This window comes from Scomber japonicus, chromosome 1 (assembly GCF_027409825.1).
Source record: "Scomber japonicus isolate fScoJap1 chromosome 1, fScoJap1.pri, whole genome shotgun sequence".
NCBI classification, from domain to species: domain Eukaryota; kingdom Metazoa; phylum Chordata; class Actinopteri; order Scombriformes; family Scombridae; genus Scomber; species Scomber japonicus.
Window position 1 is genome coordinate 19,965,782 of NC_070578.1, and position 122,500 is coordinate 20,088,281.

At 41.3% G+C, this 122,500-nt stretch overlaps 6 protein-coding genes across 8 annotated transcripts; 4 read left to right on the forward strand and 2 right to left on the reverse strand.

Annotated features, from left to right (window-relative positions):
• The first annotated feature begins 21,055 nt into the window (after positions 1 to 21,055).
• Positions 21,056 to 65,809, forward strand: gse1b (Gse1 coiled-coil protein b). 3 transcript variants are annotated; one of them, XM_053321007.1, is made up of 16 exons: positions 21,056 to 21,160; positions 38,739 to 38,936; positions 46,377 to 46,585; positions 52,166 to 52,332; positions 52,598 to 52,789; positions 54,454 to 54,618; positions 54,747 to 55,111; positions 55,229 to 55,556; positions 57,930 to 58,558; positions 58,717 to 58,829; positions 58,941 to 59,205; positions 60,564 to 60,677; positions 60,878 to 61,252; positions 61,686 to 62,024; positions 62,352 to 62,455; positions 63,062 to 65,809. In XM_053321007.1, exons 2-16 carry the CDS (start codon positions 38,741 to 38,743, stop codon positions 63,200 to 63,202), a joined length of 3,702 nt encoding a protein of 1,233 aa, XP_053176982.1. In that variant the 5' UTR covers positions 21,056 to 21,160; positions 38,739 to 38,740; the 3' UTR covers positions 63,203 to 65,809. The 3 variants fall into 3 exon arrangements, with proteins under 3 accessions (XP_053176982.1, XP_053176973.1, XP_053176990.1); XM_053320998.1 differs by lacking the exon at positions 21,056 to 21,160 and adding an exon at positions 36,683 to 36,760; XM_053321015.1 differs by lacking the exons at positions 21,056 to 21,160; positions 60,564 to 60,677 and adding an exon at positions 36,683 to 36,760.
• Positions 65,810 to 66,554: 745 nt separating this feature from the next.
• On the reverse strand, positions 66,555 to 70,564 carry gins2 (GINS complex subunit 2). The gene is made up of 5 exons (XM_053320953.1): positions 70,428 to 70,564; positions 70,044 to 70,158; positions 67,683 to 67,782; positions 67,421 to 67,547; positions 66,555 to 66,934 (listed from the first exon to the last, which is right to left on the reverse strand). Exons 1-5 carry the CDS (start codon positions 70,521 to 70,523, stop codon positions 66,806 to 66,808), a joined length of 567 nt encoding a protein of 188 aa, XP_053176928.1. The 5' UTR covers positions 70,524 to 70,564; the 3' UTR covers positions 66,555 to 66,805.
• A 1,636-nt stretch (positions 70,565 to 72,200) lies between these two features.
• emc8 (ER membrane protein complex subunit 8) lies at positions 72,201 to 76,397 on the reverse strand. The gene is made up of 5 exons (XM_053317857.1): positions 75,874 to 76,397; positions 74,846 to 74,922; positions 74,637 to 74,706; positions 73,780 to 73,874; positions 72,201 to 73,593 (listed from the first exon to the last, which is right to left on the reverse strand). Exons 1-5 carry the CDS (start codon positions 76,084 to 76,086, stop codon positions 73,434 to 73,436), a joined length of 615 nt encoding a protein of 204 aa, XP_053173832.1. The 5' UTR covers positions 76,087 to 76,397; the 3' UTR covers positions 72,201 to 73,433.
• Positions 76,398 to 76,718: 321 nt separating this feature from the next.
• Positions 76,719 to 79,677, forward strand: LOC128355386 (cytochrome c oxidase subunit 4 isoform 1, mitochondrial). The gene is made up of 5 exons (XM_053315629.1): positions 76,719 to 76,789; positions 77,625 to 77,710; positions 78,802 to 78,966; positions 79,084 to 79,215; positions 79,360 to 79,677. Exons 2-5 carry the CDS (start codon positions 77,626 to 77,628, stop codon positions 79,494 to 79,496), a joined length of 519 nt encoding a protein of 172 aa, XP_053171604.1. The 5' UTR covers positions 76,719 to 76,789; position 77,625; the 3' UTR covers positions 79,497 to 79,677.
• Positions 79,678 to 81,174: 1,497 nt separating this feature from the next.
• On the forward strand, positions 81,175 to 96,118 carry dusp22a (dual specificity phosphatase 22a). Its single transcript, XM_053320876.1, has 7 exons — positions 81,175 to 81,519; positions 82,947 to 82,980; positions 83,944 to 84,026; positions 84,555 to 84,604; positions 88,225 to 88,299; positions 88,453 to 88,624; positions 94,472 to 96,118. The coding sequence occupies exons 1-7, from the start codon at positions 81,499 to 81,501 to the stop codon at positions 94,661 to 94,663; spliced, it is 627 nt and encodes a 208-aa protein (XP_053176851.1). The 5' UTR covers positions 81,175 to 81,498; the 3' UTR covers positions 94,664 to 96,118.
• Positions 96,119 to 98,046: 1,928 nt separating this feature from the next.
• Positions 98,047 to 101,902, forward strand: irf8 (interferon regulatory factor 8). The gene is made up of 9 exons (XM_053316515.1): positions 98,047 to 98,083; positions 98,230 to 98,431; positions 98,795 to 98,978; positions 99,201 to 99,301; positions 99,562 to 99,619; positions 100,018 to 100,065; positions 100,217 to 100,612; positions 100,736 to 100,851; positions 101,083 to 101,902. The coding sequence occupies exons 2-9, from the start codon at positions 98,261 to 98,263 to the stop codon at positions 101,278 to 101,280; spliced, it is 1,272 nt and encodes a 423-aa protein (XP_053172490.1). The 5' UTR covers positions 98,047 to 98,083; positions 98,230 to 98,260; the 3' UTR covers positions 101,281 to 101,902.
• Positions 101,903 to 122,500: the final 20,598 nt, after the last annotated feature.

Sequence of the window (122,500 nt, forward strand, 5' to 3'; positions counted from 1 at the left end):
ATCCCCTAGGGCAAACAGTCCTGCTAGACAATTTCCCCATCATCTCTCTCTTTCTCATCCTTTCTTTCTTTCTCTCTCTCTCTTCTCTCTCTCTCCCTGTTTTGCATGGCTGCTTCCCAGCAGATAGTTAACTCCTCACCCCTAGTGCCACTATCGCAGTCAGGTTTGGGTGCAGAGCAGCATAACATGATGTGTTTGTGTGATTATGCATGTGTGTATGTGTGTGTGTGTGTGTGTGTGTGTGTGTGTGGGAGAGAGAGAGAGAGAGAGAGAGAAAGAGAGAGAGAAGGGGGAAGTCTGCCTGTCAGCGCAGCATGGTGAGCAGTCTGTGCGCTAGGCTGCACAAGCCAAGTTTCCTAGACGGACACACAAACGCACCCACACACTCACAAACAGAGACGAGGACTCTCATTTTCAGAGAACAGAATGGAGGCGGGGGATCTTTCATATTTTCATCTTCCAAACACGTAGCTGTTCTATTGTGAGCTGCCCTTGAAGACCCACAGCACTCTTTCTGCACTCTCTGTTGGTTGATACCTTCCCACTGTCTGATACAGTGTGAACAGATGCTCCCTTGATAGTCGTTGCCCTCTCGCTGTCACTGGGGCTGTCCATTCAGCTGTCACCCTGACTCCAAATTGAATTGTGACCACTCACCCCTTCAGGTGAGGTGGCTACACTGGTCGGTATTTCCCTCTCTCATTTGTACCCTTGTCTCTTGTATCTCTTTTCGCTCTAACACACACACACACACACACACACACACACACACACACACACACACACACACACACACACACACACACACACACACACATTCCCTTTCTTGCTATCTGGCTGTGTTGTTGCCTGGAGGGAGTTCACTCTGCCCTCCTTCTCTCCTCCTCTCCTCCACCTCCTTCTCTCTGTATCAGCAGTGAAAGATAGGGAGGAAAAGGGGGGGGCGAGAAAATGAGAGAGCAAGAACGAGAGAGAGAGAGAGAGAGAGAGAGAGAGGGAGAGAGAGAGAGAGAGTGGCAGCAGTAGCGGAGGAAGCAGAGCCGTCTCTTCTCTGATCATCTTTCTTGGATAGAGGGATAAAAGATAGTCCCAGGAATCAGTCGTTGCTCTTGTCTGCAGGATTTAACCAGCCTGTATTTTATCCTCCCCCTTGCCTCTTTTCACCTCTTCTTGGCACTGGACCACCAGCTTTTATATCTTTCCTCAGCTGTCCCGACTCTCTGGGTGTGTGTTTGTGTGTCTGTGCATGTGTCTGTGTGTGTATGTAAGAAATAGCTTGTGAAAGACCGTGTTTCCTGCCGCTGTGTGGAAACCGACAGCGAGTGTGTGACTCTTTGCCCAGGGGATCTGGGGCAAAGAGCGAGGGGGTCGAGAGTGGGGGCGTGCTCAGGGGTTGACCCTTGCACTGCTCTTTCTGTGTGTCTCTGTGTGATTGTCTCTGTGTTTGTGTATGTGAGTGTGTGTGTGTGTGTGTGTGTGTGTGTGTGTGAGTGTGTGTGTGCATGTGTGTGTCCTAGCTGGCTGGGCGGTCCCAGCCTCACGCTTGGTTAGCGAGGACCAGAGAGCCGGGATGACAGGCTGAGTCCCAGCCCAGCCTCCCCACACACAGAGCCTCATTTCTGGGTGGCTGCTAGGGCACAGCCCCTCTCTAGCTTAATCATCCAGGACGAGACGGCTGCCCGCACGTTTGAGACAAGTTGCTCTCTCTTCATGACACTTAAGTAGTTACCATGTTTGGACTAAAAGCACCACTTTACTACTTGCCAGGTAAGCTAATGACATTTGTATGTAATATGTAAATTTACATAAATGTGTGTGCTTTTTTTAATGCAGATATTCTTGTATATCCATTTTATATATGCACAGTGATATAGGCTGTGTGTGTGTGTGTGTGTGTGTGTGTGTGTGTGTGTGTGTGTGTGTGTGTGTGTGTGTGTGTGTGTGTGTGTGCTGTCAGAAAAAAGCACAGGAGTTTTGAGGTTAGCTTGGGAGTGCATCTAAGGAGACGCTTGTCTTTGTGCTGCTGGTCCTGAGGTTGGAACCTGAGACCCAGGGCTGGTAATACTGTGTGACAGTAGCTCTTGCTCTGTTTCGCTAAGCTCTTAGCCCTTTATCAGCATGGAAGTCAGCAGATAAACAGCACACTAAGTGGTAGCTTGTGTTTTATTCAACACAACCATACAGTGAACGGAGGTGAGAAGCAAATGTATGGTTTTGTGTATGTGTGAACTGTTCATTTGTATCTGTCCATGTGTGTATCTGTTGGTCTTTGTGTTTGTGAATGTGCATGCATGCATTCACACGTGCATGTTTGTGGTTTTGTGTGTGTGTGTGTGTCTGTGTGTGAGAAAGAGTAAGTGCTAGGGCGGCGTGAGGTTACCGCCGGTCGGCGCTTAAGTGCGTCTCACGGCTCACTGGGCACTGACTGTGGAGAGGACAGCCAAGAGAGGGCAGTGAGAAAGAGAGACAGAGAGAGGGAGCGAGAGAGAGAGAGAGAGAGAGAGAGAGAGAGAGAGAGAGAGAGAGAGAGAGAGAGAGAGAGAGAGAGAGAGAGAGAGAGAGAGAGAGAGAGAGAGAGAGAGAGAGAGAGAGAGAGAGAGAGAGAGAGAGAGAGAGAGGCACAATGAGAGAGAAGTGAACTTAAAGTAAATTTTTGTCTCTTTGTGCCTCTTTAGCGGACTCATTCTATCATATTTCTTCTTTATGTGTATGGTTTCAGTTATGCATTTTGGTTCATATATGTATGACTGTTTCCATCGCTTTTTGGTTGTTCAATATGCACCATGTACACTTACACACCTGTCAAGTGGACTAGAATACTGTCTATACACTACTGTATGCCATGAACACATGCAGTGCTTTCTGTTTAACCCCACTTTTAACATCGGTCATGAAGATGCCAATTGCTGCTGCATTGTTGTAATATGTATTTATTTATGTGATCTAAATGTGTACAATGGTGTTCATCTTCTGCTTAATGTATGTTTTCATCTGTGTGTGACTGCTGTCTCCCCAGAAGTGGGTTCCACTTCACTGACACTTAGCAGAGATAAATTATTTATGTGCTTTAGTCAGCAGGTAGAGTGTGCAGTAAGACCATAACCAACACTGTTTTAGTTTTGCCCCTTGCTCGACAACGCTGTGGCCCTGCTCTGATAGACCTCTCTGCCTGCCAGCTGCCCAGTCAGCCAACCTGCTCATTAAAAGGGCAGTTTTATTCTGGCATGTTTTCATCCTCAGATTGCTGACTTACTGTTCAACAAAGCTTCAACATCAGTTGCAGCTTTATGATTTGTGTTTACTGCCTTTCTTTCTTTCTTTCTTTCTTTCTTTCTTTCTTTCTTTTTCTTTCTTTCTATGTCTATGTATACAATGTATATATTTGATATATTCTCTCAAATACTTTTTTTTGTCCTGTACTCTCTTGTCTACACCTCTCCAGTCTTCATAATGCCTTCTGTTTCTTGCTAACCTACCTCTCTTGTTCAAAGTGAGGGTTTTGAAATGGAGATCTGCCAGTAAAGGCCACAGAGCTCCTGCTGTGTGAGAAATAAAGACAGAAAGAAACAGAGAAGTGTGTGTGAGGGGGTTATACAGGGGAAGAAGAGACTCCATATAGTACTCTTCTACATGTGTCAGAGCCTCTGAGTGCTGTGCACCCCTTTAACCGAAGGTGATGTATGTGTGTGTGTGTGTGTGTGTGTGTGTGTGTGTGTGTGTGTGTGTGTGTGTGTGTGTGTGTTGGGGGGGTGTTGCCTCATTTGACCCCTAACCCTCCCATACTGACCCAGCCCACAGCAGGTGAGCCACACAGATTAGGGACAGAAAAAGAAGGCCTCGTCTGTGACAGTGGCCAAAGCTCAAAAAGTCGGGGTATGTGTTGTCCTGTCTCTCTCTCTCTCTCTCTCTCTCTCTCTCTCTCTCTCTCTCTCTCTCTCTCTCTTTCTCTTTCTCTTTCTCTTTCTCTTTCTCTCTGTCTTATGTTTTGTGTGTGTGTGTGTGTGTGTGTGTGTGTGTGTTCACAGGTCTATGTGTGTGCGCTCAGCACCACGGGTCGCCCCCCCACCCCCAACCCCTCTTTCATTCAGCCACTGAATGAGCCCCTGCCTGCCTTCCCGTCTTAACTGCCGTTGCCTTGGAGACCATGTCAGACACATGCTAGTTCTCCATGATTATTTGACAACAAAAAAGGTTGGGTTAAATAAAGGGGAGTGGGTTAGGGGCTGCGAGGTTTAGAGAAGGGAGAATGTGAAGAAAAAATTGATTAAGAGAGCATAACAGCGAGGGACATAGACAAGGTGGAGAGAAGAAGCACTTGAACTTGTGTTGCATTCACATCACAGCCAAGGTGGAGCAGAGTCAGGGAGCAACCACTTCAAAATGGAGGATGGCTCATGTTCACTATTCTTCTTCTTGCTATCTGTCCCTCCTTCCTTCTTACATTGCCTTGTATCCTTCCTTCCTTCCTTCCTTTATTCGTCCTCCCTCTTTTATTCTCCAGCGTGATTTAGGAGAGATAAAATTGTGTTTAAAGTCCGTGTAAAGTAAGAATAAATATGTGTTCTGAGTGTGACAGCTCAGTGGCTAGCTCAGCTGCTAGCTTGGTGGCTAACTTGGTGGCTAGCTCGGCGGCTAACTCAGCTAACTTGTTAATTGTAGACTGTAGTAGTAGTAGTGTGCGCTGAATGTATTTATACCTCTACAGCAGCAGGGCCGGGTTATGCCAATCAAGCGGCAGTGATTGGCATAAACCCGCCCATTAAATCCTGAACATAGAAATCTTGAAACACAGTTTGTGAAGCCTAGCTCCACAATTCAAATCTAAATGATTGAAATGTTTTTTACACCTTTTTTAGAAATACATTTATGACCTATTGTATGTGTTTAGAAAAAAATGTCTGAATTCACTTTACACACTCTTTAAACATCTTACTATATAAGTGTTTTGTTTGAGATGCCTGTGTGCATTTGTCTGTATGTCTTTCTTAATGTGTGTGTGGTATGGACCTGTATCTGTGCTTGTGTGTGTTAAAGTTGACTGCAATGCTCAGATCAACAGGATCATTTTTTGCTGTTGTTGTTTTCCCCCCAAAATTGTCTGCGCTTAAAGCCTTAGGGTAAAGCAGAGGAAAGAGGAAAGAAGGGAGAGACAGGCTAAAGACAGAGAATTCAAAAAACGCCAAGTGATTCCAAAACTGTAAACCACAGAGGCGAGCAGGAGAAAGGACAAGTGAGGTTAAAGAGCAAGAAGGGCTGGAGTTTTGTTATGACAAGCCACAGACCGGTGAGGTTTTGGTGTTGAGAGCTGATACTGCCAAACTAGCAGATTGAAGAAACTGAAGGTCAGTGCTAAATCAGACAGAAGTAAATGACCGTTCTAATGTTTATCAAGAGAGAGAAGTGGGAATAACACTTAAACAAATCAGAGACAAAGCTTGTGCGGTGTGTTTCGGTCTTCTCTTTCTCCATCTCCGTGATTCTCTCTGAAAATCAATTTCCTGTGAACACAGCTCTGCTCTCCATCTCTCTCTCCCTCTCTCTTTCTCTCTCCACCCACCCCACACCCCCCCTCTCTTTCTCTCTCTCTCTCACACACACATACAAACACACACACACAAACACACACACACACACATTCACACATTGGGGTAATCAATATGTGTGCCGGCCACACTGGGTGTTGAGCTCTGGATCAGAGTATGGACAAATCACTGTTGATTACTGAGTGCTCGTTTAGGAAAAAGACAGAAGAGGACCAGTGTATGTTTAGAGCCTTTCGGAATAAATAGACATGTCGTGCATGTGCTTGTGTGTGTGTGTGTGTGCAGAACCATCACACATGGTAACCTTAGCCAGAGAGAACACTCATTGACAGAACCAGCAGAGGAGTCCATACTGTGTTAGAAGATTATCTGTGCAGTGGTGTAATCATTATATCCAATTAAGCACAATATCTTTCCTTCTCCTTACTTCTCTCCCTTCTTAGCTGACGCCATCTCCCTCGATCAATCCCTACAAACCTCCCAGCTGCATCTACCACTCTCTCTCTTTATGTTACCATCTACTCAAGTGTCACCCGTCTCTCTTCGTCTTTTTCTCCTCCTCCCTCTGTGCTTTTATCCCCAAGTTCACTCTATCATTGTATCCATTTATCTATTTTACTCCCCTTCTGCTCCTCAGTCTTTCCATCCCTCCATCCCTCCCACTCCATGTGCTCTGACAGCTCTGTCATTATGGCAGTAGCGGCAGTAAAGCAGTCACAATGATGGACTGCTAGCTCTCTCACCCTTTCTCTCTCTCCCGCTCTCTCTTGTTCTCTCTCCCTCTCTCTGCTCTTGCTATAAAAGCTCTGACCCGTTCTCGGTGTGGCATCTGTTCCACGCCAGTCCGCAGGTGGCACTGCCCCGGTCATGGCCATAAAGGTTGGTGGTGGTGCTTCTCACCGGCTGCCCCGTTAGCCTCCTCATAAACCCAGGGCTGTTAAACCCTGACCCTGCACACCTGTGGCCTCCGCTCTTCTCTGGATACAAGCCACCAGCAACAGAATCAGGGGATTTCCAGAAATACACACACACACACACACACACACACACACACACATTTCACATAAGAGATTTCGATTTCTGTATTTCTTTTTTTAATAAAAGTGAACTAACACTAACAGAAGCAGATTAGTTTCAGAGTGTAAAATGATAAACATAACCTAAAAATGTTATGTTTTTTTGTGTTTATTATTTAATCATTCATATTTAAAGTTAACAAAAAATACTTTTTAATGGAGTAGTTCAGCATTTTCATCTTCCTCCAGTCTTTATTCTATGGTAAGCTAAGAGATTTTTAGCTTTTTGTCTCTATAGGATGGCATCTGGTTCTCGTATTGCATACAGGAGCACAGACACATACACACACACACACAAACATAATATTCCAACAGATCTTCTGTGAGCTAACAGGTGCGGAGGGGTAATGGGGGCTTGGTTGGCATCACAGCAGCATACACCTATGATTTATGGACTGCAGTCATGTTCTCTCGCTGCCTCTCTGTTCCCTCTACTAGTCTTGTTAGTTTAGCACCAGGGAGATGCAATACTGTTTGTGTATTACATTGTGCTGGATGTGGGTTTGTTTGTTCTGCTCCTCTGCGGCTGCGGACAGTGCGTGCACACACATGCACACACACACACAGAGACAGCAGTAGGTGGTAAATGGTTCCTTCACAGCTGTGTGTATGCAGGGATATCAGATGGCAGGTCTTGTGTGTCACTCTCGGAGTGCTTGTCAAACACTCACCTCTGCTCTTTTGCGTTAAGTCGCTGTGAACTTACATGAACCTTATCTGGAATGCAAGAGCATTGAGCATGAGGGCATGTATTTCATGGTTGAATGTGTGAGTGTGTGTGTTTGTGCTTTTGCGTGTGTATATTGTCACCTCTCTCCTGAAACATTATTCCAGCGGCAGAAATAGCCAAGCTCTAATTGCCTTCATCTTCCTTTGCCTCCACTAAACAAATTAGACTACAGAGAATTCTAATTAAACCCCGCCCGCATCTGATGGCAAAAGGTTCACACACACGTACTCATGGATGCACATCACATTGACAGAGTCAGTATTATTTTTCATTTACACGCACTCAGATGAGTTGTGGTGTAATATTAGAGAGCAGAATTGAGAATGGTTTGTAAATGTCCCACCAGCTGAACAGTGGAAAGACTAAAGTGCATTAAGAATGGGCAAAGAGTATATGGAGGTAATGCTGCACACTTTGAGCTTGATTGTGTCATTGATTTATTATAATGTGGTAATGCCATGATTTGAGTTAAAATAGTCATTGGTCCTGTAACGTGAGAGAAACTAAATTGAATAAGAAAATGTAAAGTAAGGATAGTATGAAGAGAAAGAGAAAATGCAAGGCAAGTTATATGCTCTATTTGAGGTGAAAACCTTATTGATTTTGGCCTGCAGCACAGACATGAATCCTTTTACAGGACTGTTGACACAGCATGCACTATGACACCATGCTGGACACAAGTTTGATTCCTGAAGGTTAGAGTTGTGCAGGCTGGGGCCATCATCCTATCAATGTAATAAAATGAATTAGAAGAGCATAAAGTGCATGGGTGACTGTTAAAGATTACCTCTCATATAAATAGGTAAATGTCTTTTAATCACCTGTATCAGACAAACACCCTTTTTTCCCCCAAATCGCATCCCAGTTGACTGAACGATAAACATTTTGTAACCCTTAAATTAATAGATATTAAACTTTTAAAGAAGTTTTTTCCACAAAACTTATGGGTGGACACAAACGATAATCTTACAGTTACAAGAACAAAACACTAGGAATCTGATTTTGCAATGTTTATAAACCCATAAAAGTAGAAGTGTGTCACAAGAAAGTATGTTAATGCACATGGCTTCACACTCACACACATGCAGTGATAGAGAAATAGAGGAGAGGCAGTATCTGTTGCCAGATAACCCTCTTCTGCAGGGCAGCAGAGGTTCAGTTACATTTTGTCCACTTCCTTCCTGGCAGAGCACCTGCTGGCTAAACCAGCAGGCTTCAGTGTTCAGCTGAGCAATCAGGGCCTGACACTTAAGAGTTTTAATAAACATGCACTCCCTCACTTCCACATACACACTCACAGACATACACACTTAAAAACTGGCAAATGCCATTGATCTCAAATGTTCCTTGCCCTTTTAATGGCACCATAAATGCACGGCAGGCAGAGGAACAAGCACAAAAAAGGAGATAGATGAGGTTAACGGCAGAAGCAGAGTAATCCTCTCTCACTTCCCGGGGTAATTAGGAGTGTTTGAGGCGAAAATTTATGAGGAAGAGGAGGGGAAAACAGAGAACTGTACCACCCAGAGAGAGGGTAATAGGGATTTGGAAACTGCACTCTACTCTGGAACTCTGTAGAAGAGTGTGTGTTTGTGTTCATCTTCGTGTATGTTTCTCGTGGTGGGTGGGGGAGGCCTTTTAAGCTGACAGCCTTCCAATCATTAGTCGATGGGATTTCAGAGCTTAGCCATCAAAGCAACCCCTTCACTTAAGACAAGAAATTAAGTAAAAAAATGCATGTTTTCTATCCCCTCTCCTCCTATTTGTTTAATCTGTTAAGCAGTTTGCCTCTTATTTAGAGATCCAGCTGCTGTCTTTGCATGTTTGTTGTGCTTGTTTAAGCTAGTATAGTTTCACCTCCCTCTAAGGAGGGTACCTTTTTCCTCCTGGCCTGGTGTCACATGATAATCCTCCATGTGGACTCGCAGGGATCCTTCTCCCTCCCATGGCCAGTCTCCAGGGTCTGGAGAGGGAGACAGGTTGTTGTAGTGTTTATTGATGAGGTTGTAAATACCTGTGTAGCAGGGGGCTTCTATCTTACCAGTGTGTGAGTGTAGGAGGGGTTAAAGATGAGAGGCAGATGACCTCAGGGTGTCAACGGTTCTGGATTGTCAGTTATCTTCCACACAGAGTATGAGTGACCTGAGTCAGAGACTGCACCATATTCAGTGCTGTAATGAATGAATAACCTTTGTCTCCCACTTTATTTGGAGAGGGTCTTGGTTTATGATTTGTGTGCATGTGTGTTTGTGTGCCTCAGTGTGGTTGATTGGTGCCGAGCTGCCAGCCACAGGAAATGGAAATGAATCATGGGAGACAGATTAAGAGAATGGCGAGAGCTCATCACATCCTGTTAAAGAGTGGAGATGACTCGAGGCAAGGTCTCTCTCACTCCCTCGCACTCTCCTTGTTCTTCCTCTCTCTCTGTGTTCCTCCTGTCCCTGTCCATATCTTTGCTCAGCCTCTCCTTCACTGTCTGTCTCAGACAGTGGTTCGGCATGGGGCGAGTGATCAGTGACTGGGTCTAAAACATCCTATTAAAATAAGTGTCACACAATGAATTTGTGTGTCTGTATGTGTGAGTGAGTGAGTGTGAGAAGGAGAGACAGGGAGAAGCTCAATGATGGATGATAGATGATGGTTGTGACCTGAATAGATGGCTCTGGGCTGGTCAGATGACTTCCTCAGGAGGAGGAGTAATGAGGAGAGGGCACAGGATTACTGCTCCATCACTCTGTGTTTATGGAAGCCTTACAGTGGCCACAAAACAAATAGCACAGCAGCCATATCAGAGTATAAATCTCACACACTGTCTCTCACACAGTATTTGTCTCTGCGCGTGTACAATATTAGCTTGTGAAACGCTGCCTGTCCCTTTCTAAAAACAAAAAGCGGACAGAGGTTTTGATATATCTCATGCTCTCTCACATCCAGCCCTATGGGTGCTGTGTTTGTGTTTGTTTATTATTTGTGTTTATTTGGCTGCTTGGTGTCAGAGTGTAGCCTCGATCTGGGTAGTTTCACACCCTTAGGGAAAACTGAAAGGTCAGACAAGGTTACATCAGCAGCTCTAAGTGAGTGGACACACATATACACTTTTCCTCTCACACACTCACACTATGCCTAAATGCCCTGAGCCCAGTAGAGACAAGACTAACTTGTCAGTGGTAAAACATGCCGTACACCACAGGTCCAGGAGCGGGTTTCCCTATAAATCTCAGAATACAACCAGTTGAAGGATGATGCATCGATCTGACACGCAGTCGTCCTACACTCCGGTGCTGATTGATGTGGCCTGGCTCCTGGCTCTGTGAGTGTCTGCTCTGGTCTCTCAGCATCATGTCAAGCAAGCTCTCAGAAAAAGAGCTGGATAACTGGGGGATGCTTAGGAGGGTGAAGAGCAGCAGATGAAGGTCAGAGAAATGCAGAGTGTAAGGTGAGAAAAGGGCTAAAGGGGTAGGATGAAGCACACAGAAAGATATGACAAGGAGATATGAGTGTGCCTCCGCACTTTTGTGCGAGGCAAGAGGGAGAACTGGCACGAGAGGGATGAGGTTATGGGCGTGCATGTGTGTGGGAGAAGAAAGGCTAGGAGTGGATACTGATGAGTGTGGGGGAGGGTGGGTGGTGGGGAGTGGGAACAGATTTGGGGAGGGCCGGCCAGCTGAATCTTGGTGGGGAGTGGCAGGAGTAAGCTGGCAATGCGGAGGCAGGCATATGGAGGGCAGGTTGGCACTTTGGCTGCCACTGGAGCGTGCACCTGCCGACAGGGGGAGACTCTGCCAAGAGTAAAGCGGAGCGGGAGAGAGAGAGATGGGGTGTGTTTGTGGTATGTGGCAGTGAGGCATAGTTTGGGCTGCTAGAAATGGTCTCTGAAGATTTTGGATATTAATGAGTCTAAGTGTATCAGACAACTGCATGCCCTCTTACAGTAAAAATACACACACACATACACACACACACACACACAGGTGGATACATGCAAGCACACATGCTCACTCACTCCCCAATCTCTTAACAGATGTAACTACACACACATTCATACTTAGTCTAAAATAAACACTTGCTAAACTCTTGCTCTGTTTGTCTGAATCTAGCAGTGAGATGCACCAAGTGTGTCTCCTGGTAGATGAACAAGTAAACAGCCTTGATAATCAGGATAGCATTTAAACCCTCCACTACATACACACCCCCTAATTGGACTCAGCTGTTTTGCTGCTAACTAGCTGCTAATTAGATCAACGTATTCTTCTCACTCTCACTTTTTCTGTGTCATTATTTGCTACAAACAAAACACTTCCAAGTGTTTTACTGAAAAGTGTAGGGGTCCTCCTGTTTGTAGTGCAGAGCAAGCAAATAGGTTTTTATCATTGACTGAAGTCATACGAAACATATTGAACTCAATGCACCAATGTGCATTTTACATACAGTACATTTGAGCTTTTACTAATCAGTGTGTTTATGTGTTTTGGCTGCTTAACACCGACACAGATGCAGGAGCCAAAGGCCAGTGCCCTCGTTAAGCCACTGTCAGAGAGGGTTTGTAACAGCCCACTGGATCCCATCTGTATCCTAACACACACATGCACACACAAACAGATCGGTTCATTTGTGTGTCCGTGCACACACACCGCATTTTGTATTTGTGCACATACACAAAAAAAATGTTGTTATTGTTTTTTTATTAGCACAATCCTTTTCTATTTCTGCTTAACCCTCTTGTCAGTTTTGTGTGTGTGCGCTTGCCTATGAATGTGTGTGTGAATGGGTTGGTGTCCACCAGTCTTTGCTGTAGGTGAATGTTAAAGGGCAGTGACTCCGTGCTCTGGTTTTAGCCTTGGCTGTGGATACAAGCCTTTGTGCTGCCATGTTTTCCTCTGATCTGCCTTCCCTCTTTCATCACGAAAACCACAGAGAGCGAAGCAGAGGGAGACGGAGAGGTTTAAAAGCTGGCAGCAACACCGTGGCCTTGAGGTGTTATCTCTGCCCCTCACTGTGTTGGAGAGAGGGTTGAGGGGGTGCGGAGAGAGTGAGAGAGTGAGAGAGAGAGAGAGAGAGAGAGAGAGAGAGAGAGAGAGAGAGAGAGAGAAAGTGACTGTGGGACTGATTGCAGCATAGCCTACTTCTCTTTTTTTCTTCCTGTGTGGAGCAGGATGGATAGCAGATGGTCTTGTTACCAGCAAAATGAAAATGAATGCAGTAAAAATTGCTTGTGTTAATTTCTTGTCCCCCAGGTCAGACATTGATCGCTCATATCCACAGATATGCACCCTCATATATTTACACACATATCGCAGATATAAAAGCATGCACACTCACTGACATGCATGGTGTTGCCCTGCTGATTTTAAACACACACCATCTGCATGTGCGGAAAGTGTGTCGGAGGAGTGAGAAGCGTGTGCTTGGCTTAAGGAATGTGTTTCTAATGTTCATAGCCAAAGCTTATGTTGCTTTGGAATGTAAAGAGTGTTATCAAACACTTCATGTATCAGTCATCAGTAACCCAGTTGTCCAAAGACAGTGGTTGTTTTGAGGGAAGTCTGACAGAGCTGAAAAGAGGGCTGAATTAGCCATTAGAGGTAAAGGAAAGCAAAGGAAAAGGAATCTGTGCTAACAGGGAGGAGGAGATGGCATGTTCATCCACAGATGAAGCCTAAATCCTTCCCCTGCTTACTTAGCGGTGAGATGAGAGCTTCTGCTTTGTAACGTCTGCTTCTCCATGTTTGTGTGTCTCAAGGATCCTGACTAGTCCATAGCTTATCCCACCAAGTGTGTGTGTGGTCTGCAGGGACAGAATGGCATATGTTACATTCATATGTATGTATAACACACACACTTGCACACACTAGTGTCTCTCTCGTGTTAATACCAAGCCACTATACTGCCCACGCAGCCCTTGGATGTGAATGAAATGAGTCATATGTGAGGACACTCTTCACAAAACCCAGAGCACACATGTTACCGATGAACGCACAGAACACTCCTACATACATTGTGCAACATAAAGAGCAATGTCCTGTACTGTCTCACTGTTGACACGTCTGCTCCTCATCTGAAAAAGTAGACATATACTGTACATACAGGTTAACACAAGCATAGAGATCTAGCACATCTCCTGTTGCACTTTCTCTAGTGTGGTAGGTTGCAGGTCTTGGCAGAGTCCTTGATGTGTGCAGAAGAGTGATGATGAGCTTAATGCAGTCTGTCTGTGTCCGGGACGTGACCACCACATTAATATAGCACGAATACAATGCTCTGTCTGCTGCATGCTAATCAGTACCACGTTCCCTCTCTCTCTTAAAGTCTATTATTGTGAGTCAGAGAGGTAAGAGAAGGTAGACTTCTAAATGCTGTTTGGATCTTACCTGTTGACAGTGATAGCAGCATCGCAACACAGATGGATGTTTCATGCAATGTCAAGCAGTGTTGTGTATTTTATGTATGCAAAAAGTAATTGTGTTTAGATTCTATTATTCACTTTGTGACAGAGAGAGCAAGGAGATAGTGTGTATAAGAACTGGCTGCGTTAGATCACAAAATGCAAATTAACTTGCATTATTGAAAAGGACAAACTTTTCTTTAGCTTCCTCTTTTGTTGTTTTCACAATCAATTAATACCTCTCGTAGCAGAAATATCGGCTGGAAAACACAAAGCATCTCAACCTAACAGTTGTAGTTTGCAACTTTTTAAAAGATAGTGCACCTCAGCTATATGATGGGGCCCTCTGCCTATACATACTGACTGAGGATAATGTGGCTTTAAAACATGTAAGGCATTGACATTTGGTCCATCTAAACAAAGCCCTCCCACCCATTACCCTCAGCCCGTCACTGGCCGACTGCATAAACAAGGCCAATTTAAAGCAGCTCAGTGCCTATGCCAACAGGCCTGAGAGGAGGAGAGGGAGGGAGGGACTGCAATACTGGAATGAAGGGAGAAGGGTGGAGGGATGTGTAAGCATGACTGCTATTAATGGCCTAATAATGTATTTGGCTGTTTTGGCAGTTGTGAACAGGGTGAGGGGGGCAGAGGATAGAGGAAAAAGGGTTGACAGCGTGTCACAGCTGGTTAAAAGCAAGCTGGGAGAGGAGAGAAAGGCCTTGTTTGTCAGGCTAAATGCTGTAAATAACATCAGAGAGTGCAGCTAAATGGAAATCAATGCAATTACCCTATTAGCATGGGCTTGAACTCACACTGGCGGCTCTCTCTCTACCTCCCTCTATCCATTTCCTGTACATTTATCACTCTATATATCATCCTATACATTTGTGAACATGTCTACCAGCCAGACCAGAGAAACAATACTCAACACATAGCAGTGTGTGTATGTTAGAAATATTCAGTGTGGACCAGTCGAGTGGGCACAATGGGTTGTCCCTGTTAACCCCACCGCAAGTGTAACAATTTTGTTTAGATTTGCATAACCCCCTTAACCACCCCTATTTGAACACCTAACAATTGCAGGGGGAGATTATGCTGTTAAGTGATATGTCATGATTAGATAAATAATTGGTTTGGCTATCATCATCCCTGTGCCATCTGTTAAAGGGTGTGTGTGGGGGGGATGCCTGTGTGTTGGGTTTTTATGGGTTATGTTTTGATTTGATAAAAAATGGTACACAAATCAAATCGTGATGCTCTTTGTAGTTTCTACCAACACTCCCATACTCTGCACTACTATAAACCTCCATGTTACATTGAACTTGTAACACATTGAGAACAAAGAATATCAGAGCTTACTTTTAAACACAGTGACACCTCGAAGTCCTTGTTTACAATAAAGTGCTCTGAACGGATAGTTGTTTCATCTCTTTCATTACTTTGTTTGTTGCAACCTACAATTCTGTAGCACTTTACCAGTGATTGCCATGTTTGTTAGAAGGTGTGTTTGTGTACACAAATTTGCAGGTGCTTGTATATGTTTTTTCCTCTCTTCTTTGCATACAGTCACATCTACTGCTGATTGACGTGTATCCCCTTTTCTCTATCTAAACTGGTCCTATGCATCTCTTTCCTTTTCTCACTTTTTATTTGTACATTCCTCCTGCTGCCTTCCTCCCTCCCTCCCTTCCTTTATTCCTCCCTATTCTCCTGTTATAAAATAGTAATTTCTGTAACCTCCCATTGTGTCTTCCTCCTGCTCTTCATCTTTTTTTTCTCTCTTTGTCAGAGGGTAAAATAGCTATTCTGGTGTCTCTGCCTGCTGCTGTATTGAGGAGAATGGGCAGTGGTGGCTTCATATTTACATTGAGAGTGAGGTGGAAACAATTTGATCTAATTAGCTGAGATATAGTCCATAAAAAACGTAACTCTTTATGATGTTGCTGCAGTTAAAGCATAACCTGTATTCAGGCCAAAACATAGTACAGTGAGGTGTGTAATCACATGTGTGTAGGTGTTTTTGTGTTTTTTCTGTGTATGTGTGCGCATATATGAGTGCTGAGAGGGTTAAGGGTGTCTATGTGCTCTGAACATTCACAGTGACAGCTAACAATTAGCTGCCAACAGCATGGCTAATAGAGGAGTGTACATTGTTAATTATGTCACAGCAGAAAGGTGGGAAGGTGGAATACATTTGAATAATAGGAGGAATGATCTAACAACAGGCTTTTAAATTCCTCAGCCCTTTTGTATGTGTAATGAAGGGTGTCTGTGTATGCACGTGTCCACTCAAACACAGGGGCCTGTCTAACATTCATAAAGATAAGCACACAAGAGCACAGAAGCTGTTTCACACATAGACACACACATTTACCATCCCCCTCCCACAAACACAGACACACACACACACACACAAACACATCCTCTTTCTCTCTCTCTCTCCCTCGCACACACTCGTACATGGTAATGCTGAGAGGCGTGTGAGACGGAGGGTATGTCTAAGTAGTGCGCTCGTGCCTGGTTTTCCAGATCAATGATGTGTGGCTGGGTGATCGATGTGAGGGCTTAGCGGAGTGGAGAGAGGTAATGGGCAGGTCAGTGGCTCAGACACATCCTGGCTCCCCCTGCCTATTACCACTACGTCTGTTAATAGGCCTCACCGCACTCCCCTGTTGCTCACACACATACACAGACACCCGGATACAAGGAGGATAGCTAGGAGAGAACACAGCCAAGCATGTTCAATCCATAGACTTCCTCCCTACTGCCTGCATTAACCCACGTTTGTTCCACACATCTCATTTTTCTAAACTGTTTTATTTCCCTGTTCTTTTTTCCATGGCCTTTGCCCTGTTTTTACACCACTGGAGCTTCACCATATGGTGCTGCAGATATATGTATGTAAATAAGCATCCACAGATAAACAGCATATTACAATCATGTGAAGTAAATATGAAATAGATTACAGCGCAACACTCATGTAACCTCAAGTCTTCACCTCTATGCCACACCCATAAACACAATCCCTGCATATCTAACTGGCTGAAGGATCAGCTGTCTTGTGATTGGCCCTGAGTGGCTGTCAGTCAGAGTTGTCTGGTGGGGTTTGGCAGTGAGAGTTTGGTCTTGGTCAAAGATATCTCAGTCTACCTGTTGTTCCTGGTAATGCCATCTGAAAAATGTTATGTACAAAAACCCTGTGGGGATGGCTCTTTCATCCGTCATTTTCTTAATTTCATAGACAGATATCACACTTATGTATGCTGGTGTTTTATTCCGAGGACACAGCTATACAGTAGGTTTTGTTAACAGTATCATTGAATTGCATTAGATTACATATATGTGCCTGATAAACTGGTAAATAAATAAGGTTTCATTTTGTCACCACCCCTGGTTGACCCCTCATTATGACAACGCTTCACAATGTATTTCCTTCCTTAAACATCAATGTTGTAACTAGGGTTGAGGCATAGGGTTACAATACGGACAAACTTAAAATCTTGTCTCTTGGTGCAGTCTTTCTGCTGATATCATTATGTGTTGGACAGCTGTGCGCAGCTGTGTGGGTCAAGAGGTAAATAACAGTGCAGGGCATTGCTCTTCCTTGTTATTTGTCCACTTCCTTACTGTTTCTTTCTGTTAATCCTTTTGCCTCTTTCTTGCTGATTCTGCCCCTCTTATGTCTTCCATTTGACATCTGATCTGCATGTTAATTACTGCCAGGGAAGAATATGGAACACACACCCCAGAGATATAGCATATGCCCTCCAGCCCTAACACACACACTTAAACGTGCACATATACTTGTACGTGCACAGATGTAGTGCACAGATGTAGGCAAAGCTCACTGGTTTTCTTTGCTTGTTTGGATCGCTGGTTTGCTGAGGTACTGTGCAGGAGATGGATGTTGAGGCAAAGCCCAAGATATATGGCTGAGCGCAAAAGGGGGCCCAGGCAGGATGTCCATAGGGTGGGGGGGGGGGGGTTAAACTTTTTTCTAGTCATCCTTTCTGAGTGTTTCTCCCTATGATGAGGCTAAAAGAGCTGCCACTTGTCCACATAATGGAGCAAGGCAGGAGGTTCGAGGGAGTTGGTGCCATTTGTCTTCAAGAGCAGCGAGGGAATTCAAAAAGAAGGTGAAGGAACCATCTTTTAGATGCTGAGAGGGAGGGAAGCATACATATTTTCATGGTACAAGGCAATTCATCCACTAGATGCCCCTCTACCCCCTCCAATATGCATACAAGCATGCATAAGATGTGGATGAAGTAGAACAGGAGTGAGTTCACTAGTGTGAGATTCTCTCTTAGCTTTAATAATTAGAACTAATTTTTTTTACAACCCCTCTTACACATACTCACACACATTATACTCACACACACACTCTCTTCCTCAGCCATGCAACAAGGCTGTGTCTCTAGTGGCTGATAGATTGTAATGAATGTAACAGCAGTCAGATCCTTCAAAAGCCTCTCAAAAGCTTAAGCCCCTTTATTAAATTAAGCTAACGATGCCTTAGGCCAGGTCCGCTGCTGACAGAGAGGGAGAGAGAGAGAGAGAGAGAGAGAGAAGAGAGAGAGAGAGAGAGAGAGAGAGAGAGAGAGGAGAGAGAGAGAGAGAGAGAGAGAGAGAGAGAGTGAGAGAGAGAGGAGAGAGAGAGAGAGAAGAGAGAGAGAGAGAGAGAGAGAGAGAGAGAGAGAGAGAGAGAGAGCATAGAGAAGTAAAGGCTGCTGAGATAGGGAAGAGGAGGAGGAGGAAATGTTCGGAGCGTGGATGTGAAATGGCAAGTAGTCAAATCAATGAGGGATGGTTGGATGGGGGCCGTTTAGTATCAAAGAAAGAAGGTGGAGGAGGTAAAGAAGAAGGGCTGGTGAAAGAGGCAGGGAGGAGTAGAAGAGGAATACCCTGCAGACTGCCATCGTTATACAGTAGTGCACCTGCAGCTGAGAGGAGGGACAGTAATTAGGGCAAAAGCTCATTGTGGGAGATTCACAGTGCAAATGTGCATTTTGAAAGAATGAAAACATAAATCTTTAAAAACTCTGTGGAGTTTTTAAAATGGGTCAAACGTTTTTAAGCTGTTTTCAGACTCTTCAGGTCATGTTAATTACATTGTTCTTAGTTTGCAGTGGGAATATGGCATCATTGGAGAGCATACATGAAGTTAGTGGGCTTGTGTGTGTGTGTGGCTAGTAGGGCTGTCCAAAAATTCCAAATTATTAGGCAACTAATAATCACAGCATTTTAATTGAATTTTTTTTCTCCACAAATTCAGTCATACAGAAGAGATTTGATGCTTATTAAAGAACAAAACATATTTGTGAATATTATTGTGATGCCAGAGATGTGGTTATCATTTTCTAGTAATGACTTATCACTAATTGCAATGACTAATCACCAAAAGCGACTAATAGCTAATTAGTGATTAGTGATAAAAAAAAGAACCATAAAAAATGACTAATTGACTAAAAATTTCAGAGTCAACGAATACATTTTCATACTCTAATGACTGATTCTTTGACTAATTGAACAGAAGGAAGCTCCCTTAGTGTGCAGAGAGCTGTCCTGGGGGTGGCATGTGTACAAACAGCAGGCAGATCAAAGACTGAGGTCTCTGTGCTGCATCGTTAGTCAGGATACCTTGTCTGCCTACTCTCTCTCACTCTCTCTCTCGCAGGTCAAATAGAGGTGAGCGATACACTATCACTTGGATGAAAGACAATACACGCAGGTATTGCCACGCACTGCACAATTGCACACACACATACACACATATGAACACGTATGCACTTGCTCTCATAAAAGAAAGCAGGCCATGAAGCCTAAAAGGTAATGCTGTGTGTGTTAGTGGAGGATAGTGTTTCTTTTCTCTGCTCTGCTGTGCCATGAGCCTTCTGTTAGCACGGATGTGCGGGCTGTGGTGGGAGACTCACAGTACATAATTAGGCTTGCATTTGATCCAATGCATCACAGCAATTAGCAATTTACAGCACAATGTGAAAAGGGCCTCATCCCCACTTCCTCCCCAGCCATCACCTGCTTAATCCTCATTTTCATCCGTGGCTTTGGGAGGACACCCTGTCTTTACTGCTTACAAGTGTGGCTTTGATTTTACAGCCTGTGCAGTCGCTGGTATCTAATCCACAGTAAAACCATTGATAAGCCAGGCAGGGGTAGAGGTTGTCAGCTGAGCCTTCAGCGTGCTTTTGGTGGGTGGCTGTCCCCTTGTGGACATTTGATGGAATTACCTTCTCTATTTTTATTAATCTATGGTCCCACTGTTGGATCATTTGTAACATTATTAAGTTCTAACAAATCATTTTCCTAACATTTGTTGGTTATTGAAAACTATGATTAAAATCTAGGTTTAAGATGAACTTTCAGGCTAATATGAAGAGCCCATTGAATCATTTGACCATTTAGGTCTATCACATGCTTTTGGAGATAGTATCATAATTAATCCACTGCAGGAATAATGGATGTCTTGTTTGTTTAAATGTATAGTAGCCGAAATTCAATAATGCACAGAATAGTTACTGTAAACATCCCACTGAACATCCTACACACAAGACATGATCATTCTCAAGAGTAAGGAAATCTTTTGGCATGAAGTGACTACAGGAACATTTAAAAACTGCTGATACAGCTGGGTGGTAAAATTACAAATCTGTAGTAAATCAGTAGGCCTAGTAGTTCATCAATTCACTCATTCACAATTTCATTCTGTGCATTGCCTTAATTTAGATTGTTGCAGTTCCAATAAAATATGCTTTTGATTATTGGCATGGAGAACATGAAAATTGAGTATTCATAAAACAAATAGTAATATTTTAACAATTCGGTCATTAATAACATAATCATGTGAATTTAATAACAGTAGTTATAATATTAGCCTATTTTCTTTTATGGTAATATAAAATTGCTATATTCTTTTATTTGTCATATTGGACATGCAGATCGATACAAGTTGGACCCAAATTTGCATATGGTATTTCTTCAGGAACAGGAAGTGATTCTCTCTCCATCCTGGTTGGGGATGGATGGGACATTCTCTAGGCTATTATTCCATTGGGGAGACAATGCGGGTCAGCCCTGTGAACTGGAGGCGTGACGGGGGGAGCAGGTGCTTCTACCCCCCGCCCCCTCCAGCGTGTCTGCCTGTCTGTCTCTCTGTCTGTCCGGCCCCCGCCGGAGAGCAAGCCCCACCTCCCGGCTCCCAGCAGCCGGCCGCCTCTCTCCTCCTCTCCCCGGCGCTCTGCTCTGCTCTGCTCCGTCCCTGTGGCCTCGCTAGGCGTCGGAGCTTCTGCGTGACAACAGAAGTGCAGAGTCTCTGTTCTCGACGGAGGGATGGATCCGCGTTTTCACCGCTGACGGAGGGAGAAAATTACTCATTTATAAACACTGGAATAGCCCATACTTGTTTGCGGTGAGTGATTATGTGTAAATCTGTAGTTATGTTTTCAAACCCGGAGGTTGTTTGTGGAAACGAGCGAGCATACGGCGAGGTTTTTGTTGAGGAAGTCATTACGATATCGAGGAAACGGGTGCTAGTTTTTTTTTTTTTTTTTTTCGAAGGTTGGTGCCGTTGGTTGGTGTGTTCGTGTGTGGGTTCTTTTTTTGGTGTGTGTTTTTATTTATTTGTGAAAGAAACAAGAGAGAGAAAGAGTGCAACAGAAAGAGAAAGAAAGGGAGACTCCGGTACATTCAGTTGGCGATTTAAGCCGTTTTAAAAAAACATTGAGAGTTTATGCTGTTTTGTTAAGCATTTTTAGACGATCATGTTTTAAACTGCAGATTAAGGATTTGGACCTCAAATTAACTTCTTGTAACATTGCATAGTGCAGAGGGTCTCTGCATAGGCCATTTATATAAAATTGTATTGTTGGTTTTACTTGATTAGTAATTGTTGTTCTCCAGTCTTGCTGGCTCCTTTATAATGATTGGAGAGCGTCTGGTCAGGGCTGCTTCTTCAGAGCTGCGGCGCTGATCTTTGAAAAGGACATTTCTTTGACCAAGTGTGACTCTGACTGAGATAGTGACACATGTTGACCATTTGGTGCCCTCGGGTGAAGGATCTGACCCTTTGTGTGTGTGTGTACGCATGCACGCGCGTGCGCGTGGCAGGTGGACCGTGTTGAATCACTTCCCACGCGCTCCTTCACTTCTCTAGAACTGCAGGCTCGTACAACAGCTGCTTCAGTAGAGAACACACACGCACACGCACGCACGCACGCATCACTCATCACGCTCATCACACACCTCTCGGGTTTAAAATACGGTCTACAAACACAGCAGTGAAGCAACAGGCTTTACTGAACACACTGTGCTGCGGGTTGAGTTTATCTGCAGCCAGAAGCAGCCTTGTTGTGTGTTTTAGCTGCTGCTGATAACGTTAGCCCTAACTGCAAAAGCAGGGAATTAGAGCCTCCTGGTTTTTTTTGTTGTTTTGTTTTGTTTTTTAATATGGCGAGACTGTCCTCCCTGTGCCTCTAACAGCCACTGATTCATTACATGGGCATCTGTGCCATGTAACATAGCCCTGTGCTGTCATTTTTGGCATCAATGCAGTGTATAATCCATTATATTTTACTGTTACTTACATGGATTACAGCCTCATCACAACCAGATCCAGAAATGGCTCACAGCAGGGCCAGGTACAGAAAAATACATTGTGGCAACATTAAAACAATAATGAGCGTATACATTTATTGTCATCAGTTGACAGTGGAAGACAATGGAAGATGTGGTCTACACATATTCCATCATGTCACTCACACTGTTTAAAATTTTACCTATTTCTTTTTTTACAGTCAGAGATAAAAAATGAATAGGATTTATGAATAATACACAAGTTAAGAATAAGAGTTTGGAATATTTATGTTTTATGTTAACATGTAGTATTAATGTATTTAAATATAAATGCATAATAATTCCATATGATTTCAGTCCATATTATTTTTACCCAGTGGGTTGTTTGTGATCCCTTTTTATTTCTTTGAGGTGGCATGTGATTGATCAGAGCATGATCCTAATTAAGCTATAGTGGACATGTGCGCTGAACGTTTTTTGTTGTATTTTTGATTTATCCTCAGTTGAGGTCAAAGTGAGGCCTCACGTCTACCACTGACGACAGCCAGTGACACCACTGCACTATTGTTACGTCTTTCATACAGGAAACTCCTGCATGAACACTTAACCTGTGATTTGACCCATCCGTGTGAGATAGTTTCCATAGGTCAATCTCTCATCTTTAAGCATTATGTGTTTTTAGCCAATCGTAATTCAAATATAGTCCTGTTTAACCTCAGAGTATGTAGATATTACTGATGTAAACAAACGTTGTACATCATCTTTGATGTGGCTAGCGAGTGTTTTTTCTTTCTTTTATTACAAACGTTTTCATTCTCTTACTGACTGAAGAGAGTGAAAGCAACTTTTAACCTTGGGTTTTATTTTTTATTAGTGGTTTTCCTCTTCAGTATGCATTGGTATCACAGATTGTGTGATCACAGACCACAATAGAAAACCCCTAATAAAGATACCATCTCTGGGTTTATTTTCATATCTGGGATCTCTTACTTTGATTTCGTGCAAGATAGTTGCTAGAAACTTAACAATTTCAAGTTTTCCCAGAACAGGATAAGCCAAACGTGTTATTGTAATGACTAATAACATTTCACCAAGTCTGTGGGGCAGAACTGTGAGTTTGTCAGAGGGGTTGTTGCAAGGTTAGGATCAGTTTCTGTTACAGGATAATGGCATGGATGTTAACTTAAACCACATAAAAGTAAAATGAAAAATACATTAAAGTAATGGAAGCTATTTTTAGGAGAACATGTGCTCAACATGTGTAAGTGTCTAAATGCGTAAGCTGCAGACACACTGTCTGGCTGCTTTATTTCAAAGTCATACATTACTTTACAAACTTTGCACATGAAAACAACATTTTAATGCTGCTAAAAATTGTACTTCTTCACAAGACTGCTACTACTGTACCAGAGGAAACCTGTGTTTCCAGTGTCTTGTTGCTGAGTAAATTCTTGATGGAGGCAGTGTGATATAGTCTGTATTATTTCATATTTAAGATGGAGCACAGTGTTGCTGCCACTTTTCCCATGAGATGCCACTTTTATGCTACTGTTTACTGTGTGGTCATTTAAAATATTGTTCTGTCAAAATATTATGGTTTTTGTGAACCATAACAGCACTTCTCTATGCAGTTCAGTTTGGGTTCCTCTACCTGCAAACATTTCCCACAGGTTCAGACTGATCTTGATGTATGTGAGTTTCATAGTAACGGCATAACACAAGTTTTTGTGAGTTCCTACTTACTAACTAATTCAATGGAACAAACATAACCCCATTGGCAGAAGTAATAAAAACTTAGGGACTTAAGGTGGATTTATCCTCTCTTGTCACAGACTTACATGTCTGATCATTGAACACATGATAAGAGTGTAAGATTACTTATGCAAATCTAGCTCCAAGGAACAGAATTTCTTGCTTGTGATGTGCCATTTAAAAGTTGTCGAACTCTTATACTTTGATAGCGCCTGTACTAGGTTGGCAGGTTTTCAGGTGTCGTTGTGCTGTTTGTCATGCTGTGGTAGCCTGCAGTGCTGTGAGTGTCTGGGGGCTAGACGGCAGCTGTGTTGAACAGAGTGTTGGTGACAGTTTGTCTGTGGCAACAGCACCTGGCTCTGTTTAGAGAGTGATTAGGAGAGTCCCAAGCAGCTCCCCACACTGTTTACACAAGGAGCCTGGAGTTAAAGGTGACCCACTTTGCATTTCCTTATCAACAGCCCACATTGATAGCTTTGAATAGCACAGACTGTAGAGAGGCCTTTGCATGGGTTTACATAGTTCCCAAATGGAGAGAATGGGATGTGTTTGACTGGGCGAGGCTTGGATTTGACTAGCATTACAACAATGTCCTGAGGTGGTATGAAAATGTGGGTGCACACACCGCTCTTTTTGTGTGTCAGAGCAGGGTTGCTGTGTGGTCTGCCTGTGTGATGGTAGAGAAACCACTGTAGGATGTTTAGGAAATTAAGGTTTTCCTCAGCCAACATGTCTCTTTTTCTTTTGCCACTTCTCTCTCCCTCTTCTGTCAGCTTCTGTCTTCCCCTCCCACTTTCTCCCTCTCTATCTCTCCTCCTCCTTTTTTCCCAGCTTCTCTCTAGGCATGTCTGTTAGATTTTGTGGTGTTGGTCTCTGTTTAAGGGCTTTTCCCTTTGGGATGGAGTGAATAAGTGTAAACGATTGTGTGTGTCCAAACGTCCCCTGCTGGGTGTAAAAAGCGGTAGTAAAATGTGATGACCAGTGAAGACAGCTGAACAAACAAGCCATAAAACATTTATCTGAAAGGAAGACAGACATAAGGTTGGGTGGATAGACAGGCAGAGGATTCACAGGTAGAACGGTATGGAGGAAGTTGTCAAGTAGAGAACCAGAGAGCCAAAAACTTCCTATGGGTCATGTTTTTTCTTTTCTAAGGCCTACTGCTTTTGGCTCCATATTTCACAAATGAAGCTGCTTAACACTGTGTGTGTGTATGTGTGTATGTGTGTTAACCCTCTGTGTGTGAGAGCAAACCTAACCTGCTTTGTAAGATAGAAACACGCATGTCCCTCCCTAATTTTTCCCTACATGGTATTGTGAGGGGGGAGTGAAACATGCTTTCAAAGATTTTAAGGGCATGGTGCTCATTTGCTTGTAATTTGAGGACTAGTTATTATTTAATGTGTTTTGTCTTGTGACCAGGCTTAAAACCCTAATCATTACAGTAGTTAAAACAAAAAAATTAAAAGTAATCTTTTTTTTTTTTTTTATTGAATTTTCCTTGGATGCATTTCAACAGCGAATGTCAGGGCACAAGGGATTCACTTCAACACTTCAAAAAATAAATAAATGAATAAGATAAATAAATCTGTAAATATCAAAGACACAAATACAAACACACAGGAAGGGACAACAAAGACAGGAGGGGAAGGACTGGGGGTGGGGGGTCCAGTTGTGCATTCAATCACTTGTCCTCAGCTTAGGGCATAGCTACAGTGGGTCCGCTGAAAGCCTATCACTCCAACTGAAGCCCATCTAACCGCTTCACAAATTCAACAAAGCCATCCCACGTCCCATGGAAGTTCTGAAGGGCACCATTAATAGTATACCTGATCTTTTCTAATTTGAGATTACACATGATACTCTTCCCTGTCTTGTTTATTCCTATATCTTCATCTTCATCTGTGTGTAGGTGTGGGTGTGGCAGGCAGATGTTAACAGCTAGTCACCTGATTTGCCCCTTTACTTCTGAGGAACTGAGGAAGCTTCTAAGGAATGTACCTGTTTATTATGCAAATAAAAAAGGATAGGCACTTCTGCTGTCATTCTATGTTAAACATTTGTTTTGCTCTACTGAGAGGGCTGGTATTGTGGAAAACAAAAAAAGTAGGGGTAAATTAGGATGATGGTGGAAGTCCTCCTATGCTCAAGTCTATCCCCTCAGTCTTTTTGAGTCATTTGACATTTTGAAATATGCAACTCAAGAGCTAGCAGTGTTGGGGCTTAACCCATTATTACATCACACCAGAAAATCAAATCAAATATGCTAGGAAGCTTTAGCACAATACATTTTTGGAAACAGTCTTTCATCTGTTTTAGACAATTGGTTGCCTGTATGTTCTGCACATTTTACAGCCAATTGTCTGCTTAATGAGACTCAGTACGATGCAGGATTTTCAGCATTTTCATCTCATTCATTTTTGGCTGTAGTTTTAACTTTCCTGAGTTTAAGGTAGTGTGTAAGATTTAGTGGCATTAAGCAGTACAGACTTGGCAAAAATTAAATACAGTATTCATTATTAATTTAGTATGTTTTAATTAGTGTATAATCACCTGAAAATTGGAATCATTGTGTTTTCCTTACCTTAGAATGAGCCCTGTATGTTTACATAAGGAGCGGGTCCTCTTCCACAGAGCTCACCGTATTGCATCACGGGCTACATTCTACAAAAGCCTAGTATCCATCCATCCATCCATCCATCTTCTGCCGCTTATCTGGGGTCGGGTCACGGGGGCAGCAGCCTAAGCAGGGAAGCCCAGACCTCCCTCTCCCCAGCCACTTCGTCCAGCTCTTCCCGGGGGATCCCAAGTTGTTCCCAGGCCAACCGAGAGACATAGTCTCTCCAGCGTGTCCTGGGTCTTTCCCGGGGTCTCCTACTGGTGGGACGTGTCCTGCACACCTCACCAGGGAGGCGTCCGGGGGGCATCCTAACTAGATTCCCGAGCCACCTCATCTGGCTCCTCTCAACGCAGCGGAGCAGCAGGTCTACTCCAAGCTCCTCGGGTCTACTCCGAGCTTCTCACCCTATCTCTAAGGGAGAGCCCACCACCCTACGGAGGAAGCTCAGGGCCTTGAGGAACTCCGGGCGGACCTCATCCACCTCCGGGGGCCCTGCCACTGAGGAGCTTTTTTACCACCTCAGCGAACTCAGCCCCAGAGATAGGAGAGCCCACACACTGCACACCCAGGGCTCCCCCACCTTACGGCCACTGCACCTGTCGGCCGCCTCGACAACGGAGGCACAGAACATGGCCCACTCGGACTCAATGTATTGCTCGTCATAAGGGTCTTGTGAGCTACGCTTTGTCTGGTCCCTCCCCCCGGACCCGTTTGCCATGGGTGACCCTACCAGGGGCATAAAGCCCCCGACAACTGAGCTCCTAGGGTCACTGGGACACGCAAACCCCTCCACCACAATAAGGTAGTAGCTCAGGGAGGGGAATAGCCTAGTAGGACAAACCAAACACTGACTCTAGAGTGAGCCTTTCACTTTTTTTGTCGGTTTCACAGTGACCTTACGCTCTCCTACACACTTGGAAGGGGGGGGCGGGGTATTCAGTTGGTTGCAATCTGCAACCTAACCTCTAGATGCCACTAAATCCCACACACTGGTCCTTTAAACAGAGTCACGCTGCTCTTTCTTTGTGGTGGTGTGTCCCATGCTTCAAGATCCAGTCCATGAACTGTGTTAAAGCCATGCTGCTTTTGTACCCTGTGTGACTTCACATAGCACAAGTGCTGAACAGTGACGTAAGAGCTGGTATTTTTTCCACTATGTTAACTTTGTTTGTATTCTCAATCTTCAGCTTGGATAAAATTATCAGAGTGAAACTGTTGAGGAAAAAACAAAGTAAACATTCTCATTCAGAGGAGTCAGTCTTGCTACATTCACCAGACCAAACCATGTTGTAGATACCTTTAGATAGTGTGTGTGTATGTTTGTGTAGTTGATGTTTGCTGCTGTCGTTGTCATACCCCAGGGCCTGATAAGCACTGGCCAAACAAACACAACACAGGCAACATGAGAGCAGTAGATAAGAGAATCATACACACACTCAATACTGACCATACTTGACTATTGCCCTCACCAAATAGTCTTTTTCATTCAGCATTTTTTAGTGTGTGTGCACTTCTGCACATATTATGTACTGTGCATGCGTGTGTCTGTGTCTATCTGTCTTGTCTTTGTGGTTTCTCCAGTCACACACTCACAGTATAACTCAGCATTGTGCTACAGGCTACTCTTCAACAAAGGCCTTTTCTTTTGCTATCACATCATCATCATCATCTCTTTTTCCCCTCTATGTGTGTCTGCTTCTATCTCTCTTCAACATGTCTCTCTGTTTGCTTCTCTGGAATCCTCTGTCTCTCTCTCCCTCCCTTTCTATCTCTCTCTCTGTCTCTCTCTCTGTCTCTCTCTCTCTCTCTCTCTCTCTCTCTCTCTCTCTCTCTCTCTCTCTCTCTCTCTCTCTCTCTCTCTCTCTCTCTCTCTCTCTCTCTCCTCTGTGTGTAAGATATCTGCTATATCAGCTGACTGTCATATTGTGTGTGTTTGTTTGTTAGCTAGCCTCTTTGAGTATGAGAGCAAGATCAGATATTTGCCTGAAGAAGTGAAGTAGGTTTTGTGGCCAAGTGTTTTAATCAGCTCATGGACAGAGCTACATGCCTGTGTTGATGGAGGCCACAGTTGCTGTGTTAAACGTGCTCCTACTGAAGATCTAGTTGCCAGCTAGTCTTGTTTTATCTGGCTGGTATTTGCATAACTAAAGGGTATCCATTTTGGGTACTGTTCTTTTTTAGATTTCTGTTTATATCTCTGTTCCACATCTTCCATATGTGTTGTCTCTTATCTCACGTTGACATCAACCATATGTGGTTCCCCTTTGCACTACCACCTGCTGACAATATTTATCATGAATCAATTCATAGATAAAAATATATTCCAATTGGAAGCTATTGGGTGCCTTTTACAAAGCACTAGATAGAATGAAGAATGAAAATATGTATGTATATTATTGTTATCATTATGTTTATATAAATATATATGTATTTATTTATTTATTAACTGTCATGCTGTTCATTGGGGGTCGTTTTTGAATGTGAATACCAGCCTTTCTTAAGCCCATGTTATATGGAACCAACATTAATTGTGCAGCTCTTATCTTTAAATGAACTTGATGTATAGATATTTCCTGTGTGGACTAGAGAAGTCATGAGGATGTCTGCCTTTGAAAGAATGGGCCATTCATTTGTCAGCATAGACCAGTGGTTCTTAACCTGGGTTCGATCGAACCCTAGGGGTTCGGTGAGTCGGTCTCAGGGGTTCGGCAGAGCCTAATTTTTTTTGAAAATGACAATGAGAGTGGCACTTGCCAAGGTGAAGCCACGCATATCTGAACTGGTCTCTCAAAGGCAACAGCAGAAGTCACACTGATTTGCAGGTATGTAATTTGTTGTGAGTTTATGCATTGTGTTGGTTTTGTTCTTTGAACAAGGTGATGTTCATGCACGGCTCATTTTGTGTACCAGTAAAAAAAATATATCTATGTCTTGAATTTGAAAAAAAATCATATTTTATTTTTCACTAAAGAGGGGTTCGGTGAATGCGCATATGAAACTGGTGGGGTTCGGTACCTCCAACAAGGTTAAGAACCACTGGCATAGACCATTTATCATAGGCATGATTCTGCACAATTGCCCACATTCTGCTGGTCTAACTAATAACCAAACAATACCAACAGTTCAAGTGACTGAGGTCTTACTCTGAGAATGAGGAGCAACTGACTGGTTGACCCTTAAATGTATTATTTTATAATAAATCAATTTTATGATGAGTTCCTAAATAACTGATCAAATACTTAAAAGAGTAAAGGATACTGTGAGTCTCAGCTCTGTGAACTTGGCCAATAGAAACCTTGTCTTTGTGGCTACTTTCCGAGATGTGTGGCCATGGTGATGGTAGGTGGTTTTACTCTCCTAGAGGAAAAGAGGTTCACTCATCAGACATCAACACATTCAGAGACACGCACACATGTAAGAGCAGGAACACACACCAATTATACCAATTACAAGATTACAACAGGGCAACTCTCAGCAACTGGACCCTGCTATGGAAAGTCAAGTGGGTGCTGTCTGTGCGTCTGTGTGTGCGTGTGTGCAGTGGAGCCGCTTGGGAGTCAGAGCCCATGCAGAGCACTTGGAGTGCTAATTAGGCAAACACAACCCAGCAGAGTACATCACAGAGAGAATAGAGGAGAGAGAGAGGTTGAACCGAGGATGAAGTGATGAGTGTATGTAGGGGAAGCAGCAAAACAGTGCTTGTCTCCAGTGAAGTCTTCTGGAGGAAGAGAAAAGGAGTGAGAGAAGGAGGGAATAAGTTGGAAAAAAAGATAAAACACTGAAATATATTATATACAGTGTTGTCCCCAGTCACCGAGAGCTCATAATACAATTTGTCCGGTTCTGTCAGACTTTGTGTATGTGTGAGTATTTGTGTGTGTGAATGAATCTGTTTGTGTGGCTTAAGGTACACCGAAGAACAGAACATCATAGGTGCAGAAACTATGATAAGCTCCATAGCAGCTCCTCTTGCTTCTGTTTATGTTTTGAGTTCATTTGTGTTCTGCAACATCTGTCACATCTCCCTGCCTTGCTTGGAAATACCACTCTGCCATCTCTCCATGTCTCTCCATAGCTGGTGAGGTTGATTATAAGATAGTCAACAGGACCTGATGATGGTGATGATGATGAGGATGGTGAGTCAGAGCTGACTCCCTGCCTCCACTCAGTCAAACAGCTGGGCTGGGGCTGAAGCTGGCTCTTTCATCAGGGCAGGGAGCGGCAGGGCTGTGTCCCCCTAAGCAAGAGGGTACAGAGGGCACAGCCATACAGACAGCAGCTTGACTCGTGGGGCATGGACCACAAAGAACCAGAGACACAGACAGAAGGCTCTTATGTGTGTTTGTGTGTATGTGTGTCTCTGCATGTGTGTGTTCACTCTTTCTAAGCAGCGTTGTGAAGCGTAACCGGACTGTTCTGTCATACGCCCACGCTGGTGTCTCAGAGAACACAGCCACACACTCCCCAGATGACATGCATGCACACACACACACACGCACACATCCCCAGCAACCCCTACCACAGCTGCTATGTAATTAACAGACAGAGGAAATGGCGCTGTTGGTGTGGGTGAGTCGGATGCAGGGAGGAGGAGAGAAAATCATCTCAGCTCGTGCCTACCCTCAAGATACACCCTGTTTCTCTCTCCGTGTGTGTGTGTGTGTGTGTGTGTGTGTGTGTGTGTGTGTGTGTGTGTGTGTGTGTGTGTGTGTGTGTGTGTGTGTGTGTGTGTGTGTGTGTGTGTGTGTGTGTGTGTGTGTGTGTGTGTGTGTGTGTGTGCTGGAGAATAAAAGAAAAGGTGAAGAGAGGGAAGAGATGCCGGCTGGTCTTTTGAAATCTGTGTTTTTTGTTGCAAGCTGCTGGGAGGCAGGTTGGGAGTGGGGAAGGGGGGTTGAATACAGAGCGAGCGGAGGAGAGGAAGAGAGGTAGGAGGTGAGGGATGAATAATAAGGTGTGCACACACATGCACACTCACATACACAGCTGTATCATTTAAAGCCACACAAGGTAAAAGACAAGACTGCTCTCTTTGCGTGTGTGTGTGTGTGTGTGTGTGTATGTATGTATGTATGTGTTCAAGACAGTGACAGTAAGGTAGGTCAGGAGGAGATGTACTCTTTTCTCTGCTGTAGCTCCATAATGGAGGCCTGCTGTATAATGAAAGCTCAGGCAGGCAATACTCTCTGCCTCCCTCTTTCAGCTTCTTGATTGATCTCTTGCTCTCTCACTTCCAACTCCCTCTCTTCCTTCCTTGTTTCTCTCTGTCTCTTTGTCTCCCCTTCTTTTTCCCTCATTTCTTCTTTTCTCTCTCTCATTCTCCAGTGGAATTGTCACCTTTGATTGTGCAAGTCTGCAGCCATAAAGCTGCTGTTTCAGGATTTCTCTGATATTAGGGTTTTCTTTTTGGTATGGAGCGAAAGAGATGGCATGTATAAGTGCAAATGTGCACTTGCAGGTGTGCGTGTATGAGCAAACACACACACATCCGTTCTATAGTCCCTCAGGGCAGATTGCTCTGACATCTCATCTCAGTAGTCAAACAAACCTGGAACTACCAGAGCAGGTTTATCCTGCTGGGCTCCTGGATACTCTGTATGTGTGTGTAAGATGGAGATCATGACATATATCTTTTTACACAGTTTATGTCCAAGCCCGGGGCATTTATGTGTATGAGCATTTAGCACATGTCCTGAGGCTCGGTCTCTGCTCTCTTGTTTGACCTTTGCTTTCCTTCGTTTCCCTTTTTGGCATGGCTGCCTATCGACCCTGAAAATCATCCTTTGTTCTTTTATCACACCTTCTAAAGCTGTTCTTGGATCCACTACATGAATGCTATTCATAAACTGACAAGTGTTTTGTTACCTACAGAGTTATGTTTCCTGTTGTCATTTGGTCGGTTAAAATAGGTGTCATTCTTTTAAAGCTCACATCAGGATGAAGCACTGTGGTGATGGCTGTTATGCTCATATTACATCCTGTTTTGATAGTTTGTTTCATCCACATTGCTGCATCACTGGTATTTTAGGCACCCTTTTTTTACATTTCCTTCAAGCTGAACTTCTTGCATACAAATCTGCTATCCTTACGTCCTCCTTTCAGCACATCTTCACTCAGCTAACAAGTCAGTCAACCACAGAAGATGTCATCAAGCTGACTCTAAGTCCCTCCTGTATCAGTGGCTGAGTTTACTTACTCCTGCTGTTTTCACTATGGTGGACTGGTGAACCGGCCCTCTGATTTGGAGCGTGCTCTTACCATGAGGGATACCTCCACAGCTGAATACCTGCTCTGTGCTGTGAGGAGCTGTGACCAGACTCTATGATCTGAGCAGTGGTTTTCCACTCATCAATGAAATGGCATGGTAAAATGTGTTGCTTATCTGGTGTTGGGGGTGTGATGGTCACACAAACAACAATAAACACATGTCATCTGCAGTTCTTCAACTAACAAACTCACTGTGGCCATTTATCTTACTTTAAAACTTTATTTAAAACTGATCTGCTGACATAAAAGCACTTAAAGATGTCCATGTCTCTTTGTCTAAACCGATTTTAATGATCAGTGTGTTGATAATCACAATGACAAATTCATCTGAACTTCCTTTTGCATCTTACAAAACAAAAACTTTGCAGCAGTCTGCTGATGAAAACAGTTCAATGTGTAGCAGTAGTAAATGTTTGCTTTGCATTAGCAAATACAACTCAGATAGTACGTAAAAGAGAAGAGAGGAGAAAACAGTGAGATTGGTATCTGTTAAGAGGAAAGTAAGAAGAGGAATGTGGGAGTGGAACAAAACACCAAACCACATGGTCAGTCTTACACAGGAGTTACAAAAGTTTTGAGAGCTGAGCAGCCAGACTTTAAAAAATGTGCTTTAGTCGCCTTCCTTACCACGTGTTGAGCCAACCACTTTATTGCAATTACATTTTTATTGCTCATTTGAGGACAGCTTCCATCATGTTGTGGCTAAAGTGAGCAGTATGGAGTAAGGTGAAAAGGGGCATCTGCTGCACAAGTTAAGTATGGATACACAGTTGTAGGCAGTACCATTCCAGGCGATGCTGCTTTGAACTTGGCCAAGACAAGTTGGTGACTGGATCAGATAGATGGGCCAGCAGCACTGCACTGCTAGTTTTAATGAGCTGATAGGCAAATCCCTTCCTGGTTAAAGATTAACCACTCGCTAGAGCTGCCACTGCATTATCTCCCAACTGGCTGGGGCACACAGGAGCCAAGCGGATTTACGTGTGTGTGAGTGTGTGTGTGTGTGTGTGTGTGTGTGTGTGTGTGTGTGTGTGTGTGTGTGTGTGTGTGTGTGTGTGTGTGTGTGTGTGTGTGTGTGTGTGTGTGTGTGTGAGATAGGGATAGGGGGAGAAAGAGAGAGAGAGAGAGAAAGAGAGAGAGAGAGAGAGAGAAATCTGCATTCCAACTGGCACAAGGGTGGAACTGTGTGTATGTGTGTGTGTGTGTGTGTCTCACTGTGTTTGTTTGACTAAGGGAGTTTGTGATCGGCTTTACTCCCAGTGGGGTGTTAAAACTGTGTGTATACTGTATGCTATTTAGCAGTCAATCTGTGTGTGTGTGTGTGTGAATGTGGATGTGGATGTGGATGGATGGGCGGGATCATGTTTGTGTGTGGTTTGTTGTAATCTACATTCCTTTTTTCAAGGCTTTGTTTTGTTTTCCCTTAGGGCGTAACGACATAAAGGGTTAATTTCATCAGGAAGCTTGGTGTGTAACAGATTCCTTTTAACCCTTAGGTTGTCAGCAAAAATGTTAAACTTTTGTTATTGTTCCAAAAAGATTGCATTTATTCACATTGCTTAAGACCTTTGAATTAAGGTTCTGAATCTTGCTAATGGGTGAGGTCTTTTTAATAGTCTGTAGCAATATCAGTTAATAATCTTTTTTTCTTTCTTGTATCACTGGTTAAAAGGACTGTGACATATGCTGTTTCATTGACTGTGAACTTCCTCTGATTAATTGGGAAACAATGCCATCTGCTGGATGTTTGAAGTATGAAAGGCCAGAGATTGCCCATAATACTGAGCAAGTGTGTTGTAACTGAGTGATGTTAAGAGGTGGAGGCAGGCTCACTTATCTGGAAATTCACAAGACATTACTCATCATAGGTTGCTGAGATCATGCTATTCATCATTACTTGCAGTGAAAAGAGAGCTTCAACTTGCATGGCTTCTGTTTTCCTGGTTTTGAAAAAAGAGAGAGAGAAAGTCTTGTTAGACCATGTACACCCACATTTCATTAATACTATCACTGAGTTTCACTTAATCCTATTGTGCATGTTTTCATCTTCAGTGCCTTGAAGTAGTAACTGAACCATGTAATTCTTGAAATAGGGTTTACATGAGTAGAGACCATGCTTCATTCTACAGGGGCTGATAGTATTGATTCTGATGCCTTCTCACATTGTTTCTATTATTAGTGGGCACAAAAGAGATCTGACAAATTAGGGCAGGGAGACTGGGCATGACATGCTAAAAACATTGAAACCTTTCGGCCACCAGGTCGCCTGTGAACAATACTAATACCAGCAGAGGAGGACTGAACAAGAATCATTTCTGGGAAAGAAAAATGTTAGCACCTGCAACCCCCTCAGACCCTACACTATCAGGATATGACCCAATACTGTGGTTTCTTCACACCCATTTCTTAAAGATGACATCAACGCAGATAGACACTTTTCTCCAAAACCAGCCAGATCTTCATGATGCTAGACAGGACAGAGGAGGAATAGAGTGACAAAGACTGAGAGAGCATGGCAGTCTTGTTTTCTCAAGGGAGCCAGACCATGGCCTGAGGAACAGAAAAAAGCTTTGTTGAGAGGTGGCCTTTTGCACAACGCTAGCCACCATGTAGCTCTACCCTAACGATAACGATCTCTCTCCCTGTCATCTTTCTCTCTCGCTCGCTCACTCGCTGACTCGCTCCCTCACTGTTCTGAGAAAGTGAGTGACGGAAGGAGGAAATGACTAAAGAAACGACTCATTCACACCCCTGCATTGACAACAGGACAGGCAGAGGGGAAGTCAAACCCACACGTTTACCCTTTTCCTGAGCCCTCCACCCTTGAGTACTATTACGCATTAGTATCCTCAGTGCTGACAACAACATTTTTGCTTGTAAAGGTTGATTTAGAAATAATTAGTTCCTTTCGTTGTCAGTCCGGGATGTGAAAGTGTGCATTTTCTCCTCTTCTATGACATTTGTTTTGATGATCATTTTCCCTTATGTTAGAATGATTATGACAGTAAAGTGAATTTAATTGAAGGAAATATTCTAGCACAAAGGTTGTCTCTTGTGCTGTAGTAGGGCTTGACACAGGTCAGGACATGCCCTCTTTCTTTCTCTTTCCTTTTTGTCTTTCTTTTTCTGTCTCAAGAAGGGAAAGGCGTCTCACATATTTAACCTACCCCCCCATGCGTCTGTACATGCACACATATATACACACTGTCTCTTCATAGCAATGGGGTCAGATGTGGTGACCGGCTAAACACCCTCCCCTCCTCCTTCTCCCCTCTCCTCTTCTCTTCTCCCCTCCCCCTCCTCCAGCTCGCCTTGGCAGGGCATGCATGCCTGTGTCTGTTATCTACAAATGGCTGAGGAATTATAGGTTGAGAGGGGAAGAGGAGGAGGAGGAGTGAGGGAGGGAGGGAGGGAGAGTTTGAGGAGGGAGAGCCGGCGGGCGGGAGGGAAGAGGGGGGATGAGGTCATGTGACATCGCAGCAGCTGCTAGGCTAAGAATTTCTGTTTTCTCACTTAGAGAGAGAGAGCTAGAGCAAGGAGGGGAGAGATAGGCAGCGTGTGTGGTGTGTTGCTTTGTTAGATAAGCTCTAAACGCTCTTTGTGAGCGGCAGTGTGAGAGACAGGAAGGCAGGCAGGGAGGGAGAGAGGGTGGACGGGGGAGAAGAGATAGATAGACGGAGAGCGAGAGAAGGGAGCAGGAAGATGGTGTGTGTCCTGTCGGTGGCTGCCGGTGTGTGCTGGGCTGGGCTCAACGTGAAGATGCAGCCATGGGGGATCCAGGCGGCTCCACTCCTTTGTGCAGTAAGGAGCTATGACCACGCTTTTTATCTATGGGGGGGGGGGTCATGAACCACTGCCAGACCTCCGGATGTGTGCTCTCTGTGTGCATTTGTCAAGCATTGTGCTTGTCTGTCTCTTCTTTCACTGCGTGGTTTTGTCTGTGTGGTTGCTCTACAAGCTTCAGAGTCTTTAAATAGTGTGTTCCGTCTCTATAGTATGTTCGTTCGTGCAAAAAGTTTTCATAGCTTGTTTATTTACGTTACTCCCTTCTCTGACTTTTTGTGACTTTCCCTAAAAAGGGAGGGACGAACAGTACTTTGACAAAGTATGTTAGTCGACTGGGCAGTGTGTGTGTGTGTGTGTGTGTGTGTGTGTGTGTGTTTTGCTTGTTTTTCAGTCTCTCAATGGTGCAGTGTGTGTTGTTCAGACAGTAGTCTTTGTTGATTCCATTATTAATTGTGTGCTGAGTTCATTCAGAGTGCACTGGGTAACTGGGAGGTTACAGGCAGGACAACCCAAGAGGTGTTGGGAATGTTATTCACTCTCTCATGTCTGACTTGCTGCTGTGTGCGTCCCCTCGAACACACACACACACACACACACACACACACACACACACACACACACACACACACACACACACACACACACACACAGGGTGCTGTGCCTCTGCTCTCTTCTCAGGAGGGAACATGATCTTTTTATAGCCCTCTCAGCCTCTGGGGTAAACCCAGATATAACTCCCATTTATCTGATTGTGCTATTGATATACTGTTAGCAAGCAAGGTTCATTTCAGAGAGTATGTAACTCATTAGTAATAATACATACAAACTACACTAATGAACGTACACTGTCCTTTGAGCAACCCTCTGAGTGTGTTTGTGTGTGTGTGTGTGTGTGTGTGTGTGTGTGTGTGTGTGTGTGTGTGTGTGTGTGTGTTTGTGTGTGTTTGTGTGTGTGTGTGTGTGTGTGTGTGTGTGTGTGTGTGTGTGTGTGTGTGTGTGTGTTAGTGTATGTGTTATTATGGAGCACATAGGGCTATCACGCCTTTCTGGCATTTAGGGTTTCCACTGACTGAGGGGATGCCAACGCGGTGTCACTTTTCAACACACACATACACACACACACACATGCACACACCGGAAGGAAAGGAACCCTCTTCACCCTCTCGCCTCAGCTCTTCTGAGGCTAGAAGTCACCTACTTCTGCTGTTGGATGAAGACTTTTTCTTTACAATGGAGCAACTTTTGGTGACGGTTTTTGTGGTTGATTTTAGTTGTTATATTCTTCTTCCTTCCTGACTATTTGTAGTTCCCCCAAACAGCATTAATTGGATGAATCACAAAATGAATGGGGCACCTTTTCATAAGGAGGAAGGGCACTCGATCTGTAAATGGTAATAACATACAGTACTAGTCAAACGTTTGGAACCACTTTCTCATTCAAGGGAATGAGAAGTTGTGTTCAAAATATTAAGTCGTAGTGTACACGATAAAATATAATGTCACCCTGGAAGAATCGGGCATGCTTAGTGGAGGTGACCACTGACATCTGGCAGAAATACTGCCAGACTGGAGCTCTTTGAGAAAGGGAAGGGTGACCTGTCCTCATAACCTCTCACCTCTGACCCTAAGCCGTACAACTAAAGTCCCTCTGCCCCTCAAATCACCAGTCCCCATCCACCTCAGCTGTCACAAATGGATACCCAGCACTACAATCTGCACTTTGTCTCAGCTATGCATCTTACTCCATTTACATATATTTGTTGGAAGTGGTTTTTGTGTGTGTGAATTTGTACAAGGGTATTTATGGTGACTTTAAGTGCATTTAAAATATGACTCTCTTCTCTATGGGGACTGACCTATGACTTGAGGATATAGTCATGACTGATAGACCTAACTGCCCATAAAACTTTTTGTCCACTGCAAAATTCTTTCATCTGAATGCAGTGTTGGATATTAAAATACTCCCATTCTCTTCCCTTCTGTCCTTTTGTAGGCATGAACCATGAGCCAAAGTCACCATCGTTAGGAATGATCTCCACGGCGACCCGTACCACGGCGACGGTCAGCCCCCTCACCCCATCGCCTCTAAACGGCTCCATCATAGCCAATGGAAGCCCGGCTACCCAGTCAGCTCACTCCGGATTTGCTGCAGCCCTCCGTAAACTGGCAAAACAGGCTGAAGAACCTCGAGGTAAAGCCCCACTGTCTGCATTGTGGAGATGCTAACAAAGATCTGACAGTATGCATCATCGTTTTTTGTTTGTTTCAGCTCTGGTCTAATATCTGGTCTCAATGACATTTAGAATGGCAAACTCAATTTTTCACTGAACACCACATAGAAAAGGGTGCCAACTTTTGGCAATGGAATTTAATCTTTGGCAAGCCTGGTTGAGGTCTCCACAGTGCAACATGCATTACAAGATGTAAAGAAATACTTAGTTTTCAGTCTACAGGGTGGCAGCGTTTGGTTTTTATAATTAATGGAGTAAATGGAAGCAATATTTCTGTTTGCACTATTTGTCTAGTGTGATATTACGGACAAACATACTCTAGTTGTGACACTGGTACTCACACTGCATGCTCATTTGGTGATAGAATCAAATTATCAGATTTGTTTCAACCAGTATTAACAAGCTAAAAGTGAATTTACAAACTTACAAAATATTATTATAATATCAAGTCGAGTTTATTTATAAAGCACTTTTCATACAACAAGCATAGACTTCATGTGTAAATGGAATCATACATGACAAAAACATATAAGATGAGAACATTTAGGATAAGAAGGTAATACATTTATAGAAATATAAGATAAAAACATGTAGAAGAAAGGGAATACAATACGAATATATAATTATTATTATTTAAAAGTATGATAATAATAATGGTACTGCTTCAAAAATACAAGTATTAGCTGTTAACCAAATATTTTAAACCTAACTAAATGATAACAAAGGAAGATGTTGTTAGTCTGCTTCTAAAAGAAAATACTATTGTAGCAGACCTTAGTTCATGTGGTGGAGAATTCCAGACAGTCAGAAAATAATGAAAGTATATAATGATAGCTAAATGTATTTTAAAAACATGCAGCCCCACTGACTCCAACCTGTAAACCTATGGGATTAGATGTTTTCAACCTCCTCAGGTAGTTTTGTGTAGTTGGTCTTTTTGTATGTGTTGAGGATCATAGAGGTGTGTGCATTCATGTATGTTCCACGGTTAGAATGTGCAGCTGAATGCAGAACTGCTTATAGCAATGGAGTGATATTCACACAGGACTGAATTAGTTGGTGTGCCTGTAGATGCTGGGACGAAGAGGAGCCATTCCAGCTGACCCACTTAATGTGCTCTGTGTGAATGCATGTATGCTTGAGTGTGCTTGTCAATGTGTGCATGTTACCTTGCTAAATATGCTTCATACATTCCACACATGAAACATGTAACTTAACACCCATATCTCAGAGCTCTAGTCTGTGGTTGCATGAATATAAAAAAAATAAGCATCAGGTGGTTAATCAACCATACTTGTATGAACTTGTACAGCCTCATGTCAGAAATTTGGAACTGTCATTATGCAATACGCTTCTATAAAGATCGATGTAAATATCTTCGTCAAGGTTCTCAAGTAGGGTTGTGTGGCTTTCTGGTTTCTTCCTCTATGTTTGGTAAATGCAAAACTAGCCACTAGTGCACATGTACAAGTATTCAGCAAACCCATGTGCAAAGTGTTTCTTACCAGGCATACAAAGAAGATTATCAATAGGAAGATTCTCATTGTGGAGTTTATGGAGGGTTTAAGTAGTGTGTGTGTGTGTGTGTGTGTCTGTGTGTGTGTGTGTGTGTGTGTCTGTGTGTGTGTGTGTGTCTGTGTGTGTGTGTGTGTGTGTGTGTGTGTCTCTATGCTGTGGCTCCATAGAGAAAAGAGGCCCAGCTACCCTAGCTGTCCACCCTTGCTCTGGCTCTTAAATCAGATGGTCCCCTCCTTCCTGGCTGTCCCTGGACACCTTGCTCCCCAGCTCAGTGCAGCCCGGGACTCAGAACCCAGCAAATGATTTATTACCCAGAGAGAGAGGGAGAGAGAGCTCAGCCATAACCTCTCCTCACCTCCTCTCAATCCTCCTCCCCTTCATCTCACTTCACTCTCTCAACCCCGCGTGCCAGTTCTGTTACTTTCTTGTTCTGTCTCTATCCAAAAGAAAAATCCAATTCCAGAGTCCAGTCCTATCTTCTCATTTTGCCCTGGACTCCTTTTTTCACAGGATTTTTTTCTTCTTATCACTCTTGCTGATCCTCCTTTTTGTCAGTTGGCTTCTCTCAGTCATGTTTTTTGAAATAATTCTGCTTTTTTTTTATTGTGTTAGAATGAGTGTGTGCTCTTCTATTTCTAATTTGCAATATAGCATGGTAGAGGGCTCCTTGTCTGTCTTTGTCATACAAACAGACACCAAATCATGTCTGATAAAGCTCCACCACATTTTTATTAAAAGCACAAAAAAGTCCCTTTGTTATTTTTAAGGTCTGCTGACTGTGCTGCCTGGCTGGTGTAGGCAGTGATGTGTGGGTGAGTCAGTCGTCAGGCACAAGGGGCGACTCTGCCTGTGTTAGGAGCACTGGCTCCAGGGTGGGCAGAGAGGCATGTAGCCCCTGGAGCTTCAGCCACCTCTCTGTCTGTAGAGCCTGTATTTATAGGCAACACACACACACCCAGACACCCCCGCACATGCAAACAGTTGTCTTTGTAACTGTGTAAGCCTCGTGATTTCTTAGCATGCTGCAGCCTGCTGTCCTTTCATTAGCTACTTTGACTCAACCTCTCTCTCTCACCCCGTGGCTTTTTCTGCTTTTAGGTGAGTAGTGCAGTATATATGAGGTGCCATGACTCAGTGTCCCCAGGCCTGGAGGAATTAGTTAGGTTTGAGGACTACTATAACTACCACCGGCTGCTGAACTGATTTAAGACCCTGAGCACGGCCGCTGTGTATACACACACCCACAAACCCATATGCATACATACACAGACACATATGTCGTCACTTGTCTGTGGCGGGTATAATGAATAGCTGTGTGTACGGAGTGTTGTGCTGAAGAGGGGAGGTGATGGATAATGAGTATCAAAGCAGCGTAAAGGACACACTCTTATCCCATGAACACTTGCATGAACACACACGACAGCACTGACATGCGCGTGCAAACACACAACACACACAAACGCAGATAACGCACTGGCTCAAAAAGGAATGCCTGCTGATATCTGATTAATTAGGCAGATCTCGGTTTAATCCTCTCAGTTGTTTCTTCTCACACACATACACACCACCAGAATTTCATGACTGGGTTCATACCAACTGTAGTACACTGCCTGCAGAGAGAACGAAGGTGTACAAGATAGATGGAATGAATTGGCTGGAAAAAAGAGGAATCGGAAGTAATTAGTAGATTTGTGGAAACCTGAGGTGTTTTGTCAGATTGTGTGTATCTGTACGACTAAGTGTTTGTCTGTGTATGTGTGTGGCCGGAGGCTCCCCTTGTTTCTGGGAGCCCAGAGCATGCTGGGACAGCAGGGCAATGTGTCTCTGACCTCTCCATCTGGAGCCTGCCTGGAGCTCACACAGCCTCGTTGCTCTGTGTGTGTGTGTGTGTTTGTGTTCGTGTGTGCGTGTGTGTGGTTCTTCAAGGCAAAACCCTTCAGGCTGTGACTGTCCCTGAAACACTCACAAACAAGCTCACCGCCCCCCCCCCCCCACCCCACCCCTCCATACACAGCAACATTACACCTCTCATGACTCTCTTCAGTAGCAAAGCAGCATTTAAACATAATCTACAGTTTGTACAGTCAGGGGAAGGCACAGAGGATAGCTCCTCTTATTTCCATCCGCCATCTTGTACCGTCTGCCTTTCCCTTGCTGGCACAGCAACACACACTGTGTGCCTCTCCCTTCCCCCCACTCAGTGATGCAGATTACAGGCTTTGTGTTGTGTTGTCAGTGCGTGGCCAAGACTGTAGTAGCAGGTGTGTGCAGTGTTTGCGTGCATCAGTAGTTATTGTGTGTCTGTAAATGTGTGTGTGTGAGAGTGCACGTGTTGAGGCTTGTGCTAGTGCATGCTGGTGGGGTGGCATATGGATGCAGGGTTGGCTGGGCACTGCTATGCACACCAGGTGTGAAATGGACTGTTTAATTAAGTGCTGATGTTGTTGTAATGCATGCTGGGAGGGAGGAGGGTGGAGGAGGACATGTAGGGTGGGGTGGGTGTGTTGGCGGGGTGGAGGAGAGCACCTTCTGCCTGGCAGGGCTGGGGCTGGCTATGCTCTGCTGTTTGGCAGAGGCGGTGTTAGTGGAGGTGGTGATGGCACAAGCTTGGTAAGGGCCATTTGGCAACACTAAAGCATTTTGGGTAGTGCTGTCTTCCTATCAATGCTTACTGATCCAGTGGGATTCACTGCTATAGCAGGACTCCTGCATTTGAGTACAAGAACCTGCTGAAGAGCTGTGGTGATCTTTTATTTTTTCTTTTTCATTGGGTCAGTGGCTGAAGTAAAAGCTGTCTACGCGGGGACACTCAGCGGCAGCCTCTGACCACAGCTCGGTTTGTTTGTTTGTTGAGCCGTCGGTTGTATCTTTTTGTATATGTGTGCGCATGTGTGGCTCAGCTTGAGCGGTCAAGTGTGGAGGCAGCCTGGGAGAGTGGGACTGGTAATAGAGGAGGCGATAGAGAAAGGAGCTTCACATTAATCACACACAGCTTGGGAGTGAGACAGCGCTCTCTCTTTCTCTCTCCTTCTCTCTCCTTTTTCCTTGCTCTTTCCCGCTACCCCCCCCCCCCCCCCCTTTTCTGTTCCTCTTTCTTTCCCTGCCCCCCCACCACGACCCCATCACCACACCACACACACCCCTACACACTGAGCAAGTGACAATCAGTACAGCTAATGAAGTGCAGGTTGAGAGCTGATGAGCCCATTTCAGACTCAGGGGATGAAGGCTTCTGCTTCACTCCTCCTCCTCCTTTGCCTTCTCCAGCTCCCTGAAGGGCCTGCATGTGTGGCCATCTTCACTCTGTATAGATGAAAGGGGAGGAGCATATGGAAGAAATGACACCCGTTTGGTGCCAATCACATGCCTTATATATGATTTTTCTCCGATCAGATTGCACTATGCTGTGAGGGAGGGGGAAAAAGGGGGATTGGTGTGGAAATTAGAGCAAGGGGGTTGAAAATGGACAAGAGAAAATCTTGGGGGAGAGACGGAGCCTTGATGAAGGAAAGAGGCTTATGGGCACACTTCTCTTTCTCTGACTTTCTGTAGTTCAAACAGGAATATGTAAGCACTCATTTAACATTTAACCACTCTCTCTGACATCTCCCCAAGCCCTTACTGGCTGCGAATATTGTAAATGTGTTGTGAGTCTGATAGATCTATGTCTGGTTGGCAGGCACCGTGTTTAAAGAACAGAAGGAAAAGGAAATTGGGGTGTGCGAAGAGGTGGTGGGTGGGTGGTGGCTATGTGGGTTGTTGTTAAAGAGGAGGAGAAGGAGGGAATGAAAGAGGAATAATAGCTGTTAGCGTACGTATGTATATGTGTAGAGGAAGTACACAGAGAAGTGTGCACAATTTCAAGCTGCAAGAAGAGAATGAAGGCTCTCATCTCTTTTATTTCCCTCTTCCCCTCACCTGCTTCTCTTCCTGCTCTCTTAATTATTTAGTCTGCCCTGCCTCTTCTCCAGTCCGCTCTGCCTCTACATGGAAAAGGAGGCGGAGGAGAAGGAAGAGGAGGTGGGAAGAGAGGGGGGTGAGAGAAATAGATGGAGTAGAGGTCTGTTGCTTAGCAGTTCAGAATCACTGTGATCACCCCTCCCACACACACACACACACACACACACGCACCAAGCCTTATTTGTTCCTTTAGTCTTGTGTGTGTGTGTGTGTGTGTGTGTGTGTGTGTGTGGGGTGGGGTGGGGGTGGGGGGGGTGAATAGGCTGTGACACTAGAGCTGTATTAAGTGTAGCTCCATTCCCCAGGCTGAGTGGGCTGCTATTGATTGGCCTAGTCTTGCAGGGGAGAGTAATGGCTCTCTGAGGTGAGGGGGGAGGATTAGGCCACTAATTGCCATTGTGCAGACAAGATATGCTCCCCCCTCCATACCCCCCAATATACCCCGTCCCCGCCACCCACTCACCCATCTGTACCCCTAATCTTTCTCCTTTCCTCTCAACTCCATCTCTCCCTCACCCCGCGCCTCTTTTGCACTCTCACTTGCTGCTTTTTTTTTCTTCAGATTTCACCTCACTTGTATCATCAGTGTCTTATCATCACACATAATCGTCTTTCCCCCCACCTCTCCCTCCCCACCCCTACTTCTAATCACATAGATTTTCAGATTTTCTCTACACCGTCACTTTGCTGCTATTATTGATTTTTTTCGATTATTTAGTGGTAGTAGTCAGAGTGAGGTGTTTATAATCAGTCAATATCGTGACCGCACCTACCATAAGCTGACGTTGTCTGTTAGGTCATGTTGCCACGGAAACCCGAAGCAGGGAAGAAATGGTGGTAGGGTAGAGATCTGTGGGTTTTTTTTCTGATGGTGATAATTGGAGAGGAAGTAGACCTGAAACTGGCCTGAGGTTTTAACTGCTTTAAAAAAACATTACGTGACTGCATGTAAGCATGTAGATGCACAAAAGCACAGTACCTACACACACACACACACACACACACACACACACACACACACACAGAGAGAGAGAGAGAGGCACACCACATCTACTGCTGTCCTTGCTGCAGCACTGAAGTGTGTGTCCCATTGAGAGGGTTATGACCCAGTTTGACTGTGTAATGGTGTGCTCACTCTGAGTAGAGGAGACACACAGCAAGAGGAGAGGAGGTAGAGGCTTGGAGAAGAAGAGAGGGAATGAGAAGAGATGCAGAGACAATACATAGGTTAAAACACAGTAGAGAGTAAAGGAAAAGAATGATAAAAAAGGGAAAACAGAACAGAAGGGAAAAGACAGTGGACACTTTTGAGAGAAACAGAAGTAAGCCTGTATGGTTGGAAAAATGAAAATGTAAGTATATCATATGAGATCTTTGGAACTAGAAAGAGAGAAAGCGAGAAGTGAGGAAAGCAAGGCATGTGACCAGACCATGACCCTGCACTACAGGGTTTCCCTGGAGGGCTTTGTTAATGTGACACAGCTACAGCACAACAGAGAAGCTCATTGGGCCAGCATTTCACCACCTGCTGTGTGTGTGTGTGAGTGGTGAAGGGGGGAGATCTGTGTGTGGTTGTAAGCGCCACTGACTGTATACATTCAGTGTGGCTGTTTCATTCTCAAGCTGTGTGTGTGTGTGTGTTCTGCATGTCAAGGCTGTGTGACTCTCACAGGGTTGCTCATCCTGATCACTGTCATTTTATAATAGGGGCCTAGGGCCATCCATCTGGCCCTGTATGTGTGTTATTTGTTGCTATTGTAGTGCTGCAATCCCTTTTCACTCCCAAGTGAAGCAGCTAGAGGATCATGCTATTGTTACATTTGCCTATGCTATTGGTAGACCAAAGCAGAGGCTATCAGCATCCTTGTTCTTATTTTCTTTATTTCACTCTACTTATTTCATTTGTATCTGTCTTTCTGCAGCTGCGTCCTCCATCAGCAGTGAATCATCCCCAGTGTCCTCCCCAGCCACCAACCACAGCTCTCCAGTCAGTACACCCAAGAGAGGACCCCTCGGTCCAGGGCCTGTCTTGGTTCCCTCAGCAGGTCACAGCGTGCCAAACACTCCACCTGTAGTCACCATTGCTCCAACCAAGACTAGCAACGGCCTTTGGAGGAACGACGGACGCCAGGTGAATCTACATTCAAACACCCCTCACACTGACCTTGAGCTTGCTCTTTACCTTTCTGTTTCTTTCTTTTTTTTTCTTTTGGTTGCTTTTCCTGAAGTCTTTGATTGTTTTGGTGTATTTTCTTTCTTTATATTTTTCTCTCTTTTGCTGTTCAGTAATTGTTCAAATGTTCACATTCATCTTCCTGTCTGCTTGCACAAACATGCACACACAGACAGGCTCTCGAGGGATTATTGGATTTTGTAGCTGACCTGTAACCCATAGTATGGCAGTACGTATTTGACATATGTACATGTGACATAGCTGGCGGGGTCCATGAGTGTCTGCCCAAATCCACCCCCCACCACCCTGTCCTCCCCCCTCATGGTTTCATGCGTTAAACAATGGCAGCTGCCACTGGGACATTGAGGTGACAGCCTCAACGGCAGCTAACATCTGTGCCCCTCCAGCCCCTTTCCCACTTGGCCCTCTTGCCCTTGGACCAACCCCTCCCAGCCTTTAGCCCTCCTAATCCCCACAACCCCCACCTCCAGCCTCACCCTCTTCACTTTAAGCAGTCAAGTGCATCCTCTGCTTCATCACCCCAACACCTACTCTCTGTTGAGAGAGAGAGAGAGAGAGAGAGGGAGAGAGAGAGAGAGAGAGAGAGAGAGAGAGAGAGAGAGAGGTTTGCTTTGATAAGGAGTGGATTATGGATTATGGCCTTGCTTTAAGCCTTCTTATCTCAGCTCAGGGCTAATGGTCGAGGCCAAGCTCACAGTTATGAACAACACTCTGCAACCTGCAGAAACTCTCCAAGACACTTTGACGGTTCCCCGGAGACACAAAAAAGGGGGGATGTTGATGGGGGGGGGGGGGGTGTAAGGGTGAGGGAGGAGGTCAGGCAGCCAGCAATGTATGGGAGCATTCACTCAGGCCATTGTCCTATCCCCTGGACAGACCCCCCTCCACCCCCCACTCTGACCCTCACCCTGTGTAGCTATAGCTTTTTATGAAGCAACCCTTGCAGAGTTCAAGGATCAGCCAGAGATGGATGGTGCTGGAAAAGCAGAGGAGCTCTCCCAATAATGTCACCATTTCTGCCATTCCTTCAGCATAGCAAGTTTCTAAAAGAGGATGAAATAAAGGGTCAGAAGCAACCTCCACTCCTTTCCACATAGCCATATAGTGTAACAAAATCCTATGTGTATTTTTGCATGTCCATGTGTGCTGTGCACATGGTGGTTTTATGTGCATAGGAGGTCAAGCTAGAATCGAAAAGGTCATGTCACTGGGTTTGTGGTGCCTCTAGCAGCTCAGGGCCACCGAGCCAAAGAATGAGGAGGTTAAGAGAGGTGATGTGGATGAGAGGTTGGAATGAGGGGGAGGAGGGCAGTAGGGGGTTGGTGGGGGACAGCAGCGGGGATGCGTCATGAAAGCTGGCATCATAGCATCTCCCCTATTTCAGCTGTGCCGCTTCAGCGAGCACATATACGTGTGTTTACAAAGAACCACAGGGCTGTACAAGACACACACATACATAGAAAGCATCAAAATTTCCCTCTTAAAAAAAGATGATACTGGGGCTGCTAATCTTTAATAAGGAAGGATGCATCTGGGAAGAAGGAGCAATCCCCTGGCAATTCTACTTTGCCTTTTTGCCTTTTATCCTTTATTCTTTGCCTTTTATCATATTTACTCATGGTCAAAATGTCTCTGTCATGTCATGATCAGCAAGTGTTTTTCATAAAATTGGAATGGCTTAAAATTAAGTATAGTGAACAATGACATTAACAGGTACAAATAGAGATGTAAAGACAAAAGTCACATAGAGGTAGGATAAATTCAGAGAAAATAAATAAATGTAGAGGCAGCAGTCTGTTCTCCGGATTCCCTGTAAATCTATCCTAGAAAAGCTTGTTTGTTTCTATATGTACATATGTGTGTGTCCTGCTTTCTGTGTCTTAGATGGGTTGGTTAGTGTCTCTCTGGCTGAGATAGGAGTCTGTCTTTCAGAAGGGGGTGATAGGCAAGGCAGTGAAGGAGGGAGGGCTTGGTGTGTTGGCATTTTGCTTTAATGACTGCAGGAGTCTGCTCCCGCTGCTGCCTGTAATTGCTTTTTAATTGGCAATTTGGATTCATGGCTCCATCTGAGAGGTGTAAACGAGTGCTCTACAATGCGCAGGGTCTCCCACCCTCACTGGGGGTTACAGGGGCCTGGCTCACAGAGGAAGATGGCTGTTAATGGATGTTTCTTTGAGTCTGAGTGCTTGTGTTTGTGCTCTGTAGTGTGTATATGGCAGGCTTCTGTTGAACAGTGTGTGTTTGAGAATGGAAGGCCATATTTTTTTTGCCAGGGTGAAAGGTCAAAATGGGATGGCTGGTTGAAAGTGTAGGTGCCTGAGTTGCCTCTCCAATGGGGATGGGAGTTTTTTTTTGTAGTGTGTGTGCTTTTTCAAGGTTCTGAACTGTTACATCTGCACTTTTGCATGTTTTTCAACAGGCGTGAATCCACACATGCAGGCACAGACATACACGAACAAGCACTAAGTTTAGGCTCAAAAGATGTGTATGACAGCCATATGTACACATTCTTATTTCTTTGTTTTGATCATCTTTCATTTGAGTAGGACTTTCAGTGATAGCAGTAATTGTAAAAGCAGGAAGCAGTAGCTAGCCGATTACAAAATTGCAGCAGCAGCACCATGCTGTGTTGTTTTACAGGCATCTTTGTTGCATCCACTTATGATGGGATTTCAGTGAAATTTGTTGGAAAGGAACAGTTGATTCAATTATAGTGGTAATCTGTGTCTGGGAATTGCACTAATTGACAGTTATTGAGTCATAGCCATGATTATGAAACCATGCCCCTGTCAAATAAAGCCTGTGACGCAGAATATTGAACACAGGGTCAAACCATATTTGATTTGTACCAACCACTGGTCACCAGATAAATACCAGATAGTTAGTGCTCTAAAATTATAGAAGAACTTGTGTGATTTTTGTGATGTTTTGATGACATGAAAATATTGATTTGCATTGGACAAAACATAGCATTAATTGTCTTCATATAGTCTCTCTCTGATGCAGAGAGATGGAACAAAGGTGTTTCTTGGGCATGTCATCGGGTGGCATCAGGGTGCCACTTGCTCCTCACACAACACAACAAACATGCGTAAATAAATACATGGACCTGTAGCATGAGTGGTGTAAGTCAGGGGTCTTCAACGTTTTCCAGGCCAAGGACCCCCAAACTGATGGAGCAGGGACCCCCTACTTATATATATTGTATAAAATTGTGTTTTATATTAAGCTGGTCCTATAGTGCCACCATGTATAAATGTACCTTGTTATTGTGCATTTAATACAAAGATATTCAAATAATACCAGACATCCCAACCTGCAAAAAGTCATTTCAGGGAGGTCCGTTCCGGGGGTGGGGGGTGGGATTACTGTTACACTTGGTGTCTGTCCGGGGTGGGGGGGGTTGCGATCAGTGCTGGTCCGGGTGGGGTGGGGGTGTGATCGGTCTAACAAGCGGCAACACAGAGCTATAAGGTTGCTTTGCTCTCACACACGCTGCATTTATAGTCACACAAACACACATGCGCACACAGTCACTAGTCTAGTTCATGTGCAAGGTACGGCCTCGTGATTGGCACAGCAGCGATAGGGGCGGGTCCTCCTCGTTGGCAGGACAGGTGTTGTGAATGAACCGGTGCCCAGCTTGAAAGAGCTCCTGTGTGTCGCTGAATGTGTGCATTGCTGACTGAAAGACATCTTCTGCCTCCATTTATCTGTTCACTACAGTGTGTTGGATTCATGTGAATGTGTATTTAAAGACATTTCAATTTATGGAAAAAATTGCGAGGGGGTATATTAAAAAAAAAAAAGTCTAATCAACCAAAACTTTCGCGACCCCCCTGCAGGACCCCTGTTGAGGACCTATGATGTAAGTAAAGGATGACAGGTTTGTTAAACACCGATCATGTATTTGGCGAAGCTGTCATCAGTGTTATTATAGCAATTGATTAACTGACACACAAGTGTGACAGAAAGCAGCTCTTCTTGTTTTTACACGATTTTCACTGGCAAGGAATTGCTCATCAGTAATCTGTACCTGCAACAGTATATCTTTATAATGCACAGGGGGAGAAATACTCACAATACATCTGTGCATGACTTTATCTGCAAGTCCCCATGGCTTAAAAAAATACATTTGAATGAATGTGTGTCTGCTTGCCTGCCACAAATATAACCATGGCTTTTACTAAAAGTCAGAAGAAGAAAAAGTAGATTTTATTGGTGAAAAAAACGAGACAATCCGAGAGCCCGGCATCTTGCGGTTCCCAAGCCACTATCTGATGCTGACTTCTTTTGACGTACGTGCTTCTTTTCTAGTTGGCTACTGATTGGGATGGAAACAAAGAGGGTTGTGGGGAGTCTAAACATTAGAGGCATTTAAGATTGGATGTTAACGCATCAGTGTCAGCCTGGGTCAGTGGCTGCAGAACAGGACGTGGAGGTAATGGCTCACTAAATGGGATTTGTTTTATCAGTGGCAGGAGCGAGAGAGAAGAACTGCTGTAAGGTCTCTCTCTAATCCCAGGGAACCAAGAGGTTAATTTAATGGGGCAAGAACTGCCTTCTCCTCTCCCTCCTCATCTTAATGTCTTCATCTCTATCTTTGTTTCCTTTCCACTTTCCATCCTTTGTTGTTCCCCTGAGAACTTCAACTTCAAGTCTCATTTTGTGGGAGATGAGATAGTTGTTCAGCCATTCCTGTGAAATTCCACTATCACTATCACTGCATAAACAATTTCCTTGTACAACTTACAAGGGTGTAAGTTTCTCAGTACAGCGATAGCATTTGTAGGCAGAGGAAAACCAAAGCTTCTGAAAAATGCTCTCCCACTCCCACAGCAGGATGTCTTTGTAGCTTTGAAATGGTGTTTGTATGTGCGTGTGTGACTGTGTATGAGTGTGTGTGTGTGTGTGTGTGTGTTTGTTGTGGGATTGGATAAGTGAGACCAGGCGGACTGCCAAAGGGAGAGAGGGAGGTGAAAGAGAAAAAGGAAGAAAGACAGAGAAAAACAGAGGCAGAGAGATGTTGCATTTTGGACTTTGTTGTCTTCCTTGTAGATGTTACAGTGTGGAAGCTATGCGTGCGCACACACACACAGGCACACACACGATTTGCCAAGATCAAAGTCATCATCTCTCTAGAAGTGCCTTAGTTGTACATCCACCATTACCACATCCCCATCGATCATAAGGATGACATCTCTTGTTTACAGTTAGAGAAAAGCAGCAAGCCTGTTTAAAAAAAAATCTCTGCCTGCTTCTTCCATTTTACTATATATTCCCCTTAGAGAAATGTTGATCTGTCTATTTTTACAGGGAGGTGGTATGTGTGAGAAAGTAGATAAAAGTGCCTGAGGTAGGAAGAGAGAGTGAGAGAGGCTGCTGCGCCATAAACAGGCCTATTCTTTCTCTCATCTCCCCCTTCACAGGATAGGCTCCATGAGCAGTGACAAGCATGACGGTCACAGGTCCTCACAAACAATGACTAAGACTCCCTCTCTCTGTGTCTCTCTCTAGGCTGACTCGGGGCCTCGTGGGGCCAGCAGGGAACGTCTGGGTGCAGAGGGGACCCTCCCCCAGGAAAAGGGGGGCCCCTCAGTCCCTGCCCACCTCCTGGGAAACCCCTATGCCTTTGGTCTCACTCCTGGTGCTGTCATGCAGGATTCACGCTTCCAGCCACTTAAGTGAGTCACATACTGGTCTGCCAGTTCCCCTGTTCAGGGTTAACATGTTTTCAATTTTGGGTTTCATGGACAAATCATTTTCATGGTCATTAATTCATAGGTATATGAAACTTACTGTAATGAGCAGTTCAAACAATTGTGTAACATTTGACTTGTTAGTGTTGGAACAGAGAAACTATTAGAACTTGAACTGGACAACAATGAACATATCAAATTAACCATGGCTTTCCTCTGTTGTCCCCTCCTCTTTTTCTTTTGTGGCCAGTCTGCCTAGACAGTTGCCTAATGCAGTACCGCCTGGTCATGTACCAGAAGAGTACCTCCGCGGTTTTCGGCCCTATGCCACAACAGAGGATGCCCTCCGCATGCCCTCTTTGCCCTTGAGCCTGGACCATGCCACTGCAGCTGCTTACTACCACCCCAGCTACCTGCCCCATCCCTCCTTCACGCCATACAGGTAAGCCTCTCCTTAAATTTGTTTTGTTGACTTGGCTTCTATTTCCTCTGAGAGCAAATTGTGCAAACCAGTGCATATGACTGAAGTAAGCAGTAAAGGCATTATTGTTTAGCTGACCATGAATTTGTGCTCCCAGAGGTAAAATATTTTGTTGATGCTTTATTTGTATATTCATTTAAGTGGGGGTCGATTTAATTTAGTGTTAGAACTGAAGAGAGATGTGTCTGAGACAGACGGTAGCGCCAAGTGAAAAATCAGGTTTCAGGTAAACAAAAGGCACAAACAGAGAATACTGATAACAGAGACAATAACCAAACTCATAGTATCAGCCAGGACAAGTAGAAGGTCACAGAGGATCAGGTAAAACAATGACATTGTAGCATTGAGTACTCAGTACCTCTTTGTATCACAAAAGGGCAGAGTTTATCATATTGGATGCACATCTTATGTTGATATCTAAAAGCTTAATACACTTTATCATCTGACAGACTGCTGTTTGGAAATGCCTTTGTCAACTGTGTCAAAAGCTTTTAAGAGACTGATAAAAAAAATAGTAGTAAAAAAGTAGATTTACATCACTGTTTGTTGCCAAAAGCTGTAGAAAGGTAAATTACAGCCTTCAGTGCTTTGTTGCTTGTGAAACTACAATGCAGTTCCTCATTAAACAATGACTACACAAAGATTTGACAGTTTACCAAATTCTTAGGGTCGTGGGGTAATAATTTTTGTAGAATGAGACAAACAAAACTGTATTTACTGCATAAAAACAAGCCAGTCAGTAGCAAAAATCAATTTTCTTGTCCAAACTAAATTATACTAATAAAAAAATTGAGTTTAAAAAAGTGCCATGGCTGGATTTGCCACCCAACTCTGTATATATTGCTACTGTCTATATTTGCCTCATGAGAAATGTAAAATATTCTCTGGGCTTTATGTATATCCACATAAATACATTTATATGGAAAGTTGTTTTTTTTAGGTATATAAGGTTTGGTTGTTCATTACAGCAGCAACAGCACAGTAATCACTGAGGGTGAAAATAACAGCAAAACACATTTTTTAAAGATTATTTGTTCAAAAATAATTAATTTCAGACACGTAGGTGGTCGAACGATTAGAGCGTATATCATATTCGGAGGTCCTTTACTGTATGTCACACCCCTCTCTCTCCCATGTTTCCTGTCGGTCGACTGCTAAATAAAGGTGTCTATGCCAACAAAATCTTTAAGGACAAAAAAAAAATTCAAATGTACATTATGTATGCTTGTGTATGTGTGTGCGTGTTGATAAGGGTCCTGCTTGCTTTGGGCTATCACACAGGCTGTGCGCCCCTGGTCTGTCAGCCCAGCAAGATCAGATGACTGCAGCACCCATCACACACTGCAGTGTAATGGATTTAATGAGGGGATGAGCTGTGGATGTCACACACATGCACAAAAAACACACAGCATCAGCACACAGCACAGTCTCTTGCCTGGCTGCTGTGTAGTAATTGAGGTTAGCTGACAGCCACTGCTGCTTTCTTGAAAGATGGAAGACACTGTGATGTCGCTTCTTTGTGATACGAAGGCACACAGGTTAATGAAAGTGAACACTGCACTGTCACACAGGGAGACTGACTCCCTCTCTTTCTCTCTTTTTTGATTGCAATCCCTATCTACCAGGATGGATGACCCGTTCTGCCTCTCTGCTTTGAGGTCACCTTTCTATTCGCTACCAGCAGGGGGAGCTTTACCCCCCATCCATCCCTCTGTTCACATGCACCTACCAGGGGTCCGCTACCCAGGAGACTTCACACACCCTTCACTGTCAGCACTGCAGTCTGAGAGGTAAAGTCCCCTTCATTTATGCATACGTACACACTCAAGTACATGCAAGTATCAGCAGTGAACTATTTTTTTAAATGTCACAGCCATCTTTTTGCTAATTCTGTTTCCCTATCCACTTTGCCTTCTAGGCTTCAGCTGGAGGATGAGCTGCGGCAGCGAGAGAGGGAGCGGGAACGAGAGCGTGAGCGTGAAAAGGAGAGGGAGCGTGAGGCGGAAAGAGAGAAGGAACGGGAGAGAGAACGAGAGAGGGAAAGAGAGCGAGAGAAAGAGCTGGAGAGGGAGAGAGAGCGTGAGCGAGAAAGGGAGCGTGAGAGAGAACGGGAGAAGGAGAGAGAAAGAGAGAAGGAACTGGAGAGGCAGAAGGAGAGAGCTCTGAGGGAGAAAGAGCTGCAGGCGTCCAAGGCCATGGAGAGCCACTATCTGGCTGAGCTCCATGCCATGAGGGGGCAGGAGGACCGAACCAAGCCTGAGAGACTGACCCCTAATCGGGCTGGTATGTGTCTCTGCTTCCCCTGTAGCCTCCATGGGCTACAGTTGTACCGCTTGTCAACACCTGCTCCTGTAATCACTTTATATCAACATTTTGACACTGATCTCTTTCCCTTCACAGATAAAACCAAAGAGCCCGCCCTTCCAGCTCCCAAACCAGTCCCGCCAGGACTCCACTCCTCAGTGGTACAACCACATCATCCTGTCCCTGGTCTAATCTCAGGCCACAGCCTCTACATGGGGCCCGGTGCTGTGGGGGGGCTGTCGGCCGCAATGATCACTCAGAGGAACAATGAGGAAGAGAGGTGGTTGGCGCGGCAACGCAAGCTGCGTCAGGAGAAAGAGGACCGTCAGTACCAGGTGTCTGAATTCCGCCAGCAGGTTCTGGAGCAGCACCTGGATTTGGGACGGACAGCTGACACACCAGATCACAGGACAGACTCACACAGGTGAGGTGGAACTTTCAAAGCCAACATGTGCCATGACTTGGCAGTTGCAAAGTGGTTTTGTCCATGTTTGGATATATCTGTGACACCAAAATGCATGCATGCTCTCACATGTTCACCAATGCAAACATTATTTTTGGGGTTTTTGGCTGGCTGTCTCTGCTAGCCTGATTGGGACAGTTGTGCCTGTGTTTTGAGGCCTCAGAAGCTGGCCGGCATTAGAAGTTTGTTTTCAGGTAGGACTGGAAAAAAGATAAATCCTGTCAGAAGCAACACAACTACTCTATTTCTGTCCATGCAACCTTCCAGGCCTGACATGCAGGCAGACAAGCTATGTTTAGGTGTTGATGTAGAGCAGTGATCCTCACTATTTTTTTCACAAGAGCCACATTGACAGAGCAAAATCAAGGGGAGAGTCACTTTTACGACAACATACCAAGTCACCGTTGCAAATGTGTATTTCTACATATAATTTGGACATCCCACAACAAAAAGAAACAACACAGCCAATACATTTTCAATTAAGACCATATTTACCTTAATACTGGGATGAGCGGAAGGTGGCATGCATGTCTTTGATTTTCTTCATGTTGTATTTGTAGTTTGTTGTTGCAATCACAGTGAGGCATTCAGGATGAGCATGGGTCAGTCGGTTTCTCTGTTTCCTCTTGATAGTGTTCATGGTTGAAAATTTTGACTCACAGGTGTATGTGCTCATGAAGAAAGACATCACTTTCTGTGCAAGTGGTTTCAAAGTGGGAAAGTCTGCTTCGTCTGTCCAATTCTCTTGAAATTTCCTGTGCTCATCTTGTATGTCTTGTACCTTTCATTCTGGGAACCCCTGACGTTTGCCTGCTCGTCCCCTCTCCGGCGTCTTCATGTTGATTTTTGTTTGCTGCTTCCTCAGACTCTTTATCCTCACTATTCGTTAAAATGTCCATCTGGTTTTTGCCCTTTTTTAATTAGAAAATCGATCCATTTTGTGCCTGCATCTCACGCTGGCTAGTGGAGCTAACGTAACCTGGCTGCAACGGGTGTGACGGTGTTGTAAACAATGCTGTAAGTGGGCTGCATTGCCAGGTTTGATAGTGCCCCCTTTAGGAAACACCATTAATTAAGGTGAAAGGAGAAGTATAATGCAGATGTTTGCGTTTTTGTAGTGCAGTGTTCACTGTATATTTATGTAGCAATTTGAAAAAAATGTATTGGCTGTGTTACCATATTGTTATAAGCTACCATGCGAGCCACCAATTAAAGCTTGACGAGCCGCATGTGGCTTGACGAGCCGCATGTGGCTCGCGAGCCGCGCAATGAGTATCTGTGATGTAGAGTGTAAAGCAGGGGCCTGGTGACTGCTGTTTTATGAGTATTGGGCAGGGGTTTCAAACAGGCAGCGAGTGGAACAACTAAGATACACAAAGGCTAATTCTCGGCTAATCCTCTCAACCTTGCACAGCATAAGCCCCCTACTTACCCTCCCTTGTTACTGTGCCTGTGTTTGTGCTGTTGTGTGTGATTCAGGAGTGAGGTTTTGGATAATGCTGAACTGGTAGGACAGGAGAGATACACACATGTCCGCTATCAGTAACCCTACGGTATAATCGCAGAATCACAGCTCACAGGCTGCAGATTGCAGATAATGCACACATTTACTCACTCACACACAGAACAGACAGCCACAAACACAAACAGGAGGCATAGATAATTTGACTGGTCATGCAGTGTGCTCTCCTGCCAGGTTTGATTTGGAAAGATGTTCTAGACAGTATCCATCAGCCATCTGTCTCTTTCTTCCTCACTGTTGCCATTTCTTCCCCATCACCATACCATTTTCCTTCTTCAAGTCTCTCTTTTCACTGTTGTTCTTAATGTACATGTATATACTTCTTCTCTCTTTCATCATATATTTAATTCCTTTTCTAATAATCCACTGGCCTCCTTACCCTCCATATGTCAGTCCCTTTCTTCTCTGCCCGCCTGCCAGTTAGGGAATTTTTCTCCTGGCCTATCCCTCAGTGCACCCCTCTCTGAACTTGCTCATTCCCTCTGTGCATGTGTGTATGTGCGTGCATGCCATACTACAAGGGCCTAACAGATCAAAAACAGCCCTGTATATTTGGAGGACATTGTGTGCCTTGGCCACATCCTCACTCTGCTATGGGCTACTCTGTCTGGGCTTGATAACACTGCTTTGCACAGACACACAAACCCACCGACATACTGACAGAGATGAAGGGAGAGAGGCAGGGCATATAAACACTGTGGTGTGTCTCTGCATTGCTTTTGTGATTGGGGAACATTATTTTTCAATTTTAGAAGAAATATAGGCATTGTCTAACGGATAAGCATGACCCCTGTTAAATTGTATCTCTACAGACCAAATCATCATGAACCAGGAAGCCGGGACCTCCACCCTCACTTAGGTGCCCCTCCACCCCTCATCTCCCCCAAACCTCCTCAGCCACAACGTGAACACCACCCTCCGCCTCCCACCACCCTGTGGAACCCTGCATCTCTTATAGAAACACCCTCAGAGTCCAGACGTAACCACGAACCCTCAGGGATGGGACACTATGAGCTCAGTCGGCTGCCCCCGGGGCTCTCCAAATATGAGGATGGGGCCAGGAGAAGAGAGGGGGGAGTGATGGAGAAGTATCCCCCACTGAAAGGTCCTCCGGGCCTGCCAGAGCCCAATACATTCCTCGCTGATCTGGAGAAATCCACCCAGTCCTTCTTCAGCCAGCAGAGGGCATCACTGTCCCTGTCCAGCCAGTATGAACTGGAGGGGGCTGGGAAAAGCAGTGCTGGATTGAAGAGCCTCCAGGGGCACAGTAGACAAGGACAAGCACTAGGGATGATGACTGGGACAGGGATAGGGCAGGTAGCCACACTGGGGATGGTTCCAGAGACAATGTTGATCTATGATGAGTTCCTTCAGCAGCACCGAAGGCCTGTCAGTAAGCTGGACCTGGAAGAAAAAAGGAGAAGGGAGGCAAGAGAGAAAGGTACGCACATAGTCATAGTGTTACACTACACCCAGTGATGTTCACTCTTACATGCTTGGAGAAAAAAAACCCATTGACTATATTGTTTTATGTAACAGATATCTTAATGGATGGTTTTAAAAGTGGGGTGTCAGTAGTGACCTCTGTGTTTGCTGCAGGTTACTACTATGAGCTGGATGACTCATATGATGAAAGTGATGAGGAGGAGGTGAGAGCTCACCTCAGGAGAGTGGCAGAGCAGCCCCCACTCAAACTGGATGACTCCACAGAGGTAAAACACCTACCAACAAATATGCTTTCTGTGCTTTCTACAGTGGAAGCTCAAACAGGCACTCATGATAAAACATTGCAATGAGATAATGTCCCTTACCTCTCTGAACAGAAATTGGACTTCCTGGGAATGTTTGGCCTGACCACAGTGGGCCGGCGGGACGATCTGGTGCAGCAGAAGAGAAGAAAGAGGAGAAGGATGCTCAGGGAGCGCAGCCCCTCACCACCTGCCATGCAATCAAAACGCACTCCCCCTCCTCCTCAACTCAGCACGCGCTTCACCCCTGAGGAGATGGACCGAGCGCCAGAGCTGGAGGACAAGAAGCGGTTCCTCACCATGTTCAGACTGTCCCATGTCACTATTCAGCAGAGGAGAGGTAAGAGAAATATAAAATGCACATATGCTATGCAATGTAATGCAATACAATTATATAAATGCACTAAAGAAGTCCAGTTTACAGAGCAGGTAGTTGTTCTCGCTCTCCTAATTTACATAGTCATGTTGGAAACCACCATAAATAATAAACCACTCTAAATGTGGTTCTTTAGTGCTGCTTACCAGCCATTTTGTTTAATTATGTTTTGAGAAGTAGATTAATTGGTAGGAGACTTAACTATGCATAACAACGCCTTTTAGCTATTCTTAATTAAATAAATGATAGCTCCCTTATTGTTTGCATGATTGGTGTGCCCAGGAAGCCAACTTCATTGCTTTTGACTGTAAAATATCAGATTTGAATGAAGAACATAGTTTTTATTGACAGTGATGAATATTTGTACATTATCTCAAAGCATAGCAGAACATACATCATTGTCTTTCAGCAAGCTAATCAGAAACCACTACATCACAGCACTGGCCCAGTAACCTTTCCATGCCATGCAAACATACCCATCAGTGACTCTTATCATGTCTCTTCCCTTTTACATCTCATCCCAGCAGAGTTAAGTAGACTGATCGCATGCCCATTTAGCTCTCAGACAGAAGTAGTCATTCTCAGTTGGCTCCGCAGCTTGCTGATGCTTCACTTCACCTGAGCTCTGCGCTGCGCTTTCATTTACATGTTGACTCTTGCCCTGAAGGAAATCATAAAGGGATGAAACAATGATCATGCCAGCCTCAAACTCCTATATTATATGCAACATATATTTAACAATGTATGCATAATGCAGTGGCTTATATTACCCTACCCACACACACACACGTTTGTCTTTATCTCCTTGTGAGGACACTCACTTACATAATGCATTATCTAGCCCCTTACCCTACCCTTAACCATCACAATTAAATGCCTAAACGTATCCCTTACCCTACATTGAACTTAAACTCAATTCTAACCTTAACATTAAAACCAAGTCTTAACCCTCAAATTGCCCTTTGAAGTTATGGGGACAGAAATATCTTCACAATGCTGATTTTCCACCGAAATTGGTTCTGTAACTGATAGAAAGACGCACACACACACAGACGAAGAATTGGGAGTGGCAGCAGTAGGCTTACAATGATCCTAGGCTAATCCTCTTGATTTACTGTTTGCTGTCTACAGATGGCAGCGCACTGCCTCCCACACTGTCAGGCTGCAGTTAACCGCCTTAGACACACACACACACACACACACACACACACACACACACACACACACACGAAATAAGTGGTTATTAAATTGTGAATCAGTTACAAACAGACAAGGCTAATGCTACAAAGATTTACAGGTTGGTTTTTATTTCTGTCTCTTAGATAATGAAAGGGTGGTGGAGCTGCTTCAGGCCATTAAAGAAAAGAGTGTAACCTTGGATACCATCAGACATGCCCCTCATCCGCTATGTAAGAGCCCTCCAGCGCAGATCTCTGGTGAGACATATGCTAATGAACACAAACATACACAAGTCCTAATTTCTAAAGTATCACATTAGAGTGGTTATATTCATTTGTATAATGTATCTGGCTGAGAGATGCATCTAAAGTAACAACACTTTCTAATTACGGCACTCCATCTGTAGTTATGTTGATCTTCACCTCATCACAACTAACACATGTCCAAATGATTGCAGATTCTGCATTTGCCCAGCCTCCCTCTGAATCAGAAGACCACCACAGCGTCAGACCACATAGCCCCTCCTCACATTGCCCAGCGTCCCCAAATGGCCATCCAAAAACCCTTGGGGACACATTAAGACCAAAGGAACCCCCTTCTCCAGCTGTCTACCCAGACAAGGCCCGGGGGCCCAGTGAGGGACCGATCTCTAAGAGGAGCTCTAGCCTGCTGAACAGCTTGCGGCCCCCGCTCCCCCTGCAGGCTAAAGAGGGCCTTCACAGCGTCAATGGACGCCCCAAACCCTGGGACAGCTTCACCCCGGAGGAATTCGCTCAGCAGTTCCATGAATCTGTGCTTCAGTCCACTCAGAAGGCTCTGCAGAAACATAAAGGTAAGCAGTACAAGCCACAATCATAGATATATCTTTGCGAAGATAAGTAATGTAAGAAAATCAGAAAATCTGTGAAAACTGTGCATCACAATTTCTCAGAGCCCAAGATGAAGTTGTCAAATCATTTGCTTTTCCCAACCAAAAGTCCAAAACCTGTCAAAAAGTCAATTTGTAGCCGAAAAGTCACTGCGTCCAGCCTCTCAAATGTGAAGATTTGCTGGTTTTCTAGGGCTTCCATGATAGGAAATTGAATACCTTTGGATTCTGAATTGTTGGCTTAAGGAAATCATAATGGACATTTTCACTTTTTCTCAACAACCAATAATTGAGAAAATAATTATTAATGGCAAGTTAATCCATTCTCCACTTATAAAATGAATAAAAATGAATTAAATATGACAATCCTTTCTTTTCTCTCATCTTTGTCCTGAAGGCGGAGCCACGGGGATGTCTGAATCCTCTCACCTTCAGGAGTCTTCTGTTCACTACAACATTCCAGAGCTTCAGAGCGCGCCTGGCCGGCCACCTCAGCCACATTCACAGTCCCACTCTAATACACATTCATTTGCCCATCCACTCACACACACTCACCCTCAGCCCAATGGGCAGCACTTCCCCGTACCCCTTCACCGGGAGGCCTCAGGGACGAGGGAGGACCTGTCTGGTCCAGAGGATGAGGAGGAAGAAGAGGATGAGGAGGAAGAGGAGGCTCCAACTTCCAAGTGGCAGGGGATTGAATCTATATTTGAAGCTTATCAGGAATATGTTGAAGGTAAGAAGCCACATTGAACATGCAGTGATTATACAGCTGCTGCTAGAAAATCTCATAACACTGCTGTTTTATGACTCTAATGCTCCATATTATATGACGGTTTCGTAACTGCTTCCTCTGTAAACCTCTTTCATGGTTCATTAAATAGTGCTATTATTTTTTATTCCTGGAAATTTTTTGTTTTTGAGATAAAATGTTTTCATCTTAAAGCAACGTAACTTTGCATAGGAGTCAGAGTTTACGGGCATCAGTCTTGCTTTTTTTTTCCTCTAACCTGCAACTCAGCTGTCTTTTTCTCATCATTCTCTCATATTCTGTGTCCTCTAGAGCAAAGTTTGGAACGACAAGTATTGCAGAGTCAGTGTCGAAGACTAGAAGCACAAAACTACAACCTCAGTCTGACTGCTGAGCAGCTGTCTCATACCATGGGGGTAAGACACACACCACTGGTGTTACTTTGAGCTCTAATCCTCAACATGATTTCTTTGTTTCTCTTAAAGTAGGGAATAATTATTGGGTGGCTGCAGAAGATGTGATTTCATGTGTCCCCTAACACGCTTTGCATCATCTTAAAGCCATACCCAAACTGTTTACCCCTGACAACACACACACACACACACTGAATAGTAGTTTCATATAAACTACTATTTAAATTCAATAATGCTTTCATTGACACCAGAAAAACTGAACTTCCATCCTTAGCTTCCAAAGTTCAGGTCTGAACATCATTGAGCCTGAAAAAAATATCTCATACATTTCAGAACATGACAGCTGTCCAAAGGGTCACAGTATTCTTTATCCTTCTAGGATTGTGGTTTCCCCTTTATTTGTTGCAACCCTTGACTTTATCTCTAGTACCCAGTCACTTTCTCACTGTCATCAGAGTATTTATCAGCCATTTATAAAATGACTTGTTTTCAAATCTAGTAAATTAAATAAAAAATTTAAAAAAAATTAAAAATTGATGAATAGGTAAGTCATTAGTTATGTTAACTGAGTATTTCCTCTCTTCCCTCTCTTCTACCCTGGCTATGTAGGAGCTGATGTCACAGAGACAGAAGCTAGCAGTGGAAAGGGAGAAGCTGCAAGCAGAGCTGGAGCACTTCAGGAAGTGTTTGACACTGCCGCAAACACACTGGTCAAGAGGTGGCCATTACAAGGGCTACCCTCCCAGGTGACCCCAACATGCCCACCTGATGTCCCCCAGGCCTCCAGCCACCTCTCCTTTCAGACTGACACAAAGAGTTTATTTTTCATGGCCTGGTCCACATGGCTCCATGGAGGAGAATATGGCTGGCTAGATAAGATGAATGGATGAATGAATGAATTGAATGAATGGATATATGGATGATAGATGAATGCACAGCAGACAGGACCATACAGTGAAGGACAAGCAGTCTTTGGATTGTGGCCAGCCAGGGACTGTGCCACAAGCCACTAATGTGTGCCAATGTAGCCAACCACGAGATCAGCACGAGTACGGGGCAGGAGCACCTGAAGATCAACACATACACACAAATACACACACGCGCACCTGCTTTGCACACATTCTTCAGTCCCTGCTGCTCTATTGTTCAGTCTCTGCATCCCTCACTGCCACAGCCACACAGACAATCCTGCCAATGAGGGAGCACCTACCCCAGGAGGGGTGTCGTCAAGAGACTTGAACGCTCCAAATCTCCAAACGAATGCTTCTGGCCAGTCGGGACTGATTTTATTACAGTGGCCACAAGAGCTTTTGAACTGGAAATGCACTTAAGAATAAAAGCTGAAGAACTACCTGGTGGTACTGTGTTACAACAAAGAACTGTTCAAATTAGAGAAGAACTTAGAAAATGCACATTTTTGGAAAGAATTAAGGAAATGTTTTATTTCAAAATAGAAAATTTGAGAATAAGAATTTTAAAAGGTGCTTCAGCCTTGTATTGTACATAATATGAAGACTTAAAAGAATTTTGTATGTTTTTATTACTTTAATCATTGTTCTTTTAAAAGAAAAAGCCTGCCATTTTTATATGTTTATGCTTTTGGGTTGGAAAAGAAAGCCTTGCTTTTAGTGTTTGTACTGCTGCTGGCCAGAACAGCTCAATTTGAGACATTTAACAGAGTGAGAGAAAACAGGACACGCTCCTTGTCTTACTCTTTCCTGGCACTGCGCAGCTGAGACCCAGCCACAGCCACCTCCTCCAGCCTCTGAGATCAGCAAAGCTTACTTAGAGGTCCTGTTAGACATGGCTCCTGCCCTCTCATCCGCCTTCCTTCACAGCAACATGTGTCTGTCTGTTTTAACGCCCATTTGAACAACTCCTCTGTTCAGCTCCTCTCAAAATGTTTCACTGTTGCTGGCTGTGACTAGTTAGCTCATGAAACTCTCTCATACAGACACCAGTTGAGATCCACAGTGACAATTTTCTTTTTTAAACTTTGGTCACTCGACTTACTTGAGTATTTTGTATAGACATGAAGAGTCTTTCAAAGCAACCAGCTGATGTAACTGGTTCTTAATGCTTTATCCTACCATAGGACCTTCACTTTACTTTCTATGACATTATACAGCATCAGACTCAAACAATGCAACGGTTTGCATAAAGTTACGCCTTACAAGATCAAACCCTTATCAGCAGCCGTGAGAGGACATAGTGCCAAACTGACAAACAAACAGTAGCATTTTGGATTCTTAATTTTAAATTAAGTTGCAATTAATTAGCCAAAATTTTTGAACCAGAATGGCCATCTTCCACCTTTGACCACACATATCTCCTTCTTGCTGTTTCTGTTTTTTTGGACCCTTATTATCCGAAGTTGCCAATGGCTGGAAATCACACAAAAAGATCATTCAAAATGGGCATTTCATAGTTCATATAACATCAGATAGGTTTATCTGGCCTCATATCTGTTTACAACCTCTGTCTGTCCCCTCATCCTCATGTTATTTTGATTTTCTGCCCTGTAACTCATGTCTCCTCAGCAATATGGTTGTGGGTGCAACTGGAATACCCCCAAAGAAAATCTACAAAGTGTATCAATGGTTGAATTGAAATGAAGGGGTTTGACCCAAGCTGCACAACTTATGATGGTTGATCTGAGAAAGAGTGAGGAACATCAGTATTTAAGTAAAAAAAAAAACATTTTAAAATTAGCAAGAAGTTACAAAAATAGCCAAGACTGAAACACAACTACCCCCCACATATAGTATATCAATTACAAGTGCCTCAAGAATTTGGGAGCATGTGAATAAGTTGCAGTTGCCCACATGAGCATCTACACGTAACATCAGTGATCAGGGACTTGTTGCTGTATGTAACAAGCAGTACAACCTTTTATCAAGTCATCGTGTCTCACCCCTCTCAAATGCGTTCAAGTTAAGGAGAGCTGACACAGAATTCCTTTATCTAAACGCATCTAGAAAAAAATGTATTCAACCTTTTTTCATAATTGTGGCCCAAGCCGGTTAAGAGAATCAGAGGGATACCGAGCATACTCATTTTTACAGAGTAAAGGGGAGCCAGGAGTTGGTTTGTAAGGGAGCATGCACGCTGAGCAAAGCCGCCAATGAGCTGGGGAGGAAGGTGCAGTACAGTGAGCCCCTTACGCAGCCTCCCTGTCTCCAACCCATGCACGCCCATGCAATAGCCCCATTTACTCAGTGGAGGATGTCTAGATGCTGTGAAAATCCTGTTTTTAAAATGTACTTGTTTGAATTCATTGTAATGTAATATATTCTTTGTTGAATGTAGTAATTAGGTATTTATGAATATATGGCTGTGATTTCAGACAAAAAAGAAATAAAATATTTCAAAAATGTTAAATATCTTTCTTGTCTGTGGGTACTTGGATTGGACACTAACATAATACATGTATAATGTGGAACTAATACTCAGACACAGTATTCCTAATAACTTCTCTTAAACAAGGAAGTTGCCAGAACCAGAAATGTATACAGGCTGGTGTTTCTGAACCATTCCTTGTAAAGACTCTTCATAGATTATCTTGTCACTGGTTTTAGATAAAAACATATTTGGGTGTCCTTCCACGCCAAAAGATGTCTATTTTAGGTTTTAGAAGTAGTTCTGCCATAGCTCTCAGACCTCAGAGCTGCAGCTCCCCACTGCTGCTAAATATTTAGGATGGGTCAAACGAAGGGTAAGTTTCCCTACAGGGACCTAAAGAGTGACAGAGATTAGTAGTTTTCCCCTTTTCCCTTACAGAGCAGTATCACTTCTATATTTTTTTGCTTATGTCATTATGATTTGCACTGTATGCTAAATGTGAAATCCCAGATTTCTAGGAAGGCACTTTTTTAAATAAACTCAATTTGCACAGACTTTCTTCTGCTACAAACAGCTGAACATGCACAACACTGCACAACTACAACACTGTAATATTCAGAAGTATAACAAGTTAATGCAAACTAAAACAATCATGACAAATTGGCAAACTAAATAAAAATGAAAGATGTTCAGGATAAAAACATTAGAAAAGAGAATACATTTATTATGTTGCATATTAACACTTACAAACATGGTTGGCTGTTATAAAGTCCAAAGCGTATCCTAAATTAAATTATATTATTATCCAAAGAGTGTGTCCCCTTAAGAAAAATAACACCTTAAAAATGCTGAACAATAAAGAGCCATTAACAGAATCTAATGGCTCAGTTTCTGAGAAAAAAAGTCTTTTCAGTGATGAAGAGCCTGGTTAGTCGATACACACCTCAGTGTGAGGCGGTTACCCCAGCCTTCCCAGTCAAGTGACTGTTCAGCAGGCCGTGATCCTGATAATCAATAGTCAATGAACTGTCCTTTACTGGAGGACGGCTGCAGATTGGAACGGAGTTTGTACATGCAGTTGAGAGAATCAAGGAGGAATGCTCGTACGGTGTTGATCTCCATCAGAGTCAGGTTGTCCAGCTAGAAGGGAAAAAGAACAACATGAGATGGGCGACGTGCTCAGTTGTAAACAAAAAAGTAAAAATATGGTCTTTCACCAACTGCAGTGAACGCTTGTGCTCTGATCAACTTTTCAATTTAATATGATGGCGAAAACAGAAGAAAAAGAAGCAGTGGTGCAACAAAATGAAGGATAATCCCAATTACTTTGCAAGACATTGCAACCATGACAGCTGATCCTGTTGATTTAAGTCAAGTTATCACTTGAAGATGCTCTCAAGAGAAAAAAATAATTCAAAAGCACTGCATCTTTCCTCAATTTCAGTATCATCACATTTCAACTACAGTACTACTTTTAAACTGACTTCTTGGCAGTGAACAACCCACACATGGCCACAGCAGAGAGACATGTAACCAAAGCAGCAGTGGGCTTGTGAAATTAGATTACAGATATATGTAGCTATACTGCAAACTATCCTGCTCAGTGTGTTTAGTGTACAGTTTTACCTTGGCATGGGCCTCCTGTTGACTGATGAAGCTGTCAGCAGAGAGGCGGAGTTTGGCAATACGCGTGTCCCAGATGTCTTTCACCAGCGTGCGGATCTCATCTGCTTTAGGGATGTTGTCAGATGCGCTAGACAAACAGACAAAACGTTGTGTAAAGTAGAGGGCAACATCTTCACAAACTCACTAAAAAGAAAAGAAAAAAAACCCATCAGAACAGTAAGATGAGATGCCCTGTCAGTGTATGGCATTTTGTATGACTCACTGGTTCAGTAGCAGTTTGGTCAGCTCCATGTAGTACGGACTGGGAACGGGCGTAAAGGTCTCCTCTTTCCTCTCAAGATCTCGCATCTCCTCCAGTTTCTCTGCACATTATAGCACAGAAGACAATACAAAGCCTTTATTGTCACTGTACAAGAACATACAATGAGATAAGGAGTGCTACATCTGAAAACAGTGCTGATTAGCCAATAAAAACAAATGAATAAGAGAGACAACATAAACAAGCATAGGGACATAAATAGTGTAAGAAAATGGTGTAAAAAAACTTGCACTTGATAGACTGTATATTGCATTTAAGACTGCAGTTTTGCACATTAGACCATCATTTTTCACTCAGACTATAATTGTTCTTAGGACTGGAGATTCATCAGCCTGACAGCCCACGGGCAAAAACTGCTTTTGAGCCTATTTGTCCGTGCCTTTATGTTCCTGTATCTCCTACCAGAAGACAGGAGAGATAACAGTTTGTGACCTGGGTGGGAACTGGGAACAGTCTTTAATGATTTTCAAAGCCCTGCAGAGGCACCAGGAACTGGAGATGTCCTCCAGACAGGGCAAAGGGCAGCTGATGGTTCTCTCTCTGCCATTTTTATCACCCTCTGCAGAGCTTTTCTGTCAGCAGCCGAACAGCCAGCATCCCACACCAGAATGTAGTAAGCCAGCACACTCTCAATGGTGGCACTGTAAAAGGACATCAGCAGCTTCTCCTTCAGTTTATTCCTCCGAAGCACCCTCAGGAAGTGCAGTCGCTACTGGACCTTCTTCACTGCTGCAGCTGATGTCATCAGAGATTTGCACCTCCAAAAACTTGAAGGTGGACACCCTGTTTCTGTTGATATGAAGGAGGGTGGGTTCTGTTCGGTGTCTCTTAAAGTGTCAACAGTGGGCAACAGTAACTGAATGACCCAAATGACCAGACATGAATATAAATGTCAATAACTCTAAGATGTGCCAGTCTTAGAAGTTCAGGTTCCAGTATTTTCAACATCTTCTGCTAAAGATGTTCAGGATTTCTCTCTCTGCATTGTTGGATAACATTACTATGACTCATCAAGCAGGAATGACCTAGGAAAAACACTTACAGATAGCAAATGTCTATATTTTTGTTAGTGTCAACAATTTGAAACTGAACAGCTGCAAAACACTCACTAACAAACCAAATGTTTATTAATTTGCAGCTGTAAATAATCGGCAACACCTACACTATTGACTGTTGTTTGAGTTCCTTACAACCACAAGCTGTTTCAAAAAATGATATTGCCTTTGAAAACAGGTAGATAGTTTTATTATCATTATTTTTTTTTACAAATTACATCTCCTACTTACATTACTTTTAAACCGTTGATTTTGTGTATTGGCATGTGAAAGCTGAGAAGTAGGGTGTGGTTTAACCTCTAGACCGTTTCTGATAATAAAAAAATTGTTGCGTGGCAAAGCATTTATCAAACATGCACATGTTTATTTTGAATTTCCTGTTCCAAAGATATCAGATATCGCACACAAAACAGCTATTATATTTCCATGTGACAGAATGATGCAACTATGAAAAACATGGGTGTCTGCCTATTGGGTTTGAATAGTTCACTCAACGTTCAACATCATAGAGCTTTAATGAAGAGCTGGAACAAGGTGATAGAGTAAATGTGACCTGTGTCAATTTAACCTTAACCCTACTGACTGGGGTACACACAGCCCCCAGCGGTATACTTTTGGTCATATTGCACAGTGTTTTATTCTATCATTCCAATTATTCATTCATCAATTTGCTCATAATGACTTTATATCATTGTTTTGTGTTTTACTTGGTCCTTTTAAAAAACAAAACACCAATGTATTGGGTTCCCGCAGGACCCCAGTGAAAGGACCAAATTCCATCTACTGTATGTAGTTTTAATAGACTATTTATTTAGTTCATGTTTGTCATGGGTCCTAATTTAAAAGTAGCACACACTAGGGGCACCTTCATTTTGAAGGCTTTGTGGAAAGATCGTACTCGGTACAATTTGTATTAAACAGAAAAATAAAAGTAACTTTCTTAAAATAGCATTTTTTTCATATGACATTTATTACATAACTAATAATGTTTTCAGAAGAATTTTTTTCTTGCTATGATTGTTGTTTCTCACAGTAGTTTGTTAAGTGGGTCTTCCTTATGTGTTAAATGTGTTGCTAAGATGAGGGTTAAAGAAATATTGCTAAATATTATTAAATTAAGTTTTGAAGGAAAATCAAGAATTTAACAGCTTCAATTTAAGTTGAAGTAACTTAACGTTGAAAGTCTCCAATAAATACACTCTGCCAGTTGAAATATGTCAAGCTCCTGCATATTGTGTTTGAATCTTACCAACTTCCATCCAGTCAGGAGGAATAACTCGACATTTCTGTCTCTGTTTCAGGTTCAGAGCCAGCCACACAGGAACATCAACGGGCAGTCCAGGGTTGAAGGGCCCCAGGTCGCCCTGACACACACACACACACACACACACACACACACACACACACACACACACACACACACACACGTTATTGCAGTTCACACACCTGACTCCACTGTCATTAGCATGTATACATTACCATAACGTGTAGATAACAGGTAATGGTTTGGTTTAACAGATTTACTAAAGTTATTGGTCCATACAACCAGGCTGATATAGCTATGTAAAGCTATTAACATCTGCTCTGAAGCTAACTTTGAAACGTGTAATATAATGTTATGTATTTCACTTACCCCGATCAAAAAGATCTTGTCTAGACTGAAATTTGGTATTATCTTCACCGTTTCTTTCTCGGCGAGGAACTCCACCTCCGATGGATCCATAGCCATCTTTTTAACAACTAGTTTATTTTGTTTTCTCGGAGCTTCACCCACACATCCACACCGCTAAACGTTCCCGCGCTGGAGGTGACGTCGACCGACAAGGAAGACAAACAAAAAGGAGTGGACAGCGTCGTCATCAGGAGCGCCGTGTAATGTTTTGAGCATCGTGTTCAACATACAGTCTATGTGTTCAACGTACTTCTGCGTCTTTGTAATTGATCTCTGCACTTCAGCCCGGCTGAATTATAAGAGACAAATGCAGTTAAATCGCTATTTGGTTGCCGCGTCAGGGTCAGTTTGTTCATGACGACACAGTCCACTCCTTGAATGTTGGTCTTGCCTGGTACGTAGTAGGACGTGCGTCTGCGTCACGTGACACTAGCAACAGTTGCCGGTAATATCCACAAGGTGGCGATATTTACATTTTAAGTGATGAAGGTTTGGACCCTGGACCATCTTTTCTAGTCTTGTTTAAAACTCACAAGCTTTTGGTTTGACATTTTTAAGATGTATAGTGCCATGTACAGCAGACAGCCAATCCCTGGTGGTCTTTTTGTAATTTTGGGTTGCTCTGATTTTTCTTTGGGTCTTCCCTCTACATTACTACAAGACCTCATGTTTGGTATGGTCAGTGCAAAAAGGGTAATCCTGAGAAAGTGGAAGTCTGTCTACCCATTGCATTGTAGTGTGCTGTGATGCGGAAGTTTATTTTTCTCAATTCCTGGCACTCCATCCACTCATCATGGGCATTTCAATCATTGCAGTTTGACCTTTACTGTGAGCTGGTCGCTTGTTTGTTTTATTTAATATTTAATTTTGTTTTGTTGATTTGTCTATTTTTTCTCCATGTTGTGGAAAAGCAAAACTAATAAATAAAATGTAGGTTCCCTCATAGACTGTGGATACTTTACACAGTGACGTCCAGTAAACACACACTTGATGTAGTTCTCATAATTATTTCTTTCTTGCTAGCAGAAGCCATACCAAACAAGTGGAAGAATTCAGATTCTTTACTTAAAGCCTCCCCCAAAATGTGTTACTTCACTTGGACGGACCCCACTGTGAGAAATGTTTGACAATGAAGTATTATTTTGACTTACCTCTACTAACTGTAATAAATATGTGCATATTCATAAGTTGTGGGTTTTTGAATGAGAGAGAAAGAGCAGTTGTGATTTTTAAGAATGTGTAACCATAGGTAACTGAACTAGTTTTGTGAAGAAAAAAAAATCAAATCAGGGAATTTTTTTATGTCTAAAATACAGAAGAGCAATACCACCCTGGTCATGTATTTCTGATGTTACTTCAATTTCTAAAGATACTCATGGTTCCCTTCAGGATATTCTAATGCTATAATATTGGATTACTGTTGATGTGATAATAAGTAAATAGTATTTTGATGTGGCAGTTGTTCAACATGAGGCAGTTTTAACTACATAATACATTACTTGCAATGAAAACAAGTTTTATATGTAAAATCTTGTGTAGCTTGTAACTATAACTTACAATATACAATATGTACCTCTTTCATGCAGTGTAACATAAGCATTAAATAACAGACAATGTAAATGCTCAAGTAAAAGTAATTCAAAGTTGTACTTAAGTAAATGTACTTAATTACTTTCCACTACCGGTGATAAGTGAGACAAACAATATCAACATACTGTTTCATTTGGTCAACAATGTATATTATTCAAAAGCGTCATGAATGCAGCTCTTAATAAGCATTTTTAATCCTTACAAAATGAAACCAAAAGAAGCTGCAGCCCTGGAGCTGGTATGCAACAGTTTTCAAATCCCTTTTGTCAGCTGCTAATGCAGTGATAGAAGACATCTAGCAAAATACTAACTAAAATGAATCTGACAAAGACTAGCATAATTTCAAAAGTTGTTTTCATTGTACATTCAGTTCATAAAATGTCTGTAAAAAATGTAATGTCCACACAATTATTTAAGTAATTAGCTCTTACTGATCAATTCTAATCCCAAATACAAAGATAGTTCTGTATGCTTACATTTGAGTGTTCAATTAAGTATAAATAATTACTATTACCTATCTTAACGCAGATATCCAACATAAAACAAAATTCACACATCCCTGTGATCTGATTCTGTCATTTCTGAGCAAATCTTCCAGAACAACAATTAAAAGCCAATAAGCTAACATACTGTAGATCATTTATAATGTCATTCTGAAGTGCACCAGCAACAACAACAGGACTCATGCATGACAGAGCTGTGTTAGCATTATTAATATAAAAGTCAGAACTCTTCAGTCAGTCAGTCATTGCTGGTGCATCTAAAGGACTTTAACTACAGTCCACTAACACAAACCTTTAAGATCCCTGTTCTCTACCATCTGTGTGTTCTTTTCAATACAGCATTTCATTAAACTGTCAAGAAACATGTACAGATTACAACTTTGTATATGAATGTTGTTTTAGGGCTTAATACAAACTATAAATTTAGTAAACACGTGTCCTTAATCATATCTCAGTAGTACAATCATCACCTAAAATGTTCAATAATTTAGTAGTTTATCTCTGTATGGCTACTGGCCACAAAATTACAAAAAGAAAGAAACTGATCCAATACTAGAATGTTACTTTATGCACACAACTATGAATAAAGCACAGATCATTGCAAAAAAAATTTAATTGCATTAAAAATCGTAATTGCCTTTGTCACCTGGGTGGTGGACACATGCCAACAGTGCACATATGGCGCTTGCCCTTGAGAGATTTTGGCCTAAATGGTCAGTGCTCCGCAAGTTCTCGTCAATACGAGAGCCTGTCTGATGGAACAAAGACTGTGTTCAGCATTTTGTACTTTTGTGCTACATATCAAGTAGCATCATGCGTGCTGAAATGGCAGCAATTTGTGTATGTGTGTCCATGGTGCTCCTGACTGTGGGTCTTAGCACAGATCCAGGACGGACTTGTTGATCACAGGGTTGGTCCAGTCGTTCCTTAGATCATCCAAGTGATTGTCAAAGTCAATCAAATTCTCGTACGACCTGCCCTCTAACAGAGCAGATGTGATCTTCTGTGCTTCGCTCCAGTCCTCAAAAGAGTCACTAGAAGACAGACAAAAAAATCAGTTTGTCTTATAAGACTTAAAACATATCTATACAATGTACACCATTTTTGCCGATCAGTCTAAGTTAATGACAGAATACCTGAAACTAGTCAGAAGCTGTAATTGAGGTGCACATACAGCATCTTAATCTTGCAGTCAGACCTCATAACACAAACACACTTACCAAGTTACTTCTCTGTTTTTCCACTTGTTTTCATGATGATCATAGATAAGCACAATGGGCTCAATGCAGCTCATTTTTAATCTACTGCTGTCCACCTAAAAGGTAAAAAAGAGAATTGATATGCATTACTGTGACAGACCTGTTCTGTATTGGTGTAAATGAGCACACCTGGGTTTTTTTTTTGCATGCTTTAGTTTAGGGTATTCATTACAAGTTATGTATACTTCTCAATACCGCTGATTATTCTGACAGTATATATCATGGCATTTTCAGGTGTGTGTTCCTTTTGAAAGCACAAACCGCTTGGAGAAGTCTTCAGAGCTGATGGACGATAATGGGGAGCCCCAACATCTCAAACTTAAAGAATGTTCCAAATTCTTATTTTAGATGGTATATTTGTAGTAGTGCAGCTACATGTCAAATCTTGTGTACCAAGGGAGATGAACCACTAGGATGACTTTTAAACACAATCTTAATTTCAACTGTATTGCCATACAAAAATAACATAACTACTAGCTGTTTCTAAATGAGCTACAGTAACCACTGTCTTTAGAACGAAGGTACGTGTTGCATAGTGCAGTGTTGTGGCTCTCCGAGTTGTTTTTAATTATTTTGAACAACTGAGGTCTATGGCATTGGTATGTCTCTGTGCATGAAATGTGTTGACAATAAGACAAATATAGAAAATTTAAAGCCTTATTCTTTAAACTGCAGAAAGTAGGAAGAACATGTTTGTTAACCTACAAATGTCAGCATACTTTGGAAGATCAGCAACATCACTAATGTGTACAGCATATACACACATAACCTAATCCATCAGTATAGTCCATCAACACACAACCATTATATATTATTACCATAACAATTGCTGCTTCACTGAAGTTCTCAGAAATCCTAGCAGCCACTTTTTCTGCAACTTGGTTGGGTCTGCAAGAAAAAACATGGTGGATATCAGAATGAAGTATAGTATAGTATATCATAGGTCTTGAGGGGTTTGTTATATGGTTTATCAATGGTTATTTTTAATGAAACAGCAGGGTGTTGGTGTCCCTTCAGTTGTCCATACCTTGAATCCTTTGTGCGTTCATTGGCTTGATAATATCCAGCAATGACATAATTGTTTTCTTTACACCAAGTATCGATCTGAGACAGGAGCAGGCGTCATAGAGTCAGGAATTAAAAGGACAGAATGATAGCTGAAGTCAGAACAAGTTCATATACAACAGGAGGAAAAAACTACATTCAGTCACCAGTTTGTTAGGTGCACCTGCTGAAATGAATACATTAGAGAAAATAACTAAGACTGCACAAAAAGTCCCAAATCCTCAGGGAATGTTAAACATTGAATTTAGTATATTTTATATCACAGTTTTATTAGTATTGTATGTTGGATGTTGTCCTGTCCGCCCTACACTCTGAGCTCACCAACGTCCCTAACAATGATTGTTGTAATGACAATAAAAGGTACACAAAACTAGCTCAAAATGCAGTCTAATGTCTAATGCAATGACCATGCAACAAATATTTTTTTTTCATTATGGCTAAAATGTCTTTAAACTGTCTTAGAGAGGCATTGAATAGAACTGCAATAATTAGTTGAATGAATTATTAGTAGATAAAGTGAAAACTAAAGTAAACTATAGTAACTAAACTAAGTGTTCTGAATCATGTGAGTCAAATATAAATATATAGGTCAGGCAAAACAAAATGTGAAGCTATAACTTTGGGATTTTGGAAAAACGGGATGGGTATTTTTCATTAGGTTGTGACATTTTAAAAACCAAACAAGAAATCAAGAAACTAACTGACAGATTAATTGATCATGAAAATAATTGTTTATTCCAGCCCTAGTGTTGATGTTTGTAATATTTTGTCTACTCTCTCATTAATTAGGGATGGAAATATGTATTATACATTTCATTACATTGCAGTTCTGTTATGCTGCAACAAAATCCTCCAGTGACAGCCTACACACAAAAAACAGTTGTTGCTTCACGCCTGTTGTATTACTGCTGTAGTCTGAGCTAAGTGTAGCTTATAAACTGGCAACTGGATGTATATCTTGACTTGATATCTTGATAGATGCCTACTTACCAGTGTTAAAGCAACTTCTAGCATTGGTGCCAAAGCAAGAGTGCCGTGGAAGAGTGGCACACAGTCCACACATAGGACTGGATCATGGTGGCTGTCTTTCTTTTTCTCCTTCGTCTTTTCTGCCACCAGCAACCCGTTCACGGCGCAGTGAGGATACTTGGTAGCGTGTAAAAGCATTTTACAGTAAGCCTGACTCGTCAATTGAATAGGCATGATTATAGGGAACTTGAGCAGAGTCGTCCTGCCAGAGAAGCTGAGAAGTTACACGATGTGGAAGGACTGCTTGCCTGCTACTGTTAGCTAATGTTACATATCATGACCCGGAGAAAAGTAGATATCTTCCTCAGCAGTCACCTCACTGCCTAGATGTGTGGCTGACTCTCTGCCTTCTAGCGAGCACATGTAACCCTTCAACAGTTAGCAAAAACCACAACTGTCTTTTTGTGCAAAATGAATAGCTCGGTGTCACTCAATCGACCCAGGCTAGCAAATCGTACTTCCACCTTCTCCACTCGTTCTCTACCGCACCGGTGGTACCGTAAATCAGGATGGAAATACCGTAAAAACATGTCGGCTTTGGCCTATGAGGTTGACCCCCTGAGTTGCGCATTTTTTCCCCACCCGTATTCTGTGAAGACGCGCCCCTGAAACCCTTCTGATTGGCTCTGACCCTGATATTTTTATCCTAACCAATCATCTTATTTCTCATGCCTCTAAAAGCACTCTATATCTAACCAACGAAGTCAACGAGAACTAGCCTAGCCAATCAGAGGTAGGATAGGGTTAGGTAGGGTGAGTCTTCTTGGAATGCGGGTGGTAAATAGAAGGCTTTTGCCCCTCCTCATAACGTCGCTGACGTGTTTCCGCTCCGAGTCACACTTCCTTTTGGACCATCGCAGACGGGAGCAAGGAAGAGGTAATAGGTCGTATTTTTTAAATCCACTACCTTCATAATTCTATGAATATATATCACACTTGACTACTCACTCACATAGGCGATATTATACGCATGTAAAGTAGAAGTAACCAAAGGTATATTGGCTATTCTGGCTGTAATTGTCACTTATATTCCAGTGACTTTGTCAGAGAACGTCGGAGCTAGGAGAGGCTAACAGCTACTTACCGGTTAGCTGTCGTTAGCTGGTAGCTGCAGATAGATAGCTGCTTAGATGCGCTGCAGTACATGTTTCTGTCATTCACCATGTTCTGGTGTAAGTGCATTCTCAATCCGTGTGAATAAGCTGAAGTGTGTCCAATAAAACGAGTATTTCCGTGATCATATTTATTCGGGCGCCATGACCTTGTGTGTGCAGCTAACGCTAACATCAGCCGTAGCATTGTAGCTGTAACTGTAATGCTATAGACCTCTAGTTTGGATGGATAGTCGCAACCTTAGATGAACCCTCATGTGAAATGTGTATGACTAGTTAACATTTGTATAGCAAAGTGACCTTTAAATTCCAATAATGTCGTAAATCATTGTAAAAGACTGCCAACCATTGGAAGAAAGTATCATTTTATATACTTGTGACAAATGAAGTGTCAAACACCCTGACACTAGGTTTCTTATAACTGTTTTATACTTTACATGCATGGTTACGCAATAAAAGCATTTATCATGGTGCTGTTAGAAAATGTATGTTATTTGATCTAGATAATTCAACAGATGTGTAAATATGCCAGTGTGTATTAATTGTGTGTAAATGTGCTGAATTAGTTTGTTTATCTCGGTATGTATAATTTTTCCACAGAATGCTGGCCTCCAAAGCCTCGAGAGCCCTCAGCCTTATTGGCAAACGTGCCATTTCCACGTCTGTCTGTGTACGTGGAGGACATGGTGAGTATGTCCCATGAAATGACACAGCAAGGTCAACAAATGATTTTATTTGTGGCCTATACTCCACTTTATTACTGTTGATGTTTTGTATGAGTCACAGAGGTAAGCATCTGATTTCTGGGTGATTAAAACTGTAGTGACCTTTTCAAATGATTTCTTTTATCACAGAATGTAAGTCATTGACAGATGTGTTTTTAGAGTACAACTAAATTAATGTATTTAGTCTGACACATTTGTGTCTTATCTGGCTGACACTTAAAATAGAACAAATAATTGCCACCCGATGTGAGTGTGCATAGCTGATATAAGTGTATCTGCACAGACTTTATTTACAATCTGCAGCAAGCACTCAAATCTGGATTTGCTGTCATTCTAAGACTGCATGTTATTAGTAACTGTATTTTAAAGATAATTAAAAATGCCAGTGCAATGCCAAGTATTTATTGATACTGCATTTAGTGTGTATAATAAGTACTAACATGGGACATGGAGAAGTGAGAGTACGCAAGTTTTCATCAAAGCCTAACACCACTAGCTGACTTAACAAATGAACACATCTTCAACCAAATCTGCACAAAATGTGTATGTGTGTGTTCTAGGTTAACATTCATTATTGATTATTTCACAGAATAATTTGACAAAATTTAGAGTATACATTCAGAAATGTAATTAATGCGTAGAGCAGGTGATACGGAGTCAGCAGTCTGTGGGTAGACCTGAGGAGTGAAATGTTAGTATTTTTTCCACTTTGATTTGGAAATTTGAGATATGCTTCCTTTTCAAATGTTTTGGAACTTGCTTGCTGGATTTTTAGTTTAACACTGAGAATCCCGTTGTTAAAGCAAAACCCCCTTTTTCCCATTTAAAAGATTAAACAAATTAACTGCTGTTTTTGTTTATTCGCCCCTAACTGCCAGTGAACTATATGAAAGCAGTCATGCAACAATGATGCAGCAATTGTGATGCTTTTGGTTTTGAACCGTCCATTGTGAGACCAATGTTAGAATTGCAATGCTAAATTAGTGGAGTACTTTTTTTTTTTTATCAAGAAACAATTGATTTAATGAGCCATTCTTTGTCATCCCTGGCAGGTGTCGCAAAGGTGGAGGAATATACTCTCCCTTCCTACTTTGACAGACGGGCCAACCCCCTGCCTGACATCTCCTATGTGCAGGCCCTGAGTCCGGAGCAGAAGTCCCTGAAGGAGAAGGAGAAGGGGTCTTGGGCTGCACTCTCCAATGACGAGAAGATTGCATGTAGGACTATGCTGCGCTGCATTCTTGTTTCTCTGACACACTCTAATGTTAATAACTGTTGGTCAAATATTGTAATAATATATGGAGTATATGCACGTCTGTGTTTCCAACATTCAGTATACCGCATCAGCTTCAAAGAGAGCTTCGCTGAGATGAACCAGGGGTCGGCAGAGTGGAAGACTGTGTTTGCAGGGATTCTGTTCTTGGTCGGCTTCAGTGGACTGATTGTTCTCTGGCAGAGGAAGTTTGGTAAGTATAGTTACCAATAAAGTGACAATGACGTGAGATTTGATGTACTGCTGCTGCCTCTGCTTTTCACTTATTATTATTATTATTATTATTATTTGCAGTCTAATTAAGCACATTACTTGACACATTATGGTGTATTTGCAGTGTATGGAGATGTCCCACATACATTTGCGCAGGAGTACAAAGAAAAAGAGCTGCAGAGGATGCTGGACATGAGAATCAACCCAGTGGAGGGTTTCTCAGTCCACTGGGACTACGAAAACAAGCAGTGGAAAAAGTAAAGGACCCAGAGGACCATGACACATACTTGAAAATAAAAGCAGACCAACTCAACAATACAATATTACCTATATTTCTGTCTTCATCAGTTGTCCAAATTACCTCAGTCTGTGCATTTTGGAAGATATCTTCCTCTTATGGTCATTGTGTATTATAGAAATAAAAATAAAAACTGATAAAACTTTCCCTCTTATTTGTGTAAATTTTGTGAGTCCCACATCAGTATTGTTTCATGTCAAATGCAGGAGAGAATGAAAAGACTTCAGATCTAATGATGTTATTCAAATATAGCTGCTTATCCACTGGTTTTCCATCCAATATTTGACCTGATTTTTGATTTGTAGCACATTAAAAGTACTCTCTTAAAAAGAGCTCAATGCTGATAGTTGTTTAAATTTACCTGCCAGGCAAACACAGGATATTTAGAAATGCTTTTCTTGGACTATTCATTCGTCCACCATAGATTTTCCACAAGAAAGACCAATTACCTCTATATCACACTTGTGTAAATTGCATACTTTAAGCAAAGTGAGGAAGTTGACTCTGAAGGTTCAAATGCCAGTATGTCTTATCCAGTTAGTTTATGAATTAGTCATATGACTTTGGCCAAATATTTTAAGAACCTTTTAAAGTCCCCCTCCACCACTGTATTCCTTCAGATGCATGCTTGAGGTTCACTGTGCAGACTTTGACAGTAGAGGGCTGTATTTACATTCATCTGCTGGGAAGGAAAGTTTCTTTGCCCTTAAGGAAAATCAAAGTGTATGCCATGTACTTAATGAGCAGGATTTGTGACATCACAACTAGTTTGGAGCCAATTGTGGTCCAGTATGCAGTTTATACAAGTGATTTATTTTATTTATTTATTTATTTTTATTTAAAGGTTTAGAAATCAGGGACAATGCACATTAATAAAACATTTTAACAAAATGTAAACATGCCAGAATTAGCCAAAAGGCTATTTAACATCTGCTGTCCCTGGACTGATGTTAAATAGTCACCCTAAAGGAATACAAAAAGATTTAGTTTTAGGCATACAAATAATACATTAAAAAAAAAAGACTAAATCTGAATAAAAGCAAAAAAACAATGCAAAAGTGATGTGGAAACCTGAAGCCTCCAATGCACAAACACTGAGAATGGACTTTGGAGTAGGAGACATCTTGTGTCCAGCACATATACAGTAGCTACTTGTGAAATGAACAAGAATGGCTTATTCACAGATCCTGAATGATTTAGATGAGGAAGATTAGGATTAGGATTTGATAAGTGAACTTTTTTTTGGTGGAGAAGCTTTATTAGACTGGAAGGGATCTTTAGATAGCTGACCAGACACCAGTTTTACACCGGCCATTTATAAGTAAATTGTAACTTTAAATGTTGAAGATGCGAAGGTGTTTATCAAAAGTGTGTATCCTTTGTAAACGTGAAGAATTGCAGTCAACTGTAATTAGACATGTAGACATTTTAGAGGAAGTACAGTTTTGATGCAAGATACAATTTATTTATTCCCGAATATTATATTATATACATATTATATTATTATTTTTAGAACTACCTCATCTTCATCATGAGTCTAACGATCTATTTATCCATGGTACTATGGTTTCCTCATAACAAACAGGCTGAATGAAGCTGGATCTGAGTGCGACATGATGTGATGACGTCACTTACCGGATGAGTCTGCAGCTGCAGTTGTTTCACGTCAAAACAATCCGGAAGACGATACAGCATGACGGAACTGTCGGTGCAGCTGAGAGGTTACAAGGCTGAAACAAAAACATTCATGTTTTAGCGCTGCATAACAATGTTGCGACAAAAAGGACAACCATAGCGACGCAGGTTTTTTCTCTATTGTATCCTATGAGTCTCAAGTCCAGATCGGTGCATATCCAAAGTCGCGCTTGTTTGTTTTTTGGATATAAAGTCCATGTTTGTTAACAGATCGTAGCAGCTCCAGATTATCTAGTGCTATAGCTCGTCGCAGAGTGGTCCAGAGTCATCATGGGCAATGGAATGAATAAGGTAGGCTTTCAATTTAATTCTCAAGTGTGAAGTTGCTGTTATTGGCTTCTTTTTTTTTTCCTTCTTTTTTTTTGGTGAAAATGTAAAAGCTGTAGCGAGGGTGCCTCTCCTACTCAATGTTAATAAATCATGTCACATGTTTTGCTCTGTCCCACACTGATATAACCCAGACTTTGGACTGCCTCCAGCTTGAGATCTGTTGACATCCATAAAGAAAGTTATTTATTTGTACTTTATGTAACCAGGTATTTTTTTTAAAAAAAGGAACACCTGAACAAAATGCAGCATAAAAAGTTACACACAGTACAATACAACAAGAGGCACACAAAAGTGAAATAAAAACAAGGTAAAAATGTTATGAAGACCATCACAAAAACACATAGCAATAATAAGAAAGCTGAAATGAGATAGTGACAGTTAGTTTACCTTATAATTTACAATAACCTTGAATTTAGATTCAGTGTATGCAGGGCAGACAGCAGATGTGTGTCTTGTGAGTTGAGATAATGATTTGAAGATGAAATATGTGAAATTGAGTGCATGTAACATTAGAAGTGTGCCTAAAATTACTTTGTAAATAAAAACATGAAATGGACAGGACAAGAACCATAGGGACAAAAGCAAGACATGTTTTCTTAAGATGTGTGATGAATTCTTTGCAATCGCACCCTGTTCAGTCAGATTCAGGTGATTGGACTTGGCACAAGGGCAGCAGGTTGGCATGATGTGTTGGGAGACTGAATTGAACTGAACTGAAAGGCTTTCATTCTCCTTTGACATTCTGCTTCAACCCTGCTGAATTGTCCACAAGCAAGGCACCAAGACCACTGCTCTGTTGCTACATTTGTGTCGGCCCAATCCAGTTTTAGGAATGGTGTTCCCTTTTACTTTTCAAATTATGGTGAGAAACTATAAAGATGCTTCATGTATAAATTAATCAATATAAAACAAAATAATTTTATAACATAAATTTATCTTTGAAGCCTGAGTCACTAACATAAGAGACTAAATAATTGTTCATCTCAAATAGAGGCAGATAAATTGGACATCTGGATTTCCATTCTTCTTTGACAGTGAAATACAGTACAATAGCAGGCTGTGCTAGTCCTACATTTTATTTTTGTAATTCCAGCTATACATTATCATCAGACAGCTGCTCTTGCATGCTATTAGTACCAAAGACGTGCAGCAGCACTCAGTGGCTACTTGCCTCTCATCACTTTGTCCTGATAATCATGCATCAATGCTTCAGGCCTTGTATGGCTGTAGAGAATGTTTCCTTTGCTGTGCTCTGTTCTTAACTCTTAAGCCTTAAATCCAATCTGGCTCAACCCAGGACATTTGTTCCTTTCAAGTGAAGATTTTGAAGCTGGGCTGTAATGAATATCTAACCTGAATCCAACATGTCTGTGACTGCTGCTTCACAGGTTGTTGATGGACTCTACCTTGGGAATATAAGAGGTAAGAAAAACATAATGTAACTTGAATTGATTGTTTTACATGTTATACGTACTAGGTCGCAAGGTCAGGCTAGGCTTTTAGTACCAAGAGTCAGCATTACAGGCCAAAATGTATGTAGGGGGGGAAGGGGGCGTTGATTCATATTACAAGACTTTCCCACTAGTGTGCTTAAAGCCATGTCTTTATTTTAATGGCTTTGTAATGCAGCACACACTATACATTCCTAAATTGTATACAAAGTTACTGTAGCAGCTTATAAAATATGAAAACCCTGCAACGTTGTGTTTAGGCACAAAACTGTGGATGTTTGTTTTCCTACTATTGGAATATTTTTATATTAATGAATAAATGTGTTATTGTTGAGGATTTGCACACCTAAAAGTGAGTCATTGCATACTACTGATATTCACTATGAATGTTTTTCATTTTAAATTAAGCAATGTGACTCATAAAAAATCAAACATAGGGCACATAATAAACAAAGTTGTGAAGCTAGGACTAGCTCTTCTGTTAAACAGATTTCTGAGTAAAAAGATGCAAATCCTTTGTTGACAAAAGACAATTAAGAAGCCAGAAAGTCCTTTTTTGGTTACCAGTACAACTATTCATCAAATGTTGCTTGCACATTAAATGGGAATCAACAGTCTTTAGGATGTCACTGTCTGGCCTGATATGACCCCAGCAGCAGTTAATGTGGCATTTGGAGATTTCTAACTTTAGCTGCTGTGATGACGCCTCGGCTCCTCATGATGGCACAAGTACAATGGCTAAAATTAGTTCAAATGACGGGAGCAAGTGACCACAGGCCCAAACTGTACTAAATGATGTTGCAGGACAGTTAACAGCCCACAGATCTGCCTATGCAGCAGCTAACAACATAGCTGGTCAGTGTTGCTGATGTGTTGCTGAAATGAATTTTGCTGACAAAAAATTAACTCATATCCTTCCCTGTCCTTGTCCTAGATGCAGAAAACAGAGAAAGCCTGTCTCAGAACGGCATCACCCACATCCTGTCTGTGTATAACAATGCCAAGCCTGTGTTTGAGGTAAGTGGAAATTAGAGGTTAAATTATGTTTTTTTAACATCTTCAAAATTGTATGAATTTCTTGTCAGAAGAATTATGCCTGGACATTTTGTTTTGATTGCACAAGTCTCTTTTATAATGTGATGTGTCATGTCAGCCAGCTGGGGGTGGTGATGAGTTATAGTTGAAGCAGGAGAGTTTTTCATTATCCTCTTGGTGTCTGTCACAGAGGCTAAAATAGTTATTACAGAGAGCCTTGTCCCCTGTGGTTTTACAAAACATGTTCAGCATGTCACATCCAGGTGTCAGATAAATATTCATGTGTCCAAGTCATTTATTTCTTATGCCTGTGCAGCGTATACATCCATTGTATATCTCATATTTATTTAATCACTGCTTAACCCAAAAGCATTAATAATAAACAACTACACTGAGTGGCCAGAAAAATAGAAACACATGTCCCATGTGCATTGTCTTTCTGTATGCAAAACATACATTTAGATAAAAAAATATTCTGGGTTCTTTTTTATTTATTTATTTTTTTTACAGGACATGACTTACCTTTGTATTCATGCAGCTGATGCCTCCAGCCAGAATCTGTGAGTACACACACACACACACACACACAAATGCATGTACACACACACACACAGATGCACGCCCACATATGCACACACACACACACATATGCACACACACATATGCACACACACATATGCACACACACATATGCACACACACACACACACACACCATGGTGCTTATACCCCAGATTAAAACATGTCCTTGTTGATGTGAATTGTCTTGATGAGTCAAACAGAATGGTTACGACACCGTACACTCCAGTTTGTGGTACCAGGGTGTGACAGCCCAACACAAACTTAGAGAGGGAGAGAGAGAGAGAGAGAGAGAGAGAGAGAGAGAGAGAGAGAGAGAGAGAGAGAGAGAGAGAGAGAGAGAGAGAGAGAGAGAGAGAGAGAGAGAGAGAGAGAGAGAGAGAGAGAGAGAGAGAGAGAGAGAGAGAGAGAGAGAGAGAGAGAGAGAGAGAGAGAGAGAGAGAGAGAGACTCCGTGTTGAAAGAGGCATGAGCTGTCCCTCCGCCCTGGCATCAGTCACCAACATAGCACATTAGTCATAGGTTATACGTTGATTCGTTGTCTTCTTTTGCCTCTTTTGACACTAGCTTTTGGATCAAATGCTTATCACAGGCTCAAGGCAGGAACCACAATCAACAATTGTGGGTTGAACATCAATGCAAAAGAGCATGTCATTGTTGCTGTAATAGTGCCCTCCTCTGTTTGGTCAGGGTTCCTGCACAGGCAAGAGGTGGTATGTCAGAGCAGGTTGGATACATGTCCAGTGCAATAAACCCTTCCTGTGAAGCTCCTAGCTGACAAGTGATCCTAGTGATCCTCAGGTCAACAGTGAAGTGACAAGGACTGAACACTAAGGGAATTGCCTATACTGAGGTGTGTGTGTGTGTGTGTGTGTGTGGATGCAGGTAGAGTATAAATAAACTTGCTGATCACATAGTGGCCAGAGATGTTGTACATTGCCTTGGACCATGTGTTTATTAAATAGAACGTATTTCTGAAAACTCTCAACTCAAAAGCCAGCTCAAGAGAATCCAAACAAAGCTGCTGTTGTAAATATATGCACATGTGTGTATACTGAAGAAAGTTTTGGAGTTAGCACTGCTGGTTCTCATTGATTTGGGTGCGACTTCTAACTCCACAGTTACTGAAGTTTTCTTGGGACTGATGAGGAACTCTAGTTGCTTTAGTCTCTGAAAAAGAAAATAGTGCAGTGTTAAATGTAAATTAATGAGAATTGAGGTTTAGAGTTAGGCTGGAGGTGCCTGACCTCCAATGTCGCAATCAGGCGTCCTTCCCTCAGGCAGCAGAGGAAGGAAACCTTAGTGTGACATCTGGCTGTTTGCTTCGACCACCCAGAGCTTTAATAAACCCCCTCTGTCACAATCACTGGTCGGACTGATGGGAGTGGTGAGGCCAACTGCCGCCCCACCATGCTCGCCACCAGGCAGGGCCCCCTATAGCCAGGTCTGATGGCCCCTTCCCTGTATAAGGTCTGCAGCAAAGACCATATTTCTTATGTAGGCTCTATATTTTTTTATTGCAACTGTGATGATTTGAGGCTGTCTGAAAACCCTTCATCTTTCTTAAAGCTCTCATGTCTAGACTTTGGTATGCATGCCATGTTCATTTGTATTGTTCTAAAGACAGTAAGTGTCTCAAAATGCTCCAAAATAAAGACTGTAACATAAGTGACAGTTAACCGTGGTCCTTCATGAGAACAAGAAACAAAGGAGAACTCAAAAACCTCAGCAGGTAGAACTAAAGCAATACATTTAGGCCATGAGATTAGAATAAATCTCATAACGCAAATTTGTATTATTTGCAGTGCAGTGGCTCCTGAGAGTGGCCAAGTGAAGATTAAATGTCAGTAACAAAATAGAACATGCTGTTGTTAACAATATATTTGGGCAAAACATACAGATCAGTGCTGAATTGGTCACCATTGATGTCATCAAAGTTATAGTAGAAATGACATTCAGTGATGTGATGTCAGCAGCATCCAAACATAGACACAACATGTAAGTGAACTCTCCTTATATGTTGATCTATATAGCTGCCGACATGCTCATACTGTATGATTGAGAAGGGCCAAGTTTTCCCCATCAGTGAACTTTCGCATGACAAGGCGGCTTTGACTTTAATGCAGAGTGCATTAACCATGAAGGTGTCAAGTCATTTGCATGAAACTTTTCCAAAATTAAATGTGTATTTGTTTCAAACAAAGAGTCTGCAGAAAAGGTTAGATTTAAATCTTTAGATTTAAATTTTTTTTATTTGAATAATGATTTCTTATGCATATGGAAATAAATCTTACCATATAACAGATTGGCTGTAGCACTTTTTGCATTTAGAATATACAACACCTCGACAGCAACTTTTAGTTTCAGTGTTTTTGTCTGGATTCAGCTGTTTAAAACCTCAAATCTTTGTCACAAGGTAATTTTCTGCATATTAAACAAGATGGCCGGAAATCTCTGTGCTAGGAAGACAGAACAAAGTGCTGAAGAGACATCTTTTGAAGAGGAGTTTGGATCTCAGGAAGAAGGAAAAAAGAAAAGTGGTAGTCTATTTTAGCCCCAGTCTGTTATTCTGTCTGCTATTGAGTAACCAGCATCTGCTCCCCAGGAGACTGTGCTATCAGCCATGCACTTCTTGATTATGCAAAACACCATCAGTGTTTCCTGACAGTGTACTAGTAGGAGATTTTAGGTTCATTTATAGTACATTGTGAAAACGTCTGGATTCATACACTATGCGCTAATCTCTCTTTTAGAGAAGCCTCAAATCCTGGGCATTTCTGTGATCTATTTAATATATCTATTTAATTTTTAGTTTACAAGCAGTTTATAATTACATTTGTACCGTGTGGTTAGTATTTCATAACTCTCAGTTTGACACATTTTTTTCACATAACTTCTGGGTCTAAACATATGAAAACGTGAATAATCCAACGTAAGGAAGGAAGCTGGTTTCTGTATTTTAGTTCTCTTAATGGTTTTAGACAGAATAAATGAATGCTAGTCATTTATGTTATTTTGCAGATTGACAGAAACAAGTTAGACCGTTACTTCCCTTGTCTATTCCTACTGTCTGTTCTCTGGTCTACCACAGAGTCTGTTTGGGCAGACCCAACCTTTTTCTCACATGACAAGTTGGAGTAGTTAAAAGAAAATCACTAGCACTTCACACTAGCACTTTACACATACAAAATAACAAACATCAATCAAAACCATGTCTCTTCATTTCGAGCCTTCTCACTGTATCTGAGAGTTACTTGCAGTTTCTACAGTAAAAATCGGAATAGTTTTACACTGTCATAGTTTCAGCACAATATTTGAAACACAAAGTTAGGGCCTCATCTCAGAAGTTTCAGTTCGAGTTGTCCTTTTTCATATCCTATAACATGTTCACCTGACATCTATTTTTAGCTCTACACTCTACAGTACCTTGGTAAAAGCATGGTAGTTTTCTGATTTGATGAGAAATAGCACAGAGCTATTCTTGATTTAAAAGAATTATAATGTTACCTCCAAAACACAGGAAATGCGGATCCTATGTCAGTTATGTTAAACTTGAAATGTAGTAAACAATGTAATAAGTTTCTGTCTTGAATTTTTTCCCAGGTTGCAGCATTTTAAAGAATGCATCAGTTTCATCCATGAAAGTCGACTGAATGGTGGATCTTGTCTGGTTCACTGGTAGGTTTTATATCAATGAAACCTTTTATCCCAGCATGACTCAGTTCAGTACCTGTTCTGTTATTTACCTATTTCCAGTTAGAAGTTAAGAAGGTATTAATCATCCAGTTGTTTAATGACAATGACCAAGCTGTACACTATGTGTTTCTGTAGCCTTGCAGGTGTGTCCCGCAGCACCACTATGGTGGTGGCCTACCTGATGACTGTCACCCACTACAGCTGGGAAGAGTGTCTGTCTGCGGTCAAAGCTGTTCGCTCTTTTGTCGGTCCAAACTATGGCTTTCAGCAGCAGCTGCAGGAGTACCAGACCACACAAGTCTCAGAGGTACAAATAAAAATTAACACTGATTGATGAATGCAAAGACCCAGTACCTTCACAAAGGGTCCAGTCTACTTTTACTTATTGCTGTGCTTCAATCTAAATTCAGAAGGCATTTTAAGTTGTAGGTTAATGTTTTCATATTTTGTATCACCACCCACACCACACCATATTTTATCCCATTTCACAGCCATTTTAAAGTAGTTTTCTGTAATTGCTTCTGTGTACTTAATGTTGTTATTGTTGCATGTAAGTCATGCACAGCAACTCACAAGGTATGAGGTGTGCAATCACCTCACTGCACATGCACCACTGGTGGTTAACTTGTCAACAAATAATCGTAACTCTCTTGGTCCTTTGGAACATAACATACCTGACAAATGCAGTGGAGTATCTTGTGCATACTCGTTACTGAGTAATTTGTAACGTAAACTTGTATATGTTTGTGTATTTTTTATTTCCTTAGAGGTCAACAAACTACCATGGTTTGTTTTACAGTAAACCATCAAATCTATGGCTAAGCTGCCATACCTCAGATTCTCAGCCACAGCAGGAAACTAACTACCAGCACGGTGCATCAGATAAATGAATATGGCCATCTTACTGTTTGAAATGGCTCAAAAATCCCCCTAATATGAATCAGTCTAACATCAAAATAGGAGAACTTGGTTTGAATACAAAAGAGTATCTATGGACCAGTTATAGAAAGGAATACAGTTTTGGGAAATTGGCTAACATGCTTCTTTTCCATGAGTAAAATGAGACCAATGCAGCTTTTATGTCTGCACATGGAGTACAGATATTGGCACATGCTGTATATTGTTTATTTAATCTGTAAACTAACATAAAAAACAACAATTTTGTCATTCTAGAGGATGTTATGTGCGGTAACTATATCTGGCCAAACTAAACTATTGGCCATATTTATTTTTGCTTCGAAAAATGAATGGGAGGCTTTAACAAAATAAAAAATAAAAGGCCGGGTCCATCTTTACGATGCCTTGAACTATTTTTGCATGTCATTCCACCATAAGAACCAAGACACAAAGGACAATATTGAAATTGCCAAAAACAAATAGTCTCTTAACATCACTGTAACATGTACAACTATATTGTTTTATTCTCTTAGTATGTATGTGTTTAGAAAATTAATTTTAAATGTATACTATGCAGGATTTTCCTATAAATTAAGACGCACTAGAAGTGTGTGACGGTGTATTTATCTACTTGCCCTCAGTCTGTATTTTCTTATTATTTTACTGTGTCCGGGATGCTTCTAGGTATCAGCCTTTGGACAGTGGGTATGTAGCCCCTAGCTAACAGTGTGCAGGGTGTCAGGTAGGGACTTGTAGCGTAACATAGATATATAAAGAGCTCATTCTGATTGAGCTGGGGTGGAGATGGGGGGGGGGACGACTTTGAATGCTTTGTTTACAAACGCCAACCGACAAATCCTGCATAGTATACCTTGAATTTTTTTTTCTAATTTGCTTTATCCTGTATTTCAGGGTGTTAATTATACCTAATGTGAATTTTAAGTGTCTTGGTAGATACATACAATTCATAATGTTTCCTTCTTAGAGGATAAATACTTGCTCATCTCCTTTTACTTTGAAGAATATTATCATTGAAAGGACATATTAGTCCAGTCTGATCTGGTTATTATCATTCTGTTCATACAGTCAAATTGTTCATAGCTGACAGACACATGCATGGCAACAGCATTGCCAAGTCTTAGCCATATTTTCACATTGTAGGAAATGAGGACATTTGTTTTTGCATTTTTTTTTCGAGCCAGCCTTTCACACTTTGTAGCATTTTAGTTACTTGGATGCATGTAGTGCGTGATTCCACTATGGCAGTGACCCAGCCATTGAGTAGAGAAGGGGAACTGCAAGGGGTTTGCTAGGATTGCATTAGCTTGGTACGGCTCATCACGTGTTCAGCATTACTGTCAGCATCTTGCAACATCACATGATGCACATTATTTGTAGGTCTTGCACTGATTTCGAGGATTTAAAAGAAAATGTTTCTGTATTTGTGTTTTTCCCACATCTGCCTCAGATAGAAAGTGAGGAATCCTCAAGAAAACAGAAAGTGTTTTTGCTACAACACAAGCTATGTTGTTATCAACATACTGTACTGATACTGTTACTGATCAAATAATTCAGAATAACATGATTTGCAATTACCACAAACTATTACAACACAGTTTACTGCCAAACAGGGGCAAGAACAAGTTTCATACATAGCTAAAAGATTGATAAAGGGAGTCAATTAATTATAAATGCTACTTGACTCACCAGGAAACACTGTGCAGAGATTTCTAGGTCACAGAAGACCAATCATAATGCTCATTTACACTGTAAATGGATCACTGAGATGTTAGGTGAAAAAAAATGTGGGACTCATTTCAAAGACATTTTTAAATAGTTGATGCATTTTATTTATTCTTCAAACCAAAGAATAGATAGAAAGTATGTTTACAAAATAAATACAGAAGTTAAGACTGAATATGTTGATATTGTATTGAATATATTGTATTGTACTTAGTAGGATGTTAGGTTTTTGCAACCTGTTTTTAATTAATTAAATTTAGTTAAGTAGAGTTTAGTCAGTTGTCCTTGTGTTGGAGCAATTCGGCTGTTAACTTATTGAAGTTATTTTTCCTGCATTCTCTGTCTCAGCTTAAAATTGTTTTTGAGGTTTTGACTTGAATTAAGTGACTGACATCCTCTTTATCTTTACATCAAATTTGATATTTTCATGCTCGCCATATCCTGATGTGGAACACTTGAACTAATTAACTTCTAACTAGATAAATTTTCTCTTTCATGACTCCATGAGACTTGGCAAAATCTTGCATACCTGATTACACATTAACACCTGTTAGTTTATTAATGTGTTATCTTTATACTGTGGTGCTTTTGATTCATCTAGTTAATTCATCTTCACAGTTGTGCTGATACATTATGACTCAGTGCTAGACAGTTTGGGATCTTTAGTAGGGGGTGAGAATACTTATTCTATATATATATATATACATATACTTTATGGAAAGTTTTGGGGGAGCATCTTATTCCTGCTCTTTTAAAGGATAAAATGTACTTTTTTTAATGCTTTATTTTTCCAGAATTTTGTACAGACAGAATATAGATGGCATCAATGCAATGGATAAACACATCAATAGAAATTACACTATGGAAGAAATAAAAGTGGTTGCATATGATGTCAAAATAACTCAAACGCAGGCTATATAGTGTCCATGTCAACGCTAAAGAAAAGAAAACAAACAAAAAAGAAAGGAAAAAGAAAAATATACATATATAGATTTACACACCTATATCTATATATGTTTATGTATATATGCATATACATATATGTGTGTGTGTGTGTATGTGTGTGTGTGTGTGTGTGTGTGTGTGTGTGTGTGTGTGGACGTGGACAAAATTCTTGGTACCCTTCTGTTAATGAAAGAAAAACCCACAATGGTCACTGAAATAACTTGAAACTGACAAAAGTAATAATACATAAAAATGTACTGAAAATTAACTAATGAAAATCAGACATTGCTTTTGAATTGTGGTTCAACAGAATCATTTTAAAAAACAAACTCATGAAACAGGCCTGGACAAAAATGATGGTAGAAAATATTGAAAATAATTTGAGCATAGGGACACATTAAACTAACGTGTGTCCTCTAATTAGTATCGCAGGTGTCCTCAAACTTGTAATCAGTCAGTCTGCCTATTTAAAGGCTGACAAGTAGTCACTGTGCTGTTTGGTGACATGGTGTGTACCACACTGAACATGGACCATAGGAAGCGAAGGAGAGCGTTGTCTCAGGAGATTAGAAACAAAATTATAGACAAGCATGTTAAAGGTAAAGGCTATAAAACCATCTCCAAGCAGCTTGATGTTCCTTTGACTACAGTTGCACATATTATTCAGAAGTTGAAGGTCCACAGGACTGTAGCCAACCTCCCTGGCCTTGGCTACAATATTGATGACAAATTGAAGAGACGGATAATACGAATGGTAACCAAAGAGCCCAGAACAACCTCCAAAGAAATTAAAGGTGAACTCCAAGGTCAAGGTGCATCAGTGTCAGATCGCACCATCCGTTGTTGTTTGAGCCAAAGTGGATTTCATGGAAGACGACCAAGGAGAACACCACTGTTGAAAGCAAATCATAAAAAAGCGAGACTGGAATTTGCCACAAAGCTTCTGGGAGAATGTCCTTTGGCCAGATGAGACAAAACTGGAGCTTTTTGGCAAGGTACATCAGCTCAATGTGCATAGACGCAAAAATGAAGCATACCAAGAAAAGAACACTGTCCCTACTGTGAAACATGGAGGAGGCTCGGTTATGTTCTGGAGCTGCTTTGCTGCATCTGGCACAGTGTGTCTTGAATCTGTGCAGGGTACAATGAAATCTCAAGACTATCAAGGCATTCTGGAGAGAAATGTGCTGCCTAGTGTCAGAAAGCTTGGTCTTGGTCGCAGGTCATGGGTCTTCCAACAGGATAATGACCCAAAACACAACTAAAAACACCCAATAATGGCTAAGAGCAAGACATTGGACTATTCTGAAGTGGCCTTCTATGAGCCCTGATTTAAATCCTATTGAACATCTGTGGAAGGAGCTGAAACATGCTGTCTGGAGAAGGCACCCTTCAAACCTGAGACAACTACTCACGAGGAGTGGGCCAAAATACCTGTTGACAGGTGCAGAAGTCTCATTGACAGTTACAAAAATCGTTTGATTTCAGTGATTGCCTCAAAAGGTTGTGCAACAAAATATTAAGTTAAGGGTACCATCATTTTTGTCCAGGCCTGTTTCATTAGTTTGTTTTTTAAAATTATTCTGTTGAACCACAATTCAAAAGCAATGTCTGATTTTCATTGGTTAATTTTCAGTAAATCTTTATTTATTCTATATATATATATATATATATATATATATATATATATATATATATAGAACAAAACATAGAGAACCATAGGGGTATGAATAAGTCACCAGAGACTAAAATGACAGAGGTATCTGTCATTTTTTGGTAGCTCTTAGTCCATGTTTCTTAGGGAAAAGGATCAGCAACTCTACCCTTGCCAAATGTTACATTCTTGAAACAACAAGATTCAGTTAAGTCTGCCATTAGAATCATACTAACTACTTCAGATTTGTGTTAACTTGTTGTGTACTGTGTTGTGATCATCTGAGTCTCCTGCCATGAGTGACAACATATCCAGCAACTGAATTTAGGCTTTACTGATGTACAGTACCAGTCAGTTTGGACACACTTTCACATTCACATCAATGAGAAAGTGTGTCCAAACTTTTGACTGGTACTGTATATAACAAAATCCCTCTATACTCACTAAAAAAAGCTGAATTATGGGGAAATCCTGAGCTTCAGGATACAATAGAGTGGGAATGAAAAAAAAACCCAAATTGAACTGAGAATTAGCAAACAAGTATTCCATCCATTTTATTATACCTCTCAGTTTTTACAATGAACCCTTACACAATACTTAATAATAATTACATAAAAAGACAATTTTCCTGCCACTTTCTTTGGCACATCGAGTTGAGTTTGAATATACCCCCTTTTGTTTCATAATGCTTTTTTTTGTGGATTTGTGGAATAAATTCTAAATTGGACATGACTCATTGTGTGAAAACACTTACCAGTCTACATGTTATAAATAGTTGATATTTAAATAAAAACATTTCAGTTTGCTTGTTGAACAATTTTTAAGTGTGAAGTGGTCCCAAGTCCTTGCAAATGCAGTAAACATATTTAGTGAGTATGATTCAGTATAATGTAAGTCTTATTTTCTTGTCCCCAGTACAGAGCATGGTTACGGTCCAGTTTCCGTCCCAGTCCATTTAATGACCAGGATCAGGTGGGTGCCCTACTGAGGCAGTACACAGAACAACAGGAAAGCCAGAGGAGAGGAGCAGACCAATGCTGGATAAATCGGGGTGTAGGTGTCTGCTCTTTACCGTCCGACCCTGATGAGCCTGAAGGCAGCAGCTGAACCGTGGGCTTCTGGTCATGCCAACGTTCTTGTCCAGTGCTGTCTGAAAATGGCAGTAGCTGTTACTTTGTACTCAATTCCAAATCAACTCTGAGTTGTATCTAACATTAAGGCCTTTGTACAACTCTTTATACTTTATTTTCATCTGTTTAGCCACTTTTAAGCAATGGAGGTTGATTTAGAATTGGGTGACACACTACACTACCAGTACCTCCCATGTACAGCCACAACATGGGTATCAGTGCTCACAGACGCCTTATTCTAAACACCTCAGCACCTTAGCCATGATATAATAACCTGTACTTCCACATGGACTCTTACATCCTGTAACGTTCAGCATGGTAGCCTTATAGAGAGGTGATTGATTAACGCTGTCTTAAAGGAACATTTTGCCTCTAATTATGTGCAGGTCCAGTCTGTGCTGGCAAGATATGAAAAATCTATGTAAAATGTACAACCAATTTGATGCTCATTATTCTAACACAGGAAATGTCAGTCCAATTGTGAAAGTAATTGTCCCTATAAGTACAGGTATGCAAAAACTCTGTCAAATGTTTAAACACAAATGAACAATTATTAACTATTTAATATACAATGATCATGGAATTGTTCGCACTAGCCACCTACACAAGTTATAACAACAACAAAACATATTACTGTTGCACATCACTGCCCATGTAGTAAACAGCATGTGTTTATAGAAACCAGTAGGAAACTGCCCTTTCATCCCAGTTGGTACTTTTTGGTTTATTTGAAGAAAATTTCAAGGAGTCTGTTGTCACATATCTCAGCACACTAAACTGTATCATCTGCAGGATCCAGAACCGACAACTGACAGCAGAACATATTCACTTCAGTAGAACAAATGCTGTGAGTTGGATCTACCTCTTAGTTCCACATAGCTTTGTCTTTATTGCCTCGGCCAGAGCTTCTGCTGAGTTATCTCTTATCTGGCAGAAGAGCCCAAGAACAAAGATAGTATACTTACAACAGCCAAACCCTTGTTGTAGTTTGCCTGCCATGAGCTGCTGTCAGATAAGTGAGATAGTGGCCTTATTTTCTGTTTTGTTTTGTTAACAAGGCTACTACATTTGTATAGAGATGTAGAGAACATTGGTTCATACAGGAGTAACATAAGTATCAAAATTGGCTAAATGTTCCTTTGAGTAATACACTGCACTTAATTTGAGAGGCTATGTAAAATATGGTTAAACTATAACTACACATGAAGGATCTCTGCAGTCCAAAAGTCTTCCTGATTTTAACGAAACTCTAATTTTTATTTTTTATTTTTTTGTGGAAAAGCTGATTTTTTAGGGAATTTGTGTTACACATCTGTGGGTACAGTTAAGTATTTTAATTGCATATTTATGGTGTTTTTTGTTTGTGTTTTATAATAAAATGCAGCGATTGACAAAAAATATGGAAGTGCTAATAAATCTGTACTATCAGTGACACGTGTGCAGTTGTGTATGTAAGTAAAAGTCATGAGGACAGAACATGACTGGATACATGATTAGTATATTAAATACAGCTCACCTGTAAATACCATGCTTGTCTGATGAGGCAGCTTTGTAAATCCACTGTGTGAACACATGAAAAGTTTTCTCAAATTTCAATCTACATATATCCCAAATTTGAAAGGTTCCTGGGTTTCACTCAGCAAGTCAACTGGATCATTGGATGGGCAGCTTCCATGAAACAGTGCAGTAAATCTTTTACAGTCACATAAAAGTTTGAATTCAGGTACACCAACACAGACTTTAGTGCATGTTTGCACTTTATTCAGTGCTGTCTGAGAGACAAATGACAGACTTGCAGTATATTCTGTAAGTTTGTTTTTAGTTAACATTTATCTATTTGGACAATTACACATATTAGTAGCATGATCACAATAGTCTGTATACTTTCTTTCTAATGTCAGTGATTATGAGTGTTTGCAGAGAATTAAAAACCTAGTCTTCAATCAGCTCAGTTTTCTTAGTTTTCATCAGTGGACATAGCATTAAAACAACAAATAGTGGATTTATTGTAAAATATTTCAGCATATTCCTCAGTGAGACATTTAATGTTACAATATATGTGAAATCATGATTGGTTCTACAGAGATAAGTACACCAAACTGTAAGTGATGTTAAATTCAGTATTGGATTTTTTTTAAAAAGACACAAGATTAGATGTTAATACAGTTATATGAGAAAATACAGTTGGCAGATAGTACTACTTACATTTATAAACACTATTCATCAACCATTATTCATCAACCACTATCAACCATTATTCATCAACCACTATCAACCACTATGCATCAACCATTATCAAACCTGTGGTTCATCACGATCTCAGACTTTGACGTTTTTTTCTAACTCACACATTTATATCCGAACATCATTCCAGGAAATACACCATCCCTCGGTTCCTTGGAATCTCTTCCTGTGGGAAGGTTCCGGTGAGGCCACTCATAGTGTACTTCCAGTTATTGGCTTCAAAATAGCACATTCCTTTATACTGAAGGTTAGTTTATTTACACAATATTCCTTGTATTCCTTTGACTTTTTATGGCAGGAAAAGGAGCTACTTAAGAGAATTCCTCGTGTGTGGGTGTGTGGACATGTTAATTCCTGTAAGGACATCCAGAGAGGTGGCACTTACTTGAGACATATTCAGGTTTACTGTCAATGTGGCAAAACAAAAACTTGGATAGTATACAGAGCGACAATATCACACCCAAAAGAACAGGACTGTTATGACATTGTGGTTCTACATAGGATTAATAAATGGAGTCAATAAAAAGATATATCATAACAATATAGCTTTCTTTTATAACATGACATTTAACCCATGAACCTTTATTAGATACTGACCATGACGATGATAGATTTGTCATTCATCATATTTTTACATTTCACGTCATCATCATACAAGGTAATATATATCCACGTGACTTAAATTGATCAGACATACTTCACCATCAGACGGGTTTTGTGTAGTGTACCTGCTCAATAACTATTTTATTTTTGGTTTCTCATCTGTCCTGAGAGCAGGACGTGGGAGGGACGCGTTACCTTGGTTAAGAGCACAGAAATCCCCCACTGCATGATAACTTGTGACTCTCCGGATTTATTGAGTGCTTCACGTCTGCGTAGTTTAAGCGTGGGCCGCGATATAACAACCATCGCTTGTGTCAGGCCATTTCTTGTAAATGCCCACAGTTAAGAGAACAACACTTCCGTAATGGGCCGGTCTCAGACGCACTGATTGGTCAGAGTGAGGAAGCGTTGTCAAATCATCTGCTATTTCATTGATTACACGGGGCACGATAAACTTTACAGGAGTGTGTTGGTGTGAACTCACATTAAATCTGACAGTGAGCCGTCTATCAACTCAGGATAACAAACGAGTTCAGCTGCCTGCCAACCTGTAAGTGCTTTTACTTTTGATTTGCTTTTGAAATTACATTGAATACAATTTATTCATTTTGCCATGATGACGGACCACATTTTAATAGTGAGGCACAATTAAATAGTAATAAATTATATATTATATCATATATTATATGCCGTTAGGTTTACCCGTGACCAATCCAAGATCAAGACAATGTCCAACTCGGGAGGTCGGAGACTGAAGCAGTGGCTGATGGAGCAGATCCATAGCGGACAGTACCCCGGACTCTTGTGGGAAGATGACAGCCACTCAATGTTCCGAATTCCGTGGAAACACGCAGGGAAACAGGATTATAACCAAGAAGTTGACGCGTCCATTTTTAAGGTTTGACAAATTGATTACTTTGAGATTTTGGTTTGACTCACAGTGCTGCGAAAAAAAAGGAATAGGATTGATTAGTCTAGTACTTTTTAAATCAGCCCCTTTCGTGTCTGAAAGGAAATGATCATTTAGATGTTTAAAAGTAATTATGGCCACAGAACTTTTGACTTAATAAACACAGAGAACAATTTCATTTTCACCGACTCAAGCTTTGACACTGCAATACAGTATGACAGTTTTTCTTTCTTTCTTTCTTTTTCTTTCTTTCTTTCTTTCTCAAGGATAGTTTAAAAGAAGAAGAATCAATTTAGTGTTTTTACTGGAAGGATTAAACTTTAATACAGTATTTGGTTTCTTCCTCCACAGGCTTGGGCTGTGTTTAAAGGCAAGTTTAAGGAAGGAGATAAAGCTGAGCCCGCAACATGGAAGACCAGGCTGCGCTGTGCCTTGAATAAAAGCCCTGACTTTGAGGAGGTGACAGAAAGGTCGCAGCTTGACATCTCTGAGCCCTATAAAGTCTACCGAATTGTACCTGAGGAAGAGCAAAAACGTGAGTTCATTAATGTTGTAGGGTAAATGTTAATTCTCAGTTTATATCCTAAACACATCTCCATTATCCAGCTGCTAGCAAGCAATCAATATTTGTGCAAAGCATGTTGTAGGATAATATTCCCAGGCTCCTCATGTGACAATTATGAATACAAAAAGACAATGCATTAGGAAATCACAAAGTAGCATGGAAGTCAGAATATCTTATTTCTTTCGTCCACAGATGGTAAAAGCTCAGGGATGGCCATGACAGCTACCACAAGCTCTGGTGATACTGCTGACATGGACTGTAGCCCTGCAGAAATAGAAGAGTTCATTAAAGAGGTGAGACTCATTCCTATTTCAAACCATTCATCTAACTATGTTTCTCACCTCTATTTCTGCCCCCTCTCATGTCTGTTTTAGAGGCCACATAGCTTTTGTGTTACTTTTTTTCTAATTACCACACTCTGCTGTCTCCAACACTTGTTGCACCAAGCGTGCACACCCTCCCACTTGAGCTTCATGACTGTGAAGTGTACCGTGCTGTGCTGTACAAAGGTGGTTTGTTGACAACAACTTATTGCCTTGGTGTCTTGTTGCAGGAGGAAGGCTGTAGCATTCAGGCCAGTCCAGAGTATTGGTCTCAGGGCAGCGTCAATGGTAAGACAACATTTTCTACCTACTTCACAACACAACACATATTTATCTGATTATATAAGTCTGTCCATCCATTACTTGTCCAACTACTCTTAGTTCCGTATTTTTGAGACACGAGCTTTAATGTTTTTGAAAATAACCACAGTGGTGAGCTCAATGACATGTTCCTGCAATTGTGGGTGCTAAATAGAGGTTATTTGCTTGTCTGTTGAATTCTGCAATGGAAGAATTGACTAACATCCTGTCAAACTTTGCTGACTAAGTTGATAATTTCTTCGTAAGATCGTGCTAGAGAAAAGATATTTCTGATGATGTGGCAAAATAGTAACATGACAGTGTGGTCAGTGATTGCTTAGACATGTCCACAGTCTTAACTGAACTCTTCCTTCTGTGATTCACAGCTTTCCCACTGCATCAGGAACCCTTACCATCAGGCAATCTCAGCTCAGGTATTCATTTTTAGTGTCCAAGAATGCATCATAATTAACATCAGATCTGTAGTTAAGCATGGACAGTAGTAATGTCTTTGGTTACATGCATCATGTTTTTGACATGTGCAGCTGCTTTTCTTGCAAAGCTTACCAAGTGTCCTATTTCCAGCTCTCTCCCAGATGATGATCAGTTTCTACTACGGAGGAAAGCTGATGCACAACACACTGGTTACTCATCCTGAAGGCTGCCGGATCTCCCCTGGCCAACAGCACCTGGGCCGGGGCGCCCTCTACAGTTCAGACAGCATGCAGAGTGTTCATTTCCCCCCTGCTGAGCTCATCGAGTATGAGCGCCAGCGCCATGTCACGCACAAGCTTCTGGGCCACCTGGAAAGAGGTGTTTTGGTCCGTGCCAATCAAGAAGGTGTCTTCATCAAGAGGCTGTGCCAGAGCCGTGTCTTCTGGAGTGGGCTGGGTGAAGTGGCTTCTCAATATGGCCCCATGCCTGGTAAACTTGAGAGGGATGCTGTGGTCAAGATTTTTGATACAGGAAGGTTTCTTCAAGGTGGGCCTCAATGTTAAGCTTATGAAAAGAGCCTAAATTAATGCAAAACACATACAGGTCTTAACAAATTCTAAAGTATAAAAAGTATTCTAACCAGCTGTCCATGTGCTTTATATGTTCCAGCTCTGCAGCTATACCAGGAGGGTCAGTTTCCAGCTCCTGACCCAACAGTGATTTTGTGTTTTGGAGAAGAGCTCCATGATCTCAGCAATGCCAAGAGCAAACTGATAATTGTGCAGGTAACAACAGTCAAGTAATGACATTTTTACATCATAACATGTTATTTACAGTAAATATCATTGTCTTAGTAGTTACCTGATCGAGCAATATAAATATCCAATATTTCCTCAGCTTTGAAAAAAAAAACCTTAACCCTAACCCTAACCCTTGACACTGTCCCACGAGATAAGGCACCAAACTACAAATACATAATAACAACCCAAACACTCTGTCTCCTTTCTCTGTGGCAGATTACTGTAGTAAATTGTCAGCACCTGCTGGAAGCAGTGAACATGCGCCGCACCCAGCCCTTCTGTAACAACTCCAACCTAGAGATGTCTGATGAGGTGGCCTCAGACCAGATGGCCCACATCTACCAGGACTTGTGCAGCTACAGCGGCCCCCAGAGGCCAGCCTGCTACAGGGACAACATGCCCATCACTGCCTGAGTGGTTACAAACATGACAGAAGCTCCTCAGCATGTAGTAGATTGAATCTACAAAATGTTAGGGACACTCCTTATTTTTCTAACATGCACTGACAAAGTGCATCCAGCTAGAGGCCAGTATCACAGTTAGACTTTTATACCAATCACAGTGGAGGTGTAAAGTTAAGGAGAAATAAATCAGTTTCAGTATGGACCTGTAAGTAAATAGTATTAGGCTGTCCCTAATATTTTGTGTATCAGTACTTTTTGTATTTTTATATGTAGAGTGCTAACACTGACTCTGTGTCTAAACTCCGCTTTTTTTTTTCTTTTCTTTTTTTTTTTTTTTTTTTTTTTTTACAGTAGAGTGTTATCCAGCTCAAGAGAAAAAAAAGTTGCAATAAGATTAATTTTCTTACACATAACTCAGCTGTGGTGTAAAACTATAACAACATATTCAACCACATTACTTAACAAATCTTCAAAGTAATTTGAAATTTCTGTGGAACTTTATTCTGATTTGCTCATGTATTATTGACGTCACTCATCTGGCTGATGTCAACTGACTGACGTATAACAAATAATTTAGCTCTCAAAATGTAATCTTACATGCATCAATTTTTTTTTAATGTTTTATGTCATGGTTATGTACGTGACCATAACCATGACAAAATCAACATAGTTTTGTACTTTTTATAGTAAATATAACTTTTCATTTGAGTTGATAAAAGATAGAAGGGATTTTAGATGCAACGTGGCATTATATTACAGATAGGTTTTACTATCTGTTTTACTTGATCTTTATTTTTGTTATTTTTTTTAATAACTTCATTTCTAATAAAAAAAAGTTTTTACTGAACTTTACAGCTGATTGTGTTTATATCATAATGTTGCTGTTGATTTCGTTTTGATTATTGTATTATTACAAAAGTGAATACAAAATTGTGTTAGTAACGGTTAAAGCCTCTGGGCAGCTTTTCAGCTATTTCATTTATTTTGTACAGTATTCAAATCAGAGTGTTGAGACTTTGCCCCACACTAAAAACTGCAAAACCACTTTCACATACTGTAACTTTTTCAAAAACACAATTAAACTGGATATGTTAAAATAAATTAAATTTAGTGTCAGATGGGACAAAAATGTGCATATTTATGAACTAAAGATGCAAAAACCAGCAATGCAATCCTTCAAGTTTCCTAATATTGCCAAGAGTAGATGTCATAAGTGTTGTTCAGAACAACCAATTCCCCACAGAGAATACAGCATGTTTTCTGTCTGTTTCAATGCTTGAGTGACTTTATATCACGCTTGATGGATAAAACATTCAAATCTGCTAAACGGTTCTAATGCTTGCACCATTCCATCAAATAGAAAATCCTATATGCCTAGTGCATAATTATACACATTTAACCATAATTTAGTCTGATATATGTATAATCTTGATAAAACATTCAGGATCTTGATTAGAATTTGAATTCTAGCTCTTGTGGTTTGAGCAATGATTGGCTGCACAAGATACAAAAGAGGATTTCATATTTATGCAGACATGAAGATACAGTGTAAAGATAAGATTCCATAATGTCATAATGATTTCTCAGATACTGAGGAATTGCAAAATATTGATTTGAAAAAGTGAACATTGAAAACGGTCACATTGTTCAGTTGCTTTGTTACTTCAGCTACAACAAAGGGCCTTACATTTTAGAGGGAACTCCATGACTGAGAATGTAATTAACAATGAACACATACTGTTATCTAGCTTGGGAATGATGAAACTAAAACATTGTATGAAAGTAAAAGAAGGATCTAGGCTAAAGTAGGGAAACTCTCGGACAACCCCCCTCCTCCCCCCCTCGCCTTTCTGTCCGATGAGTAACAGAGAAAGGACAAAATTATGACCAAGTGGTGCCAAATGATTAAATGATTCACAATGTGACAACAACATCCTCCTGCCCATTTCTACAGTACAAAGTGGGATATTAAAAACCAGGGAGTGACATCAAAAGTAAAAATATCTTCAGGAAAGTGCGTAGTATATGTTTGAATGTAACCATTATGTCGACACAAGCACACATGCACACACACACGCACGCACACACAAACACACACACTTATGTAAAAAAACATTTTCAGTTCCCCAACACAAAAAGCCATAGGTTTCTAATGGTCATTTTAAAATGTCGCCACTCATGCTGTACTACTGTAAGGTGAAATAAGCTTTCAGTGAAAATGATGTGAATGAAGATAGGTTAAATGAAAAATAACAAATATATATATAATGACCTTAATAACATTAAATACCATATTTATCACCATGTGGTAAATAACTAGTATGTTAACCTAATTTTATGAGACAGGATTGGGAAGCTGAGTAAATCAGTTTTCTAATTCACACAGAGATCATAGTGAAAGATGTCATGTGCTTGTCAGATGACATCTCAGGATAAAAAACACTTAAATTAGAATAATTAATGAATGGTTCACTGAATGAGAAACATAGGGGGAATACTGTATCAATGTGCAGGTGTGTTTGTGTGTGTGAGAGTGTATGTGTGTGGTTTTCTATATGGGGGAGTTCTCTCTCTGTTCCACAGAACAGGAACTTAGTTCAAAAAAACTGTCACAGGAAGCTGACTCTACCCCCACACCCCAAACCCCCACATATCTGAGACTGGATTGATATATGTATTTGTAGTCCATAGGGATATAACTATTATACTTATGAACTTAGAATTACAGGCTTAAGTTATATCTGGTTACGCATTTTAGGTTGAATAGAAAATATCAAAAGTCCTGAAAACTTTAGGATTTGTTTTAGAAGCACAGACACAGACAATGATTGTGACTGTTTAGCTACTTGAATATTATTTAATTGTGAAATGTATTACTCCAAGTTTAAATGTATATGTACAGGTTTGTCTGCACTTGTATTTTCCTTACAATGTAAAATGAGGTTACAGAGGCCCATTCTTCTGAAATCCCAATTATTTGAAAAATATCCCATGGGACCGAAAACCCATAGCCGATGGCCCATTATCCCAAAAAACAAAAGCCCATTCCTTTTGAGGGACTGTCACTCCAAAAATACACACTCTGGAGTTAGAATTCAGTGACTGCTGGCCTTACTACTTTCCAGACTCCATGAACATATTGCTCAGTTTAACAGATCATGTATAAATCATAATGTATGACCTCTCAAGAAAGACTTCATTTTGGTTTAATGTGGTACAATGTGATGTAGTTGGAGCCTAAAGCCACTTTGGCTAGCATAGCACCAAAACTGGAAACAAGGAGAAAGTTAGCTTGGTGCAAGGTAAACAATTGTTTCTACATTTTTTGGGAGGATTAAATAAATGAGCTATAACAGGGTAGTGGCTTCTAAAGAGGTGCAGAGATGTTGCTGCTCTGTCTGTTACTAGCTGTTTCTCATTCTCAGTCTTCATGCTAAGTTAAGCTAATCAGTGGCCAACTCCAGCTACATATTTACATATTGATACCGATCTTCTCATCTAATTCACAGCAAGATGGCAAGTTAGTGTATTTCCCAAAATATTAAACAATTTCTATGTCTATCTAGTACTATGTACTATGAATATGTGTGGTATTACAAACACTGTCACCATGTTGTTCCAGACACTACAGTGAATCAGAGCTGTACACTAACTTATGTTCACCTAAAAACTCTATTTTGCTTTTATATCCATTTTGTGAGACCATTCTACTTTGTGCCATTATAGCAGGAAATGTTGTAATTTGTACTACACAATTCTTCTTTTGACACCTTAAGATACCAGGTACTTTGTAGGTAAGGGTTTTACATGCAAAACATGCATAGACTTCTGCAAGCTGTGAGCTACATTTTTCAATTACTGTACACCTTACAGTTTAAGGCTGTTATCTTGAAGAACATTTTTTCCTGCTTATCAATTATATGGTTCAGATGTGAATGTTGATGGGAAGAGAAAGTAACAGCTCAAGAGGCACTTTAAGAGGACGAGCCATGTTTCACAGAGTTTTACTTTTCAATTGCTCGTAAATGCTGCTATATTTTTGTTGAGTTTTGAAAGGAGCTCTTTAAACAAAAATATTGTATTGATATCGAAGTACAAAACTGGATTTTTTCCCTATCTCTACAAGGCGTACAACAGGAAGAGAAGGAGGCACATGCTTGTGTACATTTCTGCTAACTTAGTGTCTTTTCTTCTCACATTTCCAGTGTCTGCAATGTGGTTCTCTTTGGATTGCAACACATCTTTTGTGGCGTCTGAGGCTTCCCACAATAAACCATTAGAGACGTGTGACAAACAGATCTGATGTTGCCACCATACGTAACCATGGCCATCTGCTCCATAACATTTCAATCTGCTGCGTTGTACAGTAGACAGACACTTAAAGGAAGCAGCTCCTATGTCATGACAAGCAGCGCTTCAAGGAAATCAAGCAAAAAAGAGGAATAACTACAAATTGAAAGCTATCCCCTGATAGATTAAAGGAATCACTTTTTTGTGGGGGTTGGGGGGTTGTCATTGTTTCCTGAATTGTTTGTATTGCTGACTCCTCAGTCCTTTCAAGCAATATCCCCAAACTTGGCTGCAAACTCAGCACTGACCTTTCAGATCTGTTGTCATTTTTGACTGCTTGTGTCAGCTGGACACATTCTGAGAAATACTCAGATTAAACACATTGTTTGATTCTTTATGGTTTAGTAGATTTTTCAAGATTTTTGAAAATCTACAAAATGGTCTGAAACCAATTCTCTGACAGGTGAGTAAGAAAAAAAAGTAATTTATAAAGAATACCCTGGTGGAAAGTTGTGATTTACCCTGGCTAGGTTGTGTCATGCAAACCGTGGTGTTGAAGGCGTTGGTGGTGTCTCTGGGGACAACACTGGTTTAGAATCGGTGTGGGTGAGATGAGAATAGGCATCCAGAGAGGAACTGGGAGAGTACTGAGGACGCTTTCAGTGGAGTGACAGGTGGACGAGGAGCCCACATCCTGGGATGCAGGGAGAAAGCCACCTAACCACACATGTTTGGTACCCACACATACACACACACACACACACACACACACACACACACACACACACACACACATACACACACACACACACACACACACACACACACACACACACACACACACACACACACACACACATACACACACACATACACACACACACACACATACACACACACCATGGTAGCCACTGATCAAGGATCATATCCTCTAATCAGTATCAGTTCATGTCTCTTAACCCAAAGGTCCACCTTGCCTTGTGCCTACACTCAGGTCTTCTCCTGGGGCTAACTGTTAATTTTGTAGGATAAAAACCTGTAACCATGACCACTCATGAATGTCTGAGCAGTCTTAATCTTCTAAAGGGCTTTCTAAGGTTTTTAAAGAAATGTGCAAAAATAGGAATATGTGTTGCAGGGAAGATTTGACATGTAAAAGTGAAGATGAGGAAGTTTGCTGATTTACAGGAAAGTGGTTTCTTGTAACCTGCAGCGATTTTTAAAATGTTTCTATGTGTCTCTCATTTTCTAAGGAAACACTTGTCATCATGTATTCTGCCTTCGTAATACTACATACACACAAAATCTTACTGTTTTTAACATTTTACCTGCCAGTGCTCTGGGCCTCACAAGTATGATCGAATAAAAGGCACAAGGTTTTCTTTATGGCTATTTTGTGAGAATATCTTCATTTGAGTAACTGATCACTGTCACTGATTAATATATTTCAGCAGCTAATATTTGTCAGTTTATGTTTAGCTGCAACGATTAATTTATTAGTTGATCAACAGAAAATGAATCAGAAAGGATTTTGATAATAGAGTAATCCTTAAAGAAAGACTTTCAAGCATAAATGTCAAAAGTACACTCATTACAGCTTCCCACGTGTTAATTTTAGGGTGTTCACACTCCAGTATGGTAATAAACCAATTATCTTTGTACATTTTTCCTGAACCCTGGACTCTGGAAATGTGACATCATGAAGATTCCATTAACTGAGTAAATACTAGATAGTAGTAGATTAAATGATAATGAAATAAGGTTAGCTGCAGTGCTATTGTTTTAATTCACATTTCAAAGTAATCATAGGCCTGGATTAAATGTAACTGTAAAGACAGCAAGCTGAGCTTATTGCGTCTGTATTGGTGGGTGAAGGGACAGCTGAAAATTGCATCAGTCTCTATCCTGGTTGCTGCACTCTTTGACAAGAGTGATCCCTGACCGCCTGATCTGTCTCTGGACAGGAAACACAGGAAGGAGCCCAGGAAGATGATCCACCACATAACTTCTCCCCTGAGAAAGAGGAACAGACAACACAGAGACCTGCTGTGTGTGCATGCCATTTGTAAACTTTGGTTTATGTGATTGAAACATGAATGGGAGGGAATCCACCAAGATACGATGAGAATCTCATTAAATGCCTTGAGATGTTTTTTCAGTGCACAGAAAGTTTTGGATCACAGGATTACTCTAATCACATTCAGTTTGTATGCAAAGTTGGAATGTGACTGGATATCTTGATGAAGGATCCTCAGAGATGGTTTCACACAGACTCCAAACACCTACTCAAACAGTATGTGACTTATTTGCACAGAAATACTGACAAGTTGTTGATAACTAACATAATGTACTTCTGTTTCATATTCAAGTAAAACAAAACTTATCAGTAGAAGAAGGTGATGAATGTTGAGGTGGAGGGGAAGACCAGGGTGGAGTGACAGTCCCTGGGGAAACCAAGCCAGGGGAGCATGAGCACTGACATGTGGCTCACAGCTCAGTGCTCTCTGTCTCTCTCCTTGTCTCTCTCCCTCTCTCTCTCCCTCTGTGTGCGTGTGTGTGCACGCACGCACGCGCATGTGTGCATGACAAGCACATAGATGACGGGATGTGGGTAGCCAGAAAGGTGATAGTTATGTGGTAACAGATACCTGAGAAACAGATTTGATGCTGCCTCAACAGATATTGTGGACTTACTGTTTTTGTTTTGTTTTGTTTTGTTTTTTGTAAAAAACTGTAGCCATAAACATATGAGGGCAAAACACTTATACACTTAAAAAATACCAAGGCTACCTAACAACATGTTTGATATTTGGGATGCTGCTGCACACTAAAAAGGCTAAGATGAGCAATATTAGCACCGAGACATGCAGTAGATATTGTTATTTAATGCACCCGGCCTTCATGATCTGTGTGTATTTCTGTTTGCATTTTTTGTGTGGTATGTGGTTGATTACACGTAACTCCGTTATTGATTGAGGAACAGGATCTTTGTGGTTTGAAACCTTGCTTCCAACTATAATCGTTAGACCGACTGTATAAGTCACATTGATTACACAACCTCTTTCTGAGTAAGAAGCCACACTGGCCAGGCAACAGGTGCTGCTGGGATGGAGATTATTTTAAGTTGCTCTAAAATGGTTGCAGTACAGCTGAAGGAGCCTGCAGGCCAAGCTGCCTGCCAACCACATGCCTTAGTAGAAAGTACAGTGACAGTACATACTTCCCCCTTTGAAATACCAGAATCCAAACATGACCATCACATGACTGCGGTGGAATTACCTTTTAATGCTGTGTGAACATTATTTATGCCATTTAGTTTGTTTAGTTAATATTAGTCAATTGGAAACAGTGAGGTTGACTGTGTTACCATGGATTTGTGGACTGTGTGATGATGAACATTATGCATTGCTAAACATGACAAAATTTGGATTGCTGGAGAGAAACTTAAAACTAACTTCTAGACAGAAGAAATTGAGAGCAATTTGCATGTTTAAAATTGGCAAGTCATTGAGAGGTTCAAGTATATTTTTATCGCAAGATTTGCATGTTATTATTTTCTGCTCTGTCCCATAGAGGACAGAAAAGGTAACAGGACTGACGCCCACAGAAGCAGATCTTCTATAGTTAACCACGATGATTTGCACAGTTTATAGTTCACATCAATAGAAAGTGCACAGGGGAAAATCCTGGTTATGTAACTCAGGGCAAAAAGTAAAGCTCATGTCATAAGAACGCTTAAAAGAATTAGAAGGAAATAGTGAAACTTATGAAAAAGAGGAAACAGTTTATTGTTTAAAGATTACCTATTACTGAAGGATATTTCAGTAGTTTTTGTGTTTCTAAAGTGATTTTTATTTTATATTATTTATTTTAATATATTTTTTTTTTGTGTTTTTCTTTTTAAATTTTTAGCATCCATGAAAGGCAAGGAACTCAGGCAAAGCCACACTAGGAAAAGCCTGTAAGAATTTATACTGATTTATATTGCCATCTAGTGGCAATATAACAACATAAACCACAGACTACTCACACATTACATTTTACACTGATTGGCATTCAATTAAAGTGTAGCTTTAGGCACTGAAATATATAAATAACACATTTTAAATCACATAAAAGTAAACATAACACATGAGACACAAGGCCTTTATTCAGAACTAAAAAAAGTACTCATCTGTTGGTGGTTGAATATGTAACTTACATTGTTTTTTGTTGTTTGTTTGTGTGTGTGTGTGTGTGTGTGGGGGGGGGGGGGGGTTGTTTTCTTTAGATTTCACCATGTATTTCATCTTTTCAGCATCAGCCCTGTTAAGCAGTCTTCGTGACAGTAATATATCTACTAGTATCTATTTGAACACAATTTTGTATTTACTTTTTATGTTGTAGTAAATAGTTTCATTGACGTACTTTGCTATCAGTGGAGTAATGTGTAAAACATGGTGTACATATTTGAGGGTCTAAGTGATTTAAACTGTGGAATGGAAACTGCATACTAGGCTTGCCAAAATATATTTTCATATATTTCTTTTCTCCAAATGCTGAGTTTGTGCCTCTGATAACAAACAGGTTACAGCTCTGCTTGGCACTGCTGCTCATCTCAATGCACGCTACACTCCATTCCCTCATTTTCCTAAGTGATTCCTTCAGGAAAAGCAGATTATATCTGTCTATGCACTTTCTGGGCAAATTGTTTATTTGTTATTTCTGCTACATTTAAAATCCAGAGAGGACATAACCATGATCCCCAGAATTGCGATTGCACTGCAGGATATGTTGCACACACACTTTGTATATATTTTATGACACTATAATTATAGGTGTATCACTATAATATGATCCAATTAAAGAAATAACTGTTATTTTGCACTGCAACAAACATATTTCTTACTGCTATAAGATGACAAAAATCTATGATGTGTTTATTCAGTGTTGCTTTTGCGACTTGACTACTGTGCCCTTCTCTTTCAGTCATCTCCGTTGTTATTCCAACAATTACAGCTAAACACAAAGGAAAAGCAAACAGGAAAAAATAGATAAGGTAAGAGATTGTTGCTGTGAAAGCAGATCTAAGAGTCTCAGTGGAGGTTATTAAGGGAAAGTCATAGGGGAGGTACACACATTAACTAAGATTGTGGTCTTGTGAAGGATACTGAAGTCTGATCTTATCTGGTAAACAGCCATCAAATAAAACCACCACACGCTGATACCCATCAGAAACTCATTGTGGTTTAATATTAGGGTTACTGTTGTATTGTGTACTGGTTAGTTAGGTGAAGACAGAATCATCTGTGTTTATTAAAAAAAAGTGATTGATGATCAATTTCCCTAACAAATGCATATGTAAAATATGGGGAATATAATGTTAATATTTTGATACCAAGGAATGTTATGTGGATTTTTAACAGTCTGTGACTTCTATGTCTATTTAATGTGATTCCTTGTCTTTTTCCATTAACTTGAGTTTAATTAATGAGGCACAAAGCAGATGGTTGGGAAACCCTGTATAGCTCCAGAGATGTCTGCCTGAGTGTTTATGTGGCTTGTTTAAAAACTCTTTTTATTACTAAGTCTCGCACGACAGACAAAATTCTCTCGCCCCCCCCACTCTACCTCTCTCTCGCTCTCTCGCTCTCTCTCTCTCTCTCTCTGACACTCTCTCTCTCTGTCACACACTCACACTCACACACATACACTTACCTACATATACACATTTCCAAGACTTTCCACATTCAGCCTAACGATGATCTCTACCTCATCTACACCCAATTACTCACTGGCCCTAATTGAATACTTGGCAGAGAGTGCGGGTGATGATGGCGTGCACTGAGCTAAGGAATCATCAGTCTTGCTCATTGGCCCCATTAGGTAGCCTGAGTGACTTATGATGTCATTATGTAGTATAGATGAGGACCAAGAAATGGACCTGTGTCATAATGAAGATGTTGTTTATGCTTTTTTTTTCTTTTTTTTTTTTCGAAATCACACTTTTTAGAACTGAGCTTTTATTCCAACTTGTTCACATGTCCATTTCATGGCTGTGTGAAAAAAGTACTTAAAGTTGGTTTTCAGTGTTATTTTGAGTGTGAAATTGAGAGTTCCTTCAAAGTTTGGGGATGTGAGAGTACCTTTTGTGGTTTGAACAAGTATGTTTCCATGACAGAGGGGCTTTTTTCTTGTGTCTCACATGAAAAGAGGTTCTCAGTTATATTTTGATGTTGCAATACACTTGCAAATATACAATATGTACCCACAGATTGAGATTGTGAAACTGTGAAAACTGACCTTGAACGCAAACAGCTTATAATAGTTCTCATCCAAAGGGAACAAAGGCCACTGACACTCACAAAGTTGACCAAATTATCTCAAATTTTGAAAATTGAATTTTCTCACACTCATACACAAAGTCACATTCACACTCAGCACTGGGTCATTGGGTGTGTCACCCTGTCATTACATCCTCTGATGTCAAAGACTGTCTGTAAATATGCATGATTAGTGTGTATGCGATGAAGCACCAAAGAAAAACAGACTGTATTTTTGATTCTACCATATAGCCATTAATCCTCATTTGGTTTGGAGAGGAGACAGCTGTGGTTGAAGATTTACTCCACTTTTTCTTAAAGATATATTATGCAGGATTTGTCAGTTGGTGTTTGTAAACACAAAATTCAAAGTTGGCCCCTCCTCCCTGGCTCAACAACACCAGAACAAGACATGGTAGCAAGAACTAAGCCGTGAATCGGATAAATACAATTTTCTGATTGTGTCTTGGCAGTTACGTTCCAAAGCATAACTAAACATGCCCACAAATGTGCGCAAGCCTGCAGGAAAGTACTGCATTGCCGAATTTTGTGTGAATGTAGCTGAAGCTCCCCAGATACAGACTGAGAGCAGAGGAGAGCGTTGGAGACAGTGATGCTACAAATCCTGACCTGACACCCTGTACACTGTTGTTGCCTGGGGGCTACACACCAATTGCCCAAAGGTTGTATATCCATAAATGTCCTGAACATAGAAAAATAATAAGAAAATACAGGTAGAGGGCAGGATCTCTGCAGATACATACACCGCCATACACTTCTAGTGGGTCATAAGATATGATTGAGTGGGATTATTTTTGTTTGAGTCTATACATTGTTCTTTAGGAAACTCATGTATAGTATGCCTTTAAAGCTCAGCCAAGGCAGCTGAGCTCTCAGCCTCTTCATCGCATCCTGAATCCTGAAAAAATGAGTGTGAAACAGAGGAGAGGACCATGTCTGCCTTCGGTCTCTCCCAGGGGGTGAATTACGATTTCCCTAGTAATGCTGAACCCAGGGAAACAGTCTGAACGGTCATCCATCAGCTTGGGTGTCTGCATCCTCCTGAACAATGTGTGACCCTTGGGCGTAAAGAGGGTCAGAAGAGGGGTGACTTCCACCTTCACACACACATTCATATCACAGACCACACTTAAACACAACACCCCACCCGACAATGAGAAGTCTGCAGATTATCTGAGAAAAAAAAATCTGTATAGTGGACTGATCCACTGACTATCAAAACAACTAAAACTTAAAAAACTAATTTACATACACCAATGTCTCATCAAGAGAAGTGTATATAATGATAATAATTTACCGTATGATGCAAAAACTCAAAAACTGATAATATGATCTGGCAGCACTTTTCATTCTTTCAAAAAGCTTCCATGTTTCTTGCTATGAAGGACAAAAAATGACACAATAAATAAATAAACAAATACACATATAAATATATAAATGCATAAATACATATTTTTTAGTAGTGAAAAAGGCTAATTTTACATTTCTACATGTATTTATGTATTTATTTATTTGTGTATTTCTACATGTATGTATTTATTATTTATTTATTCATTCATTTCTGTATTTCTACATTTATTTATTTCTTCCAACACTTATTTCTGTATTTCTACATTTGCACATTTATTTATTTCTGTATTTCTGTCTCCGTATGTTAATGAGGTGGGCGGTTGTAACATTATTCTTAAACACGATTGGTTAACTGGGTGATCGGTGTTAGTAAGCAGCAACACAGAACTATAAGGACGCTTTGCCCGCACACGCGCTGCATTTAGAGTCACACACACGCGCAGACACTCTCTAGTGCGCGCTCTGCTCGCTGACTCCAGATTCTGGGAGATTGGATCTCATTTGCAGGCGTCAGGGAGCCGGAACTTCCGGGAGAGTTGGGATGTCTGCACTTATGTCTACAGCGAAAAGTTTCGTGTAGCTATCATTCCGGTCCAGGCAGTAGTAGTAGATAGTAGTATCACACACACCATTCAAACCGTTCAAATCGTGCTTAAGACTAATGTTAGAACCGCCCACCTCATTAACATAAGGAGACAGAAATACAGAAATAAATGTGGAAATGTATAAATACAGAAATAAATGTAGGAAGAAATCAATAAATGAATGAATAAATAAATGTATAAATACACAAATAAATACATAAATAGATGTAGATTAGCCTTTTTCACGACTAAAAAATATGTATATATTTATTTATTTATGCATTTATATATTTATATGTGTATTTATTTATTTATTTATGTTATGTCATTTTTTGTCCTTCATATCTTCACAGTGGTAAAATATAAATGCTATAATCCATTCTCATGCACAATGAATAAACAGTGCTTTGTTGGTAGTTATACAGTACAACAAATAATACAACATTATTAAATTCAGATTGAAATAATCAGAATGTTTTATGTATTACATCTCCATTTTAATCCTGATATGAGCAGATACAATATATTGGGTACATTCATAGGGATTTACTGTTTGTATAAAACAGTAAATATTAAATCTTTCTTTCATTTAGATGATTAATACCTTAAATAACACAAACCACAAAATTCTATAAAAAAAAAGAAAAAAAAGATAGGTGCAGATAAAATTCCATTCTTTCTTTCTTTCTTTCTTTCTTTCTTTCATCATGCTTTATTATGTGGTTTTTCTGACCCTGAATTTTTTTTTGTCTTTGTGGAGGGTTAGGTCCACATCTTATTTCATACTGATGACTTTTTCATTACAGTACATGTTTCCTTAGGGTAGCAATTATGGGTCTAAAGCAGTCCAGATCTCTCGAGCTGTGTCTAATTTTGCAAGATTAGAACTCCAAAATTCACAAAAATTAAAAGGAAAATGAAAAATTAAAAGGAAAAAAAGCTTTTGTCTATGATCAAGCGTAGAGGACTTTGGGTAAGAAAAAATGTACCCCATGCCATCATTACGTACCATAGGCTGGATAATTGCTTTGATTTTAATGAGTAAAGCTAAAACTGACGTGAATTTATTCTCGTGTGTGATACTGTCCTTCAGGCCTGCTGATGACACCAGCAACACAGTGGACATTTGTTGGTCTGATGGTAGTTGGGGAGGTTTATGGTGCTGTGTAGACCAAGTGGCAGTGTGAGGAGGGATGGGATCCATCTATATCTCTGTCTGGGATCCTGACAGCTCTGGCTTTAGTCTGCGCCTAGACCTCCTACATGCATGTCTCACTGTTTACTACCCCCGCCTCATGCTCCTCTCTCCACACATCTATCATTTCAGCAGGACCACACGCACATACATGACATACACAAATACAAATACACATACCCTAACTCAAAATATGAGGGTAAAGGTTGTTATCTCTTGATTATAACCTTACCCTAAAGCAAAGTCATTGTCAGCCAAATGTTATCATAACTGCTATCCTACCCAAAGCTAAATGTAATCTAACTTTTAAACTGAAAATTTAACATTTTACTAACCCTTTAAAGATGCTTGGATGAGAAAAGAATATCCTCACTTTGAAGGTCTTAAACTCAACTGGTTCTCACAGGGACTGCAAAACATGAGCACGCGCACATAATAGCTGTACTAGCTGTACTCTAATTTTGACCTCCCCTGCGTCATCAGGCTCCCCCAGTACAGATGTGTCATAGGGAGACAGATTGGAGCTCATTCCACATGTAATTTCCTGTAATAAAAGAGCAGTTTGAGATGATGTGCTCTGGGTGAGCTGATGCCAGCCGGTGATACCTGGACACCGGGGAATTCTGCCCACGTCTGACCCTAGAAAATGTTCACACACTGTCATTAATGGCCTTTAACTGGGCTTCATAAAGCTAAATGTGCTTTAGTGCTTCATGGTACATTTTGTGGCCTTTATGGTACAAATATCAAGTATGTATAGTGTCAAAAGAACAAATTCTGTGTGGCAGTTGTTGCTTAGGAACTGCTCCTCAGTATACTGGTAGAAAAAGGGGAGATTGTTATGGTCTACTTAGAAAGCAGGAAGAACCCCACCACCCACCAACACCCCCCCCCCCCAACCCTTCTACCCTCCATTTTCTTTCTTACCCTGTCCATACAGCATTAGCCAGACTGACTGCAGCTCCAGGCCCATACACACCATTACCCTATACCCCTAACCTTTCAACCCAACCTACCTTCTCCTCTCACCTTTCCCACATTAACAGACTTAATGGGAGGGCTTTTCTCCTCATTCCTCCTCTCTCACTCTTTCTCAGGAAATTACTTCTATCTCTGGCTGCATGCATTCTTGCTTGATGTTTTTTTTTTCTTTTTGCACTTTTTTATCGCTCTGCTAACCCTTCTACGCCATGAAAGCATCCATCTGTTTTCAGTGCAAGTGTGAAAGATTGTCGAGGGTGGAGGACTTTACTTGGAATAAGTGTTTTGTTCCCCTTTTCTGTGCTGACACACATACAAGAGAAAAATACTTCTTTCTGGAAACAGCATTCACTGGATAATTCACAGAACATATAATTTTAGCAGTTTTCACTGGGACTTATTCCTTAGTAGAAAATAGTTCCACTAAAAACGAATCACATCTAATAATAACTCATAATTAAAGAGGGATGCTTTTCTTTGAAGGACTTGCTTTTGTTTCTTATAAAGTTTTTTAACCTTCAGCGTCTCAAATATATTTCCTCAATTATTATTAATCTGAATGTTTTGAATGAGAGAAGAAATGTGTTTTTTGTCATGCTTTAAAAAGCAAAGATAATAAAATAACTACATACATTTTTTCAGTACTAAATATTATTTCTATATCACTTCACAAATTTGTCTCAACACTACATATGACCACTTTATTTGCTCTTTCTCTTTGTAATGTGTATGTGTGTGAATGAGTGAGATTTTTGTCTGTGTGTCTTCTTTTAATGCCCCCAAGGGATTACCAGAGCCAACAGATTGCTGTCTTATATGAGCATTCGAACCAGGTCATACAGACAGGATGTTGATAACATGCTGAAAAACTCCTGAATCCTCTCTCCCTCTTTTTAAAATATCTCTCTCTGTTTCCCTTCACCTTTTTCTGCTCCAGCTGTAAGATTCATAATAAGAAAACACAGCACAACAACCAACAAACCACAACCAAACAAACAAAAACAAAGGAAAAATTATACCAACATGCAATGGCCTTAAGTGTATTAATGTAACAGGTTTTAATGTGACTAATCACAAAGATATGGTATAGCCGCTGATATACAACTGATTCATTCAGTGTCATTCATGTCCCACTCACTGTGGCAGACAACACTTCACCTCTAGAAACTTTGGGAAATCCCACCACTGGTTAAGATACTGAAGTTTCAGTCTGACTGGTTATACTACGCATATACTCCCATATAACATCCCACAGCCACATTACACTTACTACTCCGACAAAATCTAGAACTACAGAATTTTTTTTTCAGGTGGGCATTCATCCCCATTAATAGCTACAGAATTACACACATTATACTTCTGCTGTACTGATGAGTTAAACTCTTGATTTACCCTGAAAATGAAACTGTCATTCCCTTACTAGATGATGTACCATTTCACATTTAATTTTGACACGTTAACCACATAGCCATCGTCTTTACTTCAGTGGCACCAGCGGAGAACAAGCCAAAGCTAACTAATTGTGTTACTCGCCAGCACTCAGCAGCGTTGTATAAATGTGTCTTCCATGCTCTGACATTAGGTTTAGTCAGTCCAGCCTGTAGGCAGGATCTTCTGGGCCTGATTACAATACTGTCACAGAATGACCGATGAAGGCTCTAAGGAGCTCTATCTTTAGCTCTGGGTAAAGCCTCCACTACTCCAGCCTCCATCTGGCTCTTAAGGGAAGGATGGAGGAATGAAGAAGGGAAAGAAAGACAGAGCAGCAGATACAGGGTGAAAATAAGCCACTACATGGGAAAAAAGTCACCTATGTCATGGTAAGTGTTGTTCCTTAACCAAAAGGAGATATTGGAACAAGGCGATATGAAGAAAACTGAGGAAAGTCACCTAAATTATGGCAATCTGCAGAATAAAGCCTTGTCTGCAACAGTGAGTGACAATAGTGAGTAATGTCAGTGTATTTCTACAGTGAGAGTGCGTTGTGTGTCTTCATTCCCTATCGCTAACACAGTTGTATTGCTGTCAGTGAAGAAGACAAAGCATCATTTACCCAGGCCTCCCTGTGTCTGTCCACCTCCCCTCTCAGGCCTCTGTTGGTTTAACCCTGGTGGGCAGCAGGCGGGCCTGACAGCTCCCATACACTATCATCTGATTTATGATGCGGTCAGAGTGGAGAGGAGATGACCACTCTGATTTGACCCCTGCCATTTTATCAGTCACTCATCAAGAAGTACCGAACACTCAGACTTGTTGTCGTTTACTCATCGACATTAAACTGTGACACGGCAGCACTGAGGATAGTTAGTCATAGCAGTACCTTAGTTAGTCATAGCAGTACATTAGTTTGTCTTATTGGGGTTTTTTTTTTTTTTTTTTTTTTAAAGTTGGACAAATATTAACAAACATCTTGGTTTACAAATGCACTGAAATGATGAGCACACAATGAGCACCTTTTGTACAAATCATTTGGAAAGTACATTTCCCATACAGTATTTTAGCCTCAGAGAGTTTTCAGTTTTCAGTTTAAGTTTTGTGTCAGGCCAAACATCTTGCCGATCCCACATGAAGGATTACAAGACACAGCTAATATGTATACAAAAGCATGAGAAGCAGAGGCAGGGATATGTGGAAAAAAAGAAGCAAAGATAAGAAAAAATAAGACAAAATGCCAAATGAACTGTTCACAGAAAACAAGTATTAACATATCAACAGCTTGTCCCAATAAAGGCCTTTTTTTCTTTCCATATGAGAATATTATGACAGTGATTATTCCATGGCTATGGCATGTTTGATATTTCACATGGAAAATGGTATCAAATATGTGGCCTTCAGTTTTTGTACATTTAGTACTTTTCGTGCGTTCCAGCGTGAATTGACAGCTTTAGTATGTTTTTTAGGGACAATGCTGTTTTTTTCCCATTGCAATGTGGTCTACGTCCTGTAGGGGGGGTCCTGCACATTGTTATAAAACCAAAGGAGTTTCTGTTAGTAATCCACAGCACCCAACTTGGGCAAACTTGGAAGGCTACAATAGTTCATCATCACTATAACCCCCCAACTAAGCAAGCACTGGTCATGTCATCAAATCAGGAAATACTCTTTTGGTAATTAATATTTAAATACAGTATGGAGACACAAAAAAATATATTGTATCTAAAATTAGGACTCAACATCATGATGTGAAATCCTTGTTAATTCAACCATAGTAGATATTATACATATACCTGGTGATTTCTTTTCCAACTCAAAGAAAAAGAAACATTTTTCCACAGAGTTCACCACAGAACATCTTTCAAAACAAGCACTGGGCTGGGTTTAAGGTGATGTAAACACAGATCTATTTCTGTGGCTATGACACACCGTGGTTTCTCTGGAAAAGGAACAGCAGCCCAGCATTACAACAAAGGAGGCCACACAGACAGTGGCGGTTAGAGCATCTCTCTGGACCCAGACATGGACAGACAGATGGATAAAGGGATGGAGGGAAAGACCATCATTGCCAAGAACAGAAATACTATAGGCCCGTGCCTTGAACTCCAAAAGTTATACGTACATGCTTATTTACAGGCACAATCACAAGTGCACGTGGAAATGAGCCACTGTGTACACAATTACCTCTTTATAGGACAACAGCCATTGCTTTATGTGAGCGACTGTAAAGAGAAAGAAATAGTTTAAGAGTGAATTTAATTTTAAGGAATAAAGAAGTGAGAAACAAACATTTCAGAGTGCTGGAGGGGAAGAAATGAGCCAGATCACTGTGGTAAAGTCACCCTGACACAGAGACACAGAACAGGCAAAGAGCTCCCCTCGTAAACTCAGGAGTGAGACATCAGCAGTCTGGCACACAACAACATACAGTGACACACACACGCACACCAACACACACACACACACACACGCACATACACACACACACACACTGGAATCCTAACCAGTAAATATAGATAGTTTACCATGCGTATGAACACTGACTAATGGAGGGAATTTAATCTGTGGGTGTATCTGCGTGTGTGAGCTACTTTTATCAGCTGTAGGGTTTCTCTGACCACCACCAGGCAGGGATTGATCAGACAGCAGACAGTTGAGGGCAGACGTCACCCACACATTCCACCTCTTAGTGAGCCACAGCCCACCCAATTTAGTGCATCAATCAATGGATTAGGTGCCAAAAACTTGCTTCCCTAATCCAACAACCTCCCCTCCCACCCCCAAACTCCCAAATATATCACAGCAGAACTTGCTCACCAACACTGTTGACCACGCAGTTGACCATCTCCAAAGAGCAAAGGTGAATTGTGGGTGTTGTGGATGGTAGGGTAAGGTATATATCATCTAAACTTACTGTACATCACAAATACAAGCACAAATGCTCATCAGATTAGAGCTCATCTCTTCTTTCTTCCACAAAGATGCACCAAAGGGTTTTTTCACTCATTTCTGTCCACTTGCTAAACATGGTTCAATAATGACCACACGTGCACACAAATTCACACTGACATATGGAACAACACAGACATGCTATTCGGTTCATCACCTACGTAAATACATGGGAGCTGGAAGATAAAGAATGGATGCTGTGCACAATGTAAGTGCATTTGTCTGAGTGTATCCAAGGTATGACGTGTCTGATTTTGCAATCCACAAAGTTCACAGGCCAAAGTGTTGTTCAGTCTAATGTCTAAGAGTCTTTTAGTACTCTACGGTTTCAGCTGAGTCAAGACAGGAGCAGATAGATGGTCAGTGTGTGAGGCAGAATCTGGGAGAAGGCTTGTTTTCTGGGGGAGTATAGCAGAGACATAGATCACGGGAAGACAACTATCAGAGCAGGTCAGCAACTCACAGGAGGCCCAGAAAGATTGAGGGGAGATAGGACACAAGGGGGCTGTTGCCGTGCTGGTTATATCAAAGATGCCATAGCTTGCATTTCTGAAGTCTTTTTCATTTTTACTCTCAGTACTATTCCATAGCAAAACCACCACGGCATGTCATTTACGTAAAGATGAAAATGTCTCCAGCTTGGCGATGACTAACTAGCCACACAAGCGTCATCAGATTTACAAACAGATAGCAGCAACTATTTTTCAGAGACGTTAGCAGTGACAGCATCCCTAAACATTGATGTCATCTCTTTGTGCCACTGAGTGAAATAACTTCGCCATGACAGCATTCAGCAGCAACATTAAAAATAAGTCTGTCTGGACTGAGAAAAAAAAGTGTTATGGAGTAAAAAGCATTCACTGATATAGATGATGATAAGATTATTGGACAAGTGTCTGAACACAAAGCCTCCTGCCACTACAGAGAGTTAGTACAGTATATAATCAGACTGCCTGGGGTAACTCAAGGTAATACATGATACGTTGCTTTCCTCCTTTATATTACCCTTCCAATCTTCAGGCCAAGCTCCTGGTTTATTTCCACCTTGTTTGGGTCAAGTGTGACGTACATTTGAAATGGCTAGGAAAATAATTGCTGCTTTTTATTGCAGTGGTGTCATCCCACTACTAGAGAAACTTCTCTAAGTAACTATTTGGGTCTCCTGCCTAGACAATCATACTTTACAGTGTAGCTGTGGAACTGGCTAACAGCGCAAACAGAAAAAAAGACTTGAAGGAACCTTTTCTGTATGTTGAGAGTTGAGGTCAATCTACTAAAAAATATAAATATTTATAACACTGCCACAGGTTTTCATAGAGTAATCACAACAGTTTTACACACCCAAGAATGTGATCACCTCCTTTTCTTTGTAACATTTTATTCTTTACTTTTGTTCTTTTTCTTTGTAACACCACAAATTGAGGTGAGGATTATACTGATACATCAGTCTATTGTTGCTTGACTTGACTGAACTGGACATTGGTATGTAGTTTACGCCATAACATAAATTCACTTCTGAGCAAGCTTCTGTATGGTGTTTTTGATAAAACTAGTGATTGGAATTTACTTTATATAAAAAGTATGCAACATAATGTTTCCACAAGTCCTCCAAACAGGAGTGTTTTAATAACGAGCCATTGTGTTTTTGAAGTGTAGTAAAGTGGACATATTGTGTAGGTCTGCAAGTCTGCAGATGGACCCTTCTTGCCTCCACTGATTTGACATTTTGCAAGCTAGGATCTAAACAGGCACACAACTCGTGACTAGTGTTGGGTGTGATGTGTTACAATGTAACGCATTACGATATGATCGAGACATATATTTTTTTATTTGTTGATATATTATTTTTACAAGACATTGCTGACATTGCTAAGGAGGAACGCATAAGTAATGCAACAAATAATTTACACAGGGAGTAATTAAGTAAAGCAAAGCATTACTTTTTTTTGAAAGTAATGAATAATGTAACAACATTACATTTTCTGAGTAATGATTCCAACACTGCCCACCACCGCTGCATATGGAAATGTGTCACCCTATATAGATGTCATCTGAACTGTGCCTCTTCTCCAGGTATTAATTCTGTCGCTCAAACATAAGTATAAGTGGTTTTTCACGACTCAC

Excerpts from the sequence above, each read along its gene's own strand:
- gins2 (XM_053320953.1), bottom strand. The coding sequence starts at position 70,523 with ATGGCTATGGATCCATCGGAGGTGGAGTTCCTCGCCGAGAAAGAAACG. Across the intron at positions 67,548-67,682 it reads ACCAAACTGCTACTGAACCA|CGCATCTGACAACATCCCTA; the intron begins GTGAGTCATACA and ends CTGTTTGTCTAG. Across the intron at positions 66,935-67,420 it reads AACAGGAGGCCCATGCCAAG|CTGGACAACCTGACTCTGAT; the intron begins GTAAAACTGTAC and ends TTTCCCTTCTAG.
- gse1b (XM_053320998.1), top strand. The coding sequence starts at position 36,727 with ATGGGGGATCCAGGCGGCTCCACTCCTTTGTGCA. Across the intron at positions 52,790-54,453 it reads CCCTCCTTCACGCCATACAG|GATGGATGACCCGTTCTGCC; the intron begins GTAAGCCTCTCC and ends CCTATCTACCAG. Across the intron at positions 55,557-57,929 it reads CACAGGACAGACTCACACAG|ACCAAATCATCATGAACCAG; the intron begins GTGAGGTGGAAC and ends GTATCTCTACAG.
- dusp22a (XM_053320876.1), top strand. The coding sequence starts at position 81,499 with ATGGGCAATGGAATGAATAAG. Across the intron at positions 81,520-82,946 it reads TGGGCAATGGAATGAATAAG|GTTGTTGATGGACTCTACCT; the intron begins GTAGGCTTTCAA and ends GCTGCTTCACAG. Across the intron at positions 88,300-88,452 it reads GGATCTTGTCTGGTTCACTG|CCTTGCAGGTGTGTCCCGCA; the intron begins GTAGGTTTTATA and ends GTGTTTCTGTAG.
- irf8 (XM_053316515.1), top strand. The coding sequence starts at position 98,261 with ATGTCCAACTCGGGAGGTCGGAGACTGAAGCAGTGGCTGATGGAGCAG. Across the intron at positions 98,432-98,794 it reads TTGACGCGTCCATTTTTAAG|GCTTGGGCTGTGTTTAAAGG; the intron begins GTTTGACAAATT and ends CTTCCTCCACAG. Across the intron at positions 99,302-99,561 it reads TAGAAGAGTTCATTAAAGAG|GAGGAAGGCTGTAGCATTCA; the intron begins GTGAGACTCATT and ends GTCTTGTTGCAG.
- LOC128355386 (XM_053315629.1), top strand. The coding sequence starts at position 77,626 with ATGCTGGCCTCCAAAGCCTCGAGAGCCCTCAGCCTTATTGGCAAACGT. Across the intron at positions 77,711-78,801 it reads CTGTGTACGTGGAGGACATG|GTGTCGCAAAGGTGGAGGAA; the intron begins GTGAGTATGTCC and ends CATCCCTGGCAG. Across the intron at positions 78,967-79,083 it reads CAATGACGAGAAGATTGCAT|TATACCGCATCAGCTTCAAA; the intron begins GTAGGACTATGC and ends TCCAACATTCAG.
- emc8 (XM_053317857.1), bottom strand. The coding sequence starts at position 76,086 with ATGCCTATTCAATTGACGAGTCAGGCTTACTGTAAAATGCTTTTACAC. Across the intron at positions 74,923-75,873 it reads TAGAAGTTGCTTTAACACTG|ATCGATACTTGGTGTAAAGA; the intron begins GTAAGTAGGCAT and ends CTCCTGTCTCAG. Across the intron at positions 73,594-73,779 it reads AAAAACAGAGAAGTAACTTG|TGACTCTTTTGAGGACTGGA; the intron begins GTAAGTGTGTTT and ends TCTGTCTTCTAG.